Source organism: Camellia sinensis, chromosome 1 (assembly GCF_055761805.1).
Source record: "Camellia sinensis isolate YWXY chromosome 1, ASM5576180v1, whole genome shotgun sequence".
Classification (NCBI taxonomy): domain Eukaryota; kingdom Viridiplantae; phylum Streptophyta; class Magnoliopsida; order Ericales; family Theaceae; genus Camellia; species Camellia sinensis.
In genome coordinates, this window is record NC_138961.1 from 56349567 (window position 1) to 56493745 (window position 144179).

Genomic DNA, 144179 nt, shown 5'->3' on the forward strand with positions numbered 1-144179 from the left:
AAACTATTACTTATTTGCACTTTACTCACATGAACTTCAAAACTCAATAGTTAAGCTTCTCAAAATATTATCTTATTACAATTAACTTTTTTTATAAGGATTCTGTTAGAAATTTACCTGAAATCAGATCATTTATAAAGCATTTGACACATTTATTGAAATTCAAAACAATAAGAGTTAATTTGTAACTCCTTTTTGAATGAGTTTGATAACGTGGATAGGTCTTTTAATTTTTGTCACATCAATATGCTCTCCTAAGATGGATTTGCAAGCTTGTTATGTGAGAGTAAGCTCTATTAGATATCTATTAGGATAATGATCCGTCCTTCCTTATCATATACTACAGTTATGGTGTAGCTAAAGTGCACCGTAATCCCAAAGTAAACGGTCACTAGCCATTAGATGAGATTTTTCCATATACCTAATAAGATTGAGCAATAATCAATCCGATTTTTCATAAATCAAAAGCAATTGGGGCCCACATCTCTTGACTTGAGCTCAAGATTTTTGAATAATTGGTGACTATTTATAAATTATGATACAAACAATACTCATATCAGACATCTCTCCTAAAAAAATTAAATAAACAAAGAAAAAAGGTTTAGAGAAAAGAGAAACAATTGAGCTGCGATAATAGTCGGTAGGTAATTAGCCAAAAAAGAGAAAAGAAAAAAAAAATATTAGTGTATAAATTAGTTAATTAGCTAATTCCTTTTTTATTACAATTATTTAGTTTCTTAATAAATTACAATTTGGGGGAAGAAAATAAAATGCAAGTTGGGAGTATCTTTCTCGTTAATATATATATATATATGTGTGTGTGTGTGTGTGTGTTCTTGTAGATGCATGGCATGTGCTTGAGACTTGAAACAGTCAAAAGATGTTTTGAGAAGTCAATCTCTTGAAACAAATGGAAAATTGGTGGATCAACCACCATTCATTAATTCCTTCTAGTACAAAAAGAGAATTGCAAAATAATTCTAGCTCCAACTTATCTAAAGGAGTGAGAAAGAATCTTTCTTTTTTTATGAAGTTCTTATTTTGTTAAACCTTTTACTTTGTTTGTTTTACCTTTTACTTTGTTTGTTTTGAGAGAAAGCTGGCATTGCAATATAATTATGATAGAGAAATGTGGTATAGAGTTTATGCTGGTAGAGGTGGAATAATGGAAAACAAGTATGAGAATATTAAATATAACCAAATAATATGACATATTTTCATGGTTATATAATAAACCAGTGCAAAAATTAATAAAAATTGAGTGGTTGAAATTTTAAAATTGTAAAAGAAGGGGGAGAAGAGAAAAAATAATTGGGTTAATTAAAAAAAATAAATCTCAAGGTTTTACGCGTTTTTATTTTAAACCCCAGTGTTTTAATTTTGACAAATTAAAGCCTGAAGTTTCATCCGTGTTTCAATTTGTCCCCTCTGTCCATCTCTATCTGTGTAAGGTAATGAAGAGGGTTTAAAATAAAAAAAACACGTGAAACCTTGAGATTTATTTTGTAATTAGCCTTTTTTTTTTGTTTTTAGTGAGTTTAATTTGTTTTTGAAAATGGTTAATTACACGCAAAAATCTCAAGATTTCACGTATTTTTCATTTTAAATCACATTTGTTACTTTACATAGACGAAGATGGACGGTGGGGGCAAATTGAAATACGGATGGAACTCTAGGATTTAATTTGTCGAAATTGAAATACTGGTTTAAAATGAAAAACATTTGAAATTTTGAAATTTTTTTTATAATTAACCCAAAATAAACTTCATATTGATTAGAATCGTTCTTAAATTGATCAAAGCATTCCCCCTCTTCCCTTTTCTGTCTTCTTTGTTTTTCTTCTGCAACCCTTCATCGCTCATAAAATTTGCCACTCCTAGCCATATTTCCGTTTTGATAAAGAAAACAACTTCACTACTCATTTAAAAATAATATTATAAGACCATGTTTATTTGGCGGCACGGCTTTAACGATTGGACTAATAATTTACAAAATACATAATTTTATGTTTGGCCAAAAAAATTAGAATAATAATTCACCCAAATATAGTATCCATCATAATTAAATGCTAAAAGAGAGTGGGATACAAAATGAAAAATCAAACATTAAAGGTTCAGACTACCTCACTAAATTCTAAAATTGACATCACTCTTGTCAATTCCTTTTGATAATCTTGGACCAACTCAAATATGGTACAGTGTATATACATAATCCAAAAATATTGATAATCTCATAAACTAGAGCATCTCTAACAAACTATTTAAGGGAGACAAATTAGCTATTGTAGTTAATCCCGTCCTATTTTACTGCATTCAACATGCTAACTATTACAATTGTTATTTTAACAAAATTTTTCCAAACTAATTACATTTGAAGAGTTTTGAGAATCTTTTTAAACGGTTTATGTAGATAGATATTTGAAATAAATGATAGTTAAAAAAAAAGTTACATAAAATAATGAGTAGTTTTTTTATACTTTAATTAGGCTTAAAATTATGTTTACAAAAAGGCACACTAAAAAAATTAATGTTTTGGAGACTAGAACTTAGGAACAAAATTATTTTTTAGGGACCAAATATTTTTGTTATAAAAAATGTCGTTATTATATTTTTAGTAGCGAAAATTGGACATTAGTGATGAATTATTATTCTTTTGGGACCAAATTTTTTTGTCTCAAAAAATAAAACATTTCAACACCAAATTATTTTGTCCCTAAAAGTCTATTTATTAATAACATTTTCAAAATTTTGTCATAAAAGCCTTATTTTTTACTTTCCATGATGACCTTTTAGCAACTACCTTTACGACGATAGGAATTGATCCATAAATGTCTTTTGTAACAAAATTTTACTTTTAGAAACCAAAACATTTGGCCTCTCAAACTCTTATATGTTGTAATGGCAGTGAAATCTTTAGAAAATAATTACTATTTAATGAAAAAAATTATAATTTTAATTATTAAAATTTATAAAAAAAAATTAATAATCTGAGATTACTTTTACAAATCTCCATTGATTTATTATTTTTCCTATAAATAAATAAATAATAAATAAATAAAAATAACATTGAACCATTTTAAAAATGCTTATCCAATCAATACCAAACAATCCAATGGGCTAAGGATGTATCCAATAAATTTACTAATTTATCTTTTGGTTAGAAAAATGAAAATCAAACTAATAGTTAAATAAACATAATTTTTAGGCAAATAATTCAGAAACTAAGGATTAACAATAAATTGTATTGCAATCCCTCTCTTTATTCATCCAAATAAATATCCCAAAATAGTATACTATGAATATAGAAGTAGAATATAGTAAAGACCATCCAAAGAAACTTAGGAAGTCCATCCAAAGTACCCAACAACTCTTTAGGGCTGTTTGTTTTGGGTGATAGATGAGAGGATTGGATTAAAATAGATGTAAGACCTACTATAATGATATTTGTTTGCAAAATAGGAAAAATGGATTCATAGTCCTAAGGGATTATTGGAGGAGGGGATTAGCAAAGGCCTCCAAGGAGAAAAACTATTCAATGCTCCTAAAGCGTCACGTGTTCATTCTCTTTCACTAATCATCATATACTATACCTCCTTATGTTCCTCGATCACCCGACACAAAATTACATTCTCCACCAATCACAACACTTTTGAGCACCACTTGACCATGCTCCAAGTGTTGGTTTTCAAAACTAGTGGAGAGCTTTTATTTGCACTCTAAGAATTTGGTTTAATTAGCACCCCAATTCTTAGGACACCCCAAGCCTAGATTTAATTTTTTTTTTTCTTTTCACTTTGAACACCCCAATAATCCCAAACCCAACCCTCCTCACCCCAATTGGCCTTTAACCCAAACCCTAACTCCGATAGCCTTTTCCATTTCCAATCAACCCTTTCATCGCCATTGCCGTCGCCAACCTTTTCACTCCCTCTTTTGCTTCGATTAGCCTCTTCCTACCTCCATTATCCCTTCAATTAGGCATCTCCTCGCTGTCACCGTCGCGAACCATTCACTTATTTTGCAAATTGTGCCGCCGTCCATCAACTCAGCCCATCTTTCGCTCCCTCGCATGACATCATCACCCTCTTCTTTTCTTTTTCTTCCTCTTCTTCCTCTAAAACCCTAGATCCAAGACCTTAGATTTCAGATCTAGGGTTTCAAAGGAGGAAGAAAAAGAAAAATAAAAAGAAATAAGAAAAAATGGGAGCTTCGCGGTAGTGACCATGGAAAGACAATAATGGCGAATGAGAAAGAGGTGGTGGCAAGCAAATCTGAAAAGGCATGAGGTGGCGAGTAGCTGGTCGCTGTTGTTAGCGGCGACAATGGCGATGGTCGGGGTAAAGAGGAATATGTGTGCTGTTAGGGTTAGAGATTTAAGTGAAAGTCTATTTTGGTAGTGTAACAACCCCGACCCATGATTAACGTTAATCTATGCTTAATTATGCCTAATAGATAATTAAAGTGAAATTTTTCATCATATGTTGCATTATGTGTGTTTATATCTGTTTAACGTAGAAATATATGTTCATGTTTCCGTTTTGATTTGCGAATTGAAAGCCTTATCGGCATCCGACTCAGAAATTGATTTGATTTATGTATTATTTAGGAATTATGGAGAATTGTGGTAGGTTTAATTAAAATTCGGTTTGGAATGATTAAATTAGATTAATTTAATGCCCACTTAATTAGCCTTAATTAACTCTCATTAGGCAAACCTATATAAGGCTTCTTATGTACTCACACTCATTCTTTTCACTCATATCAACACATTTTGAGCTCACACACACACAATCGTGTAGAGAGAGAGAGAGAGAGAGAGAGAGAGAGGCTAAGGAGAAGTTTCAAGCAAGGAATTTGCTAGAGCATTAAGGAGAATTGAAGAAATTGAGCAAGAACTGACTAGGATTCAAAGAGTTGAGAACCTAAGATATGAAATCAAGTTTTAGTTGTGTAATTAGGGTGCTTAACTCATGCATTCAAAAACAATTAAATGAGTTGGGGCAAGAATTAAGCTTAATGAAGTAGAAGAGAAGAGTATATACACGTGCATATGCATTACCTTGCATTTAGAGCATGTTGTCTAAGAATTTGTCCCATTTATGTTCCTATTTTGGTTGTAGTCTAAGAATTTACCATGTTTTTTTGTAGAATATCTCATTTGATCATGTTTTGAAAGTTATGAACTAAAATGAATACATGCATAACATGTTCACATCATGTTCTACATTTCAAGTTGAATGTTGCACAATTGACATACTTTTGGGCCTTGATTTCATGAAATGATCTTTAAACCTTCATATTTTACAAGTTTACATATGTTGTCTCAAGTTTGAGGCCCAAAAGTATGTCAATTGTAGCCTTGGATTTGAATTTGGAGCTGAGAAGAGCAATCTGGAAATCCCAGATTTTGCCTCTCCGCTCGAGCGACCACTCTGTGATCTTACTCTTTCGCTCAAGCGACCAGAAGTCCGCTCGAGCGTGAAATGCATGCTCCTAGAAGTTCTTATGTTTTGCAATCCGCTCGAGCGATAAAAGTTGTGCTCTAGCGAAGGCATGTCCCTCACGCTCGAGCGAGCATCGAGTGCGTCGAGCGAAAAAATCAAGCAATCAGCACTTTTGCAAAAATTTACAGACCGCTCGAGCGACAGATCTTGTGCTCGAGCGACCACTCACATTTTGCATGTCCGCTGCAGCGTAAGAAGTTACGCTCGAGCGAGGACTCTGTTTTCAGCAAGTTTTGTCAAATGTTTTCAAGTGCATTTTTGCATCCTCATTCCATCCTAGGCATACCTAGGCCAAGATTAAGGCACAATAGTGAGGATAAAAGTAGAGACACACTAAGATAAGAAAAGAACAAAGCAAATGTTTCTGGGTGTGCAATTCAGTATATATTCGTTTTGTACCTGTGTAGGTCACGCACCGCAAGATATCTGAATTGCCTACTATATTAGTCTATTTGGCGCCATTTGTTATTTGTGAGTAATAACTCTGTAAAGTTTATATTAGACTTTAATTATTTTCTGATGATACAACATGATTAGTTTTTCTGAAATGCTATGTTTTGTGTAAATGAATGATCGTCCAAGTTTCTAAAATGTATTCGTGACATCCTTAGCATCATATGATATGCGTCCTTTTATGGGTCATCAGGTCCCTCTATGGGTCATCTGAATGCCTTTATGGCCGTCCCTCTATAGGTCATCGGAAACGTCTCTGTGCACACGAGTCATCGAAATGCCTTATGGCCATCCCTTTATGGGTCATCAGAATGCCTTTACGACTGTCCCTTTGTGGGTCATCGGGTTTGTTAACGCTAATGGATGTGCCACGTACTATGATGTGAAATGTATGAATTTTGAAAATGAATATGAACAAGTATATGAATCAGTTTCTGATTTGAAATCTGAATATGCATAAGACTCTGTTTCTGATATAAACTCTGATTTCTCATTCTATGATGGACATCATTCATTAAAACCCCTTTACTTTGTTATTATTTACTAGGCTCCCGCTCATTATTTATATTATGTATGTAGGTAACCAGGCATGCGACCAAGCTTAAGATGATGCCTAAAGAGTTTTGTGTTTGTCAGCCACCTTTTATGCCTCCCGAGGAGGTTCCAGATCATGTCAAATCCCGTGGCCATGTTTTTGTATTTAAGACTTTGGTTCTTTTGTTTGATTACGAACAAATTCCTATTAATATGTACACGAAGTGACGTAAATACTATGTCTTTTGGCATCACTCGTAAGTTTATTAAAGTTAAAATTATTTGTCCCATGTATGTCTCCACAGCTTGATGGATTATATATATTTTATGTATTTGCTTCCGCAGTCCCTAATTATATGTTATTCTATTAAGAGGCCTTTGGTAATCCAAGGGTTACTGGCCGGTTACGACGCTTAACCTATAGGGGCGGATTTGAGTCGTGACAGATAGTTTAATTTAAGAGTAGAATGGTATTTTTCAAAAAATGGATAGATAGGTTGCTCAACCAATATTTTGGGGTTCATTTAGAGGCTCCCAAACTAGTGAGGGGATTAGTTTGGAAATGGACATTTTTTCCCATATTGTGTTTTTGTGTGTGTGTTTTTTTATTTTTTGTATAACATCATTATATATATATATATATATATATATATTAAAATAATATAGTATAAAAAATATTTATAAAATATAATTTAATATCAAAAACACTAAAAGGTATTTATGGTATTTCATTTAGTTAATCCCCTTACTAAAATATATCACAAACAAATATAATTTTTCTTAGTTCCTTCACTAACAATCCCATACTAATAATCTAACCCAACCTAACTTTGAAAACAAACGGGCACTTAGGTCTCATTATCTTAAATTTAGGGGGTCATCAAATGGCTCGTGAGCAAAAAACCTGTTTGCCCAACTCACTCAACCCATTCCATGGCCCGTCCTAGCCTACTTGGCTGTCCAACCCATCATATCCCATAGATGATTTAGGGCTTTGGACAAAAATTTGAAACCCGAGCCGGCCCATGAACCCAACCTGTACAAGCTCGCATGGATAAATCTAGCTGACCATCCCATCAACTCGACTCAAACTATTTTCTCCAAAACAAAAACAAAAAAATTAAAAATTAAAATAAAATAATATTATCCAAAAAAAAATACTGTTAAATTCAATTTTAATCCATTAAAATCAATACTATTCCATTTTTTTTATAAAAAAAATTTGCTAGCTGTATTATCCTTGTAAATTGGACTTTAAAAAAATACACAAAATACAACTTGTTAAAATTGAATTTAACAATGGCCAATGATATCTTCCTAACTCTCAACTTTTTACATATAACATTGTCATAATTTGTTAATTTGGTGAATTTATACTTTAATTTGATTGTTGTAATAGTATTAATTAATTTGATCATATGAATTATTAACAAAGAAAAAAAAATGTGTAGAACTTAATAATATAAGTTTAATAAAAAAATATATAACCCGGTTCAGTTTAATTTTGGTCCGTAAGATTTGGGTTTACGGATGGAACGTGATTTTAATTTTTTTAAATAAGCTTGACTCGTACTAGTCCATTAACTGATGAAAAACCAAAAAACTCATTAATATATGAAACATGAACACAATAGTTGAGGACCGGGTAAGTCCAGCCAGTCCCGTCCCATTGATCACCCTACTTAAATTCAAAGAAACTTAGGAACCAACATACCAAAACAAGAAAATAAAACATATTATAATTGAAATGATTTTTTGTTTTTTTGTTTTTTCATGTTTTCTGGAATAAAACTAATAAAACGTTAGAAACAACTTATTAGTAATTTTTGTGCCAAAATAGTTATTGAATATTTAACAAAAAACTTTTCGGTACACACTAAAAAAGGATATTGTTTTCTAAAAACAATTTTCAAAAAAGTTCAACAAACAATCTTGGGCAAATTATAAATAAATAAATAAATAATCTCAAAATTTTGCGTGTTTTTCAAATTAAACCCAAGGATTTCAATTTTATTAATTTAAACCCTGAATTTCATTATGTGTCACAATCTACGCCCTCCGTCCATCTGTGTCTGTTGAACTAACAAAGAACTCAATTTTTGGCACCAAATCAATCCCAAAATGAGGTCGTTTGCCCCCAGTCCTATATATAATCCCCAAATCTCCATTAAATGTTTAAAATATATTTTTTTATGGAATTTGATAGCTAAAATATTATTTTTTCTGTCAATTAAAAAAAAAAAACAGGACGGATGATTTTAAATTGAAAATAAATATAAAAATTTTAAATTTAAATTGATGAAATTAAAAATTAAAAATTTGTTTTGATATAAGGTCAAATCCTATATATTTTTTTAATATAATTTTTCTTAATTTTATTTACAATTCATTTTCCTTATTAAATTATCACTATTGTTAAGACAAGATAAATCCACTTCTGCAATTGAGTGTTTTGGGGTTTAAAACATATATAACCTATAATAAAAACAATTTTATTCATCCAGTGGAGAAGATTATCCATTCTTATAAACATCATTTAAAAAAATGATATGGTAAGCGATTAAGTTTTAATTAATTAATTCCTAAATAAATCAAAATTAATATGCAATAATTCATGTTATTGATATTGAAGGTAAATTCAAATGTAATTTTTAAGATAGCATTTTTCATAGAACAAAACCCTATAGTTTCGGACTTTGCGTTTGATTCCTCCTATATAGGCCCTGTTTGGTAGAGTTGTGGGAAAGTGCTTATAGCTTATGCCTAAACAGCTTATAACTTATAACTTTCAGCTTAAGCTGATTTCCAGCTTATTCTTAAAGCATCTCCTACCCCACTCAAAGAATAAGCTGTTTTCTGACTTCCACAAAGCTATAAGCTAAACCAAACACATCAAAATAGCTTAAATTAAACTGAAAGCTGAAATAAGCTGAAATTAAGCTGTACCAAACAGGGCCATAGTCCTTAACTGTGAGTCAAATAATAATAGAAATTAACGACATGTAATCCTTAACTGGTGAGTCAAGTAAAAATATCTCCCCGCACATGCGGCGGGCTGGCCCAAAACCAAAATTTGCCACTGATATAACCACATGTGCGGCCCAAGGCCTTGCAAGTGCGGAAAACAGGGGTTTTGCCCATTTTGTTTTCTTTTCGACCGTATTAGGGTTGAGCAAGGAATCCGTGAAACCCGTAATCCGATCCAGTCTAGTCCAATCCGATAGGTTTGGATTGATTTTTTGAATCCGTGGTTCGGTTCCGAATTGAAGAATTAAAAATCCGTAGTCCACGGATTGGTTCCGGATTGAACTCCACGGTTCCGGATTGGAACCGATCCGGACCGTATGCAAATAGTCTATATTTTTATTATATATCTTCCCTCATAGTACCTTCTCTTATTCTATATAAATCCTAAACTCAAACTTAAACCCGTATAATATCTTTTTTTATTACTTTTGTTCGCTAGTTTATAGTTTTAATTTATAATGGTCTAAATTTTTATGGTGAAACCAGTTTTCTTATTGTTGTTTAAATTTTAGAACATTATGTTGCTATTATAGAAAAATATGTTGCTATTGTGGAACTAATATAGCACTATGTTTATGTTTTTATGAAATTAAAGTGTTATATATATATTTTTTTGTTATTTAATTATGTGAATCCGTGGTCCTAAACCGATCCAATCCGTGTTTAAATGGATTGGTTCGGATTGGTTCCATGATTTAAACGGATTGGATTGGTTCTAATTTTTCAGGAACCGTAGATAACGGATTGGTCCTGGTTTTATCCCAATCCGGTCCAATCCGGACCATGCTCACCCCTAGACCGTATTGACCCTCGAATACCTTTGCGCATGTTTGAACCTAAATGAAAGATGAACACGATTAGATATCAATCTAAAACATATTTAACTAGAAAAGAAAAGGCTAAGTTATGATAATTTAATTGTTAAGTCTTTGTGTTGGACTATTTTATTATCTTTTATTTACTTATTTATATATTTTGTTCATGAATTTTCTTTTATCTTGTTCATGAATCTCATTTTGTTTGGTGAATGAAGATTCATTATTTTGGTGACCTTTTGTCTTGTTCATCAATGGAGATTAATTGGCGTTCATGAACTTGGCGGTGAGTTAATATTTGGAGACTCTCTATTTTCTCTAGTTTAATTGTCATTATTATTTTTGGTATAAATTGTAAGGTCCTAGTGGCCTATAAATAATTCCACTCATCTACTCTTTTCTACACCAACTATTGTTTATACTTGAGAGATTACTGGCAAAGAATGATATTTTTCTTGGTGGAACTTTGAATTCACCATCTTGTGTAAAGTTGGCATGAACCATACGACAAGTGGTCGGGCTGTTGTATCCTAGAGAGGAGAGGTCATAGTTTTGTGACTGCTGCATCGGTATTTGGGTTCTTCCTACCGCAGTGAGCTTGATCTTCTTAAAGAAAATGAGATATTTGTGCATCAGCCTGATCTATTTGTATCTCATTTTCTTTGCATTATTTATCAATAAAATATAATTTTTCTGGAATTTTCATCAACAATTTTAAGGAGATCAACCATGGAACAAGTACCAGAAAAAATCAATGACGAAATTAGAGATCTCAATAAGCCTTTCAAGTTCAAGGGAGTTCATTTTAAGAGATGGAAAGGAAAAGTTTTTTTTACCTTAGCCTTTTGAAAGTTACTTATGTTCTTACCGAGAATAGCCCAAACAAAATCCCAACCAAGGAGATGAATGATAAAAACTACGAGGCGCATGAAGCAAAAGTAGCTTCCTACAATACAGATTAGTATAAATGTCATTTTTATCTCTTAGATTTCCTTATTGATTAATTTTATGATTATTACTATGACATCACTTACACTTTGTTTTCTATTAATTTTTGGCATGCTCGCTTGTGTCATATTAACAGTAAATATGTAGGAATCATGAGTAGTTTAAGATTAATTCCTAAAGTGACAAAAAAAATTGAGAAATGTGAAATTTGTAGTAAAAGTAAAGAAAACATTACTAAGATGCCTCATAAAAGTGTTGAAAAAAATACCGAATTCCTAAAATTATTTCATACTAATTTGTGTGAGTTTGAAGGAATTTTAACTCGGGGTAGTAACAGATATTTTATCACTTTTATTGATGATTTTTCAAAATACACAAACGTATATTTATTAAAAATAAAAGTGATACTTTTGAGAAATTTAAAGAATTCCTTCTTGAAGTAGAAAATCAATTCGGTAAAAAAATTAAGAGAATTAGAAATGATAGAGGCTAGGAGTATGAATCTCTTAGATTCAACTCTTTTGTTCAGTCATTGGGAATTATTCATGAGACTACTCCACCATATTCACCTTCATCTAATGGCATAGCTGAAAGAAAAAATAGAATGTTAATTGACTTGATAAATGTTATGTTTATTGATTCAGGTGCTCCCTCAAATCTTTGGGGCGATGCTATTTTGACAACTTGCCATATGATAAATAAAGTGCCACACAAAAATACTAAAATCGTACCTTATGAGTTGGGGCGGGGGCATAAACCAAATCTAGGTTATTTGAGAGTTTAGGGTTATTTAGCTTTTGTGAGAATTACATATCCTAAACGACCTAAATTGGGTGAACGAGCTATCACTTGTGTTTTTCTTAAGTATGCGTTGCATAGTACAGCTTATAAATTTTTTGATATGAAAAATAATATTATTTTTTAATCAGGTGATGCTATTTTTCATGAAAATAAAATTCCTTTAAATCTAGAAATAGTGGAGGCCAAATAATTTCTAAAAATATTTTATCCATACCTAGCTCTTCTACTCCATCTCAAGTTTTTCAAGAACAAGAAAATTCTTAAATCCAACCAAGGAAGAGTAAACGAGCTAGAGTTAAAAAAAAAAAAAAATGGCCCTAACTATTATCTTTACAATTTGGAAGAAATTCCTCTTATGGTGCAAGAAGCTTTATCATCACCTAATGCTATTTTCTGGAGAGAGGCTATAAATGATAAGATAGATTCACTATTGTCAAATAAAATATGGAAACTAGTGGATTTACCTCCAGGTTGTAAAACTATTGGGTGTAAATGAGTCCTTTGTAAAAAACTTAAACCGGATAGAATTATAGATAAATATAAAACGAGGCTTGTCGCTAAAAGTTTTAAGCAACTAGTTGATCTTGATTTCTTTGATACTTTTTCTCCGGTTACTAGAGTTACATCCATTAGACTGTTGATAACAGTGGCTGCAATTCATAATTTAAAAATTCATCAAATAGATATGAAAACTACATTTTTAAATGGAGATCTAGATAAAGAGATTTACATAGACCAACCCGAAGGCTTTGTGGAGCATGGCCAAGAAAGCAAGGTGTGTAAGCTAACTAAATCTCTTTATGGTTTAAAAAAAACTCCTAAATAATGGCATGAGAAATTTAATTCTTACATGCTTGAGAATGGCTATAAGACTAATGAATGTGATAAGTGCATATATTATAAAACTTGTGAGAATACACATGTGATTATTAGCCTATATGTGGATAATCTACTTATTTTTAGCTTTAATTTGCATATTATAAATGAGACTTAAAATATACTTAATAGCCACTTTGATATAAAAGATCTTGGTGAAGCCAATTTTATTTTGAGAATTAAAATTACCAAGACTAAGGATGGCATTTTTCTTGATCAGTCGCATTATGTTAAGAAAGTTTTAAAGAAATATAACTTTCTAGACTATAAACATGTTGTTTCTCCTTTTGATGCAAGCTTACATTTATCTGTTGTAACAAATGAAAAAGAAGTGATTAATCAAAAGGATTATGCTAGCATGATTGGTAGTTTGAGATATGCTACTGACTATACTAGACTTGACATTGCATATGCTGTTGGAGTACTTAGCAGGTTTACTAGCAAGCCAAGTCGAGATCATTGGCTAGCCATGGGAAGAATTATGAGATATTTATCTAGTACCAAAAATTATGGTTTGTTTTTATAACAAGTATCCTGCAGTACTTAAGGGGTATAGTGATGCCGATTGGAACACTTTGTTAGGTGATTCTCTCTCTACCACAGGTTTTATTTTTACCTTGGGTGGTGGTGCTATATGTTGGAAGTCAAAAAACATACTATAATTGCTAATTCTACTATGGAAGGTGAGCTTATAGCGTTAGGTTCAAAATGTGAGAAAGCGAACTGGTTGAGAGATTTGTTAGATAAAATCCCTTTTTGGAAAAAACCAATTCCTCCTATGTTAATTCGTTGTGATAGCACTACTGCTATTGGCAGAGTGAACAATCATTTTTATAATGGTAAATCTAGACCTATTCGAAGGAAACAGAGTAATGTGAGATCCTATTTGAGTAATGACATCATAACTGTGAATTATATAAAATCTTGTAATAATCTTGCGGATCCGTTAACCAAGGCCTTGGCGAGAGATAGGGTTTGGAATACATCGAGGGGAATGGATTTGAAGCCTATAAAATCATAAACCATATATGAGGATACCCAACCTAGGGACCAGAGATCCTGTAACTAGGTTCAATGGGAAGAACGAATCATATGGTGGTTGCAAAAAAATGCACTCTTTAATATTTTGTTATCCTTCCCTATGATGTAAGTGTATTTATCCTGTAATGTTGGAGGGTTAAGTATTTATACTCTTAATGAAATTCTGTAGCTTTTGTTAAGTGGGGTGTGTGAATTACAGGAACATCCTTGACAGATTTCACCTATGTGAGCATGAAATTGAGGCCACTTTCTATGAGAACAAGGCTTATTCTCAAATATGCTCATGAAAACTGGGATAGACACAAGGCCGTAATGTGCTGGCTATTAAAAGCTCATGCACACTTGGATTATTATGTATGAGCAGTAATTCTTTATTTCCCTTAAGTAGTCATAGTTCAAGTCTGAGATCACTACTGACTCTGGAGTAGAGGTTACTGTTTCACTAATGAAGGTTCAATGCAGAGCACACATTTATGATGCATACTAGTCTATCTTTGTTTGGTAATCTCTCTTGTCCTTGTTGATATTAAAATGAGTAGGGGATTGTTGGACCATTTTAATAGCTTTAATTTATTTATTTATATATTTTGTTCATGAATCTTCATGTGTCTTTGTTCATGAATCTCATTTTGTTTGATGAATGGAGATTCAATGTTTTGGTGACCTTTTGTCTTACTCATGAATGGAGATTAATTGGAGTTCATGAACTTGGTGGTGAGTTAATATTTGGAGACTCTCCATTTTCTGTAGTTTAATGGTCATTATTATTTTTGGTATAAATTGTAAGGTCCTAGTGGCCTATAAATAGTTCCTCTCATCTACTCTTTTCTATGCCGACTATTGTTTATACTTAAGAGATTACTAGCAAAGAATGGTGTTTTTCTTGGTGGAGTTTTGGGTTCACCATCTTGTGCAGAGTTGGCCTGAACCAAACAACAAGTGGTCGGGCTGTTATATTCTGGAAGGGACAAGTCATAGTTTTGTAACTGTTGCATCGATATTTGGATTCTTCCTACCGCAGTGGGCTTGATCTCCTTAAAGAAAACGAGATATCTGTGTCTCAGCCTAATCTATTTGTATCTCATTTTCTTTGCATTATTTATCAATAAAATATAATTTTTCTGGTATTTTCACCAACACTCTATTTCATCACTATTTGTATTCTTATGCATAGACCGAGACCGTTAAGGAGCAAAGCCGAACACGAGGCATTTGTGAATAATATTATTGTAAAGTTATATTTGAAAATTAGTTTTGAAAACATTGGTAATATATGATAATTTTGTGAAATTCTCATTTTGTTTGAATCTATCAATGGCATCCTTAAATAGTCCCAGTCATTTAGAGAACAGTCTAAATATACCATGACGATGTTTAAGCTCTACCACCACCGAAGTGTGGATTGTCTAATCGTACCTAAGTCAATTATTCTATTAAGAGGCTCTAATGAATTTACCATGTATCATGCTTTGTTTATGAGATAATCTTATGAAATGTATGAATGTTACAGGAATTGACTCTTTACTAGTGAGCTTGGAATTCATTCATTTACCACTTTACTTTAATATTATTCAATGGGTAATAGCTCACCCCTCACTTTATATATATGTAGGTGCAAGAGAAATATTATGAAGAAGATAGCTCTAAAGAGTTTTTTGTATATATGCTAGAGTTAAAGAAGTTGTAATTAGTCATGTATATGTTGTATCTTTCTTTCAAGGAATGTGTAATTAAGAATGATGTATGTTTCATTTCATATAGCTAAGTACTGCTCTGAATGGATGTCTTAATGAACTCACTAGACTCAACCAATGTAATTAATAGCTTCCACAATTTAAAACGAGATTTACCCCAATAAGAGTCCAGCTTGATTTGATATTTGTTTAGTTAGGTCTTTGGGAGTCAGGGATTACTAGCCGATCACTTCATTATATTGTTTAGGGCGGGTTGGGGTGTTGTTTTGTCACCCTCTTTTGTATATGACACTTCTTGTATGCATTTGACACTTAGTTAAGACTTTAATTAGACCTAAAATAATGTTAAAACACTTGAGAGAATTTAAGAAAACATTTAGTTAAGCTTAAACAAACGGTTCGTTAAGATAATGCAAGTAAAGTTAAGAGTTTCAATGCTTGTTCGTTTTTTGTGTAGGTTAAGCTTTGAAGAAGATACACTCTCGTTTCTGGAACCATTTGTGAGTTGTAATTCAATAACACTATATTTGTCAAATTATATTTTCAATGCAAAACTTGATTATGTTTACAAGTTTTAATATGTTTTGTTATAAATGAACATCATATACTCTTTTATCATATATTTAGATGACATTCATAAATCATGGTCCACAATTGAGGGAATATCCAATCATGTATGATGGCCAAGTTCACTTTATTACATTTAGCGAGTACCCGAGCTGGTTAAACATGTAATCCCTGAAATGTTCATCACTACGTAATGTTTGCAAGTCAAGTATGTATTTCCTTATTCAAGTTAAAGAAATGAACAAGTTATGTTAAATGTTGTATTTATAAAGCTCATTAATGTTCATTCACTTATCGCCTTACTTTATTACTATTCACTAGACAATGGCTCACCCTTCTTCCTTATATATATATATATAGGCAACGAAAAATTCGAGTTCAAAGAGAAGTTAATTACAAGTCAATCTTATGTGTTTATGCTAATTTTGTAAAGTTATGATATAAGTGTTGTACTGTAATTCATTATTGAAGTCCAGTAGTGATGTAAGATAATAATCCAAGAATGATTTATGCTTTTATTTCATGTAATTATGTACTGCTTTGAATGGATGTTTCAAATGGACTCAATATAAAAAATAATGGTTTCGACATTCAAAAAAGAATAAAATTTGCCCCATTTATCATACGAGTCCTTGTTTTTGTAAATTAGGTCTATGGTAGACCAGGACTACTAACCAATCACTACACTATCCTGTTTGGGACGAGTTCAAGTCATGATAGAGTAGTATCACTTGACAAAAAATTTAGGAAGAAAATAAAATCTGCCATTAATAAATCATAATAATAGCATCCAAATTTCTATACAATAACCCATCACAGAATTATTAATTTTTTTATTTACTTTCAATTTAAAATCATCAGTCTATTTTTGTTTTTAAAAAAAATGATAGAAAAAATAGTATTTTAGCTATGAAATTTCAGGAAAAAATGTATTTTAAACATTTTATATATTTTTAAATTAAGTTTAATGGCTAAAACATTTAACTTATATGTACATAAAATATCTAAAATATTAATTGAGTTGATTCACCCCAATTATTTCCACCCCAACTGTTACATTCACTCACATTTGACAATCAGTGTAAAAATTGAGTTTTGTTCCCTTTTGATTCTTCTTTCTCCTTGGCCAAATCGAAGAAATGAGGGTAAATTGAAACCCTAATGGAGATTTGGGAGTTATATATGGGCTTGGGGTCAAACGACGTCATTTTCAGATAGATTTGGCATCAAAAATTGAGTTTTTCGTTAGTTCAACAAACGAAAATGAATAGAAGACGTAAATTGTGACACAGAATGAAATTTATGATTTAAATTGATGAAATTGAAACCCAGAGGTTTAATTTGAAAAATATGTGAAATTTTGATTTTTTTTTATTTTATAATTTGCTCAACAAATTTTTTTAAATAAAAAAATTAGAAAATAAATTTGGCTTGGTTGTAAAATTTCATTTTTTAAATATTATTTAATATTTATTTCTAATAAACTAATTGGCAAATTGCACTTACACCTCTTAAGATTTGGCTTTAATATATATCACCCCTAACGTTTAGGAAATCACATTAACCCTACTGTCATTGTAATTATTTAGACGGAATGAAAATATTAAACTTATGCACTCTCTCTGCTCTTATTTTGCTTTACTTCCTCCATTTTTTTTGTCCTATTTTCTTTGCTTTATTTTTTTTCAATGTAATTTTCTCTATTTTTTTATATTAAGAATTGTTGTTTTTTATATAAGTTAGGGGTTTATGAAATGAGACTACTAATTACAAGAGTGAAAATGTAATTTCCAGAAAGTCAGAGAATGAGATATAATTAGACCAAATGCCAGGGGTGTCAGTGTAATTTACCCTAAACTAATTTATAAAAATTAAAAAAAAAATCTGAAATCTAACGAAAATTCTCTGTTCGTTTTCCCTTCGAGCGGTAAAAAAAAATTAAAAAATTAAAAAATTAAAAAATTAAAAAATAAATAAAAATAAAAAAAATCGTTCGTTTCAATCTGCAACTAGGGTTTGGTTAGATTCAGTGAAGAAGAAGAAGAAAATCGAAGACGGCCGGAGTAGCTGCATCAGGACTCAGCCCCAGCTTCCGCCTTCAATCCACCGACATCCAGGCCGCCCTCATGTGGGGCGTCGCCGCCACCACCACCGCTCTTTGGCTTATCCAGGTCCCTCTCTCTCTCTCTCGGAGTTTCGATCTGCACTTTTGACATTTTGTGTATACTGAGTTTATGTATTATCAACGTTTTGTTTTAATTTTTCTTTGTTATACCTCTGAATTCATCTCAATTTAGAATCGTGTTTTTGTGTTATTGTTGATTGTCTTTTTTTTGAATTTTCGTGCTATGAAATGAATTGCGGAGTAGTATATTGTTAATCACGATTATGGACATTTCATATTACCGATGTCTTATTCACTGCTTTACAAATGTACATGTACATACAAATGCAAAACGATTTATGTGAAAAAGCTTGCAAATTTCATCAAGGATTAGTTGTCTAATCTTTATTGCTTCACAAGGACTACTTCTAATTAGGCCTGTCAATGGGTCGGATCCGGGTCGGATCTGCCAAAATCCGATCCGATCCGATTAACTATTAATCCGAATCCGAATCCGAATATTGAAAATCCGATTATACGTGATCCGATCCGATCCGTTTTACACGGATATCCGATCCGAATAATCCGATCCGATCCGTTTTTTTTTTTTTTTTTTTTTAAGCCAGCCATAAAGTCAAGAAAATACCAATTATAAAAAAAACATAGCAGCTTTTTATAATGAAAAGTTCATCTTGACGTTCTGACTTTCCTAATGCAAAACATAACATCATTTCAAAGCATCTTTCCAAAACAAAACATCACAATTTCTCCCCTTGTGATACAATCAAAAATACATAAATGAGGGCTTTCACAATGTAGCATGAAGTAACAACAAAGAAAAACTTTTTAAAAAAAATATTCAATTCCAGCAAACTAAAAGTGAAATTGAAAGATATCTAGCATGTTTGACTAGCAACATCAAAATTGGAAACAAGTCTATTTCATTACACATGCTAAACATATGTTCTCGGATTTTGAACATACAAATCAAATCAAACAATACGAAGCTGAGCAGTCTAATTCAAAGCTTACAAGCCTAACCCAGCTCAATAACTCAACCTGATCATATCCCATATAGAGTACAAAAGTCACTGTTGCATTCATGGTGTAAAAACAACTCAAAAGATGTCACCAGGTTTTGAGAGACAATGGAGCATCATTACAAAGCAACAAACCAATCACTTGGTTGCAAATTAAACGGTGATGTGATTCAGTTTCACTATCACCAATCATATCCAACTCAAAAAGAATAATTCCATCATTGACAAAAAAAAAAAAGTAACATCAGCCACCAAAACATTGCCACTGCATTCTCTAACTTACAAGAGGTCAGAATTTTGATGACACACTTTTGGCACAAAAGTAAAACCAGAAAAAACTCATGAAAGACTCCTATGAAGAACAAGCTATGCTATACTATCTGAGAGCTAACAATAGTTTCCCAAACATGTTTGTGTCTCTTTTGGTCTTCTCTATTAGTTCTTCAGTATCTTCTCTTGTTCTTTGCTTCTACTACGATAACATCAGCCACCAAAACATCTGCAGAAGTAATTTTATCAATGTATCAGCAAGTGTAAGAGAAGATAAAAACAATAATGAAAACAATTTTGTTGATAAAGAGCAGTGGACCCAAGTAAAGTCACCGATCAGGGAGGAGACTTATTTTGTTATATATATATATATATATATATTTATATTTACTGGTATAGGGGCTTGCAAGGATTTGATGATACAAGAGATCTTGGGGAACGAGCGTGATGAGATGGAGAGTGAAAAGCGTTTTCGTGGACCATATAGAGAGGTTTTTTCAGATGTTGCTACAGACGATGAAACGGAAGGGGCAAGAACTACTGAACAATCTTCTCTCACTGAACTAGATGAGGTAGAGTGGCTAACTATAAGATTAAAGGCAGCAAAGAAAAGATTGAAAGAACTAGAGGAGAGGCGTGCTCAGTATGTTGCATCTCTATTGCTCAATTCTGGGGATAATGAGTGAATGTTTAGTGAAGCACTGATTTGGAAGAACAACACATCAGCAATTAGCATCAGCGCTGACACACAGAAACACACAGGAAAACCCCCTATATATATATATATATAATGCTATAACAACTTGTTTGGTGTCTCAACTATGTTAGTTATTTAGTATATTTAAATTATCTTAAGCTTAAACATCTTTAGATTTTATTATGTAAGTAAAACTTTTAAACTATCTATCTAAATGAGTGTTGTTGTTTATTACCCTCTCTGACTCAGGAGAACTGCACTGCACCTGTTCGATTTTTGAGTTGATTTTCATTAGTCTCACATGTTAAGTGAAATAGACATTAGATTAAATTAAATAATAAAAAATACAAAATAATCATCAATCTTGGGCCAAGCCCCAAGCCCAGAATGGCCCGAGATTACCCAGTTGTTGTTATCAAGTTAGTTATGAACCTAAAATGCACAGTAGTGTGATTGTGTCATCCATTAACATAGCTTGAACTTGAAGCTACATTGAATTTACACCACTATCTTGCTGTCAATTATCTGAAAGTGCAACTATAGATAGAAAGAGACAACAGATTTGGAAGTAGGCAAAATCAGCACAACCGTCTACCATCTTAACAAAATATTTTACAACTAAAGAAAGGATGAAGCAAACACATTTTCAAGCTCAGAGAGTCTATGAAGCAAACCCATCTACTTCAAGTGATTCGATTCAATTCAATCCATCTACTCATGTCTGCATTCTTCTACATCTGCAATTTGAAAATAATGTGACATTAAGATATTCATAGAACTAAACTAAATAACATCTAATTATTTAAAAATTTCAATATTTCACTTACTTCTATTTTTGGTTGATTCAATCCAATCATTGCAAGTGATCAAGGCCTCCACAATATCTGGAAGTAATGAAGCACGTGTCTCATCAATCACCCTACCTCCTACACTAAACGCCGCCTCTGATGCAACCGTAGTAGCAGGAACACTTAAAACATCACGAGCTATCCTTGCCAAAGTAGGAAATTTTGCTTTATTCACTTTCCACCAATGTAGAATATTGAAGCTCTCATCCCATACCTTTGAAGTTAGTTTTCGAATCCTCTTTGTGGGTCCTTGAGATACATCGTCATCCAACTCGGCATCATCAGCAGTAATAGGTTCGCTATAATCCGAAGACATCTTTGGCTCTAAAACTCAAATATGCACTACACAAGAAATCAAACATAAAGGAGCAGGAGTTCATTTAAAAATAGTGTGCACCAATTTGGAAATTATATAGATTTGTGTGCATGTGATCAATCTACTATAAAGGCATGTGGAATTCATTTAAAAACAAAAAAACTAATAAGCAGCTATCCCATTACTAAGTCTTTGCAGACGATTGTAGTGAAAAGATAAGCAGACATGTTTGTAGAGGATTGTAGTGAAAAGATAAGCTATCCCATGAATCTAACATAGAAGAGAAATTTCAGAATCAAGATGAATTTATCAAAATAAATTAAAATATAAAATTGATTATAACTAAAAAAAGAGAAAAATGATAGAAATTCCGAATGTTTTACTAATATTTCTACTAAATATCTCACATGAGTTTGAAATCCACACCATATTGGTCCCATGTAGGTCCGATATCCATGTGAGATATTTGGTAAAAATATTGATAAAACATTTAAAATCAATAACCTTATTAAAAAAAATGACATTACTAAAAGGTGCATATGGCACCTCCTTTTCAAATGTATGTATATTAGAATCTCCCCTGAATTTAACGTTTAAACGTTTAAACAATGTAAGAGTTTCTCCAGTGTACCCATTGGCTCTGAGATCAAAATATCTACTTTCTCAGGCAATTCAAGTTCTTCAACTTTACCCTTGACTACATATAATTTAGGTGAAAACTTGCCCCAAAAAGAACAAGAAACAGTGTACTAACTCCATTAACATTTAAACTTTAAACTAAAATGTAAGAAAACAAAAAATTGCACCGTAATTCCAATGGGTTCCTAGCAATAAGTTTGTGGGCATATTATTATGCCATTTCAGATGCTTTCACTACATAAACATGTTTACCACCAACCTAATGAGAAAAAAAAGTGAGGCAGAGAAAAAGAGAGGGTGATAATTAGAAACATATTTTCAATCAAATGCAATGTCAAACTATTTTTTATTTGTTTGCATAAATTCCTTCTCTAATCTTTTTTCTCCACAAACCCATTTACAAATTCAACATCCAAAATATTTTTTATTTGTTTGCATAAATTCCTTCTCTAATCTTTTTTCTCCACAAACCCATTTACAAATTCAACATCCAAACACAACAAAAATATATAAAGACAATATGAATTGTACATTCATTATTGTTGTGTTCAATCGAGAAACACAACATCCATTCAATGGGAATCATGTGACATTGGATTGATCAACAAACAGAACCATAAATAACATACTCACCACATATCTAACACTGTTTTTCTTTTTTCTTTTTTTTAAAAATAAGGCATCCCGTCCTGACTAATCCCTAGATACATGTAGTTCCTCCAGAAATGATCCTATTGAAGAAAGTAGACTAGATTCAAGTGTAATGAAAGAATATAACAGCCTCATTCCAGTCCCTAATGCATCCTATAGTCTTATAGAGCTAGAGATTTAATTTTGATTGGAATACAAAAGTAATGCATTCTTATTTAATCAGCAAAATAACAACCTACACAGAGTTTGACATTGCATTTAACACCAGAAGAAAATATAGATATTCCAAGATTGATAAGCCAACTCACATATAGCCAATGTAGATATTTATTAGATTCAAGTGTAAATAATTATTCTGCAAATCAACAAAAGTGAAGAGATGATAGTGGGATGTCTTACAAGCGCAAGTCCACAAAATATATATATATATATATATATATCTCTTCAAATTGCTCACTTCGAAAAATTATTCAGCAAAAAAAATTGATTTTAACTAATAAAATACTTTAAAATCCTTCAAAAAATTGAACCAAAAGTTCTTCACTTTGATCAATGAAGAATTAATCATGAATCTATTTAGCAAAAATCAATAAAAAGAAACAATAAATTCACGGTCTCCTTTGATCTTGTTCAATATTGTAACAAAACCCAACTCTCATTAACAAAACCCAACTCTCATTGACAGAGCAATAGGATCAGATCTGATACATACAACTTTAAACCAAGAATCAGATCTGATACGGGTAAGAATCAGATCGGCAACAAAAACAGATCTGATACAGGACAGAGACCCAACAAAAAAAAATAAAAAATAAAAAGGAGCAGATGATCTCTTACAGTTCGTAGCTTCGATCTGACAAGATTTGGACTTCGTTCTTTGAAATTGAGCGTTATGAATCCAATCGGAGCAGAGAGCTCGATTTGGCTAGGTTCATCGTCATCAATCGGAGCATTTTCAGACGATGAGAGAGAGATTTGATCTTCAGACGATGAACTTCAACAACAGAACGCACGATGAGAGAGATCTGTTTTATGAGAGATCTGATTTCAATGGAATCGGATTAGGCAAACAAACGGATTGGATCGGATTTATCCGAGTCCGACCCGTTTAAAATCGGGCTACACAGATACGGGTTAAACGGATATTCGGATTCGGATTTGCATAAATGGACCGGATTAATCGGATCGGATTCGGATCGGATTCGGGTTATACCCGATCCGTTGACAGGCCTACTTCTAATTCAAACTTGATTCCTTATGCATTTTAGTTTTGTATTACATTTAGAAATATCGGTAGAATACACTCTTTGTCCTCTAACTTGAACAAAGTTTCACTTTGGTCCTATTGTTTCAGTTTAAACCCCACACTTCCGATTGCATTTCAATGTGGTCCTTCCTTTTTTAGTTGTTATTATTTTGGACGGGAAAAAACCAGTCAATTTTAGCAATTTTCGCATAAGAAGAAAAATTAATAAATTGTCCCTATGTTTTCTTTTTTCCCCCTAAATTTTACTTTGCTTCCTTTAGTTTTGCATGTGTCATTTTTTTCCGTCCAAAATGTTAATGGCAACTAACAGAAGGATCACACTAGAATGCAATTGAAAACATGGAGTTTTAATTGATGAAATTGAGATTTCGGGGACCAAGTGAAATTTCGCTCAAACTAGAGGGACCAATTGTGTAACTTAATCCAGAATTTTATTTAATTTTTTTTTTATTTTTTTATTTTTTTATGTAGAGCTGGAAATGATCTTAGTTTGAATTGCTTAACCATGGTTTGAAAAATTAACAAGTATTATGACGAAGCTTAAGCTTGAGCTTGAGCTTGGCCTTGGCTTGTTTGTTTCTCAAACAATCTTGAGTGGAGCTACCATCCATGTGAGCAAATCTCATTGCAAGCTGGATTACCTGTTTTCATAATCAGTCTCAATTGATTTAGATTTTAGAAATATGATCAAACTCTGCTCATTTATCTTGCGGGCCTTTCAACGAGTTGATCATTAATCAAACTCAAGTATCTCACATCACAGCCCTTATGGTTCTTGGATATCTGAAGGACAGGGTCAGCAAATAATAACTAATTGGGCTCCCCTCTCATTGATCACAGTGCGTTCTGGATATTATTACTTGTCATTGATAATACTTGTCTTTTACAATTACAATGTTCTTGTTTCTGGCTACAAATTTGAATTCATTGGTGGCCTTTGGCAATACCATTCCCTTTCCAATGGTTCATGTTGGTGGGATTATTTTTGATCCAGCAATTGTGTAGTTGTCCAGCTTTCAGTGATTTGTTCATTGACACTTTGTTAAATGAATGCTTACTACTCACCCAAAAAAGAAATAAATGAACGCTTACAGATGCTTATTTCTGTGTCATTTTGTATTTTTAATACATATGCTGGGGTTTTAACATTGCGATTTTTGACATCTCTTCTATTTTGCCTTGTGTTTTTCAATTTGTGTTAAAATCTTGTTTCTCATCTTTTTTTTAATACTTGCAGCCTTTTGATTGGTTGAGGATGACATTTCTTGAGAAATCAGATTCAAAAGCAAAGTGAATAGAGATGTGACATTTGGCTGGTAAAACTCACTGATATTTCTCAAGTTGCTGATGAGAAAACTATCAACAGAGTTGATTTTGAATAATAGTTTTTTTTCTTGCTTCTTGTTGCCCTTTGGGTGTTCTATTCTGGGAGTAATGGATAACCTTGCTTCTTATATGTGTGTGTGTGTGTGTGTGTGTGTGTGAGAGAGAGAGAGAGAGAGAGAGAGAGAGAGATAGTTTTGTTCTTGGCATTTTTGTTTGCATGAATTTCTTATGGAGGGAAAAAATTATGATCATAGAAAATGAGAACAATGTGAAAGAAATATAAGTTAAAATTTTTTTCTGCCTTCCTTTCTTTTTTTAATTTTTTTATTTAAATTTATGAGGAAAGATCTAGTGCATACCTTAAAATGTGGAAAAACAAGTGGTTGGTGAATAGTGGCTTTGCAAAGAGGCAATTCAAACAAGAAGAATAAGTTTCTGAGATAAAAGTTGGGAACATAGCATTGATCTCACTACTTCTACGCCTGCCTATTAATAGTAAATATCTGCAAATGGAGCATTGCATAGGTTACTTCTAATATTTAGCTTTTCTGAGTCTCAAGTGGTGGATGGATCAAGTTTGAGTTAGAAAATTAAATGAGTGTTTTAAAAAAATATTTAAATTTAAATTGTTCACTTTAAAGGGGATTTATTAAGATTTTTTTTTTTTTCAAATACTTGTATTTCAATTAATTCGTAACATATTCTTATATTCTAATAAATCTTATTATTTAAACATTTGATCTACTAAAACACAATTATCATATTTAAGGTATTTTATGAATAATTTTATCCTTATAAATATTTTTGAACGCTTAGTAATTAGATGGTGTGAACATCCATATTTTATAATGTGAATATTCACATTGACAATGTAAATATTTATGGAACGTTCACACTGTTAATGTGAATATTATTATTAGGGTTGTTTAGATAATTATGCCACCAATAGGACTTATCAGAACATAAGAAAATAATTGGACTAAGTAGAGCATAAGTAAATGAAAAGAGATTTATGAATAGGAAAAGACTATGATAAACACTCTTCAAAGGTGTGTATCATATGTACATTATAACTAAAAAATAAAATGGCATAACTCTTACTTTTTGAGTCATAACTATAAAAATAAAAAATAAAAAGTCATATCTAAACACAAAAAGTTATAATCAAATATCTCAAAATAATATCATAATTAAATAAAAAAAATTAGTGATAACTAAATAAGAAAATAACATAACTATGGGTGCATGTGATATGTATTGTATATAATAAAATTCTCTTTATAAATAAATGTATTTTTAAATTGATTTTAAATTAATTTTAGTGGAACAAATCTGAGTTTTCAGTAATTATATATTTTAAAATTTAATTTATTTACATGACTAATTAATCTAAAATAACTTTAAACCAGTCAAATAGAATGTTCACTTTTTTTTTCTTTCTTTCTTTCTTTTTTTTTTCTATTTAAGACAGATTAGTGTGGTTCCTGTCTCTTGTTTAGGGTACACAAAAATCCACTAAATCGAAGAATTGAACTTGAGTTGAATTTGACAATAATTAATTTTATTTTATTAACTATGTTTAAATTTGGGTTGAACTTTAATATACTATTCATAGTTGTGGACTTATATTGAATAATATTTTTTCCTTTATTTATGTTATATTTAAATATTAAAAACTATTTATTTTAATTATTTATTATTAATTGATTGCTTTATTTTATTTGGATCGCTACTAACTCAACCCATGCCCACCCATTGAAAGTGGGCCAGGCGAAATTGGCAAATAAACCGAGAGCCCCAGTAGATTATCTCGGCCCATTTAGTCTTGAACTCGATGGGTCCGGTCCGGTCCAGTCCGAACTTTGACTCATTTGTACTTTATTTTTTGAATTTTAAAATTTAACAATTAACCATTTTAAAATATAATATTGTTATAATTAACTCTTTTTTGTTATGATTTTTGTTAAAGAGTAACACAAAATCAAATCATATATAAAGTACATGACATATTTATTGAATTTTTAAGATTATAATATTCTTATTTAAATGAGATAAATATAAAAGGAATCACTAGTTAATGACATTATCATTCTAAAAAAACTAATAACGAGTATTATTCTTCTAAGAAATCAATAAATATTATATGTTTTATATATGATCTGATTCTATAAAAATTTCATAACATAATCTTAGTAGAAAGTGTTAAATGTATTAAAATAATAATTTGAAGTGATTCACTATTATATTTTTTAGAATTATTTACATAGAGACTGGCTGAACTATAAAAAAATATAATTTTGTTCTCCTAAATTATAAAAGCATACACATTAATCTCTTAAACTATTGAGAAATAACAATCCCATAAGCTGTAAAAATATACAAACAAACCCCTTAAATTATAAAAATATATCAATCTAGGTCAAACAAACCCCTTAAATTATAAAAATATATCAATCTAGGTCAAAATAAAATACGTAGTAGTTTAAGGGATTCATTTATATGTTTTTATAATTTAGAGATGTCAAAGTGATATTTTTTTAATAATTTAATAGATATTTTTGTAAATAACCTATTTTTGAAGTTCAAAAACAAGGCGTAGAAAACAGGTCCTAATAAACCAACCCTTAAAGGGTCTCCTATAATTTACCTCAACAAAAAGGATACCATTACAATCATACAACCGTCCGATCTCTGAACCAAGCGTCGTCTTCTACTCTATCAACCGTTCGATAGATACAACCGCCTTGTTTTCTCTTTTATGTATCTCTCTCTTCTCTTTTGGTTGTGTTGGTACGTGAATGTTTGATTTTGGTGGTGTGTTTTGAAGAAACACGCACACACACACACACAGTCTGTGTTGGTAGTGATGGAGAAAGAAGTGATTGCGCTGTTCGAGTCGGCGAAGAAAGCGGCGGACGCGGCCGCCGCAGAGGGATTGGATTCGTCAGCGGAGGAAGAGCGGTGCATTGATGCATTGAAGCGGCTTAACAAGTTTCATGTCGACTATAAGCTTCTCCTCTCCACTCAGGTACTTTTGTTTTTCCGTCCCTCCTCTTCTTCTTCAATCAATACTTGGTTCGAAAAGTTGCTCTCGATGATTGATTATTGTTAGTAAAGAAACGGAATTTCAAGAATTTTTAATGGTGGAACAGAATGCATGTACTACTGTTCAGAGAATGCTTCGTTGAGTTCAGTAACAGCGTCTCCGACTTTTACTCTTTTTTAAAGTTTTCATTAAATTGAGAATGCCTGAATCCCTTTGGACAACAACCTCTTCTTTGCTTGAGACTTTGAGTAAATTTACTGCACTAATCGGTCGACTGGACGGATATCTCTCGGTTTTTTTTTTTTTTTTGCTAGAACGCTGGATATCATATAAAACTTCTACTCAAATTTTCATTTAAATTTAATATAAAAAAATAATAATAAATGTTGGAGATGCTATAATTATGCAAAATTTGAATCCATATATATATAGAGTGATATAGATATATTCTAGAAGACTAAGTACATCGTCATGTTCAATTGAAACTACAATTTTTGATTTGTTGATTTTGCTTTTTAATCGTTACAATAACTACTAGGCACATAGATAAATATTAGGAAAAATATAGTGCTGTGATTTTTTTGGGAATCAAAATAATGACAAACCTTCAAAAGTTGGTAAGATGTGTGCTTTATATAATAGAGAATGTACACAGAGAGAGAGATTTTTTTACGGTTCAGCTGTTAGCCCCCAATTTACAGACAACCAATTGATGGATGCCACATCAATCCATCAGGTAAGCCCGCCACAAACCTCTCTTGTTCCTCCCGCTTTCTGCAACTGTGCGGGAGAGATTCATAGAACGATGACACACTGGAATGAAAACTCTCAAACAAAATTACTGGGTGCTAGTGGCTTTGTCTATATTTAGGTGCATTGTATCTTTGGGTCTCGTTTATTTTCAGAGGAAGAATAAAGTGGATTAATAATGAGGGGATTAATAGTGAGGGATTATTAGTAAGAGATTAAGTAAAATTGTGTTTATTTTGATAATAATTGTTAGTGTAAGAATTGTTAGATTATTTTTATATAAAATAATAAAACAAATAAAAAAATATAAAAAATTAAACATTAATATTTATAAAAAAATTCTCAATATATAACAAATAAAAAAAATAAAAAAATTTCTAATCCCCTCACTATTTTTCTAATACCATCTCTCCAACCTCCATCTCAATCCCCTCCCCAACCTCCATCTATATCACCTCCACCATCCTAATCTCCTCCCCAACTCTACAAACAAATACAACATTAAATAACACCTCCACCATCCTAATCCCCTCCCATCTACTTAACCCCAAAATAAACGCCCTTATGGTGTGTTTGGTTGAGGGGTTTGGGGAGGGATTTGGAAAGGGAAAGGGAAAAGGTGTGTGAAACTATGTGAAATATAGGCATGATTTATTCACATTTCACATACCTTTTCCATTTCCCTTTCCAAATCCTTCTCCAAATCCCCCAACCAAACACAACATTAGGGTTTTAGTGGGTTTTAATGGCTTTTATCTGGACTTGTTATATTTTTTCTACTAGTTTTAGTGGTTTTGTCAGAATTTAGATTCATTTCATCCTTAGGGTTTTAGTGGGTTGTTATTGCTTGGATACATTTTGTGTTTATCTATCTATTCAGGTACATTTTGTGGTTTGCAGAAAGTGAACCTTCCTTCGCCATTCACAATTGTTAAGAGGCACTAGACAACAATTGCCCTGTTCTAAAACAGGATTATGGTGCCTAGGAGATCACTCTATGTAATGCGGTTGGCTAGCATAGAGATGTAGAACAACTGTGGTGGATTGGGAAGGCGATGGCTGTGGTTGGTGGAGGGTGCGCGGAAAGGGAGAGAGGCAGAGAGGCGTGGGAAGAAAGAGAAGGGGAAGATGATTAGATGAGGGTGAGTGTATGTAAGTGGTGGGAAATTTTCAGTGAAACTCATAAATGTGATGAAGTGGCAATTATTTATTGATTGCCGTAAAATTTGAGTTTCATGGAATAGCCGTGAATTAGCCAATCTCATATATATGTATATATATATATCATACATGAACTGGACATCTCCTATTAGAACTATAGTTATGAATGCCTTTCTTGCTGGTGAACATTTCATTTTTATCCCATTATAATGCAATGTATCGTTACTCGTGTACTCTGATGTATCTACTGAAGTTATCAATGTAATGTGATGTATCTCCTCCTCTTGTTTTATAATTTTTATTTTAAAAAAGAATTTGCTTACAGGTTGGGAAACGGCTTCGGCATCTCACAAAACATCCCAAAATGAAGATCCGGGCTTTGGCTTCCGAATTGGTTGAAATATGGAAAAACATAGTCATTGAGGAAACAACCAAAAAAAATAAAATCGAGGGCTTGGACAATAAAGATTCTGTAAAAGCTCAGTTTGCCAGTGCAGAGACTGTTGATTTCAAGAAGGTTCAAAAGAAGGTGAACTTGGTGAAGATTGTGAAGGTTTCGAATTCAAAAGTTGAAATTGTGAAGACTGAGAAAATTGATCAGAGGAGTGCACTAATACCCGAGGGGGTAACAAAATCAGAAACTGTCTCAGCCAAGAGAAATCTTGGGAATATTGATATCAAGATCGAAGGGACAACACCTGTTGCTCCTCCGAAGCTGTCTTCTGTGATTAAATGCAAGGACACCTCGCGTGACAAAGTCCGGGAACTTCTAGCTGAGGCTTTATTAACGGTTTCTAGCGAGGCAGATGAGGATATGATTAATGAAGTGAATGCTTGTGATCCTTTTCGAGTTGCTGTTTCTGTGGAGTCTGCGCTGTTTGAGAAATGGGGCTTGTCTAATGGACCTCACAAGTTCAAATATAGATCCATATTGTTCAACATTAGGGACTCAAAAAATCCAGATTTCCGGCGAAAAGTCCTCTTGGGACATGTCAATCCAGAAAGGCTTGTTGAGATGAGTCCTGAAGAAATGGCAAGCAATCAGAGGCAACTTGAGAATAAAAAAATCAAAGAGAAAGCTTTGTTCAAATGTCAGCGAAAAGCTGCACCGAAGGCCACTTGCTGTGAATTCAGGTGTGCTCGGTGCGGGAAAAAAGAGACCACATATCACCAGATGCAGACTCGGAGTGCCGATGAACCTATGACAACATTCATGACTTGTGTAAGTTGTGGTCATAAATGGAAGTTTTGTTAAGCCTCTTAGGACAGTGATTGTTTATTCATTTTGACACACTGAATAGTTCCTGGGAATTTAGTGTTAGATTTATAAGAAAGCAAATTTCTTCTGTTTATTTAGGGTGGTTGGGGCTAATTTGTTGCAAGAAATAATATTTACTGCTTTTTCAACCTTTTTAGTACTTGAGTAGTGTCTTCACTTAGTAGTCGGCATTATATAAGCAACTTGTTGAGTCCACGAAGCTTTGCTTCACCTGTAATCGCCAAAAGCTCACCCTTCAGGTTTGTTTCTAGCTCAAGAGGCCATACATTCTGCTAGACTTCTTGACTCTGGTGTTGAATACTATTTGAAAGTCCGGAGTTCATTAAATCACAAATCGAATCTAAAAATATTTGATCGCTGCACCATTGTTGTTATTTCTTCAATCCCATATTCTGTTGACTGTTCTGTTGTGTATTGAAGAACTAGGGTTCTTTGATGCTCTTCAAAGTTGTATGCATGAGTTGAAAAATGGTAGTTGATAAGTCAATTTCCAATGGCCCACCAAGAAAAAGTAATGGGCAAGAAGGAAATTGTAATAATGTTTCATTCAGCCAAGATTTTGTGTTCTGTGAGTTAGAGGGTGAAGCTAGATTGGTGCAAATTCTAGGTAGAATGATTGAATTTCAATCTTACGCTCCGCTTACATTTTTTGAAAAAATTTATATATATATATTTGATAACTGAGTATGTGAGCCCGCCTTTTTTTAAGATGCGCACCTCAGCTAATGATCTTGAGCTATTTGGTAAAGATGCAGTGACTTGCTAGTAATCCAACTAAGGGTGAGAATCAAATTCGAGAAATCCAAGTTTACGACTCGTTTCACAGTTTTCCTCCCTTAACCAACTAAGCTACTTTTGTAGGTTTATTTTTTAATGTTTAATATGATAAAAAAATGAAAGTTAATTAAAAAAAATTATAAATAACAAAAAATAAATCTATTTAGACAAAAAAAAATTCACTATTAAAAATATATATATTGTTCAGATTAAAATCTTATTAATGCTATTATGCTATCGGTCTCACATCTACCACCACACTGCCATTGCCATAACCATTGTTACTATCGCCGTCGCTATGTGGCTGCCCACCCACCACCATGCCTTCACCCCACCACTAGCATCACCAAATATAGAAATATATTTTCTAAAAACAAAATTCATAAAAAATATTTTTCGTCCGGACAACTGTGCGTTATTATTTTCGAATCATACCTAAATTCGAATTTTACTGCATGTAATTTCTCTTTCATTGTTCATCTCTATCCTCCTATTGATCGCAAACAAAATAAAAAAAATAAAAAAAATACATGATATTTGATGCATAGTCTTATTATTACATCATGCCCTTGAGTGCATGCAAGAGAGAGGTTGAGAGGTTTACAAAAGTTAATTTCACAATAAATAACTGAAATTAAAAATAAAATAAAAAAATAAACCCACAAAACTACAAAGTGTGAACATTTGTTACGATGAACACAATATGTTGGTTGCATTCTGAAGAAAATCAAGATTTGTTGAGAGTGTTGTTGCTTTCCTTGAGAGCCTGAAAAACTCTGGAACTCTTGTCAAAGATGTGGGCCCTCCGATTATAATCAGTGGGGTCTCTACCAACATCCTCCCCCATGATTGCTTCTCCCTCCAAACACTCCATCAGCTCCACTATTCCCCCTCCTCCCTCCTCGCACTTGTCTCTCCACCTCCCACCTAGCCCCACCAATTCATCTTCTTCTCCTATATCATTCATTATAATTGCCTTTATGCTTTCTTCCTCCAGTTCCGTCGCTGGACCGCCTTTGGCGCAACCTATGGCGGTGAGTGACCGCCAGTTCGGCCGCCACGGCGACCTTGAATTGTACAATGAAAGACATAAGTTTTGGGGGTGAATTGGCTGGGATGGAATTGAAGAATATTTGGGTTTGGGAGTGGAGAGAGAGGAGCAGAAGTGGAGTGTTTTGGTGGGATGATAATAAGAAGAGGCCTCCATTGATGAATTGAAGTGAGTGAATGGTTTTTAGAGGAGCTTTGTAATGAGTTTTTTTGAATGTGTAGAGGACCTTGGCCTTGGGGCTCTATATGCATAATTAAAAATTGGAAAATTATAAAATAATTCCGAATGGACTAAAGCCTTGGATTGCTAATCTGGGCTGCCACGTGTATGTCCCTTATAAATCATCAATTATTATAGATTGTTATATTATTCAATCAATCGCTACAAATAATTAATATTTTATTTTATTTTTTTAAAATATTATGTAAGGGTGTTTTTAAAAAGTTGATAAAAAATTAATTTTTAATTTTTTAAGTTTTTTTAGAAAGTGATTTGAAAAATTAGTAAAAAATTGATTTTTAATTTTTTAAATTAATATTTATTTATGACATCAAATCAAAATAAAATAATCAAAAAATCCTTGCTAAACTTTAGAATTTTAGATAATTTATTAATATGGAGAGCATTTACATAATTTCACGGGGCAACGTTTCTGTCACATCCCAAATGCAACAATTGCGTTTTCACATCAACAAAACTCCTGCGTTCACATAATCATACTTTATGACTATCGGTTAATCACCCATAAAAATAAGAGAATAATACTGTTCAAACGTGAAAATTAAATTTATTTTTTGTGTTATTTCTCTTTTATATATTTTTAATTATTAATAAATTATCTCATTTAATTTAAAAAATAAGTATACATATATCATTTTTTTTTTAAATGCTAGAGACAGTTGTTCCAAAATTTTTATTAAAGCGTGTGACTCACATAAAACTCAGGCACCGTTTGGGAAGTAAGTTTATGGGCTTTTTTGATTATTTTAGTCACAAAAGACAAAATAGACTATTTTAGCCACAACAAATAAAATATCACATCCAACCCATAATCATTACACTCTTCTCTCACAAAAAAAGTCAAAAAAATCAAAAAGCCAAAAAGCCCTTCCCAAACCAAATTTTTTAACCCAGACTAAAATAGCTAAAAAAGCTAAAAAATTAAAAAGTCAACCCACTTCCCAAACGGAGGCTCACATGATATTGATACCACACCTATATAAAACATTTAATAGAAGTTTTAGTAAAATTTTTAACGACTTTTTAAAATGAAATGAGTTGTCCCAATTATGCCACGTGGCAGAATGAAGGTGAGAATGGACGTGTTTCGAGGCGTCCTCGCCACGTTGCTATTGGTTTGGGTGTCTGCGGTGGACCTCGTCCGTGGTGGATTTGTGTGCACTCTGTTTGTGTGACGTCATGCGTGAGGTTGAGCCAAAGCGGTGGTGGCTGGCTCTGTCTAGTCGGTAGAAAGTTCAGTATCCACTTCGAAAAATAATCAGAAAATAATATGGAAAATAAAATATATAAAGAATTATTGTAATATAATAAATTTTTAATTTTTAATTCTATTAATTTAAATTCTGATTTCCTAATTTATTTTTAATCTAAATTATCATCTTGTTTTCATAAATTAAAACCGATAAATTAGTAATAAATTCAACAAAAACATATATTTTGGATATTTTATGAATATTTTAAATATTTTATATAAATTTATATTCAGTTTAATCATTAAAATATTTATTTTTTATTATAAAAATAAACATATAATTTAGATTAAAAATAAATAAAAAAAAATTAAATTTATCTTGTTATAAAGATTAAATTCTAAAATTTTTATTATAATTTTTCTAGATAATATTTATCGTGAATTTTTATTAATATATAATTTAAATTTAAAATTAGTATAATGAGTCACAGTCATAATAATCAAATTGATAGATCACAAAATCTACTCTGAGAAGATAATATTTATTGGATAAACCTTAAGATAAATTTTTGTAAGTTAAAAATTCATAATTCAAAAATATAAAAGTAAAGTATCTCTTTCCTAAAAAAAATTCATAATTAATTTTTTAAAATTCAAATTATAAACAGAAGCTACATTTCAATTTTTTTTTTTATAAATATTGTAAATGGTCAAATAAATCACATGTAGTCAATTTTTGTACGCATTAGAATGGATAAGATATTTCTTTTTGAAGAGCATACCACGTGTCCTATTAATTATACCACGTGTTTCATAAACTGCTCTTGTTCTATAAAATTTGAAATTTGTCACATCTTTACCAATCTTTCCTTGAGATAATTACTGAAAAATCTAAGCTAAAAAAGGCATAACATATTAACTTCAGTAAATATTTTTTTATTAGTAAGAGATTTAGGAAGTAGGGACGTTGTTGCGTAGCTCGCGCAACAGCGTCTGTTGTGCAGCGATTTGGACTCATTTTGATACTCATTTTAATAATTCGAACCATTCACATTTTAGAATACATTAAGTAGAACATGTTTGTAAAAAATCAAGTTTATTGGATATCGTTTACCCATTCATCCACTCACATTTGTATCTACAAAAATAAATACAAATGTATTTTAACTTGATTAAAATGAATACAAATGTGAGTAGATGAATGGATAAACGATATCCGATTAACTTGATTTTTTGCAGGCATCTTCTACTTGATGTATTCTAAAATGTGAACTGTTTGAATTACCAAAATAAGCCCCGAAATAGGCCCAAATTGCCGCATAGCAGACGTTGCTGCGCGGGCCGTGCAGCAGCGTCCCCACTTATTTATGAAATAATTTGATGAGAATTTTATTTTTTAATTTATCTGTTAACTTTTTTTATCTGTTAATTTTTATTAATTATCTATTCAATTTTTTTCTTATTTGTTCAAAATATTTCCCTATCTGTTAACAAAAATTTCCTATCTATTCAAAATATTTCCCTTCTTCAATTTTTTTTCCCCTTATCTGTTCAAATATCTGTCCAAATTTAATTGTCGGTACAATTTTTTTCTTGAATTATATCTTTCAAAATTCTATTTGTTTAAATTTATATCTATCTATTTAATTTTTTTGACTATCATCTATTCAAATATTTGTCCAAATTTTATTATTCGTTCAATTTTTTGTTCTATTTGTTGAAATATAGAGCCAAACCAATCCCTATCTGTTGCAATACCAAGACCCTATCTGTTCAAATCCTATTATATCTTCAAAATTTGAACAGATCTGTTGTCCTATCTGTCAATTGTTTTAAAAAAAAATTGTTACAATCTGTTTCTTTAACAACAACAACAGCAGCAGATAAGGGGGAAAAAATCCAAAAATAAAAAAATTACAAACATTTGAACCCACCACACACACAGATCTCAAATCTAAGATACAAATACATACGCACACAGATGTTCGAATTAGTGAAAGCAACGAAGATATAAAACCCGAACTTTCATTATTTTGTTAAAACCTAACTTCCATTAATAATCGAAGAGAGAGAAGATGATGAAAAGTCGTTTGATCTGGAGCTTCCAAATCTGTAGGTGAGCTTCCATATCTAGTGACTTCAGTGATTCCTCTAGTGATGGATAAAAGAAATCTAACATTTCAAGTATGAAATCCCCAAATTGCACCAACTAGCGAGGTCACTGAGCACCGTCACGCGTTGATATAAAGCAATCCCCTCTTCCTCTTTCTCCATTTTCCAATACACAAGACCAACATCAACCATAGCAAGCGTCCAGCCATACACCACTCCTTTTCAAGAACGAGTCTAAAGTAGAGATGGCAATTTGAACCCAACTCGATGGGAACCCGGCCCCCCGACCCTGATTAGAACGGGTTTTTTCCAAAAATACTACCAACAGGCCAGGGATGGTATTCGAAAATGAATCCCCAACAATTTTCGACCCTGTACCCATTTCTGTCCTAAACTGAAATTACTATTATACCCCTATATATATATGTGTGTGTTTCTCTAATAATGTTGGTTATGAATGCTACTTTACAAAATTCACAAGTGATTTTTTATTTTTTTTAAAGCAAAAAACAGGTATTGTTTGGATGTTTTTTTTTTTTTGGTTTATTTGTTGTGATATGGGTGTTGTTTTGTATCTTGCTTGTCATGTTGTTGTTGTTTGGATGTTTATGTTTAGATATTACCGGAATATGCTTTTATATATATTATTTTTATTTGCCTAAAAAAAAATAGGATATGAAAAATTCAAAAAAAAAAAGAAAAGAAAAAAGATTGGGAATTTTTCGAGGTCAAGGAAACCCGATCCCCGTTAGGAGGTGGGGGCAAAGAGGGGATGATAGGTTTCCCGTAAGGGATTGGAGGCAGGGACGGGAAATTTTATACCTTCGGGGATTAGAGACGGAGAGTGTAATCCTCAGCCCCGCTGTCACGACCCAAACCTACCCCTATAGGTTTAGCATTGTAACCAGCCAATAATCTATAGATTACTGAAGGCCTCTTAAACAGAAATCAAATTATTAGGGGCTAGCGAAAGCAAATAACAGATATACAATGTCCATTGAGCTGTGCAAATTTATATGAGATAGAAAAATTTAAACTTTATATACATATATCATACATCACCCTTAGGACATCGTATTTATATGGATAAGACAAAAAGGGACTTAGCCCTAATTATAGAATAAACAAAAACGTGAACTTTAATTATATGGCCATGACCACTTGACATATCCAGAACCTCCATGGAAGGCATATAAGTTGGCTGACAAAACAGAGTCGAGACAGAAGTCTCTGAGCCTTGTCACGCGCTTGATCACCTACATATATAAATAATATAGTGAGTTGGAGCCTAGTAAATAACAATAAGGTAAAGGGTTTATGAATAATGTCCATCACAGATTCAGTAATCAGAATTTATATCAAAAACAAATTCTTATACATATTCAAATTTCAAATCAAAAACAGATTCACATACATGTCAAATTTGTAAATAATTATATGTGGTACATCCATTAACTAACAAATCAAATTGGTCAAAAGACCCACACACATAGTCAGTACCGAGAACCATAAAGGTCAATATCTTTGTACATAAATAGCCATGGTATTGTTACCCCCATGTGAGGGTCACGTGAACATAGGCATCAGTATTGTTACCCCCAGGCAAGAGCCATATGAACATAAGCCATGGTATTATTATCCCCAGGCGAGGGCCGCGTGCATATTAGCCATGGTATTGTTACCCTTGGGCGAGGGCCACGTGAACTAAGGATGCCATAAATACATTTTCGAAAAATGGACATTCATTCATGATTCATAAAATATAATTTCGAAAACAGACCATTTCATTTCAGTCAAAAAATACTTATAATCAAACATAGTTTTACAGAGTTGTTACTCACAGATAGCTCCAGAAGCAAATCAGACAGATTAGACAGATCAAATAGTTCAGGCAGACGTTAACGCGTGACCTACATAAACACATAACATATACACATTGAAACACAACACCACTTCGTTGATCAAACTTGACTTCTCTTGTCTTTTTCTATCTAACATAATCTGAAGGTCTGCTACACTTATTCTTTCTTTACTAAATTCTTCTTTTCCAAATAGACTGATCTCTTACTTGACTTCTTAATCAATTATTACTATATCAATAATTTATTCTTTAACCAACCAATGTCTGTCGATTGTTAGTTTATTAATCTTCATTGAGCTAGAAATCACGTCTTGAATGCTTGGAAAGAGATGAGAATGAAAATATGAACTAAATCTAATTTTTCAAAATATGCTGAAAATAACTGTTCACTCGAGCGAACTTTTAGTCGCTCGAGCGATCTGTAAAAGATTGCAAAAATACTGGAAGCCTTCAATGTGCGCTCAAGCAGTAATTAGCCCGCTTGAGTGATTTGTAAAATTTTCAGAATTCCGAATTTCTCAAAAATGGTTTCCAAATGTATCTTTTCAATCTTTAAACTCACATATCTTGATCAAAACCTTGAAAACACTTTACAAGACATAAAACTTATTTATTTATAAATCATTTGTTCCAAACCTCATAAAGTTATCAAAACTTAAATCAAACTCCATACATTCAAATATTTTCAAACTTCTTTTTCTTTGAAGAATAAGCATGAAATTAAACATGAGATTCATGAATTTATGAAATAAAATTCAATACAAAAAGTTTCATACATCAACACTTTGAAATCCAAACTCAAAATCATGAAACAAAATTATTAATTTATTTATTTGAATCAAAACCCAATTTCTTTCTAATTTCATAAATATATGCTTAAGTTGAATAAAAATTCTTTAATTACAATACATGCATAGATTCAAATTTAAATTAAACCACTTCTTATTTTTTATAATAAAATCAAAACCTTGTCTAACTTTAGGATTAACCCCAAATTTTCATAAACTTGATTTTTATAAAGTTCTTCTTTCTTCTCTTCAAAATATGAAATTGCATGGCTCAATTCCTAAAACTTCATTGTGCATATAAATATACATCTCATATATATCAAGGTTTCCAAACCCAAGCTCAATTTTGAAGAATTCTTACAATTATTTTCAAATTTATTAACCTTAACTGTAACGACCCCAAAACCCGTATCCGAAATTACTTTTAAGTCCTTGTGGGTTAATGCATTTTAATTTAATGATATCTGTTCAAATTGATGAATTATCTATTGAGTCATGGCTTTAAAATTGAAATTACCGATCTTTACGGGTTTAGAAATCAAAATTGAGTATTTGGGTATGTTAATGGAAATTTTTAGAGCTACTTGGAAAAATTAACTGGAAATTTAATTCGTTTGATTCGTTAATGCATGTTTGGGTGGTTAACTTTGTACTGCAAATTAAAGGCCTTCGAGGCTTCAGAAACCGGAACAGAAAACATATTTATGATCAGCATAATTTTTAAAGCCATCTGGGAATTTTAATTGAAATTCGATTTTGTGCGATTCGTAAGAGCATGTTTGGCTCTCCCTTGTAACGCCCTCAAAATAATAACATTAAACCCATCAATATAGATATGCATTGATATATAAAAGCTCCACTTTCTTCTATTCATCAGAGTTCCATTACCAAAAGTATTACATGTTAACAACAAAAGCAAATGCCCTAAAGGCTTACAGCTTTCCAAGCTAACACTTGGTTACAACAAAAGAGTGCTAACTCATTTACACATTAAGCCCTTGGCTTGAATATACATGTAATACATCAAAGAAATAAAACAACAAAAGTCCGTCTGTCTCTAGCCTCCCAAGCTACGTCCTTGGAGGTGGCATGCTACCTGTACCTGAAAATGATATTCCCATATAGGGTGAGCCACAGCCCAATAGAAACACACTAAACCAAATATGAACAATGACTAAAAGATTAGCAGTTGATAGATGACCAACACTGGTACCCTCTCTTATCACACTCTACAGTTTCATGACACACAAGTCCATGTTACAATCCATTTTCCAATTCTTTTAAATTCTCAATTTATAACCATGGCTCAGAACCTGGCCAAACAACTCATATGAGACAGTAACTCATATAAAGTACTTTCTCATTTCATAATAGATAAGCATACTAACTATATCACACACCAACATATAAGCATACAAGCTATATCATCACTTCCATAGATATGCATAAGAGCACTATCACACTTCCAAAGACAAGCATATGAGCTCTGTCAACACATTACTAGATAAGCATATGAGCTCTATCTATGGAGTCCATCCCCTATCTTCTCCCAACAACATCTGGTTTAGAAGTCCATCCCCTATCTTCGCCTAAACCGTGGAGTACATCCCCTATCTCTTCCAACACAACACAATGCATATAAACAATAATTATACACATCATCATACAGCACATAAATTTAATGTATTCTTTCATCCGTCATACTCAATGACACATTCTAGTGATTAGTTTTAGTTTGCCTAATCATCATGCATTGTCTACAACAATCAAGACTATCCTCCACTGATAGCGCAAAGCAGTTATTTCTACACAGAAAATAAATGCAACAATGGATATATAATCAACATTTCAACCAGGTGAGCGATAAATAATCCAACTACACCCTTTAACCCCTCTCCCTTTTGTGATAAGCTTATGTGATATATATATATATATATATATATATATATGTAGAAATATGCCTTATGAGTGGTGAACTCATCTTTTTGAAGTCAAAATAAAATATCTGAGGGAGAGAGAACCGAGAGAAAGAGAGACCAAAGGAGAGAGAGAGAGAGAGAGCTCACCATTGTTGGGAACTTGAAGGTAACTTGAAGAGAGAAGAAGGAGATCAACCATGGAAGCTTGGGGAAATTAAAGAGAACTAAAAGAAAGACAAAGATTGAATTAAGGTATGATAATTTATCTTGATTCCTTATGTTTAAAGCATCAATTTCATGAAATCATGATAATAAGGGAAGATTTGAACCCATTTGAGTTAGGGTTCTATGTATGTTGTACGAGCAAGAAATAATCTTCTCGTATAATCCTGTTGATCAAGTCCACGCTCCTCCAAACGTCATCGCTTTACTCCCTGAAAACACAAACGTGAGCTAGCCGGCAGTTGTATACCAGATACCTCTCTGATGCCTAAGTCAGCAAAATAGACAAAAGCTCTGTGTATTCGAGAATCAAAGTTGTGTTACCTCTCCATACGTGATGTTGTGAGCTTTTATAGGTTCCGTGTGGCACAATCCAAGTAGGACTCTTACTCCTCCATGTAGAGTCCTCCTAGGAATCACCTTCTTGAAAGATAATGCTTATCCTTCAACACCCCCATCACTGCTTAAACCAAGTGAGATGGTTTTACCACGTTTGGATGTCAATACGACCGAGACAACATGGCCACGCTAAAGCCCCAGACTAGACCGAGCTCCTACTTAGCTCGGTTCTTTCTTTTACTGCGTGTATCTCGGTTTGACGTATTCCAACTGTGTCGTCTGAGACCGGACTAATCACATTGAGCTTGGACCGAGCTAAGCAATAGCAAGGTTCTGAGGAGAGCTCAACATACTTCGGCCCAATATAGTACGACCGAGCTAACTGTCACCGCACCGACCATGGTGACCGAGCTAACCACCAAGCTCCTTCGGACCGGGCTATCTGCAAGGTTCCTCTGGACCGAACTAATCTAGAAGGCCCTTTTACTCAGCCCTTCTTACTGTGGCCCACAAAATGGCCCATTACCCAGCTCGGCCCAATTTATATATAAATTACCCTCTCAATTGCCCATTAATTCCATCTGCGCAGCATGATAGGGATTACCTGTTACCAGCTGAGCTTAAAAAAAAAAAAAACTTTAGCCTTCCAATCGAGCTAAATTTACATCGTGCTACCAATCTGTCCAGTCAAAACGTCTTTTTAATCTCTAATTGAATCGATTTCTATTCCAAGGACACGTGGCAGACTCTGATTAGCCAAATGCAGCTGTCACACCGTCTTCGTACTTCACATTTTTTAAACAGTTCTACCCTTTTGTCCTTCCCTCTACACAAAACAAACCATTCGTTTTTTAATCTATCACTCCACTATTCATTACTTTCTCTCTCTTCAAACTTCTTCTCCCTTATTCTCTTGCAACTGTGGAGTATACTACCTCAATCTTCAGTGTCTTCGCCTTGAACTGGTAAGTGATTTGGATCTTCTTCCTTTCTATTAATTTCGCACCTTTTTTTGCAACACAAAGCATGTTTATGTTTTTCAAAGCATATGTTCCATTTATGCTTCCATTTTTTGAAAAAACCTTTGTAATATAACCACTGGTTCTCACGAATAAACTGAAGAACAATGTATCTGATCCAAAATCACACATCAACCAAACTAGGATACTGTTTGTATTAGATACAACCAACAACCACACTAAAACTTATGCCATACTTGTGGTTTCCATAAGTTGGGGACTTTTTGTTTCCTTTAACCGAGCTATCACACCGTACTAGGTTTGCGCAATACCACGCTAGAAAGCCTTAACCTCCAACCGAGCTAAATCTTGGGGCTAAGCCAGCTCCTTTAGTTCAAACCGAACTAAGAATGCTGCCCCAATGGCTCGACCGAGCTAAAGCACCTTGCGTAAACCGAGCTAAGACTGGATAACATCCCATGTCACCGAGCTAAGACTTCATTTATCTTGCCTATATTTTTCTTAGCACGGTCCAATAATCTGTGCTTAACACCTTTCTTTTTCACTTTGCAAACTCTGACTAGGTTGCCCAGGCACTCCTTTGTCCGTCCAACCGAGATACCCACTATTTGTTTGGCGCCAAGCTAATACCCCAGGCTAATTTATACATAATTTAAATCTTTATGGGTAAATATAGGTTTTTAGTGAACTCACCAGGTGCTATGGCCAAGTTCCAAAGGGACTACCATATCCCTGATGATGTTCAACTCACTTTGGCCGAACTAGATACCATACCCTGGGGAAACCCTGGCTTTGCTCTCTTTACACTTCTTTCCATTGTAGAAACTGGACTAAGATTCCCTATACAGCCCCTTCTATGTGAATTCCTCAAACAAACAAACCTTTGCCCTACCCAACTTTCCACCAATTCTTACCGCATAATAAACGGCATTGTCGAGCTAAACCACCGGGCTGGCCTTAATCTCGGTCTAGCCGAGCTCTTCCACCAATACTCCATAGGATCAAATAAAGATGGCTGGGTTTACTATTTAAGAATAAGACGCCGGCGTGAAAAGATAATAAAGAATACCCCAAATAAGGACGTCAATGATGATGATTTCTTATGGGTGTCTGGGAACTTTAAGGACCATCAAGCCCAGATCCCGGGCAACAGAAAAAATTGGAATAAGGGTGAAGCCGGTAAAATTACCTCGGCTTAATTCCATGCTTTTTTTTACTTCGGTTTTCTTATATTGAACCGCACTGACTATCGTCTTCTTTTCTTCATGCAGATTTGAACTTTCTCAAGTCCTAGTACAACTATCCCAACTTAAACACACTTCGAGCCGCACTGCGATATCCTAATAGAGGTTGGGCCGAGCTACTGAATTTCGAACCGACGTACAGATACAGTAGTAGGCGAAAGACTAGGGTGACTAACTTTTTGTTGGAAGCCTCTCCTGAACCGGACCCATCCTTGACTGAAATTAACCAAATTCGACTAACTGCTGAACAAGAAATGGCCAAGAAGAGAGCCATAAGAGCCCTTTTGACGGAAACAAACCAGCCCGAGGTACCACCGACCGGCCAAACACAAGAGACCGTGGTAGCCCTGCCAACCCATCAGCCTTCAACATCTCGGGCAAGTAAGCGTACTCAGATTTCTTCACCCGAGTCACGCCTTGTCGATGAGGATGAAACCGTGCTTTCTCCAACCGTAGTACCAAGCCCGCAACCTGAGAGCTCGGACCGAGCTAACTCATTTAATTGGGCACTGAAATTATCGTACTAGAACCGAGCCATCCGAGACACAGATTCAGTGGTGGCAGACAAAGATCACATGCTGGCTTTCAATCTGGCTAAGAGCGTGTGTCTGCCCTTTGATATGGATCATCATGCCCACCTAACCGAGTTGAAAGCTATCCGTTCGGCCACCAAATCCATGGTGCTAGTGAGTATTCTTTCCTTAATCTTCCTTTTTTGTGCAACTTTTAGCTCGGTTCTTACTCCAATTTGCTTACCATATTTATACAGGCCATGCAGAAGAACCAGATTGCTCATAAGCGTGTACTAGAGCTACGCAAAACAACAAGGCAAGCCTTGGCAGAGGCTGACCAAAAGACGGCCGAGCTAAACGAGGCCAAACAAAAAATGGCCGAGCTTCAATCTGAGGTCGCCTGCTGTAGACACCCCATTTTTGACCGTCCTCAAGACTTGGGCGTCACCGTTTGAACACTCGGTAATCATCCATGTTCGTGTTCGTTTTGAGTTTCCGGATGTCTCGGCTACGTGCCTTGCCTCAGAATCTCTCAACTCGGTTGTCTTGTGCTTGGTTGGACCAAACACTTGTTGGTTTTTGCTTTGGAAGATAGAGAATGGCTTGTTGGTCATCCCCACGCCTCACCAGCCATGGATTGAGGCCACCGACCGTGTCTTCTTGCCACCGGCCATTGGTGATGGCCAGTCGGCACTTTGTATGGTCGGCCGACCATTTATTTGGCCGATGGACTCCTTTTCTGGCCGGTACCACTTTTTGCCTTTTTCAGGTATTATGCATGCCAACTGTGCCAGTTGGAGTGCACGGATTTGTCCTCCATACAGGTGTATGGAGGAATTGCACCATTTGCATCCTTTTGGTCCTAGAAGCTAGGACCCTTTTCTCAAGCTTCTTGAGGAAGCTTGACCCTTTGTCTTAGCTTCGTCAAGAAGCTTGGACCTTTGAGTTAGATTCCTTAAGAAGCTTGACCCCCTTGACCCTTTTGTTTAGCTTCCTTTAGAAGCTTCAAGCCTTCATCTTACTCTATATAAGAGGACCTTTCTCTTCCTTTGAGGAGGTTCAGCAAAACCAGAGATAATACATATATATCTGATATATAAACCACTCTCTCTCTATATCCCCCTCTCTCTCTTCATTTGTGTGTGTTTGAGAGTTCAAAAGTGTGTTTTGTTCTTAGTTTTGCACTAGGACACATAGTATTACACCATACTTCGGTTCTTGAGGTGTTGAGAGATTGTTCTTGGAGGTTTTGGGTTGGTTTTGATCAGAAAAAGGGGCTGGACTTGCTGTTCTTCAACTGTTCTTCAAGGGTGAGTATAGTTATTTTATATTCCCCATTCTTGCACTAGTTTTTAACCTATCTTGCATACTGATTTAAGCTTTGTGTATAACTAAAAAAAGTCATGTATTTGCATGCTTAAGATCTTTCATTAAGGTCTCTTTTGTGTTTAGGGTCGACCTCCCCCTCTTAGGCCTTGTTTGGCTCCTTTTGTGCCTTCTTTTGTTGAGCTTTGGAACCTTTTGTGTATTGGCCTTCTCACCACTGAAATCCAGTGTATTTTCAGTGGTGGTGAAAGGGTCTTGAAGTCTTGCATAGGGGAAGGACACCCCTCTCCCTTGGTCTCTCATTTGTTCATTTTTTTGACTCACAAGGGTAACATGCATGCTTAGTTGTTTTTGGCTCCATTTCAGAGGGTTTTGGATGTTATTTGGTCATATTATATCACTGTTTTTGGTCGGATTAATGGTCCATTTCATGCATTATATGCTTGCCTTGTAATCTCATGTTTTGATCTAATATGTATTATGTTATGAGATGACATTCTAGCATGATTTTGGTCTAGTTCCAAGAAGGTTTTAGCATTATTTTGCCATGCTTAAGGTCTGTTGGGTACTAATTTGGCCATGCTTGCCATGATTTGTATAGCCTCCATGCATTTTGGCTTATGAGCCTTGGGTGTGTGAGTCATAAGCATGCTTTAGTTGGGCTATTTCAGTGATTTGGAGTCACTTATTATGCCATTTTAGTTCATATTTTATGCTTACATAATTTCATTTGTTACCCTTTCAATGCCTTGAAGAGATGTGGTTTTATGCTCCATGTTTGGGGCTTTTGTGCATGCCTATGTGTTTGAGGCTTTGGGCTGCCTTATCAGAGGTTTTTGGGGCTCATTTTTGCATGATAAAACTCTGTTTTGCATTGAAAAAACCATGCCATTTTTACTTGGGGTAGGTGTTGAGTAATGCTTTCTTTGTGGCCTTGAATGTCTTCTATCTCGCACCCATTTCCTAGCATGTTTTGGCATCATCCTTCTCATGCTTTTCAGAGTTTAACATGAGTTCTTAATGTCCATTTTTATCACCTTTGAGTGTTCTTGAGAGTTGTCTTTCATGCCTTAGTCTTAGGCCCTTCGGTTGGCATGTTTATTTTGCATGATTGGCACCATTATTTTAGTATTCTTGGCCACTGTTTTGGGATGGGCTGAGGCATTCCCATCTCGGTTTAAGTCCATCTTTGTATATAATCGCATGTTTGATGTGTTGCATTGCTTTGGTATCATGCGTGCATTGTATCATGTTCGCACATTTGCATATTGTTTAGCTAGTTGTATTTCATATCCTAGCTTGCATGATAGATTGCATGGCATTGCATCTTGCATGTTTGGCACATTGCATTTGGCATGTTCATTACCTTAGTCCCATATGGCATACTTGAGCTACTTCGCATGTTTGAGCCATGTTGCATACATGTATTACATTTTGCTTGGTTTGGGGTGTCAAACCAAGCAAGAGGGGTGAGGTGTGTTCGTACTCCAAGTGACGAAACACGTCTTAACCCTCGGTCGCCGATGCCCTTGATCTCAATATGATAGGGCATGAGGCATTCATTTGTTTTGTCGCATGCATTTACATCGATTTGTAAGCTTGGTGCCTTTGGCCATCACGCATCGAAATGCGTGATTGGTGACCCGAGGACCAAGGGCCACACTCTCTTGAGTCCATAGCATGATTGGGAGAGTAACCATGCACACATTGCTTTGAAATTTCCATACCATGCACTGTCTGCCCTCTGCTGCTGTCAAAACAGGGTTCTGCAGGAAGTAATGGCCGACCGGCCACTTACAGTGCCGACCGGCTACCAAAGTCCAGCCGGTGGTTCAATTTTTGGCCGATGGCCACATTCTCATAGCCGATAATGCTCTATCATGGCTGGTGGCATCCCACAACACTCAGGGAGTTATTCAGAAGGGTCCGAGAAACTTTTATAATTTTCATAGGAGTAAGACAGTGTAAACAGAGGCAACAGTGGCATGGTACCGGGTTTCCGAGCAAGGCGAGTCAAGCATGCATCATTCACGCATTCCGAGACAGAGCTGCGGCAATCTCTTTAGTTTCATATTTAGGCTTTTTTTTGTAATTAATTTGTTAATTAATTAGAAGTTTTGTAATAATTAATTAGCTAGGATAGTTAATTCATTATTCGGCCTGTATTATTATTTCAGACCCTCCGAGCGAGGGCAATTGTGTAATAAGTGTGCGTGAGTGTGTGTATGTCTTCCAGCCCCCACTTCTTTCTCCCTTTTACTTACCTGCTTTCAATGGTTAGTATTAGGGCATATTTAAATTAGCATACCTTATGTTATGCATGCGTGCATCTATACATTTGTCTTGCATGCTCCGGGCTCGGCGTATCGTACTAACTGCATTATATTTCAATTCCAAGTTGAATACGTGTTAGTTGTAACATCATCATATGCCATCTTAGAATAGCCGAGCCTATTGTAGTTGCATCTCGCATGTGTTGCATTAGCCATCTTAACATGAACTAGGATCATGCATATGATTATTAACTAGTTTCTGTTTTGGCTTGGAGTACTCGGTAAGCATTTATGTTTTAGCATCCTTGCATGAGTGTAAGTGCTACCATAATAGCATGCTTACCATGAGGCTATGTGCTTATGTGTTATAACTGTCTGAATGCCTGTGGGTGAAGGTTGGGTTGCTTGAGTTGAAATAATTCATCAAAACCCGTGTTTTAGCCTACTTGCGAGTAGCAAATTTCAATCCATTTTCAAAACAAACGGATATGCGATGTTTTGTTCCAATTCAGGGAATTCAGTCTATACTTGTATGTTGTGCGCATCATGTAGTAAATTTAGGCTAATAACCGGTTTAAGAACGCATAATGTTTTCAAAACAAGATATCATGGTTAGTAGAGGCCGATCTTCGGATCGGGCGAGCGGGGGTGCTCATAGCTGACCTTCTCCAATCGTACCCAAGTTCCCGAGCTGAGGCAACTTTGGTGATGACGGACACGTGGCCTTAGGCAAACGAGTCAGGGTTTCCTAAATTCCCCCATAAAAAATATTTAGGTGGCGACTCTGTATCTGACAAAGCAGTCCATGTTTGGCACTTCTTTCAAAAAAATCTGTTTTCAAAAACGATTCGCCGGATTTGGACTCTTTGGTTCAGATTTAGAACCGTGACAATTTGAGTCCTGAACTGTAGTAAGCCTATAATGAACGAAACAGGTTTTCCCTCCCGGGACGTTCGGGGACGTCTACACCCACCTCACCGGTGTAGTTAACACAGCCGAAGTGGAGAAACAAAAAGCTTTGACCGAGCTGAAAGACTATTACCTGCGTGAGCTTGCCACTATTGAGGAGAAGAAGACGGCCGAGATAACTGACCTTGAGAAGAAGATCGGTGATGCAGAAGACCGCGGCTTCAAAGAAGGTGAAGCAACCTACATTCTGCAGTGCGAAGCTGCCAAGGATCTATTTTTTAAGTGCAGGTGGAAGGCAGCGGTGGAACAGCTTGGTCACGGTCCAGAGACTGAGGTTTTCTTGAACCCTCCATCGTACTTCATACCGAGCTGTATGGCGGAGTATGCAGCTGCCATTCAACAAAAATTCCTTGAATCTGAGGATGATGATGAAGAGGTCGTGCCTAATAATGCCCCGGTCATCAATGATCCTGCCATCCAGTCAGCTCCAGCAGAACCACCGATGGAAGACCTGACAACCAAGCTACCAACTGAAACCGGGCTCCGAGTCGAACTGGATGCTGATCTTGACGATCTGTTTGCTTGACTCTTTTCTTTTTTTTCTCTCTTTTTTTTTTTTTAGGTGCTAACTTTAGGAGTTTTTGTAACCGGGCTATAGCCCCACCTTTTGTACTTCGGCTTTGCATTATCAATGTAATCATCTTTTGTTTTCTTCAACTGTCTGTTCGGTTTGCTTCTGTGATATAATCTGAATGAAGTAAATTCTCTGGCCGAGATATTTTATCCCGGTCTAATCTTTGTAATCTAGCTATCCATACCTGCCAACCTCTTCAGTCTAGATTCTTATCTCGGCTGAAGAACAATAAGTGTTGGTTTTTCCAGCCAGCCTCTTCAGCCTAGATCCTTATCTCGGCTAAAGAACAATAAGTGTTGATTTTTCTAACCAACCTCTTCAGCCTAGATCCTTATCTCGGCTGAAGAACAATAAGTGTTGGTTTTTTCGGCCAACCTCTTCAGCCTAGATCCTTATCTCGGCTGAAGCACAATAAGTGTTGGTTTTTTCGGCCAACCTCTTCAGCCTAGATCCTTATCTCGGCTGAAGCACAATAAGTGTTGGTTTTTTCAGCCAACCTCTAAGTTGGTTATTCCTGCCAACCTAGAGTAAAGTGTTTGGTTATTCCGATCAAACGTCCTGCAGCTTGGATCCTTATCCTGGGCTTAAGAGGGATGTTGGTTTTTCCAACCAACCTCTAAGTTGGTTATTCTTGCCAACCTAGAGTAAAGTGTTTGGTTATTCCGACCAAACGTCCTGCAGCCTAGATCCTTATCCTGGGCTTAGGAGGGATGTTAGTTTTTCCAGCCAACCTCTAAGTTGGTTATTCCTACCAACCTAGAGTAAAGTGTTTGGTTATTCTGACCAAACGTCCTGCAGCCTAGATCCTTATCCTGGGCTTAGGAGGGGTGTTGGTTTTTTCAGCCAACTTCTTCAGTATTGATCCTAATCTTAGCTGAAAAGAGTGCAAAGTTGGTTATTCCGGCCAACTATGCTTTCAGCGTGCCTAACTCACTAAAACAATCTTTTACAGAAGGAAACAACTATACTAAAAAGGGACTACTTATTTTATTGAGAAAGAAAAAATTACAAATACTTGAAAGAAAAGCTAAAAATAAAATAGTTTGAGATTGGCAATGTTCCATGGCCTGGGAATGGCTTTGCCATCCTCGTCTCCCAAGTGATATGCCTCTTTGCCAACTAATCCAACCACCTTGTAAGGTCCTTCTCAATTGGGCCCTAACTTGCAATTTTCGAGTACCAGGGTGTTCCCCATTACTTTGCGCAGTACCTAATCTTCGATCTTGAATTGCCTTAGATGTACGGTCTTGTTGTATTTCCTGGATAACTCCTGTTGGTATGAGGCGATGTGAACCAGCGCTCTTTCTCTTCTTTCTTCTGCAAGGTCGAGCTCTAATGCTATGGCTTCTCCATTTAAGTTTGGATCAAAATTTTCGCTTCGAATGGTGGGGAGGCCAACTTCCAGTGGGATTACTGCTTCCATGCCGTAGGCTAAGGAGAATGGTGTTTCTCCCGTTGATCGTTGAGGTGTGGTACGGTAAGCCCATAAAACACGAGGAAGCTCCTCATCCCACTTTCCTTTTGCTTTCTCTAACCTTTTCTTCAATCCATCCAAGACAACTTTGTTTGATGCTTCTGCCTGGCCATTTGCTTGGGGGTATGCTGGTGTAGAGTTGTAGAATTCTATCTTGTACTCCTCACAAAAGCCTCTAAAAATTTTGCTGTCGAACTGGGTGCCGTTATCTGATATCAGCGCCTTGGGTATGCCGAACTGAGTGATGATATTCTGCTAGATAAACTTCTTCACATCTTTCTCCTTTATTGATGCTAGTGCTTTTGCTTCCACCCACTTTGTGAAGTAGTCTGTTGCTGCAAGGAAGAACTTTCTGTTGCTGGGTGCTGTTGGAAGTGGCCCTACGATGCCCTACGATGTCCAAGCCCCACATTGCGAAGGGCCATGGACTAGTTAAAGGTAGAAGCTCTCTAGCTGGCTGATGTATTTGGTGTGCGAACTTCTGACATTTCTCGCACTTCTTGACATACTTCTCCAAATCTGCTTGCATGTAAGGCCACCAATATCCCTGCAAAATTGCTCTGTAAGCCAATGATCTCCCCCCTTGGTGGCTTCCGCATACGCCTTCGTGAATCTCGAACAGGAATGCTTCAACCTTGCTGGGATAGACACACTTCAGGTAAGGTCCTGTGAAGGATTTCTTGTATAAGGCCATTGATGGGGAGAACCAAAATCGCTGTGATTTTGCTCTTATCTTGTTGGCCTCCTTCTTCTCTTCAGGTAAAATGCCGTCTTTTAGGAACACCATGATGGGATCCATCCATGAAGGGCGTAGTTCGGCGCAACATACTTCTTCTACTTCAGGTTCTTCAATGCTTGGTCTGGGTAGGAAGTCGATCAGTAGTAGATGTGGGATGGATGTATCTGCTATTAAAGCAAAGCCTGCTAGTTTGTCTGCTCTGCTGTTTTCTTCTCTGCCAATCTGCTCTATCCGCACTACTTCGAACTTCATGATCTCTTTTCTGACTAACTCTTGGTACTTAGCCATCCTTTCATCCTTTGCTTCATAGTCGCCTGAAATTTGGTTTACCACCAGCTGTGAGTCACTGTAAACCATTAGCTTGGTGACCTTCATGTAGAGTGCTGATTTTAGTTCTGCCAGAAGTGCTTCATACTCTGCTTCATTGTTTGATGCTAGGAAGCCAAGGTTGACTGCCTGTTCCACTACTAGGCCATCTGGTGAGATGAGGACCATGCCGAGTCCTGCACCGTGCCTATTGGACGCCCCATCCACAAAGAGCTTCCACATCTCTTCAACGAATAGCTTCCAGCAGGTAGAGGGATCGGATGATGCCTTGGGGTCCTGCGTGTTGCTGGTGTTTTGTTCAAAGTCCACACTTACTATTTGCCCCTCGCTATCTGATTGTACCAAGTCTTTATTTGCTTATGGGTCTTTACTTGGTGCAACATGGTTCGTTTCTCCCTCCTTTTGTTCACTCTGGTCTGTCCTAGGAGGTGGCTGGGTATCTTGTATTAGGGGCTGCGCTATTCTGGCCCCACTTTCCATCCTTATTTCGGTTGTACCTGTTAAGTCAACTGGGCAGACGTGATGACTTCCTGGTGTGAATTCTGCGACAAAGTCTTCCAAAGCTTGGGCTTTTATCGCGGTTTTGGGTTGAAACTTGATGTCAAACTGTCCCAACTCTACTGCCCACTTCAAGATTCGCCCAGAAAAGTTCGCCCTTTCAAACAAAGATTTTAATGGAAAAGCTGTGAGGACGATTACGGTGTGGGCGTAAAAGCAGTGCGACAACTTTCTTGAGGCCATCATCAAGGCTAAGGCCAGTTTTTCCAATAGTAAGTACCTGGCTTCTGCACCTAGCAATGTCTTGCTGACATAAAAGATGGGCAGATGTTGAATTCCTTCCGCTCGGACCAACACTGCGATAATTGCGTGCTGCAAAACTGCCAGGTATAAAAATAGTTCTTCTCCAGGTATTGGGGTCACTAATAGCGGTGGAGAAGACATATATTCCTTCAAACTCTTTAGGGCGCGGTCACATTCTTCATCCCACTCAAACGTGGCCTTTAATGCTTAAAAAAATGGTCGACATCTGTCTGACGACCGACTTATGAACTGGTTCAACGCGGCTGCCATACCGGTGGGATGCTGTACTTCTTTTACTGAGTTGGGCCTCTCTAAATCTTGGATTGCTTTGATCTGAGAAGGGTCTGCGTCTATACCTCGGTTGGTTACCTGGAAGCCTAGGAATTTTCCTGATCCTACGCCGAACGCACACTTAGATGCATTAAGGCGCAACTTGTGCTTCTTGAGGATCTGAAACATCTCACCTAAGTCCCTGAGATGGTTATTCTCATCCTTGCTCTTAACCACCATGTCGTCGATGTAAGCCTCTATTATTTTGCCTAACAATGGCTCAAACATCTTGGTGATCATCCACTGAAATGTTGCCCCTGCGTTTTTTAGGCCAAAGGGCATGACCTTGTAGCAGTACAGTCCTCTTAGCGTCGTAAAGGATGTGACCTCCTGGTCTGGTTCATACATAGCGATCTGATGGTAACCTCTGTACGCATCAAGAAAGCTAAGACGGTTGTATCCTGCCGTCAGATCTACCAGTTGGTCTATCCGTGGTAGAGAAAAGCTGTCCTTTGGGCATGCCTTGTTGACTGTTTTGTAGTCTACGCAGACACTACTGTATTGGAGATCCATCTGGGGTAGTGCACCTCTCTGATAGCTCCTGCCTTTAGAAGGTTTCCCACTTCTTCCGCCACTATTTCGGTGTGGTGGAGTGCTAATCTGCGAGTGCACTGTATGATTGGTCTTGCGGTTGGGTGGACATTCAATTGGTGACAATTGAAGTTTGGGTCAATGCTTGGCATGTCATACGGCGTCCAGGCAAACACTTCGATGTTAGAGGTCAAAAATTCCATAACCTCTATTCTCTCGGTGCTGGACATAGATGAGTCAAGCAAAAAGAACTTTTTCGGGTCCTTTTTATCTATTCTTACCTGTACCAAGTCTTCTACTGCCTTTTGTTCAGCAGCTTTGCCAACATCCGCAAACAATTCATTGCTCTCAGGTTCTTCCACCATCTGGACAAACCCTTTGGCAGCTCGGCTGCCATTTACTGTGACGAAGCATTGTTTGGACATAATTTGGTCTCCATAGACCTCTTCAATTACTCCTGCTTCTTTAGGGAACTGCATTACTTGATGGCAGGTTGACGCTACCGATCGCATGGCGTGCAGCCATGTCCTTTCCAAGATTATGTTGTAAGTGGAAGGGACTTTCAATACCTAGAATTCCACTTGTTTCGTCATGCTTCCTACTCTAACTGGGAGGATTATCTTGCCAACTGGCCACTCTGGCATTGAGTTGAATCCGATCAGGGGAGATACGGCAGGTGCCAAGTCTTTGTCCTCCAGTTTCAACTGTTTGAAGGTTTCATAATACATTATCTCGCATGAGCTACCTTGATCAATCAATATTCATTTGACGTCGTAATCCTTGACGCGGAGAGTAACGACCAGTGCATCATTGTGGGGGCAATATATCCTGGCCAAGTCTCTGTCTGAAAAAGACATGACGTTCGTGGCCTCTGTTCTCCCCTTTTTAATGGTGGGCTGCGCACTTAATACCTCCCTTAAGTGCTCAGCCTTCTTTATCATTCCCCTGAGCTCACACACTCGCTCAGGTTCGAATACCCCATGTATTACATTTATTACGCCATGAGGTGGGGCATCAATCGGTGTTCCGTCAGGATGATCATGGTTTTGGGGGGCCGGCTGCGTCCCTCCTTCTATGTACCGGTCCAGGTGACCAACTGCCACTAACTCCTCCAGATGATGTCTCAACGGCGTGCAATTTTCAGTGCGGTGCCTCTTTTCCTTATGGAAGATGCACCGAGATCTTTCGTCGTAGTCCTTCTATGCCTCTCCCAATTTAGCTGGCCATCTGACGAAAGGTTCATCGCGTATCTCACTGAGAATCCGATAGATTGGTTTTTTGAAAATCGTGGTAATGGCAGTGCGGACTCTCAACCACCTTTTATCTTGGTCCTCTCCGTTATCCTGCCTGCCTCGCCCGTTTCTGTTAGGACATTCTACCGCGTTGACTTTTGCCGAAGTCTTTTTATCTGGTATTGCGGTTGTACCAGACTTTGTTTTAGCACGGGCGCTATCCTCTTCTACTCGAATGTGCTGGTGTACCCTCTCCATTAAGGCTTCCATTGTGAGGGGGGACGTCATGGTAATTGAGTCTCTCAGCTTGTTTCCGACTGGAAGACCTCTTTTGTATTGCGCGATGGCGAGATTTGTGGGGCGATCTCCTATCTAATTGAAGGTCTCCCAATAACGACTGTTGTAGGATCTCAACGTCTCCTTGTCGCCTATATCATGGAGAGTAGCTGATCGATCTCTACTGGCGTCTTGGTGTTCGTTCTGAACCTTGTCACGAACGCCTCCGCTAACTGCGCCCAGGAGGTTATGCTGCCTTCTAGTAGCCTTTCGAACCAAGTTAAACCTAGGTCGCCAAGGCTGGATGAGAATAAGATGCACATCAAAGCCTCGTTCCACTGGTATACTACCATGACCTGGCAAAAGTGGCTTAGGTGCATGTAAGGGTCTGTCTTCCCTTCGTACGTCGTAAATTTAAACTGGATGAAGCCTGAAAGTAAGGGTACGTTCTCAATCGCTGGAACGAATGGCGAGCTATGTAGCCTTGCCAATGCTTTATCTGTTGGTTCGTAGGCAAGGTACGGTATTGGCATTCTAACCTCGACGCTTCCATGCGTCCGAGGAGCCAACCGCTGAAGGGCTGAAACTCTGTGCGGGTCGCGTGCCCTGGCATCCTCCTTCCGTCGTGCCCTTTCTTCATGCACCGTCCATAAGTCGGACGATCTAGGCAACTCCGTTTGCTTGGATGATGTCTGGTGCGTATGTAAAGGCCGATAGGTGCTTCCCTCAGTGTAAGACCTCAATGATCTCGTTCTCTCAGACCTGGAGTAACGAGTTCTGGAAGTCCTTGATTGAGTGTTGCCTGTCCTGAGGCTTTTACTCTCTGCTTGCGATGACGTGGTATACCTACTACGATCTTCGGAGTGGCGAGGAAGCGTTTTGCTTTTGCGCCCCCCTTCTATCGTCACCCCTTTCCCTTTTATCTGGCGCTTCATCAATTCCATGTCCGCCGTCATCTTCTTAATTAACTTGTTCTGCTCCTTTACCCGATCCTTTAAAACTTGAGGGTCGATCATCTTCCTCTGCCTATCGGGACTTGATGAGCGACGGGGGCTGTTACCCCACCTCCCCCTTGTATCCCTCCGGGGTTTCTGTCATTGGGGCTTTAAATCTGCCATGGGAGGGATAGAAGGCAAACCTTTGCGCCTCCCACCTCCCTCTGGGGTTTGTCCGTCAATGGCGGACTGCGGTAAATCTTCGTTGTGCGCCATTACGTCTAATCTAGCAAGGAAAACTTTGATCAAGAGGTTTTGTTCTTTCTGTGATTCCCACAGACGGCACCAATTGTACGAGCAAGAAATAATCTTCTCGTATAATCTTGTTGATCAAGTCCGCGCTCCTTCAAACTTCGTCGCTTTACTCCCTGAAAACAGAAACGTGAGCTAGCCGGCGGGAGTGTGCCGAATACCTCTCCGATGCCTAAGTCAACAAAATAGACAAAAGCTCTGTGTATTCGAGAATCAAAGTTGTGTTACCTCTCCATACGTGATGTTGTGAGCTTTTATAGGTTCCGTGTGGCACAATCCAAGTAGGACTCTTACTCCTCCATGTAGAGTCCTCCTAGGAATCACCTTCTTGAAAGATAATGCTTATCCTTCAACACCCCCCTCACTGCTTAAACCAAGTGAGATGGTTCTACCACGGTTGGATGTCAATACGACCGAGACAACATGGCCACGTTAAAGCCCCATACTAGACCGAGCTCCTACTTAGCTCGGTTCTTCCTTTTACTGTGTGTACCTCGGTTTGACATATTCCAACTGTGTTGTCTGAGACCAGACTAATCACATCGAGCTTGGACTGAGCTAAGCAGTAGCAAGGTTTTGAAGAAAGCTCAACATACTTCGGCCCAATATAGTACGACCGAGCTAACTGTCACCGCACCGACCGTGGTGACTGAGCTAACCACCAAGCTCCTTCGGACCAGGCTATCTGCAAGGGTCCTCTGGACCGGACTAATCTACAAGACCCTTTTACTCAGCCCTTCTTACTGTGGGCCACAGAATGGCCCATTACCCAGCTTGGCCCAATTTATATATAAATTACCCTCTCATATGTATTTAATTGAACCTTGATTCCTTAAAAGTTGCTTAATTGAAGAGTTAAATTCTTTATATTTGTTTATCTTGAGGGGGATTATAAGAAGTTGAGCTCCAATCTTGAAGTTTTGCATGATTAGCTACATATGAATGAAGATACATGTAAATATAAAAGAAGTGAGCTTGAACCCCAAACCATGGCTATTTTATGCTCTTGTGTTTTAAATCTTAATCTTGTTCTTGTGCTTGGGAATTTGAGTAGTATTTTGGGGTTATGATCTTTGATGGAAAGTAATAATGTGAAATTTATCATGTATTGAAGAGTTTTGGGCTTTGATTTACATGAAATTGAAGTTGGGTTTTGGAAATGAGAAGTTCCAAATCAAAGAGCCATTTTCGGACTAAAAATTGCCCAGAGCCGTACGTGCGGCAGGTCTTCCCGCACATGCGGCAGTCCATGCCCAAAACCAGTTTCGATTCTACTAAAAAGGCACGTAGTCCCGCACGTGCGGCCCCATTCCCGCACGTGCAGCCCTGTTTCCGGCACGTGCGGGGATAGCTCTGTCCAGCCAACTTTGAACAAGCATATATTTTGCATCCGGACTCTATTTTGAGTGAATCTTGAGCCTAAAATCAAGCCCCGGAAGTCTAGTTTCCAATGGTGGTGGTCTCACTCCCAAATTCTAAGTACATAAATATTTATGCCCAAATTAGTGACGACTGTTCACTTTCTATTTATCAGTTTGTACCGTTCCTTCATCTGAACCATTTTCCTATCGATTCCTCCTATTTTCTGAGGCATAGATTATAACCTATGGAGGATTAATGAGTTTAGAACCACCATGGCTATTGATTAAAGAATAAGAATGAGATTGGTTTTATTCTCATAATCTGTTATGTGTATTGTGTTTGTAGGTCAAGACGAGGACATCGTCTCACTGCTACCAGAAACCCATCACTGTGAGTAATAGTAATGTAACGATATGTTTCACTTACTTCCTGTGATTATGATTTATGTATTGTTATTTGTGAATGGCCTATTCCACTATTATTGTGCTTTGATTAAATTAATGGATATGATTAAATAATGGCATTGGTATAGACCTAAGGTCGTTCTGTCCCTATTAATAGAAGTGGGCCCGAGGCCATTATGATGTGAATTGTTCTGTCCCTATTAATAGTACTATAGTGATACATGTGCCTTCTGTTAATAGTTATTATTAATATTCTGTTACACGCAAGACAACTACGTCGACTTGTAATAAACCATGGGAAAATCTTTGTGTACTATTGAGTAATAGTACTGTAGCAGTACGTTTTGCTTACTGTTAATAGTTAATACTGACGTTCTGTTATCTGCAAGTTAACTATCTGAATTCATGATGAACAAATGGAACATATGTGTATTATGGAACAATGATATCTTTGTGTATCTGAAATCATTCTGTTTTGTTAATGATGGGCCCGAGGCCAATCTGTATTATATCTGGGCTTACAACCGATCTGTATTATATCTGGGCTTACAGCCGATCTGTATTATATCTGGGCTCACAGTCGTTCTGTCTTATATCTGGGCTTATAGCCGTTCTGTCTTATATCTGGGCTTATAGCCGTTCTGTCTTATATCTGGGCTTACAGTCGTCCTGTATCATATCTGGGCTTACAGCCGCTCTGTATTATATATGAGCCTGAGGACGTTTTGTGTTACATGTAGGTCTGAGGCTGTTTTAAAATATGATTTTGAATAAGATCTGCGTATAGTTTGATATGCATGTTTACATTCTTTAAGCCTATATTCGTTTAACTCACCTCCTTACATTGCTATTATTCACTGAGCCTTGCTCACTCTGTTTTTATGTATATTTATGTAAGTGAGCCATCGGAGATTGACAATAGAATCGTATTGAGGTCTACCTGTCTGCCAAGCCGCCTGGGGTACGCCTTCGTGTTGAGGCCTTAATTTGTGTTGGGAGTCATATAAATTATTAAGTCTTATGTAAGTGTGTGTGAAATCTATATAAATTCTGTGATTGTATATGTAACTCTGGGAATGTATTTTAATGTTTGAATCTAATTAAACCATCATGTATGCACAAGCTCGATGGATGTTGTCTTTTATTGATATTGCTTCCGCTTAAGGCCCCGTATGTGTTTAAATATTATTCTAAATTCTGTTTGAGGCCTATGTACAGGCCGGTCATGAACCAAACTTTTAAGGGCGAGTTTGGGTCGTGACATTAACCATGTTTATGAATTAATTCTTTAATTTTTCTAAATTACATGCATGTAAAAATAATACTCAAATTCAAGCAAGATATTCAAAATCAAACCCAAAATAATTAATTTCTAAGTTAATTTCCATAATCATGAACCTAACTTAACTTCTTCATCTTCTTGCCAATTTCGTTTTGATTACATGAAATTGAATCCAAATCTTTTTTAATTTCAGCTTTAGGTGATTTATCTACAAGATTTGAATTTTAATTTCTTACCTAGAGTTCTTGATTGATGAGTTTCTTATAGGGGTGAGCAGAGAATATATCAATCTTCCTAAACCGATCAAACCGAACCGATCTGCCACATTTTGGACGGATGCGTGATGACGAGCGGACGGTTTCATATTAATTTTTTCCAATCTGACTAGTTTTGGACAGATGGCGGATTTAAGGTTCCTTTGACCACAATCGAACCACCAAACCGCGAGCATTCCTAGTAATTTGTAAGACTTTGTGTTTTCAATTTGTTTAGATATTTTGTTTGTGTTTTCAATTGAAAAAAGTTTAAATATTCTGTTGAATATGTTCTGTTGAAAAAGAGTTTTCAATTTGAATATATTTTTTGAATTGAAAAAAATAAATGTATTATTTATCTATATTTTTTAATTTTTAAATCTAAATCAAAAAATAATAAATAAAAAAGATAATATATATGCTGGTTGGTTTTTGTTTTAAAAAACAAATATAAATTTAACAATACAGAGGCGTACAATCTCTACTATTGCTTTGTTTATGATTTTGGTGGTTTGAATTGTTTTTATATTTTAAGAACCATAGATTGTAATACTTTATGTAAATGAGGCATGCAGTGATTGTAATATTTTAAAATTTCAAAATTTCTTTTTTTAGATGAAGTATGTAGTGATTGTAATACATTTTTAAGTCATTGACTGTAATATTTTATTTTTTATTTTTTTTTTATTTTTTTGAGGAAGTGTACAAGTTAAATTATATTGAAAATTTATAAAATTTTAAACTGTCAAATTGATTCACACCTATCTGCTAATCTGTTCAATTCACATCCGCCGGATTGGCAGACGGATACGAATTGATTTTCTCCAATCCGCCAATCTAGCGGACAGATGGCGGATTGAAGGTTCTGTGACAGCAATCGACCCGCGCCCACCCCTAGTTTCTTGATGAATTTTCCTTTCTTTTCTTTAAACCCTTACTTTCTTGAGCTCCATTCTTTTTCTCTTCTTGAAATAGAATTTCTAATAACTCTTTTCTTCTCCAACAACCAAGTAGATTGATCTCTCTCTCTCGGTTTTTCTCTCTTTCGTGTGTGTGTTTTTTTTTTTTTTTTTTTTTTTTTTTTTGAGCTTAGAAACGCCCGAAGGCTATAGAAGAATATCAACATAAAGCAATTCCAAAAGAATGGCAGGGGGATTAACAACCCAATCAAAGGGAAGAACACCATGCAGATAAGCTCTTGATAGCCAGTGAGCTATTCCATTGGTTGCCCTAGGAATCCAAGCAAATGAGGCATGTACAGATAATCCCAAGACCTGAAAATCATGGATAATAGCAGAACAGTTCCACGGAGGAAGAAGCTCAGAAACACACAATGCAATCATTTCTTTGGCCTCGTTTGCAAACCATCCATTTTAGTCAAAAAGTTATTAAAATTAGTCAAAAAGTCAACAATTCATACCAAAAAGTCAAAGATTATCTTTTCTCTCTACTTTTTGCAAATCTTTTCGTAAAAAGTCAAAAAATCATCCCAAACATATTAATTTTTTTAGCTCATATTTTACTCAAATAGTCAAAAAATTATTAAATTAATTTGTTCCCAAACAAGACTTTTATTGTTACTTTCCACCTGAATATTCGAAAGACCCAGAAATTGGAGGAACAGACGAGCCAAGCGAATAGTATGTGCTTTTCCTTGTCTAACCAAAGAAGAGTAGACAGTGGAGACTGAGCAAACACTAATCTGCTCTTCCATCAACTAATTAGCATTGTTTGAATTTCATTAATTAAGATTAATCTCTGATCAGAAATAATTTAACTAATTTCAATTTAATATAATTAATTCTCAATTAAAGCTTAATTTGATTATATCTAATTTTACGAATATAAATCAAATTTTTAATTAAACTCTTATAAGGTTCTACATATTAAACTGATTTCAAAATAAAATCCCCAATTAAACGAATTGCTACATGACTTCTAATTAGTTAATCATGTCTAAATCCATTCATTTAGAATTAATCATAACTACTCACAAATTCCTCATAACTCGATTAGTCAATTTAACTTCAATGACCCAATCAATCACAATTTAATTTATTAATCAGAATCAAATTTTTAATCAAATTCTCAAAAGGCTCCAAATATTAAATTAAACTCAATACCATTATCAATTTTGTTTTCTCAAATCATTTAAGCCTTCAATTTCTAATCAGACTTAAAATTTCGTCAATAAATTACATATTCAAATTGGATACCTCATAAATAAATTTAATTCATAATCATCTTAATTCTCAATCTTTGTAACTTAAACAACTCTAATTCAGACCCAATTAAATCGAATATTTAATTAAATTTCCATATAATCCGATATTCAAAATTAAAATAATTCAATTTGTCAATTTCACATTCTTAAGCCACTAGCACTTTTAATTTTTAATTCCAAAATAACTCTTTTACAAAATTATATACGAATCAGACCCAATATATTCATCAATTTCGTAATTAAATTAGAATAATAATTAATTAAAATCCAATTCACCAATTAAATGTAAAATATCATACTTGACGGGTCGTCACACCTGCCTTGTTCTGTTGCCATTCCTAGTCCAGAGCCTTCTGGAGGTTCGGTTTCACGCCGTCGGGTAGTGCTTGAACTGCTTTCCCCACCGTAAAAACACCATCGCTTCCCTCAGCGACCGAAGACCGTTCCTCCACGTCTTGCAGACAAGCGACGCCGCGATTTTGGTCAGTATGTCGCCCGAAAGCATTGAGAAGTCGTGGCGGTTCGACGGCGGCAAGGAGGTCATCGCTCGGTGAGTTCGACAGTGAGCTGCCGTGGACCGGCTGTGGAGGTCATCGTCGTTGTGTTGAAGAAAGAGAGAACGGTGTGGATTTGTAACCTAGAGAACCGGTTGAGACTCCTTGACTGGCGGTGAGGTCTTGTGGAGGAACCGAAATCACCCTGTCCAGATTTGGAAGGAGAGCAGCTATGGTTTTGTAGAGAGAAAGAGAGAGAAGGGTTTGTCTTATGAGTCTCTCAGTGCAATGCGTCTTTTATAAGTGTGATTCAATGGACGAGAAAGATGAATGGGCGTAATTTTCTCATTTTGTCAGAGCATTTCCTTATAGGTAAATAAAATATTTTGAGTGATTCTATTGTAACATTACTTTAACCATTTATATTCGGTGATTTTACTTACAATAATATTTTATTTTTTTATACTTTTTATATGAGTTTTTTTTTTTTTTTAACCAATTTTATCTTGCGTGAAATTATCTTTAAGGATAAAACACTAAAATTAAATATATTTTTGTTATTTTCTTACACTCCTTAGTCTTCAATTTTTACTCTTTTTTTTCTTTTCTTAACTTTTCTTTTCTCTTACACATCTCTTTTTAAAAAGTAAAAATCATAATATTTTTTGATCATTAAAAAAAGCAATAGATAAAGAAACGGTAGTGAACAACCATAAAAAAAAATGAAATTATGATTTTTTTAATTTATTTGGTAGGTTTTTGCTTCGTTTTTCTGGACTGGTGTTCAAATTTTGTTCAGTGATTCAAAATTAAACAAAATAAAATAATCTAACATCACATTGTCGAACAAAAAATATAAATCTGATAACCAACTATCGAATAAAAGATATATTTCCGGTAACCTCAAACAGAATTTTTTTAATTTGTTTGGCTTCTCATTACCATGTATTTTCAGTTTTATATTTTATATTTTTTTGCCTGGAAGGATTATACTTATACTCATTGCAACAACGCAAGTATTGCAATATTAGTGAACTCTAGTCATGAATTCATTATAGACGAAATTTGTTAAGTTTTTTTTATGAATATAATTTTTAATTTGTATTGAGTTTTATTAATAATTTGACGTATTAATATATTTATTATCTTTAAATTTTTAGTAGTCGTGAAGCATTAATTAAATAGGCTTCTGATGTTGGGAAGAAGATTAGATTTGTCATTGTTATAAAGACATTAGATGCAGGAGGCAATGGCAGAAAACCAAGACTTATACTTGCTTGTAAAAGAAGTGGTTACTATAGAGACAACAGGAAGATCAAGGGGAAATGATTGAGGTTAACAAGTTCTAAAAAATGTGAATGTCTATTAAGGAGGGAAAAATTACCTACAAATTACCAAGATGAATTGTGATAACATGTTAGATTGATGGATGCAAACAATGACAGATTTTATGAATATTTTATGGATATTCGTACACTTGATGTTTTTATGAATAATTTTATGGATACTTTTTATGTATGATTTTATGGATACGTGTTTGATTTATGATTTTTTTTATGAATGCTTCAAAGAAAAAATAAATCTTTCAATGTACAGTGATGGGGTCTAGACAACTCTATTGTAGTTTGGCAACATGACCCTAGAGTAATCCCATTTGTATAACAATGTATCACTAAACATTCACTTCACAAGTGGTCCAAATTAATTTCTTGTTATCATCTAATTGGACGGCAACATAATGTTGAGAAAAAAAATATTGTTCGGTAACATGACACTGGAGTAATTAAAATTAATTAGCATTGTATTACTGAATAGGCCTTCCATAAATTAAAAAATCATTGTTGGGAAGAAAGTGAAACTGTAAATGTATAGCAACAAAATGCTGGAAAGATCTATTTTTTCCGGTAGCATAACACCATAGTAATGTAAATTGTTTAGCACCGTATTACCAAAATTAGTGGTGTAAAGAGATGAAATAGTTAATTTAGGGTTAGTTTTGGTAATATATTGGGGGTGTAATGAGAATTACATTTTTTTAGTGGTGTAATGAGATGAATGGTGTAAAAAGGTTAAATAGTGGTGTAAGTAGAATCACCATTTACACCCTCTATCTCATTACACTATTAAAAAAAAAAAAAAATAGGATTCTCATTACACCTATTATATTACCAAACTAACCTTAAAATAAGACTCTTCAAAACCCTTACATTTCTTTACACCAATGATTTTTGGAGAGAAAATAAGAGAAATAGCACAAGGGGAAAGAGAAAATGTTGTTGGAAAAAATAAATTTCTCCACTGTTTTGTTGCTATACACTTACAGAGTCACTTTCTTTTAAACAATGATTTTTAAATTTGTGTCAGGCCTATTCAGTAATGCAATACTAATGAATTTGAATTAATCCAGTGACATGTTACTAAACAAACTTTTTTTTCCCAGCAATATGTTGTCGTTCGTAAAAAAATCGTATTCATAAAAAACTTAACAAATCTCGTCTGTAATTAATTCATGACTAAAGTCTACTAATAATGTAGTTCTTGTATTGTTGCAATGAGTAGAAACGTAATCCTTTCAAGCAAAAAAATAAAAAATATAAAAAAATAAAACTGAAAATACATGATAATGAATAGCCAAACAAATTAAAAAAATTCGACCTTGGGTTATTAGAAATGTGGGTTATCAGAAATGTATCTTTTATTTTGTAGTTAGTTACCAGGCATATATTTTTTTGTTCAGCAATGTAATGCCGAACTATTTTATTTTGTTTGATTTTAAAACACCAAACAAAAGCCAAAAAACAGTCTAAAAAAAAAAAACAAAAACTTACCAAACAAATAAAACGCTCACCATTTCACTTTTTTTTGGTTCTTCATCACCGTTTCTTCATCTATTATTTTGTTTTATGATCAAAACACTATGATCCACACTTTTTGAAAAGAGAAGTGTAAAAGAGAAGAAAAATTGAGAAAGGAAGAAGAGTAGAGATTGAAAATTAAGGAGGGTAAGGAAATAATAAAATATATTTAATTTTAGTATTTTGTTCTTAAAGATAATTTCACACATGGATAAAATTGAAAAAAAAGAAAAGAAAAAGAAAAAAAACATCTTATATAGAGGATGTAAAGAGATAAAGTAATGGTACAAGTAGAATCACTCAATATTTTTGTGTCTAAACCTTTAAAATAAAGAAATTTTAAATTTGGACTTTTAGACTGAAACCTTTTTCTCCTTTTGGTGAGAATATGTTGTACAAAAGACAGTTGAAAGGAAGTAAATAAGAGCAATGGAAAAATGAGACCCTTAGGCTTGGAAAAAGTTATACTAGAAATTGATATAACTGATCAAAATCGGTGAGATACAAAATATAAATAAGAATAGAATAAAAATCTAAATTAAATGCACAATAATAAAATTTTAAATTAAATACACAAGAATATAGATTTTCGTGATTTATCTCATAATAGGGTTACGTATACGGTCAGTGCAATTTCACAATGATCTGAAAAATAGTTACAATATAATACAGAAAGATGCGATACTTCAACTATAAATACATAGTATTTTGGAAACCTGGCAAAATAGTGAAATACCAAAAATATTCTCTCCAAAATTCAGGTGGTCTAGGATGGCAAGAAACCTCAAATGCTCAAATAGAAAAACTAAGGTAAAAAAAAAAAAATGGAAAAAAAAGACTGGGAAAGATCACACCATTGATCTAAAGAAACGTCAAGCAAAGAGAGAAAGAGATAATAATAATCAATGAACTTAACTAATAAAACAGTTGAGTACATTAGATCTAGCTTGTCATTAGTGCCCCTACTATAACCATAGATATGAACAAGGTTGGCAGATGCACATGTACACAACAAATTTGTTTGTCAGGAACCCTAAAAATGTATCAGCCAAGCAGAGGAACACTATTCCCAATTGCGCTTCTATGTTTATGCACCGCCTATTCAAAAGATTGCTTCATTTTGCTCCGTTTCTGACAATTATTCCAATGATCTAGCACATTTGCACCAAGCTCATCTTCAAGAAAAAGGAAACCATACCCACATTTGCATAGTTTCTATTCCTTCAATGCCTTCCTGACAAAAATAGCAGCAGAGATATCGGGAGGTTGCAAATGTACTACAATCAACTTGGATTTTCAGTGTGCTCCATTAGTCTCCTCTCAGCGGCCATAACAGCTGCCACAGAAGCTGGCAAATGCATTAAGTTTCCACTTGACTTTTCATCACTTTCTGGTATGGTTGAGGGTGTGGCCGTGAATAGGGACTCGACATCTTTAAGCGTCAAAACAGGCTGATCCTGATTCTTGGTGTTTCCACTGATGAATGAACTTGTGCTCCTGCTTCTATTCAGTTTGTATATGCTTTCTTCAACTGTGTTTTTCACCTATCATCCAAATACAGAGGAAAGGTAAACTATCAATCTTAGAAGTTTATCTATCAATCTATCTATCTATCTATATATATATATATATATCCAATCCAGCTAAAATTTTATCAAGAGAGAACAAAGAGTCTGATGGGTCACATCAAATCAGAGAATCCCTAATGATGAATATCTTTATCAAAAACTAATATAAAGATGATGAGAAACCATAGAGCTTATTTTGGAACTGGGGGACATGGAAGAAAGGAAATGACCCCATTAATTATCCTATGGTACTGAACAATACATAATGCCAGAAATTTATATTCTGGGTTTGTTGAACAAATTTATGCAACCTAACCATCAGCCACGGGCAATGATGAATGAAATAAAAAGATAAAGAGGATCTAGTCAACTTGCATGGATGTGGCATGAAAATTGAATGGGCGGGTTGTATGTAGCATTCAAAGTTATAAACATTATCATAACAACAATGTTACATGCCCAGAAAAACATATCTATAGATTACAATCATTCTAGGTGTGGCCCACATCCCACTAACTTTACAACTTGTTTCGGGGTAGATTCTGGGGTAACTTTTCCCAATTCCCAGCATTTTTGTTATCATAATACCAAATCATGCCAAAAGTATTAGAAATATTTGTCCTTTCAGAAACTCAAACTCAAACTCATCATACATATCATGAAATGTAGTGGAGTTCCCCATTTTCTCTACTAGCCCTTTCAATTTGGTGAGTTCCTATTGTGGATACTTCAAATTGAAAGGGACCATTCAGATTCCATGGGGCCTCCAAATGCTCCCTTGATTAATGGATAAGCCAAAATTTAGTTGATCTACTAGTCAGTAGACACATTATGAAGATGGTAATCCTATTCTATATGCATCTTGACTAACAACATTGTCTAATTATGCTGCAACAAAAGATTTACGTACTATGAAACGGTGAACAAGTGTTTTATTCTCCTGACCAATTCGATGCACCCGGCCAATGGCTTGTGCTTCTGCTGCTGGGTTGAGTAGTGGCTCTACAAGAATAACATGCTGAGCTTCCAAAAGATTGAGCCCATTGGCTCCATGTTGAATTAAAAGCAGTAACACTTGAACAAATTTGGTTTCTGTCTTCTGGTCATGCTTCTCCCCTCTTCTCTTTGCACTGCTTCCCTGTCCTTTAAAGTGGCTGATGGCGACATGGGCTTTCCTGTAGGTTCAACACCATAGGGTTTAGCAACATGATTTTCAGAAGTTGAAGTCCAGTAATCAGCCAATAGTCCTGAGTACCAATAAAGCAAAGAATTTTCAATCCATAATGTCAACATCTAATAGATTATTCAAGTCGGCTGATTAGACCAATTTCGGCAAGTGGAGACAAATACGAGTACAATCTAATGCATGTGCACCAACTTCAGGCTTTCATCAATGCTATACAGAAAATATGAAATAGGGAACTACATAAATGTCACTGAAATGGTATCCCAGCATAACCTGTTGAACTAAAAGGGCAACGCATTTGTATCGGTCTTTTATTTTACTTGATTGATGCCAAAATGGACTAGGATATTTTAGATTATATATTACTTCTATCGCTGCACTCATTGTTTCCATGTAAGTTCTTAAAGGATACCAGAAATTTTCTTAGTCCTTTATTTATCTCCTTAAAAGTATCTGCTCATCAAAACCTAAACTTTCTCTCACTGTCTATGACTACATGAGCAAGCTGCAACACTAGTGGCACCTCAAAGCAATAATGTCAAAAAGGATACTTAACATTTAACATTATCTTCTTCAATTTCACATACATTTTGGATGTTTTAGACAATCATTGAATGACGTATAAATGTAATTACGTGTGTAGAGATATTTGTAATACTAATTTCTCTCCATTCCTTCATTTTTATTTTTCCTTTTCAATTGAAAATTTCCATCTTGGCCTACTAATTTGGGAGGGAAAAGATTGGGTACACACCTAACCTTTCGCATAGTGCACAAAGTGGTTACCGCAAGATTTGAACCACTTTGTGCACTATGCGAAAGGTTAGGTGTGTACCCAATCTTTTCCCTTCCAAACACACATTAATGTGTACTAATTGGGCGTTGTTTTTTTAACTGAAAATTTCCATCTAGGGTTTTACATAAATGATCCATTAGCATTTTTGGGTAGGGGCTCTACCAAACTTCAATCCTAGGCCCTGTTTTTTCTAGGCCTGCAGATGCCCATCCAATGGCCTTTATCAGGCTATAAATCACAGAGATTCACAGTCATTTTCAAAATTCATAGACGTTTCCTTTGACCTGTATTCATTATTCCAAGCTTATGGTTCTATTTATTTGGCACATAAGAGGTTTCTTTGAAATCCCAACATTCCATCAATTCAACAACGTTAACCAGTCAGTTACAATAATAAGAGTAAATGGACCAACTTTACAGGTACCTTGAGCAGGAATGCAATCAATCTGAAGCAAGTGAAGGTCTTAATCAAGTGCAAAATCAATATGATTTTCCAATTTAACAGGAGGAACCATAGGTGAACAAAAAGAAATCGAGCATCCTATTGAGAAGAATGAGATACCCTAAATACTCACTGATTTTTCTTTTCAAAATATCTTTAATAGACAAGCATGACAGGAGATGATCCTAGGATTTTATTCATATACCTAGTTTTTTAAATTAATTTATGATTCATTAGATGTTCTGGTTAATCAGAATAAGATAATAAGAGAATAATATGTTCAACATCTGTTGTATTTTATGTAAAATTCTTCTTTAAAAACCCCTAAACGGTCATAAAGATAATTTAAGCAACTACGAATAAAATCAGCATGAATTAATGTACCACAAAAACCCTTTCACTGACACTTACCTGCCTCCTTTCATCTTGATATAACTTATACCGTTAGCAGTGAAGGCATGTTCCAGCACATCAAGGACGTCATTCCAACTGGAGAAAACAAGAAGTTTGGCTTTTGGATCTGTAGAACTGATCCAGAGGATTCTCCTTGTGATTGCTTCAATCTTACAATAATACCCCCAACCACAACATGTGAAAAATAATTAAGTCAAAAATTGTAATTTCTAAATGTACAAAAAAAAAAAAAATGGCAAATAACTTAATGCAAAGAACTGGACTGAGAATTTAATCCATTCACTACAGGCACTGAAGCAGACACATCTAGATTATACATTCATGCATGTATGATGTGATTTCTCTTCTAGTAATGGCACAATTTATTCACCACACAAATAAAAGCATTATGACTTAGACCGCTGAAATCCAGGGTCACATTGAACCCAACGGAACAGAAAAAAAGACATGGAGACAAAATGAGAATTGTGCACTGACACACACAAGTAGCCATAAAAACAAATAAAAAAGGCTGAAGTATGTAGTTGCATAGAACACCAAGTGCTGTTTTGCAATGCATATTATCTTTATGGTAAAGAATTGGATAGGAAGGATACCTTTGTTCCATAAGAACCATGAACAATAATAGAAGCTTCAGAGTTCTCACATCTCTTGAAAGAACTATCTGATTTATTTTGACTATCATCAGCAAAAGCAATATTTCCAAAATCAGTATGTTGTCGGCATGTTGGGCACATCACCCATTTACCATGAAACTTTCCATAATGATCAAGTCTTTGCTCAGTCATTGCAAGCAAACCTGCAAGAAATAATTGTTAATGCACAACAGAGGATGGTAGATTTAAACAGGTCCTTAAGGCAGAATTTCACCAGACATTGAAATGTTATTATCAGGATTAATCAAATAAGCCCCTATATGTCATTGGTATGCAGCGGATATTCCATCTTTCACATTGGTTTTGAAAGGAATTGAAGGCCTTCAAACAGTTTCCCTAGGCAAAAGTTCTATTACCACTATAAAATCTATGTTGCCATGACACTTGGTCAATTTGTTCAGAACAGTTCTAATCAAGACAGAACCATCCAGTATAATTAGAAAATATTTTATCTTGGGCTCGAACAATATAAGCTTTAAAATAATGATATGTACCATTTTCATTTATGGGGTGATATGATCATCATAAAGGAAAAGGGGTTTTTTTTTTTTGATAAATAACCACAAATGAAAATGTTAGGGAGTGGAGAAGACCTAAACTAACATTGGATGCGGTGGTATTAATATGATATGAATTTATTTAATTTAACTGAGCATATAGCCCTTGACAAAGTAGTAAAGATTCATGTAGGCAACCCCATTTGAGCGGGGCACAAGGCTTAGTTTGGTTTGGTTCCAATTGATTGTCAGGTACTGCAACTACGAAAAACACAGAGTCATTCTGTTCTTCTATCACATGGTTTTTGTATCTGATGCAGAACAATCACAGGGGGGCATGGGCAACAAGGAACTCACATTTACAGCAAGTAACATGCCCGCATTGAAAAACCATCTTTTGATTCTTGAGCTTTTCTTGACAAACTGGGCATGCTTCTTCATCAGCTTTAACTGCAGAACCCTTCTCTGTTCCTGTAGTAGAAGAGGAAGAGACCATTGTGACTTCATTTACGGATGAATAACTTGGACTCTCTAGTTGCAATTTTTGTTTAGATTGTACCAAACCCTGGAAAACATTAACAAGAGTAAGGACAAGCAGCAGAAAAAAGAAACATGATGCAGACGGGACACAATGCATATCAAACTGTTTCCATATCAAAATTTGGTGGCATTGATGCCATGTGTACTAGAATTTCCATTCAGTTATCATTTAGCCCAAACTGGCTCCCCAAACACATTTTTAGTGATTTTAAGCAACTGATAATTGAACATATATGATACTACAGAAAAATTAAACCACGCAGAATGGATAACATCAGTTGGGCTTTGTATGGGTACCTTCAGATAGCGAAGTTGTCCTTTTATACGTGATAATGAGGTCAATGCCAGAAACTTGTCACTAGAATTTTCAGCGCTAGCTGCATCCAGTTCTCCTGGACCTAAGGCATCAATAGAATTATCATCCTCATTTTCTCGTAAACGTAATCGTGAGGTTGCCATCTTTATTTCATCATGAGCACGCAGAACTTGAGCTTGAGCAATTGCCAAGGACCTTGCTTGTGCATACTCCTTTCGCATGCTCTAAACCAAGTAAAAAAATGAGATTCCTATCAGTCGGATGCATTGTTTGAGGGAACTAGCATGCCACAACGAGGGAGTAAAAGAGAATGATCAAAATGTGTCTTACTGCTCCTGTTTTCAGTCAAGCTTGATCATGAAGAGAAAAGACAGATAGCATGGCAGCACATTCAGATCAGACAAGAAACAAAAATGTTGATATGGGCAAATTATTCCCATTATATGCCATACCCACCCTCACAGAAAAATTCTTGGATGCAAAATAAAAAATCCAATGCTTGTGGTAGCTAACTAATATAAATTGAAATGAAGCTATCTGGCCATACCTCAAGAAGATGTAGCTGTTTGGTGGCAGATGCCATACCATCCTGACCTAACAGAGCCTTAGTAAAGCTTTTTATAATCCCAAGAACAACTTCCAATTCAGAAGGAGATCTTGAAACCTATCAAGACATTATTAATAAGAAATATATTTAGAATGTTTAGCCGTGTAGCTTTCATTTGATTACCTTGCTAAATATTGGCAACTAAAAATGTCCAAATGTATGATGCATTGCATCCAAAGCAGGAATACAAGAAGCATATAGCACCTCAAAAGCATTTTCAAGAAATTAAGACAACTCTGGTAACAGATTCGGGATTCTGGTAAACGTTTTGGTCAATGATTTAAGGATTAATTGCCTGCTTTATTGAAAGTAGAGATACAGCTTGGAATTTTCTTTGGAAGGTGTCTCTTCAGGACATATGTGGTCATTTAAACTTCCTAAGATTGAACATATAACGGTCCATAGGGCCGGATACCAAATTATCAAATATTTAAAAATAAAAAATAAAAAAAATGGATCATTAAAAAGGAGAAGACAGAAAAGAAAGTAGGAAAAAGAAAAAGAAAAATTAATCTCATAATGGCACAAGGTGACAGCAAATGACAGAAGCAGTAATCTGAAATCACAACAATTCAATCAGAATAATAAATGGAATGAGATATAGTCCCCTAGCTAGTGTTTGAAAAGGAAATTCAATTCAGCCAATATTTGGAGCTCCAAACATGAAGGATGAATTGATATCTTCCACCCACAGGATATGACCAGCACTAGCTCTTCAAATGAAGTCAAAAAGTTTAAACTTGCTGTCACTTAATATGAATATCAAATATCCAAAAGCATTAAAAAGAAGACTGAAAAAGACAGCTGGAAAAATAAATAAGAAAATTTGATCTCATAATGGCACAAGGTGATGCCAAATCCAAAATTGCAATGATTCAATCAGAATAATCATGGAATGAGATATAATCCCCTAGCTTGTAAATGAATAGAAATTTCAATTCATCCAGTAAATTGGTTCATTATCCTAAATTATGCCAGTAATGATTACCAGCAAGATGGCAAACTGATACATGGGTCTGAACAAGTTATAGATTACCCAGATTTTATAATAGTGTAAACAAAATAAAATTGGAATGATGCTGCACGACCACATTTTTCTACCACATATGGGTTTTTTTTTTTTTTTTTTTTTTTGATAAATAAAATTTGTTAAAAACCACCTACTCTCCACCTACTTCACCCACTTAAACCTACTCCACTAAACCTAACCCACTACACCACTACCACCTCACCTACTCCACTAAACCTAACCCACTACACCACTACCACCTCCACTTCACCTACTCCTTACCTACTACACACTCACCCTCTTCTATATATAGGAATCATGAATCATTGTAATAGATATCAAAAAACATCAATCAATAATACATAAATTTCTACATGGTATCAGAGCAAGGTTAAGACCTTAGTATTTCTCGCTTCACCGGCGGGCGGCAACCTCGCCTTGGCCGCCCGCCGGACCTCAACCTATTCCGCTTATTTTCTACACATACCTTGACTTCTTCAACATTTTCTTACACCCCTCCTCCGCTATGTCGGCGGCGGCACCCGCATCATCGTCTAGCCTCTATCGCCGTTCACCTCGCCTCTCACATATCCGTAGTTGTACTCTTACTCGTCGTCGTCGTTGGCGTTTCTAGCGCTACTTTTCTGCTCGTCACTGCTGTTTTTTTTTTTCCCGATTTGCTCTCTCTCTCTTAGCCATGGATTTGGGTGTGGGGTGTAGAGCTGTGGCTCTGTTGTTGGTAGCCATGTTTGCTGGCTTGAAGGTTTCAATGGCAGCAGTGTACAAGGTTGGGGACTCCGCTGGTTGAACCATCATTGGGAATATTGATTACAAGGCCTGGGCTGCTTCCAAGACGTTTCATGTTGGAGATGTCATCATTTTCGAATACAATTTTCAATGTCACGTGTTGCAAGTGCCCCACAAAGAATACCAAGCCTGCAGAAGTGTAAGACAGTAACATGCATCTTCACATACAGCTTGGGTAATGTGTAACTGTCAAAAGCACAAGCTTCTTGGACATCCCTCTCTCTCTCTCTCCATGGACCCAACATCATCATCATGCACCCACTCTATCTCCCTCTCTCTCATCTTTTCCCACTTTCAAACCCACTTTAATCATATCTCTCCTTTCTCTTAATTTATTTCATCCACGTTCTTTCACCCTTTTCTTTTATTTTAATATATATATATATATATATATATTTTATTATAATATATTTTCCCTATCCCTTGTTAGTAAGCATCACCCGTTTTCCATTCTCTTATTATTATTTATTTTATATTCCACCAAAAAAAAAAAAAAAATCACACTGCTGTTTTTCTTATCACCCATCCACAAATATTTTTTCTCTATTTTCTTTATCCATTATTTTCTTTTATTTTATTTGTCTTATTAAACAAAACAACACCACAAAATAACACCAACAACATTCCACAACCTTGTCATTTTATTCATATCAGGGGATCAACCCCGATCACACTTTTACATCAAAAAAAAAAAAAAAAAAAAAAAAAAAAAAAACCCACACAAACAAAAACAACACTACCACACCCACAGTGGGATTTTTCTTCTCTACTCAGCCGCCGGTCTTTTCTTCTTGCCTCCGTCCTGGGTGGTCCTTGCCGGTGTTGCCTCCGTGCTTCCTAGACCACTAAGCAAGTTGCCTCCTCCCTGCTCCTCCACTACAGCATATGGTGGACCTCCAAATCGGAACATCACGGTGGCCTTCCGCTTCAGCTCCTTGTTTTCTGTCTTTAGCACACTTATCTCTGCTCGCGCATCCTTATACATACGTTGGAGCAGAGCCAGCTGGGAGTTTAACTGTTGCACCTCATTTGTCCTGCTCTGCAGCCGGTGCGACAGGTTTGTGACCGCAGTCATGGTTTCCACACATGACTTCAGAGTATACTGATTGGCCTCAATATCAGTTTGCACCGCCATTTTTTGCTCCACCGACCGCATCGGAAAGTTTAACGGAGCAAAACTAGAGGTGTTTGGTTGAGGTTCACTAGCCACCGCACCAGTTATTTCTCTTGTGGACTCGTTCAATTCTGGAAAGAGCGTGAGCAGACCACGGGAAGAGGAGGCCATGTTCTGGGTAGCTGGACGGGAAGAAGAGGCCATGTTGCTGAGTGTTTCAGAGATGGGTTGGTTACAGAGTATTACAGAGTTTCTCTCTCAGTAAAGGAAGAGTTTTTGTTAAAATTCATTTACTCTCCACCTACTTCACCCACTTAAACCTACTCCACTAAACCTAACCCACTACACCACTAGCACCTCACCTACTCCACTAAACCTAACCCACTACACCACTACCACCTCCACTTCACCTACTCCTTACCTACTACACACTCACCCTCTTCTATATATAGGAATCATGAATCATTGTAATAGATATCAATATATATCAATCAATAATACAATTCTCTATTTCTCTTTATACATTAAATTTCTACATGGTATCAGAGCCATAAGATTTAGGCCCATATTTTGTTTTCTCACCGGCGGGCAGCCGGCCGGCAATCTTGCCTTCGCTGCCCGCTGGAATTTTGTACACATACCTTCACTTTCCTGCCTCTTCCAACTTTCTTACAACTGTTGTCCCATAGATGGGCTTCATATCTACCAGTCCATCTATGCCTTGTGACACCTCTATACTGTGAAGTCCTCTGTCCAAATGCATCAATGGACTTCCTATGGACAACCTGCTTCTGATCAAGCTTCTCAGACCCTCTTTTCTTCCCCTCCTTGACTGGTGTTTGGTACACCTCATGGCCTCTAAATGCATAGTAATCTGAGTATTGCTGGGCTAATAACAAAGGCCTTGTCAGCACCAAATCTCAGTGCACTGGATTTTCCTGCACTTTCTGTGCATGATGGTCAAAATGGTTTGCCAAAATATGCTGGAGATGATATCCAACAAAGTGGTAGTCCTTACAGGTATTCCAGCAAGGACAGCATGCTTTTATTCAAATCTAGCTCTTCAATCCCTACGAGAGGTGCTACTGATTTTGCTTCAGCTGTCAGGAAAATGTCATCTCAGGATTCTGGTATATGGAAGTATGAACGAAATGGTTCTGCTGATGCTAGTGTTGGCTCAAGTAGAAGTGCACATCTTTTGGCTAGCTCTTACAGCAGCGGGCAGGGGAGGAGCATCTATGGTGATAGATTACAAAGTCGGAGTTCATCCCGGACAGCTCCTGTTTGGCTAGAAACTGGAGAAGCAGTGGCAAATATGTACTCTGAAATGCGGGAGGAAGCTCGTGACCATGCACGCTTACGTAATGCGTACTTTGAACAGCTGCAAGTTGATGGTGGTTTGAATCAGAATCTCAACTCAAAGGTCCTGCTGTCCATCTGTTCTCTGCTGACAGACCCACACCCTGATGATCCTCTTTTTTGGCAGTTTGCAAACATACTTTTTCCTCTCTCTCTTTCCCTTCATTGATTCCACTAAAATATATTATACTAACCTTCATTGATTCCACTGGATTCCAACACTTCATTTTATATATTATTATTATTAAAAAAAAAAAAAAAAAAAAAAAAAAAAACTAAATTTTATTCCAGTTGATTTTTCTGCATTACCACACCTACCATTCGAGTTTGCAAAACACACTTGCTTTATTCATATCAGAGATCAACCCCGATCACAATTTTACACTAAAAAAAAAAAAAAAAAAAAAAAACAACCAACAACCCACACCAACAACAACCACATCCACAGGCGGGATTTTTCTTCTCTACTCTGCCGCCGGTCTTTTCTTCTTGCCTCCGTCCTGGGCGGCCCTTGCCGGTGTTGCCTCCGTGTTTCCCACTCCACTGGGCATGATCACTACTCCCTGCTCCTCCACTGCAGCATATGGCGGCCCTCCAAATCGGAACATCACGGTGGCCTTCCGTTTCAGCTCCTTGTTTTCCGCCTTTAGCACACTTATCTCTGCTCGCGCATCCTTATACATGCGTTGGAGCAGAGCCAGCTGGGAGTTTAACTGTTGCACCTCATTTGTCCTGCTCTGCAGCCGGTGCGACAAGTTTGTGACCGCAGTCATGGTTTCCACACATGACTTCAGAGTATACTGATTGGCCTCAATATCAGTTTGCACCGCCATTTTTTGCTCCACCGACCGCATCGGAAAGTTCAACGGAGCAAACACAGAGGTGTTTGGTTGAGGTTCACTGGCCACCGCACCAGTTCTCTCTCTTGTTGACTCATTGAGGTCTGGAAAGAGAGTGAGCAGACTACGGGACGAAGAGGCCATTTTCTGGGCAACCGAGTATTACAGAGTGTTTCAAGATTTGCAGCTCTTAGAGACACTCTCTCAGCAAAAGGAACTATCTCTCTCAGCAACACGAAGAGTTTTTTTCAGAGTTTTTTAGCGGGTTTTCTGCCTCAGCCTCAGCCTCCGCTTCGGTTTATAAAGACCTTGACGAAGAGGCAGACATGCGCATCATGAGCCGCTCGGCGCTCGCCGACAACTTGGCACGCCTTTTGATGGCACGTCTTTTTATGGATTGGGCACGCCTTTTGATGGCACGCCTTTTGATGGATTGGGCACGCCTTTTGATGGCACGCCTTTTGAAAGATTGGGCACACCTTTTGAGGGTGCGACTTTTTATGGGTCCGACAAGATTCTGTAAACTGTCCCGACATTAATTCCGGTTAGCTCCTTCAAGGGTCCGACAAGACTCTGTAAACTGTCCCGACATTGATTCCGGTTAGTTTCTACAAGGGTCCAGCAAGACTCCGTAAACTGTCACAACAACTGTCACAACAGTGTCTGTTACAACGGTCCGACATGACCCCGTAAACTGTCTTCTACATCGGTCCGACATGACCCCATAAACTGTCTTCTACATCGGTCTGACACGACCACACAGTGTCTGCTACAACGGTCCGACATGACCCCATAAACTGTCTTCTACATCGGTCTGACACCGCCATCCAGTGTCCTCTACACCGTTATGACACCACCATACAGTGTCCTCTACATGGTTATGACACCCCCATACAGTGTCCTCTACAACGTTATGACACCACCATCCAGTGTCTTCACCAATGGTCTGACACGACCATACAGTGTCTCTTATCCTCTTTTATTTTTATGTATTTTCTTGTTTTGTTACTCTCTCCAAACTCAAGTTGGTTAGTTCCTATCCCCCTTGAGTTTGCGGGGGGCTGTTAAAAACCACCTACTCTCCACCTACTTCACCCACTTAAACCTACTCCACTAAACCTAACCCACTACACCACTAGCACCTCACCTACTCCACTAAACCTAACCCACTACACCACTACCACCTCCACTTCACCTACTCCTTACCTACTACACACTCACCCTCTTCTATATATAGGAATCATGAATCATTGTAATAGATATCAATATATATCAATCAATAATACAATTCTCTATTTCTCTTTATACATTAAATTTCTACAGTTTTTTTCAGAGGATTTTCAGAAGTTTTTTGTCTGCCTCAGCCTCAGCATCAACCTTGGTTAAATAGACGGGGCAGCCACGCGTATCGCACGCCACTTGACGCCAGACGACAAACGGGCGCGCCAGCCAAGGCACTCACGTGCCTCGCCATCATGTCCGGCACATCTTTTTATGACTTGGGCTCGCCTTTTGATGGCACGTCTTTTTATGGATTGGGCACGCATTTTGATGGCACGTCTTTTTATGGATTGGGCACGCCTTTTGATGGCACGCCTTTTGAAAGATTGGGCACACCTTTTGAGGGTGGGACTTTTTAGGGGTCCGACAAGACTCTGTAAACTGTCCCGACATTGATTCCGGTTAGCTCCTTCAAGGGTCCGACAAGACTCTGTAAACTGTCCCGACATTGATTCCGGTTAGCTCCTTCAAGGGTCCGACAAGACTCAGTAAACTGTCCCGACATTGATTCCGGTTCGCTCCTTCAAAGGGTCCGACAAGACTCTGTAAACTGTCCCGACATTGATTCCGGTTAGTTTCTACAAGGGTCCAGCAAGACTCCGTAAACTGTCACAACAGTGTCTGTTACAACGGTCCGACATGACCCCGTAAACTGTCTTCTACATCGGTCCGACATGACCCTATAAACTGTCTTCTACATCGGTCTGACACGACCACACAGTGTCTGCTACAACGGTCCGACATGACCCCATAAACTGTCTTCTACATCGGTCTGACACCGCCATCCAGTGTCCTCTACACCGTTATGACACCACCATACAGTGTCCTCTACATGGTTATGACACCCCCATACAGTGTCCTCTACAACGTTATGACACCACCATCCAGTGTCTTCACCAATGGTCTGACACGACCATACAGTGTCTCTTATCCTCTTTTATTTTTATGTATTTTCTTGTTTTGTTACTCTCTCCAAACTCAAGTTGGTTAGTTCCTATCCCCCTTGAGTTTGCGGGGGGCTGTTAAAAACCACCTACTCTCCACCTACTTCACCCACTTAAACCTACTCCACTAAACCTAACCCACTACACCACTACCACCTCACCTACTCCACTAAACCTAACCCACTACACCACTACCACCTCCACTTCACCTACTCCTTACCTACTACACACTCACCCTCTTCTATATATAGGAATCATGAATCATTGTAATAGATATCAAAAAACATCAATCAATAATACATAAATTTCTACAAAATTTATTACAAAAGCATTAAGAAGATGCAAAAGAATACAAGAAAACCAAGCCCAAAAACAGGGGACCTAATCAACTAAATTATCTACAAAATCCAAGAAAGCAAATAAATTGGATCAAACACCCAACTATACAAAACACCAAAAAATCGAGATTCTAAATGAGGCACCGAAAGAGCACACCCCTAGAAAGTCCGACGATTCCGCTCCAATCAAACCAACCACATCAAACACAAAGGAGCAAACACCCTAGCTCTCCACATATCGTTTAACATGTGATGTGTACTGCATTGGTAATATATGTGGTAGAAAAATGTGGTATGCGCAGCATTACTCGTAAAATTGGAACACCTTTGACAACTAATTGACGCAGATGAGACGAACTTACTTACCACTACTTTTTCCCCAGCATCCCTCCTCCCTCCATTATCTTCATAATTGACACTGGAAGAGGTTGATTTTTTTTCAGGCCGTGACAAAGTCCAATAAAAATGGTTCAGAGCAGACTTCTTTTTTTGCAGGTCTACTGCCTCCTCAGCAGATGTAAAGACTCCATCATGTCCTTTGTTAAGACGAAAGAGTCTGGCCTCATAGACCTAGAGGGAGGAAAAAAAGAAAAAAAAAAAAAAGAATAAAAGGTGGGAAGATGACGAGAGGATCTGAATCCTGTGCTACAAATTTTAGTTGTATAAAAAAACTTCAGTTTAACAAAAAAGTTAGATATAAAACCTGAAATAACTCATCTAGTTCACAATGAACACATATAAGACCATCTCCATTAGCTTGGCAGTTCGGACAGTATCTCACACGCTCAATATCCTCCTCTCTTGGACTTCCCATTGTCTGATCAATTTCCAAAAGTCTATCAAGTAAAGTTTTCCTAGAATCTTCCAGTGAATCCAAACCAGTCTGGATGTAATACTTCAGAGCAGTTATGCTTCGAAAGCTTGAGTACAAAACAGTAAGTTAGTATTAGCAATACAAATTTCAATTCAGTAATTTAAGTGCTGTAGTCTTTCATAAAGCCTAGGCAAGGCCTTTTCACCATTGCTTCCCATAGAACAGAAGTCCTCATTACCATATAAAACATCATGAAGCAATGTGAACAAGCCTAACCAAAAACAATGCTACATCAGCTATCTGTTCAAAAGGAAGACTCGTGTTTCTGAATGATCTAGTTGGCAAGAAGGAAGAACTCAAAGCTATATTCAGTTAAGCAGCCAGCTATCACCAAGGTATCAAGTAAAAATTTTTCAGTTACACTTCCGTTTTTCTAGGGCAGCTAAAGAACACATCACCAAGAACCCGACTAAAGGTGACAAAATATTTTGTTGTGTTGATCTCTCTCTCTCTCTCTAAAAAATGAAAAAATAAAAAGGGTACGAGTTGCTACAACTAATTGAAAGAAAACAATAATTATATAACATTTACATGACACGGTTTTCACTAGATTGACTGCTGGGAGAACCAATGAATCTTAGTATAATTAAAGAAATATTGACAGTCAATTAAATTAAAATTAAACCAATAGAGTGTATATGGAACACATGATGGACAGATTAAGAGAGAGAGAGAGAGAGAGAGAGAGAGAGAGAGAGAGAGAATGTTTTACTATATGAGCTAATTCTGAGAAGCACGGACAAATGACATGACACGGACACTTTGACACAACAATTTTAAAATTGCAAGACATGACACATGGGGAACATGCACAAAATAGATAGTTTTATATATCTACTATATGTCATATATGCGAATATATCATTTAACATGAGAGATAATACTGTTTGATTTTCGTTTCATAGTTAAAGGATATCTCCTTGCACTTTCTTGCTGCTTATATTTTTAGCACATACGGTTCTTGTACACTGCCTATTAATAAGTTCAATTGATAGTTGAGGCATAACAACTATTTCGCACACCTGTTATTAGATTTAGAGTAAGCATTTTGTAATAGCTAAGAGAAATATTATAAAATTAAAAAACAAAAAAAACAGCTCCCAACAAAATTCATGCAATACAACAGCAGATCAATGGCATTCTAATTGCTCTGCTCAAACCATATATGCAGGGTGTTCCACTGGGAAAGAACTTTGAAATCAGGAAATTAACATGCTTCTTTTCCTTCAACAAAAACAAAAGCAGCCATAAGAATTTTGACTATAACATACAAATAAGACATAGTTATATCAGTGCAGCACAGAAGTAAAATGAAGAGAAGAACCAAAACTACCACTAACCAGGATGCAATTTTTGACGACCTAGAAAATTTCATTGTATTGGAGACAGCTTCTCCAATCTTTCTGATCAACTCACTTGAGGAATCCTTGTCCTGCTCAATGTGATGAAGGGCTTCCAACCACCAAACAGTGTGCTGATTTTTCCTATCGCTAAATGCATTACAAACCTTCAAATAAATAAATAAATGCAACAGCATTATAAAATTAATTCAACTTAATCCTCTCTGTAAAAGATAAATTAATGGTGAGCCAAAAGATAAAGCTAATCCACTTTAGAACTTAAACTAACTTAGGTGAAGTTGAAACCGAGAGATCCTGATTGAAAAGGGGGAAAATTTTGATAGTGTGTGAATAGTTTATACTTTGACCCATTCCACAAGCATATCGTCTGTTGCACGCCATATTAAAATGCAACATGCATTTGCAATGGACATACATAATTAATAAACATCATTCACTATGTGAGGTAACATTTATCATGCATATCATATTAGAAATTCTTAAAATCAAGGAAATATTTGGTATGGTCTTGCATACATACATAGCATATCATGTAAATTGTAATACATAAGACCTGTGCATATTGTACCACAAACCAAAGAACCACAACTGATATTTCCTCACATGCTATGAGATAACTTAGAGTAAATATACCTGAACATGTGACTTTTTGAACTCTTGCTGAACCAAGGATAGCTTCGAGTTGAACACAGATAGGAACTTCTGTTTCAGATTCTCACATTCCGTTATCAAACATCCATCACTAGAAGATTTAGAATGTAAGTGGGCCTTAGCATCACATTCTTTATCATGGTTTGAGCCATTAGCTAATGGGTCAGAAGTATACTCAGGTAAATTCTCAGCATCAATAGTCAAATCTGAGGAGTCTTCCCCACTTATTTTTTCTCTTTTCCCATCATGTTGATCACATTTTTCAACATCATATACCCCAGAGGCCTTATTTTTTGAGCTTTCAGGGAACTGCTTATTTTGCAAGTAATCTGGAGTCAATGGGAGTATCTCAGCAAGGTTATGATGAATATGAATGTTTAACAAAGGGTCCAAGCGGAAATCTTCAGAGTGTTCCTCAGCTAAAGCTAGTGCTTCTCTGTACAATGATGCTGCTTGGGAAAAGTCTTGATTGATTATAGCTATTCCTGCGAGTCCATTCAATGCAACAACTGATTTCCTGAGAGCTTCCTCCCCTTCTACCTTGGTCTTGCCTACAAGAACCTACAGTACAGATCCCAGTTAACAGAAATCAGCAAATTGGTGATATACTTATTCTAGGAAATGGTAGTCATGTGACCTAAAACCTATTTACAAGAGACCCACTGATAATATCTCATCCATGGTCATGGGAGACTGTTGCAAAGAACGCAGCCCAGAACTTCCCACTTGAGGATGGCAACATGCCTGCCGAAGCTTCAAGAGTGAGTTTAACAGCTTCGCAGCCTCCAGATGGGTGATAAAAGGATCAGATGCAGCTTCAGATGACATGGAACCTATAGAGTATAAAGCATTGTAAGACCCGAAAGTTGGTTTCCTTGTTTGGATAAATACATTGATCTTCACCAACTCATAAAGGGAGGAGAAGGAAGTTCATTAAGAACCTGTGATTTTTTGTTTGAGAATGTCATCTTTGAAACTCTCAATTACTTCATGAGCATAGTTCACACAAGTTTCATGCTGCCTCTGATAAAAGTGCTCTTCAATAGGGGAGAAAGATAGCCAAGTGAGACACTCCTCCTGGGGAGGAAGCTGTAATTCTTCTGCAACATGTAGTTTTGAAGAACGCCACATTATTTGCTTAAAGAATTTATGCGTGAATCTCATAGCTCCAACATCTCCCCTCTGCAAAGCTAGGTCCAAGATTACAAAATGAGCTTTATATAAAAAGATATGGTCTCTGTAAAACATTCATAAACTACAAGAGCTGAACCACTTACAAAAATAAATAAATAAATAAAAGGGAAAAAAGCAAGTACTGATTGCTGGTGGAACATTATCTGTATTATATTACACAGGTAAACACCCAATTTTTTGTGTTGAAGCTGTGTCACATTTTGGTATTCCCATGATAGGCCCCTACCACCATCTCAAGTGTTGTATTAAGGGTAATTGTGTAGAGTAGAAAAGGTGTCCATCCCAATCACTTGTTTGGATAGCTTCAAAGAAATGGAGAGAAACCAAAACCCCTTTGAATCTCTCCAAAAATGGTGAGATTTGGAGAGAAAAGAAAGGGAAAGTTACTAGGTACCTGCTTTGCCCTTCATTTTTTAGAAGGGTTCCTTTCCCTTCTTGCCCCTCTTACATAGAAAAACTTATTTGTCTTTTCTTCTCTCCTCCATCTTTCCCAAACAAGGGGAAAGGACAACTCCATATTTCCTTTGCTTCCTCCCTTATGACTATCCATACAAGAGGGAAGGGATAACATTCTCATTTTTTTTCACTCCTCCATTAAGTTATCCTATGTCACATGGATTTGGGTAGGGGTGCATGTCCAAGCGTCAAACCTTCATAAACTCAAATATCAAGATATTGGGATATGTAGCCAAAAGTAGGATATGGGTACAAGGACTAGTTTTGGACACTTATATTACACACTATATAATATTTTCAGATAAAATACTGTAAATTATGTAGATATGTACTTGAAATTAAATAGGATTTAGGAAAAATATGAAATTTCTATCTCTCATCTATGGTAGAGGCTATAAATGTTTCTTTTCTAGCAAATGTGAGTTTGTTATTCTTTAAACATTGTAAAAAGTTGGTGGATCTAAGTATCTAAATTGGGTAGCGGTGTCAGACACACATCCCACACTCTTAGCCTTGTCATATCCGATGGACATAGATACTTTGGGAGAAATAGAAGAGTCCATATGTAACATAGAAAAAAAAAAAAGAGAGAGAGATGAGAGAGAAAAGAAGACACAACATATAATAGACAAGAGAAAGAGATGAGGCAAAAGAAAAATGAGGAGAGAGAGAGAGAGAGAAGCTTTTCCTAATATTTCAAATATGTTCATTCTCCAAGGCTTAATTAGTTTTTCTCCCAACATCTTATTTTCTTAGGCCTTACATAAATCATACAAACTACCCTAAGCAAATAAGGTTAGCAACTTAACCCCCGTATTTTTCCCTAAAACATCTAAAACAAGAAAATGAAACAATATAAATAGAAAAGACTTCTAATGAAATTCCAATGACTTCATTGACAATATTCATGTCAATCTTGCACTTGCACCTCTCTTCATCTAAACAATTATATATGGTGTGTGAACCAATATAAACATGATCAAAAAATCCATCAAAAAAGTGAGTTTCTTGATGCTGTTCGATTATTTTAGAATCCTTGGAAATGGACAGTGGCAGCTGATAAACACCAACATTACAAACAAGGTCTCATGTGTCCACTGTTGAGGGCTATAACAGAGCTACTATAAGGAATCAAGGAAAATGTGATGGATAATTCAACATAAAAAGCTGAACGTACAACAGATACTCCTTTTATTTGCAATTTATATGAGAAGCTATGCCCTTTTTAGCTTTACCAGTCAAAGCTTTTAAAAGCATCTTGGCATTAATAGATTTTAGAAAGAAAAAAAAAATTGAGAACTACACCTCGTATGGATCTCGTATGATTTCAATCCACCACCTAAGAACATCAAACGGACTAGCTTTAAGGAACCTCAAAAGGCCATATAAATCATCAAGCTTGCGTTGTATAGGAGTCCCGGTAATACACCAACGATACTTAGCATGAAGCCGCAGTGCCATTTCTGTCGCAGCAGCAGCATTGCTCTCCACCATTTGAGCCTCATCCAAACAAATTCTCCACCAGAAAATTCTGGTGAGGAGAGTTGGGATAACAGGGTATCTACAACAGAAGATGCAGTCATTAATTGGGGAAATTTTCAAAAGACTCTGCTATTAGTAAACGAAAAGAAAAGATACTGGTTTTGACTCAAAGGACGAATTCTCAAGAGATTTTATTGATTTCACTTTTGCTATGATGAAACCATTCCAGAACCACATTTTAAGAACCCAAACCAAATGAACCCTTCTCTTCCATTTTTATCTCATCTTCTTTTAAGGTTGAAATATTTTATTTGCATACACCTAACATCACAAACCTCAAACACTAGTGCCAGCATAACCATGCAAGACAAGGCACTCCTAGCGTGTAGATGCTTCCTACTGGAACGACACAAAGGATTTGATGTGGAACGTGTGTGCACCATGGATATTTAATTTTTTTCATAATCTTATTTTTAATACTTATGATTATTTATTTTTGTTTAGAGTTAATTAGGATAAAAGCAATATTTAGTGTCTTATTATATCAGGGATTATGTTTTGATTAGGGTTTTTAGCTTATAATTAAAACTACTAGGGTTTGCATTGTATTAATATTGAGAATTGAAGGCTGTGGCCGTTTTGTGTTAGGGTTGTGGCCCTTGTTCTTCTCCTCCCTCCTCTTCTCTCTTCTCTTTCCCTACTGCGTACTGCATCAGGATTTCATCTCAATAACAGCTGAAGGACCTCTTGCACGGCCCAAATAGAAACTCTCCTTGAGGAACAAACCAAGATCAAAGTCACTCACACGATCAAGAAAAAATATAGAGAACAGACCCTATCATATAATTCCAGTGAAGATTATCGAGCAGACTCAATTATAAATAGAATCCTTGGTTAAATACTAAAACATTGAGGGAAGAACAAAAGAAGCATTAAGGGTCATCTATCCTACAAAAATAAGAAATGTTTTCTACAAACAAAGAAGAATCATCAATTATATTCATTATAAACTACTCATTCTTAATCTTGTGGCTGATTTTACGAGACAGCATAAACTAACATATTTAGTAACAATCTTCTAAAAGGAGCTTTGTATGAAGTAGCAAAGCAATTCATTGTATGCACAATAACTTGAAACCCGTTTCAGTAAAAGATAAAGGATCGAGAAAATCAAAATTTTGAAGGTACCTCTTCTGAAATCTCATAAACCGACGGTCCCCTTCATGCCTATCAGAATCATGCGATAAGTCCTCTTTAAGCACATCATATGTTGTCAAAACAATGTCAGCGCCGAGAAGTTCACTGGTGTCCATCAGTGACGTATTTGAAAGCGAAGTGTTTCGAACACCTTCATAAACACAAGTTTTCAAGGAACCTGGATTTGTATGACTAGGATTGAAAGACAAATATTAAGAACAAGAAGGTGTCAAGAAATCAGCAAGTACTGCAAACTTGATGCATCAATAACAAACTACACATAAAAGAAATTAATAAGCATCCCATGATCCCATCAACCTGACAGCATAAATTGAATTGTCAAAACAATCTATGTATTATTATACTGGGAATAAACGCAAGCAATCAACTCATTAGTGGACCCATTAATTGATCTCTTTTTGACCTGAAGCCATGAAAGCTTAACCAATCTCTCTTCTAACATGATTATAGGGCCTGAAGCCACAAATGAGCCTGACAAACTACTTATCACAGCCTCTGGGTTGCCCTCAAATCAAACAGTAACAAATCCCCATAACTGAAGCTTCTTTCACTACTCCAAGCCAGCTACAATCAGCACCTTCAGCAAATCTGATATCACCCAGCCGAGGGGAGGGGGAAAAAAACAGTGCTCTCCATAGGATCCAACTTCTTGATTATTCCAGACCAGTCTTTATGGCAGGTCCAACTTCTTTGGCCAAGCCAGATCCAATTGTTGAAGATGTTGATAAGGCAGATGAAACTCAGTCCTCTTATATATGGGCAAAGCAGCCAAATAAGTTCTATAACGATCCTTCTCAGACCCTCAACTAACCACAAAGCTATGTAGACTAATTAATCTGTGGTAGTCCAAGGAATTCTTGGTAAATGTCCTAGACCTATATCTAATCTACATGGATAGACCAAAGGTATTGAGCTCTAGCTCAATGTTTAAGCTCCCAATTGTTCCTCGTAATATCTCTAATTATAGATCTGAAGCCCAAGTGCCACATGTTATCTCCTTGTGGTGGGAGCTAGACCTAAAACTGGGAGCATTGAAATGACAGAAGGCATGTAAACAAGAGATACATGTGTTCCATATGCCGTCTGACATGTGGTCATCCTAGATGATGTGGCATGGACACGTGTCAGGGATATACATGTGTATACACTCAGATCACAACAAAACTACTACTACATCACAAATATGATATTATGGAAACTTCATATCACAATTTTAAGAGAGCCATAAACCCAGTTGCTCTATTCACCAGCATCAAGAAATTTGTAGATCAGGTATACTTCTACTTAATTCTGTTCTTTCACATAATTACTCTCTTACAATCAGACACTCCCACAAACATTGTAAAATTTCTGTGTGGACACAAAGAATAGCAACCAACTAATCATAAAAGTCAGTTTCAATGCATTCTGCAGATATGAATGCAAGTCAGTGAAAATAAAAGCAAGAATAGTACCGAATAATTTCAGCATGCCATTGGGGCAATATAGGAGCTGGACATACTATAAGAGTTGCACCAGTAGCAACTGGAGCATCAGTAGCTTGAATCAGTTCTGAGCACAAGTGGCAAATATGATCCCCTTCCATCACAACTATTTTGGAATTACTTTTCCTTCTTGTACGCTTTCGTGAGTTTTCTGTCTGGTTATTTTTATATCCTTGTCCTTTAGAGACTTCTCTGGATTTTGAAGTTTTCCCTCCAGTTGAATAGCCCACACAATCTGCATGTTGCCAAGCATCACAGATATCACATTGCACCCATAATCCTGTATATCTAGAGCTTTCACTCACAGCTCCACACATGCACTCAATGCGCTCTCTTTTCAACCTTTTCAGGTTAACTTTCTGATCCTCGGTAATTTGCATTATATTATCAAAATTAGTGCCACCTTCAAATGCCGGCTTCTGATGAGCAAATATACAAGCAAGCAGCTCAATCGTTTTCCCCAATCCCATCTCATCTGTGATTTTTATGAATGATCACAATCAGAGCAACCAAAACTGAAACAGATAAGCAAATGTTTAAAACTAAAAAGATGACATTTGAACAGAGTCAAAGAAACTATGCCACATCAGACCATCACAAATATAATATCCTAACTAATGTACTTGTACAGCAGTCTAGGCAGGGAAGTCTTAATTTTCCATACCAGTTTTTGTAGAAATTTAATGTATAAAGAGAAATAGAGAATTGTATAGATATTGATTGTATTATTGATTGTTATTGAATATGTTTATAATGATTCCTATATATAGAAGAGTAGAGTAGGTAGGTGTGTAGTAGGTGGAGTAGGTGGTAGTAGGTGGTAGTGGTAGGTGGTAGTAGGTGGTAGTGGTAGGTTTTAACAGCCCCCCGCAAACTCAAGGAGGAGAGACACAAATCAACTTGAGTTTGGAAAGAGTAAGAAAATAGACTAATACATAAAAATAAAAGAGGATAGGAGACACTGTATGGTCGTGTCAGACCGTTGGTGAAGACACTGTATGGTTGTGTCAGACCGTTGTAGGAGCTAACCGAAATCAATGTCGGGACAGTTTATGGGGTCATGCCGGACCAATGTAGAAGCTAACCGGAATCAATGTCGTCACAGTTTATGGGGTCATGCCGGACCGTTGGAGAAGCTAACCGGAATCAATGTCGGGACAGTTTATGGGGTCATGTCGGACCGTTGGAAAAGCTAACCGGAATCAATGTCGGGACAGTTTATGAGGTCATGCCGGACCGTTAGAAAAGCTAACCGGAATCAATGTCGGGACAGTTTATGGGGTCATGTCGGACCGATGTAAAAGCTAACCGGAATCAAAGTCGGGACAGTTTATGGGATCATGTCGGACCGTTGTAGAAGCTAACCGGAAGCAATGTCGGGACAGTTTATGGGGTCATGTCGGACCATTGTAAAAGCTAACCGGAATCAATGTCGGGACAGTTTATGGGGTCATGCCGGACCGTTGGAAAAGTCGCACCCTCAAAAGGTGTGCCCAATCTTTCAAAAGGCGTGCCCTCAAAAGGCGTGCCCAATCCATAAAAGGTGTGCCGGACATTATGGCGATGCGCGTGACTACCTTGGCTTGCGCGCCCATGTTGTCGTCTAGCGCCGAGCGGCGCACGATGCACGTGTCTGCCTTGGCTATTTAACCAAGACGGAGGCTGAGGCTGAGGCTGAGGCAGAGGCTAAGACAAAAACCTGCTTAAAAACCTCTGAAAAACTCTTCGTTTTCTGAGAGAGATACTCTGTAACACTCGGTTGCCCAGAAAATGGCCTCTTCTTCCCGTGGTCTCCTCACTCTCTTTCCAGACCTTAACGAGTCCACAAGAGAGATAACTAGTGCGGTTGCCCTGGAACCTCAACCAAGCGCCTCTGGTTTTGCTCCGTTGAACTTTCCGATGCGGTCTGTGGAGCAAAGAATGGCAGTGCAATCGGATGTTGAGGCCAATCAGTATACATTGAAGTCATGTGTGGAGACCATGACTGCGGTCACAAACTTGTCGCACCAGCTTCAGAGTAGGACAAATGAGGTGCAGCAATTAAACGCCCAACTGGCTCTGCTCCAGCGCATGTATAAGGATGTGCGAGCAGAGATATGTGTGCTAAAAGCGGAAAACAAGGAGCTAAAGCGGAAGGCCACCGTTATGTTCCGATTTAGAGGTCCGCCATATGCTGTAGTGGAGGAGCAGGGGGGAGGCAACTTGCTTGGGGGTCTAGGAAGCACGAAGGCTGGGCAGTCACGGGATACCCAAGAGAAAAGCAAGAAGAAGAAACCTGCAGCAGAGTAGAGAAGAAAAATCCCGTCTGTGGATGTAGTTGTTTTGTTTTGTTTTTTTTTTTTTTTTTTTTTTGTGGTGTAAAATTCTGATCGGGGTTGATCCCCGGCATGAAGAAATGACAAGTTTGTGGAATGTTTTTTTTTTTTTTTTTTTTTTTTTTGGTGGTGTTATTTTGTGTTGTTGTTTTATTTAAGAATAAAAATAAAATAAAAGAATAAATAGATAAAAAAATATTTTTGGATGGGTTATGTGAGAAAGATCGGTGTGAGGTGGATGACGAAGGGAACATTCAAAATAATTTTTTTTTTTTTTTTTGAATGAAAAAGGGAAGATAAAATAAAATAAATAAAGGTAAAGTGGGGTGCAAAAAAAAAGTAAAGTGAGAGAGAGAAAATCTTTTTGCCGGATTGTGAGAGAGAAAGCTTCGATGCAAGTTTTCTTACTCTCTCAAAAACAACACAGCATTTGCTTGCCCTCGGGGGGTGCACGGGCAGAAAGAGAGCATTTTTTGAGCCAAAGACCCAGCACACAGATAACACACTACACACGGCATCAACCTCTCGGCACCTCTTTCTCTGCAACTCCCTCTCTCTAGCTCTATCTCTCTCTCGGCAGAGAGTTGGAGTAAAAAAAAATATATACTAATGAGTGAGCGGAATGAGCGCCGGAATCAACATCGCCGGCGAGAGAATCGGTGGCAGTGGAAGATGATAATTTCAGCAACCCGTGTGTTCTTCGAGAGGGAGAGAAGAGGAGAGCCCAGGTCTCCACCCTCTATCAGAGATATATATATATAGATGTATTTGGGTGGTGCAGAGAGAAACCGAAGAGAGAGTTGCCGAGAGAGAGAGGTTGGCCTCTTCATCTCAGAGAGAGTTTATGCATGTTGTGTGTGTGTGTGGCTACTGTGTGTCTGTGGAGAGAGAGACCCAGCTAGAGAGAGATGAGAATGGTTGATCTTTGTATGTAGAGAAGTCGCCTCTGGTGGCGGCGAACTGGAAGCTATATGTATTGATAGAGATGACAGCGGAATAGGTTGAGTTCCGGCGGGCGGCTAAGGTGAGGTTGCCGCCCGCCGATGAAGCGAAAATACTAGGTTCTAAACCCGCTCTGATACCATGTAGAAATTTAAAGTATAAAGAGAAATAGAGAATTGTATAGATATTGATTGTATTATTGATTGTTATTGAATATGTTTATAATGATTCCTATATATAGAAGAGTAGAGTAGGTAGGTGTGTAGCAGGTGGAGTAGGTGGTAGTAGGTGGTAGTGGTAGGTTTTAACAGTTTTTCCATGATGACAATCAGTGAAAGGTTAACCATAAGCACCACAATAAGGTAAACAGGTAACTCAATAATTCACTGCTTTCAAGATCATGCCTACCTGGTCATTTGAGTATGACAATAAAGCAGCAAAGCAGAAGGGATTGGCAAAGTATGCAATTCAATCATGTATTTGACGTGCCTCGAAATGCACAAGATGAACATGAATATATCATTCAAAGATAATAAAAAAATAAAAATAAAAACTCAATATAAAAATAATTCCTATAAATATATATTGTTTTTATTTTATCATTGTACCCTAAGTTATTTTGCTCAAACTTATAATTAGTTTCATGTGTATAAGCAATAGACACGTGCATCCCCCAAGTAACTAAAGTATGCTCAGGTCTAAAAAGATAATATGACAAATTTGGATTAGTATCCGGCACATATCGGGAAGTGTTCGTCAAGTCGTCAACTTCTTAGAAGTGTCCGCACTCCTTAAGTTTTCATGGTCATGCAGTGCTAAAAGATTTTTTTTTCACAATTTGTGATTTTCTTTTTGAGAGTTTGTGATATCATGCCTCCGTTTAAGGATATCGAACTTCAGTGAAAATTTTAAAATGCCACCTTGATGCCTTTTGCACTTAGTTTTTGGTGTCATACTGTTTCAAATAATATCTATTCAGGTTTGTGACATTTTTAGCATTTGTATAATGTGTGTTCTACTTCCACATATAGCTTCTCATACCTAGCAAGTTGATGAAGGACTACTTTTCTTGCTCTCTAGAAGTTCAATATAATATTTGTGTGAAAGGCTTTGACCATACTTTATATAACATCTTTAGGTCTAACCTAAAGAAACAGTTCAAGAAGCATAACTGGTGGCCAATTTAGGTTTTTCTTTTCTTTCGCTGGCAATACAAGCTTAAAAAATTATAATGCATAAAAATAAAAAGACTAAGTCCAAAGTAACCTAAAGAGACATCAACCACACTTACCTTGGCTTTTTATCACTAAGTTACATATATTAGTCATAATAATAAAGACATTCAAATTTTTTAAACATTGTCTATCATGTTCACGGTAAATATGTAGAAGCTAAGGAGCAAAAATAGTTAAGCCAAAAGATTAAATTTCTCATCATGAATGCCAATATCTGAAACATTGAGGGAAAAATTTTCAAGAATCGAGAAACATTATATGCACGTGCCTTGTGTGTGCACCAACACACAATGCCAGTGCATAGCAGGACTTACCAGCAAGAATACCACCGAAGACATATGATGAAGAGTATTCCGGATGCAATGAAACATTTCCACTGAAAACAAAGTGTAATCAAATTAAATACATAAGATGAGGAAAGGGCAAAAGGCGCATTTAGTTCTGCGCAATCCACAACATGCTTCTAGTTTGATCAATTTTGTAAATACGTACAACAAGCTACCCTGAATCTAAAAATGCAAATTGATGGGATCAGAAGGAAAATAAGACGTCTTCGATTTTCACTAAGCGTAACAAGTACTCATCAATACAAATAACAAGACTGCTCCAAAAAAAAAAAAAGAATGAATCATGTCAAATGACGAACTATCATTGATGAAAAGTTCATGGCATTGCATGAGATTGTTACTTAAACATTCTCTTTAGAGTGGACAAAGAGAGGAGAACTGACTCTCAAAGTTGTGGATTGGCAATTTATGCAGGGTGTGCATCATTTTGACAGGCCAAAGAAAGTACTTCCTACTTTTAGGTTCTAAAGGGCAGAATGACAGTAATAAATAGCCAAGCATTGACAGGGCAACACCACTTGACAATTGACAAAACCCAGAGCTTTTACATTTAAATCAGTAACTTATGGGTTACCAGAATTAACTGTTTGTTATGGTAGTTCAACTGAATTGCTATTGAAAAGCAACATAGCCATATAAAAGAAATAATTGAATGTTGAAATGGAGGAGTGGCAAGCTGAATAAAATAGTTAAACATGTGTGCAATAAAGACAAAATGCCTGAACAATAAGAAGTAATAGGATTGAAATTCAAGGTGGGCATAGAAGCCAAAAGAAGACGGACCAGGATATAGGCATAAAGACGATGGTCACAAAGGAGGTAGAGTGAGGTTTATGGTCCCAAGTAAACCAGATTCTCTTAGCCACATCCAGTATGCCCATTTAGGCTGTGGCTAATAAAAGAGTGCGTCCAATGCAAAAAAAAAAAAAAAAAAGGAAAATGGAGAGAGAGAGACTGAAGTCTTTAAATATGGTAAAAATCATACCTAAATGGATTGTAAAACATTGTTGAACTTGAGTCAATTAAATTCACTGGCATACATAGAGGAGACAAGAACTGACTTCTTTCACTTGAACTTGAACATTCAGAAGCTCCTTTTTCTCGTTGTACCATCCAGTAAGCTGCTCGGCGCTGATATGGTCTAAGCACCGGAATCAAGTCAGGTACGTCATCTTCCAGCATGGGATCCCCTCTGTATGAATTATGTCAGAAACAAAATCAATGTGAAGTAAAAAATTCAACAACCGAACCTTTGAAGTTTAAATCAACTTGAGGACAAATTTATATGGTTCTAAAACTCACTTTGATGGCTTGATGGCTTCATAAAATCCAGCAGCATCAAACCTGGCCCGTTTCCTTGAGGCCGGGGAGTAATTGTCCATCCCCATATGTAAACTGAGTTCCAGTTCCGTTGACTCACTATATCCGTATCTAACCTCTGAAGTTATAACTTCGGGTCGCAGCCAAGCCATGACACTCATCATACTTTTTTTCCAAAGTTGCCTTGTAGTGTCAAGAAGAGAATCACAGGCATCAAATGCAGTTTTAAGTATCTCCACTCTCACCCTTATAGATGACATTTCTTCTGAAAATGTAAACCCTAGAACTGGCCTCAATGACAAAAACTTAAGACTAATTAGGTGAACAAGACCCGAAATACCCTCATCCGGTCCATCAAAACTCCCCGACACTATCACGGCATCCATTGCTGTATCCTCCGACATGCACATTTCCGTGAATTCCAAATATACATAGCTAGCAGGTAACACGGGCCATTGGCCTAACCTAAAACGACCAACAAATTCATTTACACTGCACAAACTAAGCCTCAAAGAATACTTTGAATCTTGGTAAAAACTTTCACTCAATCCATATCCGGAAAACTCTCTGCTTAAATTCAAATTCGTCAAAAGAACTTCTGAAACATCAAAATGTTCATTCGAATCCCAACCACTCCTATCAACTTCAACAAAAAATGGTTTTTCAACATTAACAGACTCATCCCTTTGAGAAGAACTTTGCTCATTCAATTCATTTTCAGGTCTCTCACGCCTCTCCAGTATCCCCACTGACCGATGCGGCCGGGGTTGCTTCCTTCGACCCATCACTATGCACAAAACAAACGAAACAATTACAAATAAACCTATAAATAAATTACTTGAATCTTAACATTACATTTAAAAATAAAAGCTTTTACAGTGTAGTATAAATTGATAGCAATTGTTTTGCACAAATTCCACAACTGAACTAGTGAAAGCAACAATGATAGATAAAATTAGCATAAGAATATTGTTTTTTTTTTAAAGATTATCTTTTTATTTTAAACCTTATATTTATTAATTATGCTGCATAATAATATTCAATATTACAAAAATTAACTCAAATTCATTATGTATCAGTCTATCAATTGTAATTTCATACCTACCACCCTATCTCTTTCTTTATATATACATATATGATTGTGACCCCAAAAAAAAAGGTCTATCCATTGAAAGAAACGTTTTGTACTTGTACATATACGTAGGGTCCGTTTGGAAGGGCTTTTCCCAGCTTTTTGTTGGCTATTTTAGCACAAAATAGGCTATTTTAACCACAAAAACTAAAACGTCACATCCCACCCATAATCATTACACTATTTTCTTACAAAAAAAAAAAAAAAGTTAAAAAAGTCAAAAAACGAAAAAGCTCTTTCCAAACTAAGCTTTTTAGCCCAGGCTAAAATAGCAAAAAAAACCAAAAAATCAAAAAGCGGACCCACTTCCCAAACGGAGGCGTAATATGCTTGCATATACACACACAGAGAGAGAGAGAGAGAGAGAGATTGAATTCGAACCTGGTTTTGTTACGGAGTTTAGATTGAAGAAGTTCCCATGGAAGCTTGAAAATTGAACGTTACGCGCGAGTTGAGTTGAGTTGAGTTGAGAGAAGTGCGACTTCCAGATAGTTTGAAAACCTAAAAGGTAAGGTGGATTCGTTTCTGGGCGGGCTACCGTAACAGGCGGGACCAACTACCGAATCTATCACCACTTAAGTCGTGTCAGCACTTGTCTACAATATCAATGTCCTGATTATGTCTGTCACTTAATTTTTGTCAACACGTTGTCACGCTAGTAACTCGTACATTAACGCTTTTATCAAAAGAATAAGCCCTAATTCCCAATTTTGATTTGGGGCTTAGGGTTTTTCTGAGCTGAGTTGATAATAATCCCAAGTGAAAATCTAGTGGACGCCATGAAAGGAGGAAGGAAGAATCTGAAGAGGGCAGCAGAGCAAGAGACATTTACTCTTCAACAAGGCCAGAGCATCATGCAAGTTGTGTCTCTCCGAGGCTCCAACCTCATTGAGGTAACATTATACATATACATCTACATATATTTGTATATATGTGCTAGATAACAAGTGTAGGTTGTTTTTGTATCTTGAGTATCAGTTTGATTGTTGTTGCCTTTATATATCTCTGTGAAAGGTCATGGATGCAAAAGGGGAGAAAGCTCTGGCATTGTTTCCAGCCAAATTCCAGAAGAGTATGTGGATAAAGAGAGGTTTGTTTTCTTAGATTAGAAAACAGCATTCCAAATTGCATTTTTTTTTTTTTTCTCTTTCATTCATAAAATATTGATTGATTTCATTCATTTAACTTCTAAAGTTTTTATTTCAGTTCCTGTAGTTCTTGTTGAAGCCTAATTTGATGGTCAAATTTTTCATTTTTAAAATTTGAACAATTTGAGCATACATTTTCTCTGTTGACCAATTATTTGGGATGTTTTGGGTACATTGTTTTGATGAAGGATTTACAAATTTTTGGCAAACCCATTTTATGATGCTGTAAGCTACTTGACTTTAGAGTGATATTTAAGTTGCTTTTTCTACAAACAGGTAGCTTTGTTGTGGCTGACGAAAGTGGAAGAGAGGAGGCCATTGAATCTGGTAGAAAAGTGTCATGTATTGTTTCTCAAGTTCTCTTTCATGAACAAGTTCGTGTTCTTCGGAAATCTCCAGAATGGTTCGTATTCAAAAGCCATGTTTCCCTATTTTTTTAGTTTGTTGCTTTTGCATCCTCACTTGTTCTAAAATTTTGGATCACAAAGCATGGTCAAGCTTGTAGGATGATCCATGTCCACATATTGCTCTAAAACTGAACTTAACCCAATTTGCCTAAGCTACAATAATCAGATTGAAGTTCTTATAGTTAAATAATATTTATCTACAAATCACTTTCATATGACAGTGTTGCGGCTAGAGATTTATCCCTCTTTTTAGGGTTTGAAACAGATTTGTTTTCATTTTAGAATATTAATTTAAAAAACGAGGTGTCTTTGTCTATGAAGCACGGATACGGATATGAATACTGGTACTAGTACGATACGGGTACGTCAATATGGTAAAATTAAAAAAAAATAGGGTGTGGTAGTATGCCTCGGTACGCTTGTAAAAAAATATTTATTTTTAATTTGGAGTAATACAAAAATTAATTAAATAGTTTAATTTGTTAAGGTCCAACCTATAATTAATATTTAATGCTAAAAGTAGAGGTATAAATCAAAATTAAATGTCAATATATGAAATAACTTACAAACCATAGTTTAATTTTAAAATCAAACTAAGCATAAAACAAAAAATTAAAAAAAAGTACAGTGAAAGGAGTTTTATCTCTGTAGTAGAAAAAAATATTGTTTCAATTGAGTTACGGTACGACTTGGTTATATACTAAGTACGTCTAAGTACGCCAAAAATTAAGAAGAAAAAATTTGGGTACATGTTTCATGTACCCGGTACGTATGCAAAGGTACCATACGAGGTACCATATGCTGGTAAGTATGCGGTACGGATATGACATATTTTTCGAAGTACCCATGCTTCATAGGTCTTTGTAGAGTAATTTTCACATCAGACCCTTCCTAGCGAACACACTCAGTCAGTATGTGTTCTCTTCTAACCATGGATTACTTATAATTTTCTTTGCTATTTGCTTGAAGAGTTGCATAGAGCCATGCCTGTTTTTAGTTTAGATCTCATAATTAGCTCTTAAGCTGCTGATATACTAATGGCTTTTATCAAAATGGAATACATCTTACAATATGAAGACTTGTGTAACTATCAGGCTTCTTTATTTTGGAGATCGCATTAAATTTCTTGTTTATAGTTGTCTAATTGAGGGCTTTGTGAAGGTGAATCAAGTGTTGAAAGGTGGACCTTTTTATTTTTTATTTTTTGTTCTCTGTTTGGTGTATTTTCCCCTTTTAACCAAATTAAGCAGATCGTTTTTGGCAGCTGCTAAGCTCCTTTCTTAAAGTAATTTTTACACTGATTGTTTCTTACTCCTTATCTTCCCTATTCTTATTTCTTCGTATACTTGCTGCTGCAAAATGTTGCAGGCCAGAAATCTTCAAATCCACAATTCTAGACAATTATAGGCAATGTTTGGAGGGAGATGCTTCCATGAAGGATCAGAGTGAAGTTAACTCAACTGATGATGATGAACTCCCACCCATAGAAGCCAATACGAACAGAAGGAAGCCTGTAGAGTTGCAGTCAGATGTAGACTCAGATTCAGATACGGATTCTTAAACCAAATTTGGCAACATCGAGAACCAGGATCTTAGCATTTTTACTTTTTTGGCTGTGTATGGGTAAGAATGTGTACTCATTTTCTTCTCTTTTTTCCCCAAATTTTACAGGGTCAATTTTATTTTACTTTTTTACATTGTATTATTACATTTTTAAAACAGGTTGGTATATTTGGACCAAAGACCTTATCTTTTGTATGACTTCCCCATAGGAAATGAGTAGAATTCTGTTATCTTTAAAAATATTGATTACACGCGAACTTTGAAATTCTATCTCAACGCCTGTACTAGGTGAAATATAGAAGGATAAGCTTGTTACGGCTCTCTGTGTTAAATTGCAACTTGTACTAGTAGTTTGAATTCATATGCTTTTGTTTTTATTCTAGTCATTATTGTTCGTGACACCTCTGGGGTTGTGATGGCAACAAATTTTGGACGTGTTAGGGTCTCCTATGCCCTTGCTGTTGAGGCTTGGGCCATTTGAATTACTTGTCTAAATGGCAACCTCGTGGAATTTAAAAGATGCTATCATTGAATCCAATTCTGCTGAATTTTGATGGGGGTTTCTTGGTTCATTATTAAAAACATATGAGGTGGGGAACACCAAGAGGTTGGCCTAGTGGTAAGGCCTTAGGTCTTGGGGGTGTGTTCCCTCTCAGGTTTCAGAGATCAAAACCTCTTAGATGCTAACGATTTCTTGAGTCCATCAAATTGGGGGAAAATCCTTAGTCGGGTTTTGATCTGGACATGCCAGTGCCAATCAAGAAAAAAACATATGAGGTGGGAGATTTGGGCAAATCTGGATGCGATAGAGCACCTTTTCTCAGGCCTCCCATGCATGATGGAAGAGGCAAGCTAGTTTATGCTCATTGCTTGGCTTCTAATAACGACCTTCGACTGGAGTTGTGTTGTCTAACCCTCCTATGCTCTCTTTGCTAATGAGCTTGTTTAATCTTTGTTTGTAATAATGTCTTATTTTACCCAAAAAAATGTGTTTGGTTTGTATTTGTAGAGTAATTTTTGAGATAAAAAGTACAAAAACTTATTTGGTTTGTTTTTTTTCAGAAATAGTTTTAAAAAATTGTTTTAGGGAGAGAGTTTTAAAAAAAGTGATTGATTTGATATGTATGAGAGAGAGAGTGGTTTTGGAAAGTAGGTAACTAAATAAAATTTTAAGATTTTTTTTTAAAAAATTTGTTTGGTTTGATTACTCTTGAAAATTTGTTTGTAGAGAATTTTTTTCAAAAATTTTTCTAAAAAACAAACCAAACAAGGACATGTCCTAGCCATGTGGCTTTTTGTTCAATATAAATAAATAAATAACTTAAAAAACACATCTCGAATGCTTCATAAAATTTAGATTTTTCCATTTATCTCCCCCCCCAAAAAAAAAAAAATAAAGTCTTTGAGGTTCTTGAGTTGAAATGCATTTGCTAAAATCGTAAATTTTTACCAAGGGCACGTTTAGTAACTTTTATATTTACAGTTTTTTGTTTTAATTTACAAGATTTTTGAAAATTATAAATAAAAACTTGATTCATTTTTGTTTTCATTTTCAAAAAGTTGTTAATGGTTTACAAAATTCAAACACATGTTTAATTTATTTATTTTTATTTTTTATTTCTTTCTCTTTTTTCTCATCCTTTCCGTCCACTACATATTTTGCTCATCACTACCAACTGTCATTGTTTATGACATTCTCCGCCAATCACCTCTGGCTACCACTTCCTTAGGCTGTTAACCACTTCCCACCGGCGGTAATCGTCTTCTACCATCACCTGTAGTTAAAAACCACCTTCAACTATCACCTTAGACATCGACAGTCATTTTTGACCATCGACAATTACTTTTGACCACCATTTCCCGTGGCCCGCAACCACCACCACCTCCTATAGTCGACAACCAACTCCGGCCACCATTTTCAACCATTTTTTTTCACTTGTGTTCAAATCAAAAATTTAAAATATGTATCGAATATGTTTTTTGTAAACAAAAAAAATAATAAATTATAAAGTTATCGAACGGCAATTAACTTTTCACAACACACCTATTTAATCATGAAATTTTAAATTTTAAATATATATTTGATAAGAAAATTCGAACTCACAGAATATTTGATAAACTACCATACCATGCTAACACAATTGATGCCCTTTATTGACAAATATATCTCTTTGTGACTATTTTTTTTTTCACCAAGAAGATATAAATTTCATTAGCAAATTCATTGACAAACGAGCGGAAGGCTATGCAACTGTTGAATTTCCAGCACCTGCTTTATGCAGCTGTAGATTGTATATGACTTGCTACACTGGAAAGAAATATAAAGAAAAAAAGAGCTCCTCCTATATATTACTTTCATGATTTATAGAAAATTGTTAAATCCCGTCTTAATGACTCTAGGCACAGTCACCTCTCTCCTCTTAAGTTGGTGCATCTCTTGACAATTTTGAAGAAACAAACTTTATTGATCTTTCTGTAAATCAATCCATATATATATGTATATATATCAAGCACAGTTTGACCTTTCAATGCCCTACACATTGAAGACCTTGCTTCAAATTTACAACAATCAAATTTTTGGGTTTCTTCTTTCCTGTATACTACTTCAAAAACACTACAAGTTCAATCTTATTTCTCACCTGTACAACAAAATTTACAAACAAAGCAAGACTTGCCAATCAAACTTTCTCATCAGCTACCAATTACTTCACTTGGGGAAGAATATCCCATGAGCCTATGAAGCGCCAAACCTGCTCTTCCTCTTGGTGAGGATGAGGATTCCTCAATTTCCGAGGATGATTTCTCCGCTTTGGATATCTTGAATGAAGACCCAACTGATGATGCTAAGGTTTTCACAGAATTCTTGTATTTGTTTCGATACTCTTTGAAGAAACCCTGCTTCTTTCTCTCTTCCATAGGATCAAAAGAACTACTAGATGACATCTTTCTTCCATTAGAATCCCTTTCGAGGGCATGGACGTAAAGGGACTCCCCTTCAGTAGAGTAACTTTTATGAAAGGGTGGTCCATAATCATCAGAACATGACACAGGATCACAAGGTGGACAATTATTGGTAGACAACACCGACGCCAACTTCTTCCAATTGTTAGCAATGCTGCAATCATCGACCTCACTGGGCGGTGGGGCTATAGCATCACGAGCAAAATCAAGATCAATATATCGAACAATATGAGTCTTGTTGTGAAGCGAAAACTTTAATATAACCGAACAAGCACTACACCGCAGCTTATGGCATCTCCTTTTAAAGAGGAGGAAATCTTCAGGCAGTTGCAGCAGTTTCAAGCAGCTATGACAGATGAGGAAAGGAGCTCCACTTGCTATGGGTCGGACATATCTCTTCGCCAAGTGAAGTCTCTCCCTCGAATATTTCTTCACCTCATGGCGATTTTTTTGCCAATGATCATCAGAAAACTCAGAGCCCTTATAATGCTGGGGACTCGATGGAGTAGAGCAGTACAGATTGTGATATCTCTGACTTGGGTGGGCTGTATATTGGCTTTTGTTACAGCAAATGTGTGGTGGCAATGGTGCTGAGCATTGCCAGTCTTGGGGACAACAATGCAGACACGAGCGATTGACTTGGGGTCTGTTGATTGTGGCCCCCGCTGAGAAAGGAATTCGTGAGATTCGACTTGGGTGGGGGGGCCAGATTCGACTTGTGTATCTAGTATTGCTTGAACTGTGGCATGTTTGCACCTCAGGTGGTACGCAATCACAGTACGATGGAAGCTGCTTCTCATTTGCCCTCCCTTGCAAAATATGTGTTCTGCTAAGCTGACCTTGCAGTTCATAAACCATTTTTAGCAGTTTTATTTTCTCCTCTTCAAGGTACTCAGTCTTGCTAGGCAAATGAGAGCTCGTACTGCAGTGGAACTCATTCCGATCATAATTTGAAGGGCTGCCGTTTTCATAGCCAACATGGCAACCTCTTGAATAGAAGGGCACCCTGGATCGACTCTCGTCTGTCTCAAATTTCATCCTGCTCCTAACTTGATGGTCTTGTCTTGTGGATTCCTGAAATTCATCCATAGCATAATGCTTCTTTTCTGATGAAATTGATGAGCAGTTCCAAGCTTGATGTAGCATTTCTGAATAATTATCCCTTTGGGGCATTTCTTTGGTATTGGCAGACTTTGCCTCCTTGAATTTCCTTTTAGATAGATGGTGGAGATCAGGGACTTGATCTTCACTTCCATCATAGGAAGAGACACTGCCATCGTAAGCATAATAGCTCCTGGTGGTAGGAGATTTAGGCATTTCTCTGAGCGTAACACTGAACTCAGAGATGGGTTTGGGTAATGCAATGTCTTCCAATGTATCTACAGAGTTCATACGGTCAAAACAATTGACTGCTCTTTTCTGAGACTCCTCCAGCTGTTCAGGCATATGATTATCTGTCAAAATGCTTTCACCCAATGGCCCCTGAGCAGTGATGACTGAATCCCCCGGGCTCACAGCCAGCAGGTTTTCCACACTCAAGCTTCCAAATATAAAACGGCTCTTGAAATTCTCATCCAATTCAGTATTTGTTCCAAACTCAGGAGATGACTCTTCAATTTCCTGACAACTAAGCTCAGTAGAAGAAGGAACTGCATTGGAAAATTTTATATTTCCAGACCACTCCCTCTCATAATCGCCAAATTCATTATGAACCCTTCCATTGTTTTGTGCCAAACAATTCCTATTTTCATTCACTTCACTATGAACTTCAGCTAGTGGTGACGACGACTCCTCACTCTCCTTATGATAAAGGGCAGTGGGTGAAGCAACTTCATCATAGAAGTTTACAACTCCAGGCTGCTTCCCATTGCAACATCTATGTTCATTTTGATGATTCCTTCTATTGTTCTGTTCGAAGTCCACTTCACTATGAGCTCCAGCTACTGGTGATGACACCTCACTCTTGTGATGATTAAGCACAATTGATGAAGTAACTTCTTCAGAAAAGCTTACACCTCCAGGCTGCTTCCCATTACAATATCCATATTCATTTTGATTCCTTCCATTGTTCTGTTCCAAGTCCACTTCACTATGAGCTCCAGCTACATGATGATTAAGCTCAGTTGATGAAGTAACTTCTTCAGAAAAGTTTACACCTCCATGCTGCTTCCCATTGCAATATCCATATTCATTTTGATTCCTTCCGTTGTTCTGTTCCGAGTCCACTTCCCTATGAGCTCCAGCTACCGGCAATGACTCCTCACTCTCATCATGATTAAGCTCAGTTGATGAAGTATCTTCTTCAGAAAAGCTTACACGTCCAGGCTGCTTCCCATTGCAATATCCATATTCATTTTTATTCCTTCCATCATTCTGTTCCAAGTCCACTTCACTATGAGCTCCAGCTACCGGCAATGACTCCTCACTCTCATCATGATGATTAAGCTCAATTGATGAAGTAACTTCTTCGGAAAAGCTTACACCTCCAGGCTGCTTCTCATTGCAATACCTATGTTCATTTTGATTCCTTCCATTGTTCTGTTCTAAGACTTCTCTATGAGCTCCAGCTACCGGCGATGCTGCCTCACTCTCATCATGATTAAGCTCAGTTGATGAAGTCACTTCTTCGGAAAAGCTTACACCTCCAGGCTGCTTCTCATTGCAATACCCATGTTCATTTTGATTCCTTCCATTGTTCTGTTCCGAGACCACTTCACTATGAGCTCCAGCTACCGGCGATGATGCCTCACTCTCATCATGATTAAGCTCAGTTGATGAAGCCACTTCTTCAGAAAAGCTTATACCTCCAGGCTGCTTCTTATTGCAATACCCATGTTCATTTTGATTCCTTCCATTGTTCTGTTCTGAAACCACTTCACTATGAGCTCCAGCTACCGGCCATGATGCCTCATTCTCATCATGATTAAGCTCAGTTGATGAAGTCACTTCTCCGGAAAAGCTTACACCTCCAGACTGCTTCCCACTAAAATATCTGTATGCATTTTGATCCCCTCCATTGCTTTGTTCAAAAGAACATTGATCTTTATCAAATTCTGTTTCTTCTCTGGCTGCTGGTGATGACTCTTCATTTCCATGGCATGTCAGCGGTGTAGAAAGTTTGCTAGTGAACTTCATACCTCCAGACTGCTCCTCCCTATCGTTATCCTGAATTTCATTCTGAACACTCCCACAGTTTTTGCCCAATGACTGTTCACCTGTGGAAGGAAATGTTTTCTCTGGACTTGAGCCTTGAGCTTCTTTGACATCAGAAACATGTTCCAACTCATTTTTCTGTGCTTTATCTGTTTCAGGTATGTGTGATCCTGTGCCCTTGGTCTCGTTTTTGCGCTTTTTAGCTGTATGAAAATGAAAATACAGGAATGTCAGAATTCAATTCAAATTTGAAGAGAAAATATTTGAGACACATTTCAAAGCATCACAACTATATAAAATGGGCAACCCAGTGCACAAGACAAGACTCTTGCTAAAGAAGAGTCTGGGAAGGTGATGTACGCAACTTTACTCCCATTTCTGGAGAGGCTGTTTCCTTAAAGATGTATTGCTAACTTAAATCGCAATGATGATCCATATAAAGTCTTATTTTTCTTTTACTTTTTGGGAAGGGGGCGTTCCACACTCAAAATAATAATAATAATAATAATAATAAAATCCAAGAAAAACAAGGGAAAGGAAAAAAAGAGTAAATGAACTGTCCCTACTCCCCGCAGGTGGCATGTCACTGCTAGACCATCCTTTCACTAACGGTTGCCAAAATGGTAACTAACAGTTAAAGAAAATTATTACCTCGAAGAATTGTGTTACATCCTCCACACTGGTACACCGGGACATTTGCCAACTCTGTGAGCAGCCCACGGCACCCAGGACATCTAACTATCCGAACATTACTTCTCAACTGATCAGCCATTTTCCCACAATTATCTGGATTCAATCAAACTATGATGGGGCTTAAACCAACACATATCTGGTTGCAACCATGAACAGGACCCATGTTGAAGATTAGAAGGCTACCACTAACTGCAATCATTAAGAATGATAATGAGATAGCAAGGAAAAACGGAAACATAACAAGGATGGGTTTTATTGGATGATAATGAGAAAGCAATAAGCAAAAAATACAGTATAGATTAAATATTACTGAAAACAGAGCTAAATCTACAAGGATGTGGGTGACTTCAACAAGCCATCATAATGGCGACCCTAGAAATGTTCAGTTGCTAGAAAGCACTAACATAATTATTTAAACTCTCTGCTCTAGTAATATGTAGGCCATATGTATATAAAACCAAAATGAGATGATTCTAAAGCATAATTCAGAAATGTGATGAGTAAAAATAAATGCCGGATATAAGTACCGTACTGCTAATAAAAGCTTAATCCACACAGATGTGGTTCACTTCATGAGGCATTATTACAAAATGCCAATATGGTAAAATGTCCAGTCGCTGAAAAACACTTAGTTGGTACACAATTAGAACCTACGGCTTTAGTAATACAAGTACTACTTTGGAAAGAATGAGGTTATGAATTACAATTGCACTAGAAGTATGTACGCATCAAGATTTAATGAAAAGAACTATGAGGTGGGGAGAGTGGGGAAAGAAAAGAACTACATGGAATAGTAAAGACTAAAAATCCTATTTACGATAGGCAAAATGGGAGTTCTGCACTAAAATACAATAAATAGAGTTGATGTTGGCAACAAAATAGAGAAACATGTAAATTATGTAATAGTAAGTCCAGCTCTGCAATGAAACTTTGAGAATCCTTGTATTCTTATTCAAGCTTGGCACACCTTTATTTTTTTGAAGCATATTCATGCTTAGTACTTTTACACCCCCTTAGCTTGTATTCTTCTCTTTGATTTTTTATTTTTAGCAAGTCAAACACACCCAACTACATTCCAACAGGGATTTGAACTTTGGAACTTGTCCTTTGAGGGTGGTGAGAGATCAAATTCAAGCTAACAACTTGTGGTATGAACTATAGAAACTAAAATTTTGAGATGGTCTAAGTACTGTCTGATTAGTCAAAGACAAATGAAATTTTCTTGATTGATCAAAGTCAAAATAGTCAAAATCTACAACAAATGAAGGCCGCACCACAATCATAGTGATTAACCCATTTCAAGATATTGGGTTATACCAAAAGAAAAGGTTTGGTCCACTTTGACAATAAGGGTCAACTAATTGGACCAACCAAAGGATGCAAGTCCCACAAATCATGTGTCAAAATCTCAAAATAGGTCAGAAAATTGAAAATTCAAATTTATTTCACAATAATGACAGATAATTATTATGGTAATTACATTAAAAATTCAAGTTTAGAGGATTTTCAAATTAACACCCCTCTACTTGAGTTTATAAATAGAGGCTCTCAGTCATGGAGGAAAAACCTTTGGCTAACACCTTGCAAGAGCTTTCAAGCATTATTTAAAACTCTCGTGGAAGATCATAAAGCACTTCAACAATGTGCCGATTCTTCTACACATTCTCACATCAAACACACTATAGATCAAGACTCGAGAAGTTTTCAAGTCTAATATCTTCATTTTGGAGAGATAAGTTTGAAGTTTGTTTGAGATTAAGCTATTCTAGTCCTTTATCAAACCCTCTTTTGCCTAATAAGCTTGACAATTTGAAAAAAACCATCAAGCTTCTAGAGTCGTTGGATTGCAAAGGACATTGAATTTAAAGTTTACCGTTGCAATTGGTTTACAACCACAGGATTGTACTCATTTTCTTGTAATTAATAAAATCAAATCTTGTGAACTTGTGCATCTTTTTCGTGTCCCATTCTCTTATAATTAAAAAAACTGGATTTTGTGCATATCTTTCACGTCTTTTATTGCAACACCAAAATACACTTGCCATTCAACTAGTGGAGTTATTAGGAATCATTCCTTCTCTCGCCCCACCCAACCCCATCCTAACAGGGGAATGAGGGATTGAAGTTGAACTAATGGTTTCATTCAGCATCTGGCATAAAGTAGACATGAATCCTTTGGTTAATCAATGATACTATAACCCAAATATTTGCTTTGTTCCTAGATCTAACCAATGGAATCAATTGATCACACATTAATTATTGGAAACCATAAATATTGTGACTGAATCGAAAAGAAAAAATGATTCCAAAATTCAATTAGGTTAGCAAAACTACATATATTGAGCAGATTATAAAAAACTTACACAAAATCGGTATCCAAAGTAATATCATCAATTCATTCATCATCATAAAAAACAAAGACTGTATTAAAAGGAGGGGCCAAGTAGTGAATTGCTACAATAAGAGAAGCAAATTAAGCTATGAAGCATGAACACGGACACAGACACGGACACGGCAATTTTCAAAAAATGGGGACACGGACACAACAGGGGACACGGCAAAATTTTTTTTTTTTTTTTTTGTAAATATTTTTATTTTAATATACGTTAATTATTTTATTTATTTATTATATTTTTTAAATAATGTATTTCTGATAATTTTTTATTTTATTTTATATACATGTGTTTTTTTATTAATATGTATAAATAGTATATAATATGTTATATATACTTATAAAATAATATTATCTTACTAATATTATCTTAAATATATAAGATAAGAAAGAAGGCGAGAGGGACAGAGCCGGTGAGAGAGACAAAGACGCAAGCAAGAGAGAGAGAAGATGAGAGACGCGAGCATGACGAGAGACACGAGCGAGAGAGAGAGAAGACGACGCGAGCGAGAGAGAAGGTGAGAGAGAGAGAGAGAGAGAAAGATGCTTATGGTGGAAGTCGTGAAGTCAAAGGGATATAGATCGTCGACGATTGGATGTCGTTGCGGCGACTGGATGTTCGATCAATCAACTGGATGCCTTCGATTGCGCGACAGGTTTGTCTCTTCACTCTCTCTCCTTTGTCTCTCTCTCCTCACCGTGTCTCATGCCGTGTCCAGATCTGGACACGCGTGTTCCGGGCGTGTCCCCTAAAAAAAAACAATTAAATTAAAGGAACACGGCAGATGGTGTGTCCCGTATGTGTCCCCGGCATGTCCCCGTATCCGACACCGCAACGGCATTGATTTTGCTGTGTCCATGCTTCATAGAAATTAAGTCTTACTGGCTAACACCAAGAAAAAACAAGTCTTATTGGTTAAAAGCATTGCAATGTGGATAATACACGCACCTACACACAAAGCCCAATAATTTACAAAAAGGCAGGAATAATATTATAGGGAGGCAGTGGGCAGGAATTAAGACTGTGTTTGGATTTATGAATTTGGAATGAAAAAGATTTGGACAATAATCATTTAAGTATAATAGGTCAAATTTGGACATGATAGTTTAGATATAAATTTCAAGATTGAATTCAAGACTAGTACCATGATCACGCACTACGATGGATTTGGAATAACAATACAAAAATAATTTTTTGAAATCCTTCATACTAAATATTATAATTGTGCAAAAAATAATTACATCTCTTCTTAACCCTTTAGTTTCCCAATTTATCTATAATTGCCAACCTCTATTATATTTTTTTATAATATTTAACCCCAAACTCTTTCATTTGAAATCCATCTACCCAAACCGAACCTAAAAGGTCGGGAAAAAAATGAAGCCATTTGTAGCTAAAAAATTAAGTAAATTATACTTCTTCTTTTTTTTTTTTCTTTTTTTCTTTTTTTTTTGATTAAGCTGAAAAAACAGAAACAAGAGTTCATGAGGACACTAGGTCCTCTCACAAGAGATGTTGATCATATCTGCAACAAGCAGACTTACAATTTGGCTAGGAGGGTCTTCAAAAACAACCAAAGGATCTTGGTGATTCACACCCATGAAGTAAATTATACAACACATAATGGGAAAGGCCTTTTATATATATATATATATATATATATTTTAGAAACCAAATTCAAACATACAAATTCTAAGAATAGAAATTGAGCTCTACCTACTAACTACTTTAACAAAATCAACCTAAAAAAAATATATACTAAAGTTGAATTGTCTCAAATTCATTACATTTAACAAAACCCATCACAGCTAGTTAGTTAGTTAATTAAAAAAGACATACCTTTTTCTAAGAAAGGGCCAAAGGAGCATACATGACTTGCTAGATCTAAACCAACAAAGACTAGATATATCTGTATTATATATAAACACACACACACATATGTGTATATATATAACTAGAAAAGGAAATTGAAGTAATTTGACTTAGGAACACGATCGACGAACCTCGAGAGAAAGAAGGAGATGAAAGACTTTTCGTTGACTGCAGATTCTACGATCTTCTTTCCTCTTCTCTTTCTAAAAGTCTGTGTTGCTTGTTTGAGAAACCCTCTTTTGATCTTCTTCTTCAGAGCTTCGTTACTGATAAAATTCTCTCTCTCTCTCTCTCTCTGAAAAGTTGTGCCTCCGGAGAAAATGAAATGAGGGAGAGAGAGTGAGGGAAGTCGGCGCCGAGAATATTTAAATGCCAACGTGCTGACGTGTCTGAACCGGCGTTATTTGTTAACCGTTAATTTATATTTTATGTTGGCTGTTGTGCTCCCTCTTACCAAGTCAACCTTAATTTTAAAGCAACCTTCTTTAGGGAAACAATGTGATAATTTCATAAGTTTATTACAAATTTATAATTAAATAGAGTAAAAATTATTATTTTAATTTATTAAAATAAATTATAAATATAATTTCTGAGATTTACTTAAAATACGAATTATCCTTATAATTTTAAATATTATATCTCGTCCCTTGACATTTTAAATTTCATAATAATTGGCCATTTTTATATTACTAAATTATCAAGTTAATTAATATTTTTTAATAATATCAAAATTTTATTTTAATTAATAATTCAAATAATTTTGTTATTCTATAGGATAGCAATTAGAAATTTTATTTTTTCGGTTAATTCTGTTAAATAAATTTTTTTTGATAATGGGATATTTATAATTTTGAAACCACGTAAGATAATTCGTATTTTAAACAAATTTCATGGTGTATTTATAATTTACCTTAATTATATATATTAATATTTATAAAATTTACCATTTATCTGTAATTATTTTTTAAAATTTTAACTGAACTTAATTTTTTGAATTCTTTATAAGTATAGATTTTTTTTAAGATAAATTTCAAATACATCTCTAGAAATTTACTTAAAATATAAATTGTTCCCTGTAATTTTGAAAATTATATGTCGTCCCTTCAAATTTCTAATAACAAATTACCCATTTTATTAATAAATTATTAAATCAATTAACAGTTTTAATTATTTCAAAAATATATTTCAATTAAGAATTCTGGTAATTTTACTACGGTATGGAAAAGTAGTTAAGAATTTTATTTTATTTTTTCATTAGTTCTGTTAAATAAAAAATTCTGACAATGACATTATTTATAATTCCCAAAGCCGCAAGGGATAATTCATATTTTAAGCAAATCACAGAGGTTATATTTGCAATTTATCCTATTTTTAAGACAAATATTATCAATAGTTACTACATTTTGACTCTTTATAATATTTTTGGTTATCATAATTTTAATTGGCTTGATTTTGATGTTAAATTTGTGATTTTATCTCAATTTAGTTCAATTAATTATATTTGCTAGTTTTTTTTAAATGAAAAATGTCTGTGAGTGGAACATGTTATATTTTAAGAGCAAAATTGTAAACATACTCAACTCAGTACATTAATCAATTTAATAACTACTTTTCTTCAAAAATCTTACCCTTCATTATTAATTGGCCTAAATTAACCCAATTCAAAACTAGAAGTAAAAATCGTGTTAATTGAAGTGCAATGATCAAATTGACACAATGAACAAATGAGCAACACTAAAGTTACCAACAAATTTGCCAAAAACTATAAATTTGTGGGAGTCTATATCAATTTCTAAGACAAATTATATGTACTATTAGTGTAATTTGTCCTAATTTTTATTATATTTATTTTCATTTATAAAAGAACAATGTTAGAGATCCCAAATTTTAGTTTATTTTATATGACTTTCCACATATATAGCTGCCATTTGGCATGTGGTTTTTTCAGTTGGTTTTTGGCTATTTTAGCTTTGCCTAAAAACTTGTTTGAGTTGGCTTTTTTAGTTTTTTTTTTTACTTTTGTGAGAGAAAAAATAAAATGATTATGGTTTAAATGTGATATTTTATTTTATTGATTTTTTAGCCTATTTTATTTTTTTTTTTTGACTAATTTAACCCAAAATATCAATGCGAAATGATGAGTTTTATTATTTTAAATATAATGGGTCATATACACATGAAATTTATTACATACATTTAAATTTAACATTTATCTTATAAGTAAGAATTGTATTATTATAAATTACAATTGTGTTTGACAATTGTGTTATAGTGTAAATAAGAAGGGTTTGGCTTCTTTGAAATTGTCATCTTAATTTGAGACAGTGTAACGCCTCCAAATAATTTACATAAAGGCTCCATTTGTTTCTAGAGGTAGAATGGAGGGGATTGATAGTGAGGGGATTAGTAAAATTATGTTTGTTTTGATGATAGTTGTTAGTGTGGAGATTATTAAATTATTTTTATATAAAATAATAAAACAAATAAAACTATGATTTTTACTTAACAAAAAATACAAAAACATTAAACATTAATGTTTAAAAAAAATGCCCAACAAGTAAAAAAAAAAATTCAGTTGACCAGTTGACCGGTCGGACTTCCGGGCAGACGTCCAGTAACACCCATTTCAAACGGACTACTTTGCTAATACCATCTCCCACTCTAGATTGCTAATACCCCTCGCCAACGCTTATCATAGTCCCTTCGGACTACGAATCCGGAGCTCCAAAACCAAAACAAGTGGGAGCCATCGTTACTATTTATCTATCACAGTCCGAAGTGGGCTGTGGTAGCGGAAAACAAACGGGGCCAAAAAGGATTCATAATTATCTATCATCAAGGTCTTAATCGAAAAGTAGTAACTCCCATAACATACTTATATATATAACATCCATTTCATCCTTACTAAATCTCTAAGATGTGTGCTCAATTTATTCCGGAGATTTATCAAAAGTGTTCCAGATACAACTATACATTCAATATTATAGGAATATAAATTTATAACATGTGGCACTACAAGTCAATTACAAATAAATGCACTTAAGGTTACAAGTTCCAAGGCTTATGATCGGTTACACAAAAATGGTTATCGAAACACATACATTTAAAGCCCTTGGCTTGTCCAAACAACAACAAAACAAGAGCCATATGCCCTCAAAACACTTCACGCCTTCAATTTGGCAGAATCACTACATCTTTTTCTGCACAAAATTCACTAAAATGAGCACAAAGCCCAATAGGAAATTATTAACAAAGTATATACATTTTTACATAATCCCATGAAATGAATGCAAATGCCATGTCATGCTCAAAATACATACTTTTGCCTTTTGGAAAATCTTGTGCATAATGCCAATTTGATAACACAATAATCCAACAATTTCAATGAAATTTTCAAATGGGTGATAAATATGACTCAGGTGATCCTTAGGTTGGTATCCACTAGTAGGCATAACAAACACTACCAATCTCCACTTTACCAGTCTCTCACTGGAAGGCACGTGGTGTTTCCTCCACGCGTGTTTTCGGTCTTTCACCATGAACACTCAGGCTAACTTAACCGATACCAAACTGCACCCCATATTTAAACTAACCAACGTATTTACCCCCAAACAATTCAATATGTTCTTGTTTCACAAAACAATTTCTTTCTTAATGCAATAGTTTTCAAATTTCAATTAAAAATTCATAACAACCAAATGAGATGGAATGTCAATGCAACATGTATCAATGCATTATAATATGTTTCCATTTTCAGTTTTCACCACACAATCTACCATTGTGATAAAAATCTCCATACTTCTTCTCAATATAATTTCACAAAAAAATCTACCGAGAGATAAATAATAATACCACATTACATGCTTTCTCCACATGTTAATCTATATTTTCCCACTTGGTCATTTCAAGACCAACCAAAAATAAGCTATACAACTAGCGTCAATATTAACCATTTCTCATTCTTCCATGGAATTTCCTCTTTATACACAATTATAGGAATTTCTCAATCATATATTCATCATAATACTTGACAAGCATAGATTTCATCACATCTTACTATTTTTCCAAAAATCCCCAATCTCTAGGGTTTTCCACAAAACTAGATTTTTTTTCCTCATTTTTAAAGGACTTTTCCAAGACAACATTCCTTCTTGACAATATAGTTCATACCCTCAAGAGTTTTTTTAGAAAATATTGAGAAACCCCATTTTTTTTAAATCATCAAGAACTCATGAGCCAAAAATCAAGGTTAATTGCTACAAGACGAAGTTCCAAAATCAACATAAACTTGCAAAAATGTGTATATAACTCTAAGAGAATCCCTACCTCAAGCTTTGGAGAAGAAGAGAGAAGAAAACCCCCAAATTTGACGGTGTTGAAATCCAATCTCCACCGCACAAAATGTAGCCCTTGTGGAGTTATCCAACTTTAATGAAGGAACTAGGGTCAAAGCTCTAATGGATTTGGAGAAATCAAAGGATTAATGTGATTTGGTGAGAGTAATGTAGAGAGCAGAAGGAGAAATGTGTTTGAGAGAGAGAGAGAGATGAGAGTAAGAATGGCAATTTGAACTCGGCCCGACAGGGACCAGGATAGCTCCACCCCGATAAGTTGAGTTTTCCCCAAAAATTACCTCGATGGAGTTAGGGCTGGTATTGAAAAATGGATCATCGACGGTTTTTGGGCCGGGGACAATGATAGATTCCCCCAGCCCAGCCCCGAATCATCTCCAAACCATCCCTGTATATATATATATATATGCTTAAGGTTTTTCTATTCACTCGTTTATCTTATTTTCTCGCAGACATTTTTGTGTCTCTCTTCCTTTCTCTCTCTACTGTAGGTGCTCACAGCAGCGGCCCTTCCTCTCTTTCTCACCAGTATCACTTCTTCCTCACGGCGTCACGGTGGTGGCTCCTCCTCTCTCTCTCTCACTGGCGTCATTCTCCTCCCTCACCGACGTCATCCACATGCATGTTCTTGATTTGATTAGATCACAAAAATCTATTTGTTGTTATTCTATTTGCAAAGGAGGTGACACACAGAGAGGTGGTGGGGTTCATTAACTGAGTCCCTTTTGCCAACAATCTTAGTCTTCTTTGAGGGGTCATAGAAGCAAACAGAAAGAAGAAGAAGGAGGTGAGATTTCTTAACCCTTTTCGATCTTTCTTTTTTTTTTGCTTTTGGGCCCCTGTAAGATTCTCTTTTTTTTTTTGTCTGTGATAACTGTTTAATTTTATCATTTGGGTGTATTTCGAATTGGGATTGATTCAATTCTGGGAAAGATTGTCTGGGATTTTTCAATTTGGTGACAAACTATGAATTGGGTCTGTTTTCTTTGTATAATTCAGTGGTGTGAATGAATGAATTTGGGATTTGAACTGGTGGCAGTGTTGATTCTTCATATTCTATTGATTTTGGAGGTGTAATCATCGGTTATTGTTGTTGTTTTGTTTTGTGTTTTGTGTTTTGTGTTTTGTTTTGTTTTTTATTTTTTGATTTTTTTTTTTAGGCTGGGAATGTTCAGGGTCGAGGAAACCCAACCCCGTTAGGGGGCGAGGGCAAGGACTGGAACGGTGATAGGTTCCCCGTCGAGGATCGAGACTAGGGACAGGAGAATTTTCACCATCGAGGATTGGAAGCAAGGAGTGTGATCCCCGACCTTGCCTCGGCTTGTTGCCATTCCTAGATGAGAGAAAAGTGAGGTGGGTGCTCAGCCCAAGAAAAGAAAAGAAGAAAATTTTTGGACACAGTGCATTCCCGCACGTGCGCCACATTTCCCGCTACATGCGGCTCACTCCTTTCGCTCATATATTTAAAGTAGTGTTGAACCATCAACGGCCTCACCTCACCACACGTGTGGCCACACCTCCAGCACATGCAGCTTCACTTCCGCACGTGCGGCCCAAGCCCTCACACGTGCTGTCCTGCCTTCTACCTAGAAATTGCACTATGTGATGTCCCGGGGGTTCGGGCTTGAATGGTATTGTCTAGTGAAGTAGTATGTAATTCGTTCGGTGTTTTGTTTATCGTTTTGAGTCGTTGAAAAGTTGTTTCTACTCTTATGTAACCTCTCATAACTTTCCGGGTTGTAAACTTTGAGTTTTGGGCATTGAAACTTGTCTTGGTTTACAAGATCACCTTTTGAATTTTTTGGACAAAATCGTTTTGTGCGGAATTGAAAACCCTCCGAACGGATCCTCACAGGGTTTTTCAAAAATTTTAGAGTTTTCTGGGCGACAAACCGCTCAAGCGAATTTTGGGTCTTGCTCGAGCGGATTTTGGATGGATTTCTGGGCAACTCTCTAGAGCAATCCTCCCGTGAAGGGAAAAATTTCTGCTCGTGCGGAATTCAAACCTCTCGGGCGGATTTCGATGTGTCTATCTCAATTTTCATGCTCTTTTCCTCAAGACTGATGTCAAAAGGTGTTTTGGCCACTTGCTCATTTTTCTCTCTACAAACTCACAAAATTTCAATCTTCTCTCTAAGATTTTGTAAGATCTGCCAAGAATTTGAGAGGGTTTTTTACACCAAATCGAAGAAGACGGCAAGGGTTACGTTTATAACCGATTGGATTGTGCATAGCACAGGTTACCACTAATACATAATTATCCAAATATAATGTATTTTGTAAGACCCATCAAAATGGTTAATTATGCCCCCAAAAAAAAATTTATTATAATCACATTAACAGATTATATTTCTTATAAGAATTAAAAAAATTATATTTAAAATTACATTTATCAATGTAATATTTTTTTAAAAGAATATGATCCAATATCTTAATGTCTAATATGAGTTTTTAAATAAAAAATAAAAATAATTAGTATATATGGTTTTAGTTTTTTTAATTCAGTTTTTTGAAAATTGAGTTTTTTATTTTTAGTGAATATTTTTAAATTTTAAGCTTTTTTTTTTTTGCTTTTTTAGATACACCTTAGATATATTCAAATAGTAAAATATTTGTGAAAAAATATTTTAAAAAATTAATATATCCACAAAAATACAAAAAATATACTAAATTTTCATTTTTTTTATATATATTTTTTGGTATTTAGTGTATTTTTTAATATTTTTTCCACAAATATTATATTTTTTAAGTATGTTTATGTTAGGTGTGCCTAAAAATTTTAAAAAAAAAATTCTTAAAATATTTAAAAAAAATATTGAAAATATTAAAATGCGAAAAATAAAAATATAAAATTTTCTGAAAATTATTTTCTAAAAATCAGAACCAAACAAATAAGTTTGGGAATTTAGATATATCCACTTAGATTTTTTTTGAGTGGGTAGTTATATAGTAAAGATTAAATTTATATAATATAAGATTTATGTATAAAATAAATTTAAATCATAAAATAATAATTTTAAACAATTTATGAATAACTAAATTTGAGTAATAGCATTAGTGAAATAAAAAATAAAAAAGTCCAGTTGGCGTGTTTAGTTAGTGGTTGAGGAGGAGTGTTGGAGGGGTTGGGGTTGGGGGGCCACTCGAATATTTGAGGACCGGCTTCGGCCAGAAGAGGGTGTGAGAGTCAAACTGCCTTGTGGTGTGGGGCCCTCCGAGAAAAATGACACTCACCTACCCCACCTCACCACTTGGTCATTTTTAGCTTTGTCATTAATCACAAACCTTTTTCTTTTTTTAATGGAAATTTGAATCTTCATTTTTAAAAAAAAAGAAAAAAAATGAGGTTACTTCTTTTATTATAATTTATTTTAAGATAAATTACACAGACTTTATTTAAGCCTCTGTTTGGCAAGATGGTTTTCAGGCTTTTTTGGCTATTTTAGCCACAAAAAACAAAATAGGCTATTTTAGCCATAACAAACAAAACATCACATCCAACCTATAATCATTACATTCTTCTCTCACAAAAAAAGTCAAAAAAGCCAAAAAGCCAAAAAGTCCTTCCCAAACCAAGCTTTTTAGCCCAGGCTAAAATAGCCAAAAAAGCCAAAAAGCCAAAAAGCCAACCTACTTCCCAAACCAAGCTTAAAAGGACAATATAGGAGTGTTTTGGAAAGATGGGTTCTTTGGGTTATTTGATAAGTGTACTTATTTGAGTTATACATTTTTTCTATTTTTCTGTATATTTTTTGTAAAAAATTAAGAAGTGCATTAAATAAGCAAATCCCAAACAACTCCTAAGTTTTACAAGTTTAGCAAAATTACTTTAGGTTTTGTAAAGGTTTTAATTCACAATAATACTTAATTCATTTTCATCTATAATACATTAATTACATAAATAGAAAAATGATGCTACTTCTTTATACATAAATATATTTTTTACCTTATTTATCTTTGTGTTCTCGTACTATTTACATTAGTTTCAACTATTTAAACTTACTAAAAAAGAAATCGATGAAATTATATAGAAATTATAAGATTTATTGTATTTTCTTTAAATTTTTAGAGAAATCATAATTTATCCTTTCTTTTATTAACTAAAAAAAAAAAAAAAAAAACAACAACAACAACATTCACTTTAATTATATAATAAGACAGATTAATAAGTACAAAAATAGAAAATTTATTAATTTATATAACATTACCCTTCATTTAGCTTATTTGATTAAAAAAAAGTAATTAATGATATTTGGTTATAATTTTAAATTATAACTTATTTGATTTTTTTAGTATATTTTACTCAAATAAATGAGTTTTTTTTTTTTTAAGTTACAATTTTAACCTTTTAAGTTTATTGGAAACTCTTAAATAATTATAGACAAAATAATCTCATCTCCTTTACTTTAATTATAACTTTTGAGGATATTATTTACACAATAAAAAAATTATGTGATAACTTTAACCAATCACATTTAACTTTTTTTTATTGTTTATAAAAAGTTACATCAAACAGATTTTTGACTTATTTTCAAAAATTTTAAGTTAATAATCATAAAACTTATAATCAAAAGAATTAATTTATAAATAATACCAAACAAGGTCATAACACTAGGAGTTATTTCTATCATTTTTTTTTTTAATTTTGTTTAGAAAGTGATTTTTTTATAAGATGAAAAAATAGGTATATTTGAGAAAAAAAAATTGAAATTTTTATAAATAATATATATATATATATATATATGTATAAAAAGTAAAATAAATAGGAAGAAATCTTTAAAAAAAATTGTACGAATTAAAATTTTATTAACTTTTTAAGATTTTTAATTATTTTTAAATTTGTTTTTGACTAAATTGCTATCGTTGTCCTAATGACGTGTACTCAGGAGACCTCCTCAATACGTTGATCATCCAAAAAAAAAAGCAAAGTCAATCAGGCGTGGAGCGCAGTTGGGACTCTTTTTTAAAATTGATTGGCTTTTTACGATGTACCCAGGCCCGGCCTGATATTTTTGGGGCCAAACCAATAATTAATTGATAAATTTTAAAAAAAAATTATATTTTTTTTATTGAATGATAAAAAAAATAGAGATAAAGGATAAAAAATTTGTGTCAAAATTATAAAAAATAATTAATATTACATTACAATAATTAATAAATATCGCTTTGATTCTCGCTCTTCTTATATTTTTAGAAGCAAATAAATCAATCATACTTGCATAATCTAGCTTTTTTGCAAAATTATTTTAAATGAATAACAATGCTAATTATTTTAAATGAGCCTTTTAATTTTTTTAATGAGTCAATTTATTTTAAATTAGTTTGGGTCTTCCTTAATTTTTTTTTTAGACTTAAAATATACCTAATATATTACACTAAACTATAATAGGAGGACGCCTTTTTTGGGTCTATTGTCAATGGATAACAGTGCTAATTTTTTTGAATGGGTCTTTCAATTTTTGGATGGATCAATTAATTTTAAGTTAGTTTGGGTCATCTTAAATTTTTTTAGACTTAAAACATACTTAATATATTGCACTAAATTATCATAAGAGGAAACCCCTTTTTTGAGTCTATTTTGAGGGCCCTAGGCCATGGCCTGGTAGGCCTATGCCTAGGGCCGGCCCTGGATGTACCCAAAACACCTCAAAGGTTTTGTTTGGAATGTGAATTGATTTTTTGGTTTTTTAGTTTTTTAATTATTTTGGTTTGAAATTAAAAGAACTTTGTTTGGGATGGATTTTTTTGATTTTTTTTAATTTTTGTGGAAGAAAAAATATAATAATTATATTTTGAATGTGATAACTTTTAGCATGAGATTAAAAAATTTATTTTATTTTTTTGTGAATAAAATATCCCCACCCATGATAAATTCACATACCAAACGAATATAAAGTGGAGGGTTTTGTTTGGAACCAAACCAAGGAGTGTGTCAACTTGGCAAGTTTTGAGGTATATAAATCCGTAGTCAGTCATTTAAGAAATTGCATATATAATTGGTAAGATAAATCTTTTAAATTTGATCGAATTGTACCTAGTATCAAGATTATGAGTTCAGAAAAATCCCCACTTGAGTGGCATTAGTATGCAATACCACCTAAGAATAATCTATGTGGCCTTTGCTTTGGACTTCTTAGGCCTTTTGTTTGGCAACTGGCTAAAAAAAATTTTAATCATTTTTTTATTTTGGGTGAAGTACCAATAAGCCCCAAAATATAATTTTGTGAACTATTTAGTCTTTCATTTTTTCTTATGAACCCAAAGGTCCCATTAAGGTATAAATTACATAAAAAAATAGTCACTTATATGTTTGGGTTTAATTTTTTAAGGATAAAAGTGAGTTTCTCAAAATGTAAAATTACACATTTAGACAATTTGCACGATATAAGTTTTGGATTTTCTCTCGTTCTAGAACAAATCTCACATTACGAACAAAAACCTAGCACTCTAATATAACACTTCAATAACGTAACATTTCAATGTAATACATTAAAAAACTCATTAGTGTACTTTTCTCAAACGTAACAACGTAACACTCAAAAAAAAAATCTTTTATGTACTTTTTTCAAATGTTATGCTCTAATGTAACACACAAAACAAAACAAAAAAATCCTTAGTGTATTTTTGCCAAACGTAACACTCCAATCAGTGTAATCCCAAACGTAACATTTCAATGTAACATACTTCAATATAATACACAAAATACTAAAAAAAATTTCTTAGTATACTTTTTTCAAACGTAACACTCACAGTTTAAAATTATACATTTGTTTAAAACTTATTAAGGAATATTTGTACTCATTTTGAAATGGTTTGAAAAATCTCACATCCTTTCTTTTTTAATGTTACATTGGAATGTTACGTTTAGGAAAAGTACACTAAGTTTTTTTTTTTGGTTATATTAGAGCATTACGTTTGGGAAAAGTACACTAAGAATTTTTTTTTTTTTTTTTTGGTTACATTGGAGCGTTACGTTTAGGAAAAGTATACCAAAGAGTTTTTTTTTTGTATGTGTTACATTAAAATGTTATACTAAGAAATTTTTTTGGAATGTTATATTGAATTGTTACATTTGAAAAAAGTACACTAAGGAGTTTTTTGTGTGTGTTACATTAGAATGTTACACTATGGAGTTTTTGTATGTTACATTAAGGAGTTTTTTTAGAATATTATATTAAAGTATTACATTTAGGAAAAGCACACTAACGAGTTTTTTTGTGTGTTACATTAGAGTGTTGCACTAAGGAGGTTTTTGGAGTGTTATATTAAAGTGTTATGTTGTGTTACATTAGAGTGTTAGATTAAGGAGGTTTTTTGGTGTGTTACGTTAGGAAAAAGTACACTAAGGAGTTTTTTTGTATGTTACATTAAAGTATTACACTAAGGAGTTCTTTTAGAGTTGTTGGCTTTTTGGCTTTCGAAGGTTAGTATTGTAATTTTAAGCGTACCAGTAAGGATCAATTAGTCCTTACAGAAGATTAATTGTCAACCAATTATCTGACGATTGTATTTTAATTCTTTCAGTCTCAATGAAGAGGATTTTTACTAGTGGCTTGCTTAGGAGAAGTTAGTAAACAACAATTGAGTGAAGAAAATTGCAGAATTTCATTAAGTAAAAATGAAAAACTAACAATGATCTGACCCAGCCTTGTAGAGGTTTACAGTAACAAACAATTTGAAACTAAGTCCTATGAATGAAGTGCAATACAGAAATTTAAAGTACAAAAATGTAAAGAACTGTAAAAACTGGAAAGGAAAAATAAGGTAGATAAAATTGATTTTTTGATCTGAGTCTGGGTCCTCATTTCTGGGGCCTTCTCTGCTATTTATACTTCTTAAAGATAATTGTCGAAGTGAGCTCTTAACTGTCAAAATGTCCCTCCATGATCGCTGAACATGCTCTTCGCAGTCAGTCCCACTATGCCATGTTTGCAGTTAGGCTTCCCTCTTGAATTTGAATTTAAACCTTGTGAGTAACCGTTTAGACCACATCACCTTATATCCCCGATCATTCTAGTGCTACGTAGACTCATTATTACCAGTATGGGTTGACACGTGTCTGACTATGGTTGACACTTTGCATTACCTCCCCAAATTGCCCCTCTCATGCCACGTGTCGAATTGTGATTGGCTTATACAAATTATACAACCAACATTACCCCCCACACTAGCATACCCAATACTTGGCGATATTAGCGGATCAAAGCACTTTACCCACGTCCTAGGACATGCATGGGCTTTGCATCTTCTTAGAACTGCAATAGTGTAGACACTCCATTTTTTACCGTCCTCAAGACTTGGACGTCACCGTTTGAACACCCGGTGATCATCCATATTTGTGTTCATTTAGAGTTCCCGAAGGTCTCGGCTACGCGCCTAGCCTCAGGATCTCCGAACTCGACTGTTCAGTGTCTGGTTTTGTACCAAACACTTGTGTTTTGCCTTGGAGGGGCAGGGAATACCTTGCGAGGCATCCCCACACATCACCGGCCATGGCCAGAGGCCACCGGCTGGTGCTTTGTTGCCATCGGCAATGTATATTGCCGGTCGGCAGTAAATTTTGTCAAGATGGCAATTTTGAGCAGCCGACTACTGTTCATCTGCTTTTGCAGATATTTTAATACAGCTGTATGACATTTTGTTCCCCTCCATACACGTGTATGGAGGGATGGCCTTCTTGTTAGCTTACCTTGTAAGCTTTGCAAGATTGGCTTCTCTATAAGAGGAACCCTCCCCTCTTGGCTTTGGGGTTGGACAAAAAGGTTATAAAATATACATAGGAGAGCTCTAGATTAGGGTTAGGGTTTGTGTCTCACCTATCTCTATTTCTCTCATTCTTTTACCTTTGTGTGTGTATAAGTGCATTTGTGTCTTACTATTGCACACAAACACATAGTGTTACACCTTCCCTTGGCTACTGAGATTCTAAGAGGTTGTTCTTGAGATTCTTGGGTGGTTTTGAGCTTGGAAGAGCAGCCGGTCCACCATTGTTGAAGAGGTTTTCAAGGGTAACAATCTTACCCCGTTTTACCCCTTTCTTGTATTGCATTTTTGCCTATCTTAGAACTGTTTTCGAGCTTAGTGTATAATATAAAAAAGTTCTTTTTTTAGGCCCTCTAAATAGTTTGTTTAGAGTGTTTTGTGGTTTGGAGGTGTTTGACCCCTCTTAGGCCTTGAGAGGCCCCATTTTGTGCTATTTTGAGTGAGCTCCGGGACCTTGGTGTTTGGGCCTCCTCACCACTGAAATCTTGAGGGATTTCAGAGGTGAGGATGGTGCCTTGAGGTCCTAGGGAGGAGAGGGCCACCCCCTCTCCTTGTTGTCCTTGAAATGGACCATTTTTAGCCTCTTGAGGGAGCACCTAGCTAAGCTTCTTGTTGACCATGCCTTAGCTGATTTTTGTGCCTATTATGTCATAATATGCTTCTGTTTTTAATTGGTTTTGGTACACCATGCATGCTTAGCATACCTACCTTGTAATGCCATGTGTAGGCCTTAATATGCCTTAGGTTGTGAGCCCTTGTTCTAGCATATTTTAGGCCTAGCTTTATGAAGCTTTAGTGCATGTTTTTGTATGCTTTAGCTCTGTTTTAAATTGCTTGAGTCATACTTGCTATGTATTGCATAGCTCCTTTGCATTTTTGGTTTGTTAGCCTTAAGTTTTGGACCATGTTGCATGCTTAGCCTATCTTGTTTGCTTGGTTTGGCACCATCTTAACATGATTCCAGAGCTTACATTGCATGTCATTAGTCCATGCTTAGCCTCTTTTAAATGTGCTTGAAAGTTGCCTTTGTTTGCTTAAGTATAGGCCCATTAACATGTGCATGTGTGCAAGTGTGTTTGGTCCCATTTCTTAAGTTTTTGGCTACTGTTTTGGGACCTAACTTAGAGCCATCCAATTAGTGTAAGTCCATCCCTTGTATGCCATTCAAGTGCTATTACATTACCTCATGTTTGCATGCTTTGGTTGCATGTGTTGCATGCTTGAAATCATTTGTATTTGGCATGCATTTCCTTGGCCAAATTACTAGCATGTTGCATGATTAGATCACATCTTGCATACTCTAAGTAGTTTGCATAGTTGTGGCATGCTTGTTTGCCTTGTTGCTTAGGTTGTGTACCTAATGTACATGACATGTTTGCATGCTCCCTTTCATACCATGTTGCATGTTAGTTAACATGCTTAGGTTGCATTGAACATGCATGCCTTGTCCCTTGATTTAGTGATAGGGATTGGGCCTCTTTGGTTTGTTGGTTTGCATTGCACTTGACATCAAAATGTGCACACTTGGTCCCTTGGGCCATCACGCATTGAAATGCGCGATTGATGGTCCGAGAACCAAAGACCATGTCCCTTTGAGTCATACACATGATAAGGGATAAGTTTGGTGCATACATTGCTTGAATTGCATTGCCATGCTTGCATTGCCCTCTGCTGCTGTCAATTGCAGGTTCTGCAGGCACTTTCTGCCGATCGACTGCATAGAGTGCCGACCAGCAATCCTTTCTGGGCCGATAGCTTCACCAACAGCCGGTGATCATATACCACTACCGGTGGCCATTCTACTCAGCCGGTGGTGTCTCCCAATATCCAGGGAAGCAATCCTGAGACTTTGGCAGCCTTCAGAGGAGTATAGTAGGGAAAACAGAGGCAGCTTGCGCATGGCAGCGCACTTCCGAGTAGGACCGAGCACGCGCGCATCGAACCCTCCTCCCGAGGCCCCTGTTATTACTTTTCTTATGCTTAGTTAATTTGTTAATTAATTAGGTGATTTGTAATAATTAATTAGTTTGTGGGTTAATTATCTGTAATATTTATTTGGTCCCTCCGAGCGAGGGCGAATCTGTAATAAGTGTGGGTGCGTGTGTGTGCATGTCTTCCAATCCCCACTTCTTTCTTCCCTTTTATTTACCTGCTTATGAAGGTAGATTAGGACATGTTTAAATTAGCATACCTTATGCTATGCATGCGTGCATCCATACATTTGTCTTGCATGCACCGGACTCGGTACATCATGCTAACTGCATTTGTACTTCAATTCCAAATTGAATACGTGCATCAATTGATTGCATTTCACATGCCATGTTTAGGATAGCCGATCCTACTCTAATTGCATCATGTATGTGTTGCATTAGTCAATTTGACATGAACTAGGACCATGCATGTTGGCTAACTAGTTTATTGTTTTGGCACGGAGTACGATGTAAGTATTTTCATGCTTTAGCATATCGCATGCGTGTGAATGCTATCATGACAGCATGCTTACCATGTGGCTAGATGCTTATGTGATAAACTGTTTGAATGCCTATGGGTGAAGGTTGGATTGTCTGAGTTGGAAAAAACTCATTGAAATCCGTATTTCAGCCTACTTGCGAGTAGCAAAATCCAAAACATTTCCCAAAACAAACGGATATGCAATGCTTATTCCCAAATTAGGCAATCTAGTCTATACTTGTTTGTTGTGCGCATAACGTAGTAATTCTAGGCTAATAACCGGAATAAGAACACATAACGTCTTCAAAAACGGATATCATGGTTAGTAGAGGCCGATCTTCAGATCGGGCAAGAGGGGGTGCTCATAGCTGACCTTCCCCGATCGTACCCAAATTCCCAAGCCGAGGCAACTTTGGTGATGACGAACACGTGGCCTTTGGCACCGAGTCAGGGTTTCCTAAATTCCCCCATAAAAAAATATTTAGGTGGCGACTCTGTATCTGGCAAAGCAGTCCATGTTTGGCACTTCTTTTTCTAAAAATCTGTTTTCTCAAAACGATTTGCCAGATTTGGACTCTTTGGTTCAGATTAAGAATCGCAAACAAAATCGAGTCCGAACAGTAGCGAGGGCCCCACGTGGGCGCGTTTACAAATAGACTGCATTAAATTATTTTCTACACCTTGAACATTTCCCACTATCTGAGCATTCGAAAAGACCGGTACAGTTCACATGGCCAAACAAACCTTCTTTGACATAGATCAAACATATGAAGAGTTGTTAGATAATGATGTTTGCTCTCAAAAGAATTTTCATGCATTTATTAGCCATACCTATCCATCTCCATTTATTCAAATCATGGAAGCTTTTGCAAATCATCGACCTTTGGATCACGAACCTATTGTTCATAATTCTTTAGTCCAAGACTTTGTAAAAATAGATATTGGAAGCTCTTCTTCTTCTACCCCAAAACCTTCTGTGTGGGATGAGGCTGTGGCTTCCTCTTCTTCTTCTAAAGCTTCTGGCTGAGAAAGTTGGCCAGAACCTGATGGATCTAAGCTAAGAGAGCGAATTAACTATCTATTCGTCGAATTCACTGATCCTCTGTCTTTCCCTCCTTTTGCTCGAAGCTCAGCGGTTTACCCCTATGTATCCATCGATCGCTGACATAATTTGGAAGGCAACTTACTTATAGCATGGTACACATCTTTCATATAGTGCAAGCCACTCGTCGTCCAAAGGAAGCACAAGGGTACAACCCGTCATTCTTAGCCCAGAGGGCAAAATTTTGCTCTTCTAACTGGCTTGAATGTGTAATTAACCCTCAGTTCCCTTCTTTCTTTGAGGTGGATCCTCCTACGCCTCATGTTTCTCAAAACTCTCACTGGATGGAAGAACTGAGACTTGCTCTCTTTGAGAATCAGTTTCTTCCTTTCTACGAACCTCCAGTTTCCCCCACTATATTCGAGCGATATCAAGCTCAGCTTCTGCTTGCAGTCTGTTCTCACTTGCCCTTCAATGTTCTTGGGGGTGATGTTCTTCTTAAGAACTTTCAATGGGCTTATGAGATTATGACTCGAGGTCATGTCCTTAAACCCATTGCTCAAGCAGAACTTCAAATGTTTTTGGATCAACTCCCACTTGGTACCAAACTATTTTGGTTACCACTCAATCTTTGGACAATATCTCAGCCTGTCGAATTCACACCCAGTATGAAGCAGAGAACCTAATCGACGAATATAATGACTTCAAGAATAAAGACTCTGCATACTGGGATGATTTAGATATGGATGAGATGGAATAAGGATTGAAGGAAACAGAGTTCGAAATAAAAGCTGAACAACTTTTTTTATCAAATAAGAGCATATCAACTTCAGCAACCGTGCTTGGAGAGGATAGAAGACAGAATAAAAAAGGAACAGAAATTCATTGACCATTGTTGGAACAAATTTCATGACCATGTTATTTATTATATTCCATTTAGACCGCATCACCTTATATCCCTCGATCATTCCAGTACTACGCAGACCCATTATTACCAGTATGGGTTGACATGTGTCTGACTATGGTTGGCACTTTGCATTACCTCTAAATTGCCCCTTTCATGCCACGTGTCGAATTGTGATTAGCTTATACAAATTATATAGCCAACAGGAGTGTTATATTGGAGTGTTACATTTGAGAAAATTACAATAATGAATTTTTTTATGTGTTACATTGGGGTATTGCACTAATTTTTTTTTTTTTTGAGTGTTACATTGGAGTGCTATGTTTTAATGTTACATTGAAGTATTACACTTTTTAGTGGGTTAATACGCTTTGTGGAAATGTTAACATCAACAAGTAGGTAACATCAACAATCTCCAAAATCATTCAACGAAATCCCTAAAAAAATGGAAATGTTAAACTATAACTTACTCACATACACCCAAATCCCAAAAAAAATCAAAACCAAATCTCAAACAAGAGCAAACAAGTAAATTTTAATATCACTAAATCAAATCAATAATACATACTACAAATAAAAAGGACGGGAAATTCTATTTCCACACACCAAATTATCTCTGTGTATATCTTTTTTCAATCCACATATTTAATAATTTGATTTTTACTTCTTTGTCTCAGTCCATACACTTTACATTCCAAATATGTCCTCACCTTCTCTGTGCACATCCTCTTCTTCAATTATTTCTCTCTTCTCCCTTTCTTCTCCTCTACTATAGAGAGAGAAACCCACCACACCACACAGTGATCCAAATATGTGGAGATTCTCACAAAGAAAGTCCCATATTCTCACTCCAAAGACCAGACTATCCTCACTTGGTTTCCATCAACAACAAAACCAAGACTTGGTTGATGAAATCACCACCAAATTCAAGCGCAACAAATGGATCCACCTCTTGGATTTATCAGAAATACCCAAAAAGCTAAACCCAGATGTGGTTCGAATTGTTCTTCCCCAAAACCAGGTGGGTCTTGATTCCACACGCCTCCTCAATTTCTTCCGCTGGTATGAACACAAACTGGGTTCAATCAAAGATTTAGATACCATGTCGATTCTAGTCGTTAATCTCTATAACTCTTACTATTATGGAGCTTCTAGTGGTGTAATTGACCGAATGATTAGGTCTTGTTCTTCTTCTTCTTCACAATCCTCGGCTTCTTACTCACTGCTTGTATGGTTAAGGATTGGGCATGAAAGGCGATAGCCGGCGGTGAAGTGGCTGGTGAGATGGTGGTGGGTGAAATAGGTATGGAGAAATAGTGAGATATGTGGGTAAGATGGAGGTGGGTGAGATGGTAATTTTGTTTAAAGGATAAAATTATAATTCTGAAAAAATTAACTAAGTGTGGGGAAATTCTATTTCCATATATATAGACCGCCCGGAACTCCGCTCCGCGCGTAAGGGTGCGAATCGTCGTTCTTAGCTACTACAGTTCGGACTCGTGTCACGGTTCTGAATCTAATCTCACAAAGTGCAATGTAAGATTGATAAATCACCAAAGAGTCCAAATCCGGCAAATCGTTTTAAAAAATCGATTTTAATCAAAAAGTGCCAAACATGGACTACTTTGCCAGATTTCAAAATCGCCACCTAAATATTTTGTTTTGGAAAATTTAGGAAACCCTGACTCGTGCCTAAGGCCACGTGCCCGTCATCACCAAAGTTACCTCAATTCAGGAACTTGGGTACAAGAAGGGAAGATCATGCAATGAGCACCCCCGCTCGCCCGATCACAGATCGGCCTTTACTAACATGATATGTTGTTTTTGAAAACACATGCGTTCTTCACAGATCGGCCAGCCACTTTTACTGGTCTACCGACCAGAAAATCTTGCACTTCTCCAGTTTGCTGCAACAGAGAACAAGAAGGGGCACGACAGTGTATTTGCAGGATATGTGTGCACAACCACTCTCCCTATCATTTCTCAAGCTCAAGGAAGTGTAGTTCTCGACTATCGGGCCACCAACCATGCATCGTAATGCACGATGGCCGAGAAGCCAAGATTACACGAATCAATGTGAATAAATGCACAAACAACACATAAAGCCTCAACCTCTATCATGCATGATCAAGAGGGTCGGCGACCGAGAAATGAGGCACGTTTCATCACTTCAAGTATGAAACGTCCCTCGTTTCTCGTGTTTGGATTAACGCCCTATCCAAGCACAATGCAATGCATGGAACATGCTCAACCTATCAAAGCTAATGGCATGCAAGCAATGCTAATGCAACATGAGTATGCAAACACAATGCAATGCAACATGATCAACTTATCTATGCTAATGGCATGTGAACACAATACAATGCGACAAAAGCATGAAAATAACAATGCGATGTAACAATATGCAAACAACATGTGAACACAATGCAATGCAACAAAATGCAAACAACATGCTATATGGACTTAAACCGAATATGGACAGACCTCAATCATGCCCAAAATAGTGGCCAAAATGCTATGAAATGATGGCATGAAAGGCAAAATGGTGATGTTCATGCAATGGCCTATCAATTAAGCACAAGGGCACAACTCTCAAAAGTGCTCAAGGAGTGACAAATGTAAGAGTGTAGCCACACTATAAGTATTGAAATTAGGTATGAAATAATGCCAAATCACTCAAACAAAGCAACCATAGCATGCTAGGGTCCTTAAGCATTAAAGCTAGTGAAGGGGACTACACAAGAGACATGTAATACATGTCACAAATGGGTGAACCAGCCATGGTCAGAGCTCAAATAGGTCAAAACAAGGACCAAAACATGTTAAGATGGGAACTCAAAGGTCTAGGCATGCATGCATACAAGTTAGACCACAAACAAGGCAACAATGCATGACCCTTAGAGGCACTCAAAGGGTGAAAGAAATGGAAACATGACAATGCTATATGTTCTGAAATAACATGTGAAATGATGCCAAATCATGTACATGTCACAAATGAAGCATGCTAGAAGACCCAAAGCTTGAAACTAGCATAGGCACTTGCACTATAGCTATGCAATACATGAAGCATATGACCAATGCAACCCAAAACAGTCCTAGAGCATGTCAAATCAAGGCTAAAACATGCACGGATTGTAGCCAAAACAAGCTAGCATGAAGAGCCAAAACAACAAGCATGCAAGGCCAACAAGGAGGATTACACTACACCTACCAAAACCAAGCATGAGATGACTTAAGCAACAAAAATCAGAGTTATATCATGGCAAAATAGGACCAAATACACACTGAAATTGTGGCCCAAAAAGCTAAGCAAGATGGCATGCACAATGGCTCATACTTAAGGCATAAAGCACCAACCCTCCAAAGCATTGAAAAAGTGAAAGATGTGAGTGCATGGCAGTGAAATATGCTCTGAAATCACATACTAAATGATGCCAAATCATGCAAATAGCCCAAGCAATGCATGCTAGTGACTTGGAAACTCAAGGCTAGTGAGCTAGAATGCACTATGGCTATACAAAGTAAAGCATGCATGACCAAAACAACTTCAAACAGAGCTTAAGCATGGAAAAACATGAATAAAAGCTTCTTGGAGTAGAGCCAAAAGCATGCTAGAATGATGGTCAAAAGCATGATGCATGTTAGGCTAGCATGCAAGATTGCACTATAAGTGTGTGAAGTATGCAAGAGGCTATCAAACCAAGGCTCGACAAAGCTATAGCATGCTAAAACAACACCAAAAAATTGTTGTGATAGAACCAAAACATGCTAGCAAGACATTCTAAAACATGAGGCATACAAAGCTAGTTACCAAGATACAAGGAGAGGGGATGACCCCCTCCTATTTGGGACCTCAAAACACCCTTTCCACCACTGAAATTTCTCTGAGTTTCAATGGTGAGAAGTCCCAAAAGAGATGGTCCCAATAGCTTAAAAAGATAGCACAAAACAAGGCCAAACAAGGCACAAAAGGGGGATAGACCACCCCCAACATCAAAGAAACCTTAAACAAACATTTCAACCATGTGAAATTAGAAATTTTTGTAATTTAAAGTTAGGCCTAAAACACCATGAAAATAGGGCCAAAAACTTAATCAAAACAAAGCTTTAAAGGGGTTAGGGACTTACCCTTGTAGAACGACTTCAAAGAAGCACCTCCAGCAACCTTTTTGGATCAAAAGTAGTCCAAAAAACACAAAACCAGCTTCAAGAAGCCTCAGCAACAAGAGTGTGGTGCTTCACTATGTGTTTGTGTGCACAAGTGTGAAGAATAAGCACTTTTAAGCACAAATATAGAGCAAAGAAGAAATATAGAGATAAAGATGTATGTATATTTCTTAGCCAACTTTTTTGACCCTGGAGAAGGGAGAGAGGGCCTCCATTTTATAAAAGACCAAGCCTCAAGCTTGTTGAACAAGCTTGCAGCTAGATGCAATCCCTCCGTACACGTGTATGAAGGATGCCTTCTGTACCCAATAGCTGGCAAGAAAATATCTGTAGGAAACTGCAGGAAAGCTGTCGACCACTTGAAGTGTTCGGCCAGCTACTTGCACTGGTCGACCGACCACCACAAGTGATCTGCAAGGAGACCAAGTGGTCAGCAAGGGGGGAGAGGTGGTCTGCACCAAGAAAGCAAGGTGGTGGCATGGCTGCCGACCACCTTTGGTGGTCTTTGCCAAAACTAGTTAGCTGACCAGAAAACTGGCTGGCGGGGAAGAAAAGCGGTTTTCAAGGAGAGAAACTGGTCTCCAACCCTTATTCCACCCTCCAAGCAAGGAAAACAAAGTTTGTGCCAAAACCAAACCAAAAAGGATGAAAGACGAAAGTCCGCAGGACAAGGCGCACAGCCAGAAGCCTCGAAAACTAGTCTACGGGCACCAAAAGTGGTCTACGGGAGGGAAAAGTGGTCTACGGCCACAAAAGGTGGTCTACAAGACCTCCATGTCCCTCTAGACCAAGGCAACAAGGCGTGGTCCGAAAAGTAGGCCAAAAGGAGAACGTTAAGCGGTCCCGAGACAAGGCGCGCGGCCGAAGGCTCTGGAAATCGGAAACTAGTCTGCAAGAGGGAAAAAGTGGTCTACGACCACAAAAAGTGGTCTACAGACCTCTTTCTCCCTCCAGGGAAGGTCAACAAGGCTTGGTCCACAAACCGAGCCAAAACACAAAGAGTTCAGAGGCAAGGCACTCAGCCGAAAACTCCGGAAACTCGAAACGAGCACAAACTTGCACTATCACCGAGCGCTCAATCGATGACGTCTGAGTCTTAAGGTCGGTCAAAAATGAGGTGTCTACAATACACCTAATTAACTCAAGGCAAATCTTTTTTCAATACACACACCTGTTAATTTAATTATTAATTAATTTTTTCAATCCACACCCTTAAAATTATAATTATATCATTCACTCATAACTATGGTTCACACACTTTACCCTCAAATCCACACCCTTAAACTGTATCACTAAGATATAATACCCCGTGCTTCTTCTTTTTGTATAATACCCTGGGCTTAGCGATGATGGATCTACTTAATGGCTATCCTCAAACTAAAATGAAGTCGAGCATTTCCATGATGAAACAAGGTCCCAACCTCCAAAAATGGTCATTTTAGAAGCAAGAGTAGACTAATTATGCAGGAGTCGTTTCAGAGCACAAATAATTGACAAATAGTAACCAAATTGTGAAAATATACAATTTTAACAACAAATTTTGCTCAAAAGTTACTATCAAAATAGTTCAGAAGTCAAATTATACATGTCGTTGGCTTCATAGTACTACAATTTTCAGGTATTAAATTATTTGTGTATCTAACTTCAGCGTAGATCCTTGTTTTTCTCATTATGTTTTGCAACAATAGAAACTTAGAGGCTCATTGGGCTTAACCAGTCTTTGTGGTTGAGAATGGTGAGATTATTGGAATCTGGGGATGATCCAGATAAAGAAAATGAGTGAGAATGGATTGGGGAACTCGATTTGTGGTTGACAATTTGGAGAAGAGAGTAAAACAATGAAGATTGAAGAGTTGATTGATGAATTTGGGTAGTATTGTTAGCAAATATTAAACGCGAAATCATTTTGAGATTGCGACTTTAGAGTATTGGACTTGCTTTCTCTTGAGTTGGTTGTGGAGTGAGCTCGGTAGCAATGTTTATATATATAAATAAATAAAATAAAATAACATAAAATATTTATTACATGTTATATGTAATTTAAATGGTAAAAGTTTTATTTATCAAATTTATGATCTCAAATTCAAGTCACGCCAATATTTATATATATATATATATATATATACATATCTAATAAGAAAACGATGTAAATAATAAAGTGTAAACCTCCAGATTAAAGCAATATAAGAGATGTTTTGAGAGTATTGGTTTGCAAGTAATAGAGGAATATAAAGTGTGTAACAAGCAAAGTGCCAACAATGGAAAAACTAGGGTTTAATTTGTTTAATCAAAAAGTGTATATTGACATTTTTTTGTTCTTAAAACATGTTTACAGAGAATTTTTCTATATAATATTATGGGTGTTACTGAATGTCTATTATGGTCATTTTTACTTAGGATATAATTATTATTAAATTAATATCTCATTATGTGTATACCCTGAGCTAATCACATGTGTGGAAATAGAATTTCCCTTAAGTGTGTGGAGTAAGGAAACTTGGTGTGTGGAAATAGAATTTTCCAAAAAGAACTAATTGGTTTATAAAAAAACATGCAGAATTAAATGAACTAATATTTCTCTAAAAGGAATTTATGAATAATTTTTCCTAATATGTATCTCAACTCTTTTTGTTTTTGTTTTTTTTATATTATTTTATTACTATTTTAATAATGCAGTGGGTTACAATAACAGTTCTCACAATTGAGGAAATGATATTGGCCCTCTTTAGCCAGAGATTGTTTGATTAAAATAAGGGGAGATTGATGAATAAATCACATATTTTATGCTTGTAATTCATATAATTTTATTTATTTTTTTGATTCATTTAGTCATTTTAGATGTGTAATAATTCATTTGTCCATCACATTAGAGTGTCACATTTAGAAAAAGTACATTAAAGAATTTTTTAGTGTTACATTATACCCACCACGATAGAGTGTCATATTTGTAAAAAGTACATTAAAGAGTTTTTAATTTTTTTAAAGTGTTACATTATACATCATACGTTAGAGTGTCACATGTCACGTTTAGAAAAAGTATGCTAAGGAATTTTTAATTTTTTTTAGAGTGTCACATCATATCCGTCATGTTATCATGTTTGAGAAAAATACAATAAGGAGTTTTTATTTTTTTTTGAAATATTATATCATACCCGCCACGTTGTTACATTTGAAAAAATACACTAAGGATCTTTTACTTTTTTTTAGAGTGTCACATCATACTCACTACGCTGTCACATTTGAGAAAAGTACACTAAAAAGTTTTTCAGAGTGTCATATAATACTCAACCACGTTGGAGTGTCACATGTCACGTTTAGAAAAAGTACACTAAGAAGTTTTTAATTTTTTTTAGTGTGTTACATCATATCCGTCATGTTGTCACGTTTGAAAAAAGTACACTAAATTTTTTTTAATTTTTTTAGAGTGTCACATCATACCCGCCAAGTTGTCACATTTGATAAAAGTACACTAAGGGTCCGTTTGGAAAGAGCTAAAGTGGGCTTTTTGACTATTTTAGCCACAAAAAATAAAATAGGCTATTTTAGCTACAAAAAACAAAACATCACATCCAACTCATAATCATTACACTCTTCTCTCACAAAAAAAGGCTAAAAAACCATTCCCAAATCAAACTTTTTAGCCCAGGCTAAAAAAGCTAAAAAAGTCAAAAAACCAAAGCCAACCCACTTCCCAAACCAACCCTAAGGAGTTTTTAATTTTTTTGAAGTGTTACATCATACTCGCCACGTTGTCACATTTGAAAAAAGTACCCAAAGGAATTTATAATTTTTTTAGAGTGTTACATCATACTCGTCATGTTGTCACATTTGAGAAAAGTATACTAAGAAATTTTTATTTTTTTTGAATAAAAGTCTTAGAGTATCACATCATACCGGTTACATTGTTACATTTAAGAAAAGTATATTAAGGAGTTTTTTTAATTTTTTTGGAGTGTCACATTATTGGAGTATCACATCAATATCTGTCACATTAATAAAAATGTATAATTGTCCACTAAAACGCTACTAAAATAAAAAAAATAGGACCACACGAAAAAAAACTCTCTCCTAATAGAATTTAACATCAATAGAAAAAAAAATTAGAACTAATTGGAGTAATTATTTGTGAGATGAGATTTATTGATAAATATCTCTAAAATAATCAATAAAGATAAAATAAGTTAAAATAATTAATAAAATAAAATATTATATTATATTCAATTCATAATCGTTTTATTTTTTTTTCTTATAACCGTTAAATCAATTATAAAGATAAATTAATTATCATCCCAAGCATAATTTTTTTAATCATACTAAAATAATTAAAAAATCAAATAATCAACTAAAATAATATATTCCCAACCATTAGAAACTTTACTTAATCCAACAATATTGTTAAGTTCATAATCTTTAATATTTGGATAAATTACATTTACGTAAACGTTTACATATATTTTAATCCTATAAATTCAATATAATTATGGAGTGTTTTGAGAAGTTAGTAAAAGGTTAATTTTTTAATTTTTTGATTTTTTTAACGATTTTTTTACAAAAATTTGACTTTTTTGATGATTTTTTTTGTGACTTCTTTAGAAATTATTGATAAAAAATTAATTTTTTACTAATTTTTCAAATTGCCCCAATGTTTAAATCTTGTAAGATTTTTTTTAACTCGACAGCAAAATGATTTGAAACTTTGCCCGTAGAGATGTGATTTTAACCACTTCACTGATGTATAGGAGTAGTTTACTAATGGATAGGAGTAGTTTATGATTTGAAAAAGTTGATTGGACACAAAGTTGTCGTTTCAACTACTTCACTAATTAATAGGAATAGCTTATTATTTTGAAAAACATATGTTGATTGGACACAAAATTGTTGTCTCGCAACATGGTTAAAAATATCGGCAGTGATAGAGGGCCCGAAAGGGGGTGGCCCGAATGCCCCGAAATTTTTTTTTTTTTTTTTTTTTTTTCAGCAGACGAAGAAGAGAAGGAGGGGAGGGGAGGGGAGGGGGAGGAGGAGGAGGAGGAGAGGGAGGAAGGACTGGAGGGGGCCTAAAAAATGGAGGAAGAAGACGGAGGAAGAAGAGGTGGCGATCGGCGACGAGCAGAGGCGGAGGCGGCGAAGGCGACGAGCAGAGGCGGCGATCGGATCGGCGACGCGATCGGCGACCGGCGACGTCGACGATCAGAGCAGAGCAGCGAGGCGGCGAAGGCGGAGGCGCGGCGACCGGCGACGACGACGGCCTCTCCCTCTCCCTCTCCCTCTCCTTCTCTTTCTCTCCTTCTCTTTCTCTTTCTCTCAGACTGAGGAAGAAGAAGAAAAAAAAAAAAAAAAAAAATCAAAACCCAAAACGACGTCGTTTTGGGTTTTGAGCCAAATTCGAGCCACTAATTTCGGGCCCTCAAGCATTATTCTAAAAATATAAACAACTATGCTACAGAGCCCGAATGGGCAACGGCTCGAATGGCTCAAAAAACATTTTCCTATTTTTTTTTTTTTTTTTCTTTTCAGCCGGAGAAAGGAGGAAGACGAAGGAGGGGGAGGGGGAGGGGGAGGGGGAGGGGGAGGAAGGAATGGAGGGGGCCTAAAAAATGGAGGAGGAGGCGGCGGAGGAGGAGGCGACGAGCGGGGCAGAGCCGACGAGGGGCGGAGGCGACGATCGGGGCAGAGCCGGCCACGATCAGAGCAGAGCAGCGAGGCGGCGAAGGCGGAGGCGCGGCGATCGGCTATCGGCGACGGCCTCTCCCTCTCCCTCTCCCTCTCCCTCTCTTTCTCTCCTCCCTCTCTCTCGCCTCTGCTTCTCAGGTTCAAACGAAGAAGAAGAAGCAGAACAGAAAGAACAGGAAGGAAGAAGAAGAAAAAAAAAAAAAAAAAAAAAATCAAAACCCAAAACGACGTCGTTTTGGGTTTTGAGCCAAATTCGAGCCATTGATTCGGGCCCTCAAACATTATTCAAATATAAAAGTTTAAAATGAATAAAGCTTCGGACCAGTGGGGTGCTGGGTCCCTTTCTATTAGTCTAAAAAATAGTTTTTTTTTTTTTTTTTTTTTTCGGTCAACCTCAGGCCGGCACGTGGCATTGGGAGTCACCGGAGGTTATCCCTACTGGGGTCTGTAGCATTGCTAAATTTAAAATATGTTAAAGCCTTGTTTTGTATAATCTATTTTAATCTATCTTTTTATTTTTTTTTGAGTCACATTAATCAACATCTACTCTCTACTTTTTTATATATCTTTTTATAAAAAATTAAAAAGTATACTTATTTAGAATATCTCAATAAATTAATAAAATAAAATATTACATTAAAATTATAATTATTTTTTTTTCTCATAAAAAAGTATAAAAACAAAAAAATCTTTCAAAACGAAATTAATTTAATCAAGCTAAATTAACTAAAAAATTAAAAAATCAGATTAAAAAATTCTTTTTAAACCAACATAAAAACAAAGACTGTGTTTGGTTGTATTTTCAAATTAACTTTTAACAGGTGAATTCCCGCTTAACGTTTAGATAGGACACTGAAATATGATTTCGCGTGTTAATTCAAATTACGATTTGAAAATCCGTTTGGCATCTCGTAGTTCATTTATCCGCTTTCAACATGTCTGCCTTCTTCCTCTTTTGCTCTGAAAAGCTTCCCCTTCCTTCTCCATCATCTCTGAAAATTTCCTGTGACCCTCGTCTTTCTTTCTCTTTTGATCTGAAAAGCTTCCATGTCTTTCTCCATCGTATCTGAAAATTTCGCGTGAACCTCATATTTCTTCTCTGTATCAAACATCAGACATGGAAGCTTCGACTATCTGATAGGAAACTGAGTGGGAGGTGTGAGATAGGATGACCGGCCGGTTGACCTCCCTGTTGTCCCGGTCCGACTTCCTGCTCTTCGACTATCTGAAGCTAAGGTTCAGAAGGTTCAGGTTGTTATTTTTTTATAGAAAGGCTGAGGTTCAGAAGGTTTAGGTTGTTTTTTATTTTTTATTTTTACTTTTTATTTCTTATCTATTATTTTTTTATAATATTAATAATTTTTTAATAATATTACATCTGTATACTGAATTACTAAATTAATAATGTGTAATAAATGAGAAAAAATTTGATAATGTTTTGTAAGATTTACGTTATGATTTGTATTTTAAAATATTACACTTAGTGTATTTATGTTAATTTTTATTAATATGTATTCTCAAAAGTTGTTGACTTAAACAAAATTTTAAAAAAATATATAAAACGTATTGTAGAAGATGTTTGTGCAGGCGTAAAAAATGAATTGATAGAAAATTTAATTGACACAAAATAATTGACATAGATTTATTTTAAAATGAAAAAATAATTTGAAAAAAAAATTATTCAAAAAAAATTACTGAAAAAAAATTAATTGAAAAAAAATCAATTTTTAATTTCAGTATTTTAAAAATAGTTTGGTTATTACTGTTGATAAAAAATACGGATATCGATATATGAATTGTGTGTTTGATTATAAATTATTGATTGAATTAAGTTTTGAAAACTATTTTCAAAACACATCACTAAACAAATTTTCTTATTTCACATGTCACATCAAATTTTTAAAACTTAATTCAAAATATATCTTCAAAACACATTTTAACACTCTATTTAAAAACCATAACCAAACAAATTTTCTACACTCAAATCATAATTCCACAACACACAAATTCAAAAAACAACTCATACTCTCAAATCACATTTATAAAACTCTACCAAACGCTACCAAAGGGTTTAAATGTTCATTTTCAAATTACTTTTGCTTTCCATTGATTAATATGGAGTGGAAGTAGATGATGCTCGCAACTAGTTTGCCAATATTATTTTTTAATCTAAAAATTAAAAAGTTATTAAAAAAATTAAAATGTGAATAATTTATACTAAAAAATTAGATTTTCTTTCTCTCTATTTCTTACATATCTTTTCATAAAAAATTAAAAAGTCATTATAAGCATATTAGTTTTTTTACATCATATTTTAACTAAAAATTCAAAAAAATACTAAAAAAATGTGTTCCCAAACATGGCATTATTATGCAAGACTTGAGGTTATTTAGAATTATATAGATAAGTATATATAATATATATATATATTTATGAAAAGATATAGAGCTGATATAATCTAAATGAAAAATAATCAGCTTGTTTGGTTATGGTTTTCAAAAAATAATTTTCAAAAAATTTTATCTTTTTATTTTTTTTATTTTAATGTTTTTAATGAATTTTTTAAATATTTTAAGCATTTTTTTTAATTTTTAGACACACCTAACATCAATACACTTAAAAAGTATAATATTTGTGAAAAAAATATTTAAAAAATACACTAAATACCAAAAAATAAAAATGAAAAAATATGAAAATTTAATACATTTTTTTATATTTTTGTGTATTTATTGATTTTTTTCAAATATTTTACTATTTAGATACATTTAAGTAAGGTACATCTAATATTTAAAATTTTAAAAATATTCACTAAAAACAAAACAAAAAAAACACGAAAAAAAGACCCAATTTTCATAAAATTAAATTCAGAAAATTAAAATCAAACATACTGAATATAATTCAAATAAGATTAAAAAAACTTTAAATATACATATATATATATATATTAAAGTAGGGCTCTTTTGAAAATAGATTAGTAATCATTTCTTAACTTTTAACCTATCTTAAATTACATTATCCCCACATTTTTTCCGCGCTATTTCCAAAACAACCCGTAATCTATCCCACAAAAACCCCTTGGTCAAGACGCAAAAGATTTTCACAAAGTTCAAAGATTCCTTTTAAATTACTACACAACTACTACCTTGATGAATTTTCACCCCCAAAGTCAAACGTTCAATGAAAAACAACTTTATAGTCAATCAGTCAGACCACCAATTAAAATAATTCTTACAAAGAAAAAAAAATTCAGTCAAACCCTAAGAATAATTCACTACATCACTAGCCAAAAGAAAAATCACTGAAGTTCTCTGAAACCGGTTCTTTAAAATTCTCGTCAAAGTACAATTTAGCCTTCCTTTGGAAAGATTATTTTTGACTTTTAAATTTTTAATTTTCTTTTAGTTTGATTAAAAAAATTTATTTGAAATAAATTTTTAATCTTTTTATAATTTTGTAAGAGAAAATAAAATAATTATGATTTAAATATGATATTTTATCTTATTAAGTTTTTAATTTATTTTGTCTTTTGATACACTAATTTAGAGATTATTTGGGATGTTCTAAATCAGTGTACTTTTTGACTTTTTATAAAATAGGAGTTGATTATGGGTTGAGTTTGAAGTGATATGATAGAGAGGTGATGTGACTTAAATAAGATGATGTGACTTAAATAGATAGTGACTTTTTAACGTTTTAACTTTTTTAAGAGATGACAAATAAGACCTTAATCTCAACCTACTTTCCAAACAAGACCTACTTACCCAAAAAATAAAAACAATAATAATGTGTGTTCTCTTAAAATATTGTTCCAACGTCTACAAGTAAAACCAAGATTTTGTTTTGAAGAGTAACCACTTGCAACAAACTTCTAACCCAAAAAAAAAAACTTTCGTTTTGAGGTTACCATAACTTGAAAGGAAAAATGTCACGTAGCCTTCGTTTAATATATGAGTTAACTTTTTAATTTTTTAATTTTTTAGTCTAGAATTAAAAAATCTCGTTTGTGATAAATTTTTTGATTTTTTTAATTTTTGTAAAAAAATAAAATAAAATAATTATAGTTTGAATGTGACATTTTATGAGTGTTTGGAAAATTGCTATTGGGTTCGTTTGGAAAGCGGGTTGACTTTTAGACTTTTTTAACTATTTAACCTAGGGTTAAAAAATCTCTTTTGAAAATGACTTTTGACTTTTTGTGAAATAAAAACTATAATGATTATAAATTGAATCTGATGTTTTGTTTTTTTGTAACTAAAAAACCTTTTTTTTTTTTGTGACTATTTTAGTCAAAAAAGCCCAACCTTTGGCTTCCCAAACGAACCCATTCTAGTAGGCTAAAATTTATGTTTGGAAAGATAATTAAATTTTTTTTATAGTTGAATGTAATACTTGTGGAAGAAAAAATGAAATAATTATATATTTGATATGACATTTTCTCTTATTAGCTATTTTAGCCTATTGTCTTTTTGTAAATTTTAACTTAAGAAAAGCTAAAAAATTTCTTACCAAACATCCGATTTGTCTTATTGACTTTTTAATCTATTTTATCTTTTTATGGCTAAAATAATCCCCAAAAAAAAAAAAAAACTCATGACAAACATAGCCTTGTTTTGAGGAGTGCCAAAAATTGTAAAAAAACAAAACTTTACCTATTGATGTAATTATTGTATTTCAAGTATTCTTTGCAGATATTTGTAAAAGCGTGAGAATATATATAAAGATACAAGACTAGCTCTACATGAAAAATAAAACAAATTTCTATTTAGCCACAACAAGATATGTATGCTTTTATTTGATACATCTGTATATTACATGGGTAAAGCCCACAACATACTGGATTGGTACGACTCATAGGCCACTATAGAAAATTTAAAAAATTTATTGGGTTAGGGTTTTGAAATCGTTGGGTGCCAATGGGTCATTGTATATATATAAATATATATATATATATATCTATACACACTATATATCAAGATTGCACAAAAATTAGGAATGCCATGGCACCCTCACTCAACAGTATGATTCTCCCTCTACAAAAGTCAAGAGTCACAAGATCTTATAAGTTCCCTGCATTTAGGAGGCAGCCCCCACGTAATCATGTTGTCCCAAGACGACAAAATAATTTCTCTACAGCTGCAAAAGACCTTGTTCAATGCAATTTCTAACAAACTAAAAATTAACAATCAGAAATCAAAAGTTAAAAGCACCTCCATGCTTCCTAGTAATCAAATTTTTTTTTTTTTTGAATTTATTTAAACTATTTCTACAACATAAACTGTAAACAAAAACTAAACAAAAGATTGAAACAAATTCTAAAGTAAAAAAAGTTATAAGCAACTCCATAACCGAATACACACATTTTCGACATTTAGCCTGGTGTGCCTTGGAGGGTCTCAATACAATAGCCAGTAAAATGCATGAAGTTCAAACACAGCTAGTTCAAATACTCAAGGTTTAGAAACCTCAAACCAAGGACATTGTGAAGCACTAAAGTTCCTCCAAAGTCCAAAGTTCAAAGTTAAATGGTAGCTTCAGTCTGGGTTGCCTTGAGAACTTTTTAAGTACGGCCAAGAAAGGTAAAGCAAATCAGCAATTTGGACAGTTAATAAATACTGCCTGAAGCAATAAATAAATTATGGATGAAAGGCCTGTTCAGAATACTGCTATAATTATATGATTTGCGAATTTCAACACAGGGATTCACTAAAATGCACATTCTAGTGCTTACAGCAGCATCCAGATTGATTAAATTCTGATACAATAACATCTAATCCAATGTGATTACATGCTATAAATAAACACATAAGTTTCAAAACTTGTAGCATAGCAGATAATATATAAAGGTTTCCACAAAGACACAAAATGCAAAGCCACTTTTGAAACTGTCACTAGGACTGACTTACTGAATTTTAAGAAGCCAAAACTGCAGGACGCTTGTGCCCAATAAATGCCTGTCGAAGTTCATGATACCCATTCCTGTAATGCTCCAACGAGAAACATAGCTGCCGTATAGCCTCCCTCTTCTCCTCAGCTCTATCCGACATCACAA

General features: G+C 35.6%; 5 protein-coding genes, 2 long non-coding RNA genes and 1 pseudogene across 19 annotated transcripts in view; 3 read left to right on the forward strand and 5 right to left on the reverse strand.

Moving 5' to 3' along the window:
- Positions 1 to 18205: 18205 nt before the first annotated feature.
- LOC114263447 (transcription elongation factor TFIIS-like) lies at positions 18206 to 33698 on the forward strand. Of its 3 annotated transcripts, none has more exons than XR_014335124.1 (3): positions 18206 to 18430; positions 24563 to 24930; positions 25329 to 25719. XR_014335124.1 is itself a non-coding variant. In XM_082877670.1 (3 exons), the coding sequence occupies exons 1-3, from the start codon at positions 18386 to 18388 to the stop codon at positions 31627 to 31629; spliced, it is 1176 nt and encodes a 391-aa protein (XP_082733796.1). In that variant the 5' UTR covers positions 18206 to 18385; the 3' UTR covers positions 31630 to 33698. The 3 variants fall into 3 exon arrangements, 1 of the variants encoding a protein (XP_082733796.1); XM_082877670.1 differs by lacking the exons at positions 24563 to 24930; positions 25329 to 25719 and adding exons at positions 28245 to 28445; positions 30700 to 33698; XR_014335123.1 differs by lacking the exon at positions 24563 to 24930.
- Positions 19441 to 23911, reverse strand: LOC114322378 (uncharacterized). Of its 2 annotated transcripts, XR_014335144.1 has the most exons (3): positions 23662 to 23911; positions 21433 to 21560; positions 19441 to 19902 (listed from the first exon to the last, which is right to left on the reverse strand). It is a non-coding gene; the product is annotated as an uncharacterized LOC114322378 (long non-coding RNA). The 2 variants fall into 2 exon arrangements; XR_014335133.1 differs by lacking the exon at positions 23662 to 23911 and having other exon boundaries at positions 21433 to 21808.
- A 27509-nt stretch (positions 33699 to 61207) lies between the features above and the next one.
- Positions 61208 to 63328, reverse strand: LOC145795020 (uncharacterized). The gene is made up of 2 exons (XR_014335118.1): positions 62832 to 63328; positions 61208 to 61565 (listed from the first exon to the last, which is right to left on the reverse strand). It is a non-coding gene; the product is annotated as an uncharacterized LOC145795020 (long non-coding RNA).
- Positions 63329 to 66757: 3429 nt separating this feature from the next.
- LOC114263396 (RING-finger, DEAD-like helicase, PHD and SNF2 domain-containing protein) lies at positions 66758 to 97106 on the reverse strand. 6 transcript variants are annotated; one of them, XR_014335168.1, is made up of 20 exons: positions 96970 to 97106; positions 95439 to 96243; positions 95122 to 95328; positions 94104 to 94165; positions 89268 to 89772; positions 87784 to 87984; positions 86419 to 86674; positions 84405 to 84645; positions 84127 to 84296; positions 83446 to 84024; positions 82792 to 82958; positions 81281 to 81497; positions 80944 to 81147; positions 72827 to 72943; positions 72261 to 72503; positions 71781 to 71894; positions 70867 to 71069; positions 70268 to 70419; positions 68378 to 68607; positions 66758 to 67408 (listed from the first exon to the last, which is right to left on the reverse strand). XR_014335168.1 is itself a non-coding variant. In XM_028203918.2 (20 exons), exons 2-20 carry the CDS (start codon positions 96239 to 96241, stop codon positions 67392 to 67394), a joined length of 4782 nt encoding a protein of 1593 aa, XP_028059719.2. In that variant the 5' UTR covers positions 96242 to 96243; positions 96970 to 97106; the 3' UTR covers positions 66758 to 67391. The 6 variants fall into 6 exon arrangements, 2 of the variants coding, with proteins under 2 accessions (XP_028059719.2, XP_028059718.2); XR_014335165.1 differs by having other exon boundaries at positions 68343 to 68607; XR_014335166.1 differs by having other exon boundaries at positions 68343 to 68679.
- Positions 76098 to 77383, forward strand: LOC145795027 (polyadenylate-binding protein-interacting protein 7 pseudogene; annotated as a pseudogene). The gene has a single exon (XR_014335171.1). The product of XR_014335171.1 is annotated as a polyadenylate-binding protein-interacting protein 7 pseudogene (transcript).
- Positions 96971 to 100038, forward strand: LOC114263399 (Nucleic acid-binding, OB-fold-like protein). 2 transcript variants are annotated; one of them, XM_082877705.1, is made up of 5 exons: positions 96971 to 97096; positions 97315 to 97481; positions 97603 to 97678; positions 98013 to 98139; positions 99512 to 100038. In XM_082877705.1, the coding sequence occupies exons 2-5, from the start codon at positions 97368 to 97370 to the stop codon at positions 99702 to 99704; spliced, it is 510 nt and encodes a 169-aa protein (XP_082733831.1). In that variant the 5' UTR covers positions 96971 to 97096; positions 97315 to 97367; the 3' UTR covers positions 99705 to 100038. The 2 variants fall into 2 exon arrangements, with proteins under 2 accessions (XP_082733831.1, XP_028059724.1); XM_028203923.2 differs by lacking the exon at positions 96971 to 97096 and having other exon boundaries at positions 97220 to 97481.
- A 2112-nt stretch (positions 100039 to 102150) lies between these two features.
- LOC114263397 (uncharacterized) lies at positions 102151 to 111169 on the reverse strand. 3 transcript variants are annotated; one of them, XM_028203922.2, is made up of 4 exons: positions 110910 to 111119; positions 107046 to 107130; positions 106472 to 106702; positions 102151 to 106023 (listed from the first exon to the last, which is right to left on the reverse strand). In XM_028203922.2, the coding sequence occupies exons 3-4, from the start codon at positions 106590 to 106592 to the stop codon at positions 102398 to 102400; spliced, it is 3747 nt and encodes a 1248-aa protein (XP_028059723.2). In that variant the 5' UTR covers positions 106593 to 106702; positions 107046 to 107130; positions 110910 to 111119; the 3' UTR covers positions 102151 to 102397. The 3 variants fall into 3 exon arrangements, with proteins under 3 accessions (XP_028059723.2, XP_082733849.1, XP_028059722.2); XM_082877723.1 differs by having other exon boundaries at positions 107041 to 107130; positions 110910 to 111116; XM_028203921.2 differs by lacking the exon at positions 107046 to 107130 and having other exon boundaries at positions 110910 to 111169.
- Positions 111170 to 143779: 32610 nt separating this feature from the next.
- The window catches only part of LOC114263400 (protein NETWORKED 4A), a 5923-nt gene continuing 5523 nt past the window's right edge, over positions 143780 to 144179 (reverse strand). Inside the window, exon 3 of the mRNA XM_028203924.2 lies at positions 143780 to 144179. This exon is cut by the window's right edge and continues 1554 nt beyond it. Within this exon, the coding sequence (XP_028059725.2) occupies positions 144040 to 144179 (140 nt within the window). The 3' untranslated portion in view covers positions 143780 to 144039.

Excerpts from the sequence above, each read along its gene's own strand:
- LOC114263396 (XM_028203917.2), bottom strand. The coding sequence starts at position 96,241 with ATGGGTCGAAGGAAGCAACCCCGGCCGCATCGGTCAGTGGGGATACTG. Across the intron at positions 86,675-87,783 it reads TTTATGAGATTTCAGAAGAG|ATACCCTGTTATCCCAACTC; the intron begins GTACCTTCAAAA and ends CTTCTGTTGTAG. Across the intron at positions 72,944-80,943 it reads ATGCTGGGGAAAAAGTAGTG|GTTTCAAGATCTCCTTCTGA; the intron begins GTAAGTAAGTTC and ends ATGTCTTGATAG.
- LOC114263447 (XM_082877670.1), top strand. The coding sequence starts at position 18,386 with ATGTGGGGCGTCGCCGCCACCACCACCGCTCTTTGGCTTATCCAG. Across the intron at positions 18,431-28,244 it reads CCGCTCTTTGGCTTATCCAG|AAACACGCACACACACACAC; the intron begins GTCCCTCTCTCT and ends TGTGTTTTGAAG. Across the intron at positions 28,446-30,699 it reads AGCTTCTCCTCTCCACTCAG|GTTGGGAAACGGCTTCGGCA; the intron begins GTACTTTTGTTT and ends ATTTGCTTACAG.
- LOC114263397 (XM_028203921.2), bottom strand. The coding sequence starts at position 106,592 with ATGGCTGATCAGTTGAGAAGTAATGTTCGGATAGTTAGATGTCCTGGG. Across the intron at positions 106,024-106,471 it reads ATGTAACACAATTCTTCGAG|CTAAAAAGCGCAAAAACGAG; the intron begins GTAATAATTTTC and ends ATTTTCATACAG.
- LOC114263399 (XM_082877705.1), top strand. The coding sequence starts at position 97,368 with ATGAAAGGAGGAAGGAAGAATCTGAAGAGGGCAGCAGAGCAAGAGACA. Across the intron at positions 97,679-98,012 it reads GAGTATGTGGATAAAGAGAG|GTAGCTTTGTTGTGGCTGAC; the intron begins GTTTGTTTTCTT and ends TTCTACAAACAG. Across the intron at positions 98,140-99,511 it reads CTTCGGAAATCTCCAGAATG|GCCAGAAATCTTCAAATCCA; the intron begins GTTCGTATTCAA and ends AAAATGTTGCAG.